The 138,253-nt window shown below is 57.5% G+C and overlaps 5 protein-coding genes and 1 non-coding gene across 15 annotated transcripts in view; 3 read left to right on the top strand and 3 right to left on the bottom strand.

The window, feature by feature from the left end:
• The window catches only part of TSPEAR (thrombospondin type laminin G domain and EAR repeats), a 60,162-nt gene extending 17,901 nt beyond the window's left edge, over positions 1-42,261 (top strand). The window contains exons 2-12 of the mRNA XM_067739651.1: positions 2,067-2,287; positions 17,516-17,754; positions 19,617-19,707; positions 20,733-20,889; positions 22,135-22,266; positions 22,936-23,162; positions 24,486-24,672; positions 25,605-25,834; positions 36,238-36,425; positions 38,821-38,922; positions 41,813-42,261. Coding sequence (XP_067595752.1) covers positions 2,067-2,287; positions 17,516-17,754; positions 19,617-19,707; positions 20,733-20,889; positions 22,135-22,266; positions 22,936-23,162; positions 24,486-24,672; positions 25,605-25,834; positions 36,238-36,425; positions 38,821-38,922; positions 41,813-41,966 — 1,928 coding nt within the window. The 3' untranslated portion in view covers positions 41,967-42,261. The remainder of the gene's footprint in view (positions 1-2,066; positions 2,288-17,515; positions 17,755-19,616; positions 19,708-20,732; positions 20,890-22,134; positions 22,267-22,935; positions 23,163-24,485; positions 24,673-25,604; positions 25,835-36,237; positions 36,426-38,820; positions 38,923-41,812) is intronic.
• On the top strand, positions 9,251-10,441 carry LOC137225526 (keratin-associated protein 10-3-like). Its single transcript, XM_067739652.1, is given in 2 exon segments — positions 9,251-9,307; positions 9,310-10,441. Coding segments are annotated over 2 exon segments (555 nt in total). The 3' UTR covers positions 9,808-10,441.
• A 10,883-nt stretch (positions 42,262-53,144) lies between the features above and the next one.
• On the bottom strand, positions 53,145-55,692 carry LRRC3 (leucine rich repeat containing 3). The gene is made up of 2 exons (XM_067739650.1): positions 55,541-55,692; positions 53,145-54,738 (listed from the first exon to the last, which is right to left on the bottom strand). Exon 2 carries the CDS (start codon positions 54,585-54,587, stop codon positions 53,814-53,816), a length of 774 nt encoding a protein of 257 aa, XP_067595751.1. The 5' UTR covers positions 54,588-54,738; positions 55,541-55,692; the 3' UTR covers positions 53,145-53,813.
• A 10,436-nt stretch (positions 55,693-66,128) lies between these two features.
• On the bottom strand, positions 66,129-116,143 carry TRPM2 (transient receptor potential cation channel subfamily M member 2). Of its 5 annotated transcripts, none has more exons than XM_067739645.1 (33): positions 115,942-116,143; positions 108,714-108,974; positions 107,854-107,942; positions 104,153-104,321; positions 102,717-102,897; positions 102,058-102,224; positions 100,340-100,520; positions 99,229-99,290; positions 97,929-98,129; positions 93,880-93,982; positions 91,430-91,551; positions 90,888-91,226; positions 88,674-88,811; positions 87,074-87,200; positions 86,740-86,885; positions 86,042-86,154; positions 85,416-85,629; positions 83,872-83,990; positions 83,142-83,274; positions 82,533-82,704; positions 78,331-78,514; positions 77,071-77,252; positions 76,704-76,836; positions 75,966-76,053; positions 74,275-74,362; positions 73,445-73,602; positions 72,766-72,842; positions 72,490-72,591; positions 71,158-71,244; positions 70,564-70,669; positions 68,940-69,041; positions 67,639-67,755; positions 66,129-66,992 (listed from the first exon to the last, which is right to left on the bottom strand). In XM_067739645.1, the coding sequence occupies exons 2-33, from the start codon at positions 108,885-108,887 to the stop codon at positions 66,867-66,869; spliced, it is 4,500 nt and encodes a 1,499-aa protein (XP_067595746.1). In that variant the 5' UTR covers positions 108,888-108,974; positions 115,942-116,143; the 3' UTR covers positions 66,129-66,866. The 5 variants fall into 5 exon arrangements, with proteins under 5 accessions (XP_067595746.1, XP_067595749.1, XP_067595745.1 ...); XM_067739648.1 differs by having other exon boundaries at positions 108,714-108,965; XM_067739644.1 differs by lacking the exon at positions 115,942-116,143 and adding an exon at positions 115,824-115,938.
• On the bottom strand, positions 68,998-69,074 carry LOC137225617 (Z6 small nucleolar RNA). The gene has a single exon (XR_010943927.1). It is a non-coding gene; the product is annotated as a Z6 small nucleolar RNA (small nucleolar RNA).
• A 5,988-nt stretch (positions 116,144-122,131) lies between the features above and the next one.
• CFAP410 (cilia and flagella associated protein 410) lies at positions 122,132-133,354 on the top strand. Of its 6 annotated transcripts, none has more exons than XM_067739639.1 (7): positions 122,132-122,316; positions 123,763-123,781; positions 125,152-125,198; positions 127,773-128,002; positions 128,972-129,140; positions 129,867-130,057; positions 132,890-133,354. In XM_067739639.1, the coding sequence occupies exons 1-7, from the start codon at positions 122,240-122,242 to the stop codon at positions 133,114-133,116; spliced, it is 960 nt and encodes a 319-aa protein (XP_067595740.1). In that variant the 5' UTR covers positions 122,132-122,239; the 3' UTR covers positions 133,117-133,354. The 6 variants fall into 6 exon arrangements, with proteins under 6 accessions (XP_067595740.1, XP_067595741.1, XP_067595739.1 ...); XM_067739640.1 differs by having other exon boundaries at positions 128,783-129,140; positions 129,964-130,057; XM_067739638.1 differs by having other exon boundaries at positions 128,783-129,140.
• Positions 133,355-138,253: the final 4,899 nt, after the last annotated feature.

Here is a 138,253-nt window from a genome sequence, read left to right as displayed (position 1 = left end):
CCACCTCACCTGCCCCCGTCTGTGACGCCCCTGCTCCCCCCGCACTCTCCCGTCTGTGACGGCCCCCGTCTGTGACGCCCCTGCTCCCCCCGCACTCTCCCCTCGGTGCCGCACTGGTCGCCCTCTGGCCGCTGTGAGTCCCTGGACGGGGGAAGGGGCAGCCCCGGCGAGGGTGGGGGCCAGGCCCGAGCGCGGGGGGAGGGCAGAGGGGGCGTCCTCTACTCTCATGGCCGCAGCCCTGCTGACTTGCTGACCGATCCCCGTGGTGCACTGACCGCTGGCTCCAGGGCCAGCACCCCTGTGTCAGGCTCAGACCCTTTAGCAGGACTGCCAGACCCCGAGGGGGACGGCTCTGGGGAACGGCTGTTTCATTCGCACGTGTCTGCCATCTGTCCCAGGCCACGGCCTGACACATGCTGGCCGAGTCTGGAAGGGTCCAAGGGGCAGCCATGGGCTCTGCTCCGAGCCAGCACTTCCCTCCACTGCGGGGCCGGGTGGGCCGTCTGGAACCCCGCCTCTAGTCACAGGTGCTCCCTGTGCTCCCCGCTCTCCTTTCCTATCATCTGGGCTCAGGTGCGTTTCCGCCTCTGGTCACAGGTGCTCCCTGCGCTGCCCGCTCTCCTTTCCTATCATCTGGGCTCAGGTGAGTTTCCGCCTCTAGTCACAGGTGCTCCCTGCACTGCCCGCTCTCCTTTCCTATCATCTGGGCTCAGGTGCGTTTCCGCCTCTGGTCACAGGTGCTCCCTGCGCTGCCCGCTCTCCTTTCCTATCATCTGGGCTCAGGTGAGTTTCCGCCTCTAGTCACAGGTGCTCCCTGCACTGCCCGCTCTCCCTTCCTATCATCTGGGCTCAGGTGCGTTTTGTTTCTGATGACCTTGAACTGCGGAGCAGGAGCCGGTCTGCTCCTCTACAACATGTGCGGAAGGCAGTGCCCAGGCCAGGGCGGCGTCCGGGTCCTGTCGGGGGCCCTGCCCTCCGACGGCACCACCGGGGCCGTGTCGCAGACGGCTCAGCCGGGGGCTCGGGGATGCCGTGCCTGCCTTGTCTCAGACCCTGGACGCTTTCCGTGCGCGAGCCTGTCTCCCAGGACCACGGGCTCCCTGGGGCCGGGTGGGGGCTTCCCTGTGCCCCAGCACACCCAGCACAGCGCCTGGTGGTTGACTTGGAAATGGCAGCAAAACCCAGGGGGCCGGGGTGGAAGGGTGGGGAGGAGGGGCCACGGCGGACCCGGGCGGGTCGTGAACCCCTGGTGCCCCCGCTTGCTCACGGGATGGACGGGCGTCGACTGAAAAAAATGCACAACCTAGAAGTTGAGAGTTATGGTTTATTCAGCGGACAAAACTGAGGACTTAACCAGGACACAGCATCTCAGGTGGCTCTGAGGGACGGCTCCGAGGTCAGGGCGGAGCCAGGGTACAGAGGAGTTTTGTAAAAAAACCAGGTAGTCAGACCATCAAAAGAATGCTGTTAATGAAAGAAAACCAGACATCTCAAGTTAAGGAATTCAGTGTGTTTCTGTGTATGGGAAGATGCAAGAGTCTGGGCTCACTGAAATCATTCCTTTTGTTTTTTGCGGTACGCGGGCCTCTCACTGTTGTGGCCCCTCCCGTTGCGGAGCACAGGCTCCAGACGCGCAGGATCAGCGGCCATGGCTCACGGGCCCAGCCGCTCCGCGGCATGTGGGATCTTCCCGGACCGGGGCACGAACCCATGTCCCCTGCATCGGCAGGCGGACTCCCAACCACGGCGCCACCAGGGAAGCCCTGAAATCATTCCTTTGATGTGCACCTCAGCTACCTGGAGCCAGCATCCCGTGTTTTCCCGTCCTGAGTCTCCTCAGGGTGCATGCCGGGGGCGGCTGTAATGTGATGGCTTGACGGCTGAAACATCCTTTGTTTTCCGATGTGTCAGGAGACATTCTCAGTCCACACGGGATAATCATGACGTCCTGCTCACAGGGCTCCTTCGAGGACCCTGCAGGACACTGAGACCAGAGCCCGGACACCCACACCTGGGCGCGCCCGTAAACGCGCTGGCATAACCCACGTGTGATTTCCTTGACACAGACCTGCGGCCCCTGGACATCCTGGCAGAGGCGGTCCCTCCTGATGGCGCTGCGGTCGGGGTCACGGTGACACAGGTCCAAGGTGCGCGAGGACTTCAGCTCTCAGCCGCTGCCCCCCACGACCTGAGCTTTCCTGCGTCAAGGATTTTCTTCAGATGCGACCTCTTCCCGGAAGAATTTTCCATCGTCGTAACCTTGAAAGTTCCCAGTCTCCCCGCTAAGGTCAGTGACACTTCCCACTCTTCCTGTAGAATGACCCCCCCCTTCCAGTACCTTTGCACGTTCTCAACGCCAGAGCGTGCGAAGGGCATGACTGATCCGGTCAAGAGGTCAAGAGTGGCCGGCCTTGATAGGTAGTGAGGTCCCCATCACTGTGAGTATGCAAGCAGAGCCTGTGTGACCATTTGTTAGGAGTCTGTACAGCAATTATAATTTTCTGGTGTGCTAAGCTGTCAAAGGCTAGGGATAAGGCTCAGAGTTTTTAGTTTGACATCCTTTAGCAGGAAATGTAAACAAAATAACAAAAACATACCCTTTTGGGGTCTGTTTACCTGTGACTTGCAGTCCCATCCTCCGCAGATCCAGCTAACATTCCCATCGTCCCCGGCTAGGGTGGAAGCGCCCCCGGAGGTTTCCCCAGGGTCCAGGACAAGGCACTTCCTGGGCGTGTGACCAATCCTTCCCATTCCGAGTCAGCATCCCCGATTCTCTCACAGCCAAGGTTCTCCCAGCTGGTTTTCTGTCGACTGTGATTCCATCCTGATACCCCCCGGGGGCTCGTCGTTCTGAACAATCTGCTGTCAAACCCACAGCTGCTGGGCTTTCAGCTGCAGCCATTGCATTTTCAGTTCTGTGATTTCCACTTTCCTCTTGTTTTTCATGTGAATTCCAGTTCTCAGGTGAAAGTCTGGCTTGTCACCTGCTTTCTTGAACAAGCCTCCAACCTGTGGGTCCCCTGGGGGGCTGGCTCGCCGTCAGCTCCATCTCTTTATTTACTGTCATGCTCAGTAACTTTCTAACAGGCTCTCTGAGATATGATTCACACGTCTGAGGTGCGCGATTCAGTGGTGTACGGTGCAGTCAGCGGCTCAGTGCAGCCCTCACCACAGCACGTTGTAACTCACGCTCATCACCTCGGAGAGAAGCCCCAAGCCCTCTGGCTCCCCCCCGACGACCCCACTCCCTACCCCCAGCACTAAGCAGCAACTCATTGACTTTCTGTATCTGCGGGTTTGCCTACTGTGGACATTTCATATAAATGGAATCATATACTGTAATATATGATCTTTGTAACTAGCTTACGTAGTACGTGTTCAGGGTTCACCCGTGATGTAGCGTGTATCAGCGCTTCGTTCCTTTTTATGGCCACGTCATGTTTTACTGTGTGTATATAGCACATTTTGATCACCCCATTCATCGTTGGTGGACATTTGGCTTGATTCTACCTTTTGGTTATTATGAATAATGCTGCTATAAACATTCATGTACCCATTTTTGTAGGGGCATGTGTTTTCATTTCTCTTGGGTATATACTTAGGAGTGGAATTGCTGAGTCTTAGGGTAACTTTATGATTAACTTTTTAGAAACTGCCAGACTGTTTCCCCAAGGTAGCTGCACCATCTGATATTCCCACCAGCACTGGATGAGGGTTGCAACTTCTCCACAGCCTCACTGACACTTGTTATTATCTGACTTCTCGATTCTAGCGACCCATGTGGGCCTGAAGCAGTATTTCATTGTGGCTTTGATTTGCATTTCCCCGATGAATAATGATGGTGTGTATTTTTTCATGTGTGTATTGGCCACTTATGTCTCTTCTTTGGAGAAATGTCTAATCAAGTCCTCTGCCTAGTTTTTAATTGGATTATTTGCCTTTTTAATTGTTGTTATGAGTTCCTTATGTATTCTAGATATAAGTGCCCTATCATATATAGGATTTTCAAATATTTTCTCCCATTATATGGGTTGTCTTTTCACTTTCTTGATGGTGTCCTTTGAAGCACAAAACTTTTTAATTTTGATGAAGTCATATTTACCTACGTTTTCTTTTCTTGCTTATACTTTTAGTGCCATATCTTAGAATCCAGTGCCAAATCTGAGGTCATAAAGATTTATCCCAAAGTTTTCTTCCAAGAGCTTTATAGAATTAGCTCTTATATTTAGGTCTTTGATCCATTAATTAGAGTGGAAGGTTAGGTTTGAGTTGAGATCTTTCTTCTTTCTTAATATAGGTACTTACAGCTATAAATTTCCCTCTAAGAAGTGCTTTAGCTGCATCCCATAAGTTTTGGTATTTTGATCTTTGTTTTCACTCATCTTAAAGTATTTTATTATTTCCTTTTTGGTTTCTTCTTTGACCCTTTGATTATTTAGGTGTGTATTGTTTAGTTTCCACATATTCATGAACGTCCCACTTTCTTCAATTATTAATTTCTAATTTCACTCCATTGTGGTCAGAAAACATACTTTGTGTTATTTCTGTCTTTTTAACTTATTGAGGTTTGTTGTCTGTCCTAGCATATGTTCTCCCCTAGAGAATGTTCCATGTGTGTTTCTGTAGAATGTATATTCTGCTGCTGTTGGGTAGGGCGTTCTACAGATGTCTGTTAGGTCTTGTTGGCTTATTGTGCTGTTCAAGTCTGATGTTTCCATTTTGATCTTCTCTCTAGTTGTTCTATACATTATTGAAATTGGTATTTTACAGTTTTCAACTAATATTGTTGAACTATTTTTCCCTTCGTTTCTGTCAGTTTTAACTTTATGTATTTTGAAGCTCTGTTATTATTTGCATGTATGTTTATAATTGTTATATATTCCTGATGGATTGACTTTTTATTATTATAAAATGCCTGTCTCTAGTTACAATTTTTGTTTAAAGTCTATTTTATCTGATATTAGTAAAATATTAATATCTCCTTGTGGTTGCTGTTTGCATGATGTATCTTTTTCTATCCTTTTACTGTCAATCTATTTCTATCTTTGAATCTAAAGTATGTCTCATGCAGAGAGCATATAGTTGAATCATGTTTGTTTATGCAGTCTAACAATCTCTGCCTTTTGATTGCGTTATTTGCTTTTATGTTATTACTGATATATCCTCATTATTCACAGATTTTGTATTTGAAAATTCACCTACTTTCTAAAATTGATTTGTAACCCCCAAATCAATACTTTTGGCACTTCCAAAGTCATTCATGGACATGCATAGAGCTGCAAAACATTTGATGTCATGGGAACAACATGCGTGTTCCAGCTGAGGATGACAAGGCAATGCTCTGCCTTCTTGCTTCAGCTCATACTGTAAACAAGTGCCCTTTTGCTGTCATTTAGAGCTACGTTCTTCACATTTTTGTGCTTTTCACTGGTGACCTTGCTGCTTGAAATGGCTCCCAAACATAGTGCTGAAGTGCTGTCTAGTGTTCCTAAGTGCAAGAAGGCTGTGATGTGCATTAGGAAGAAAATACGTGCATCAGGTAAGTGCCATTCAGGCATGAATTATGTTGCTGTTGGAAGTGAGTTCAGTGATAATGAATCAACAATAAATATTAAACATACACTGTGAAATAATACCATATCTATCTAAATCTATCTATCTCTCTATCTAACCCTGGCTAATATTTGGTATTTGACCCTGGTTTCTGACACAGATCTCCTAATCCCTTGGAATTTCCTGGGATAGGAGTTGTCTTTTATTCTAATAAGGCAACTCTTGGTGGGCTCCTGGATGGGAGAGGGTCACCAGAAAGACCAAGCCTTGATTTGTAGCTTGGTACTTTCAGCCCCATCTCCTATTCTCCAGAAAGGGGAGAGGGGCTAGAAATTGAGTTAATCAATGCCTACAAGATGAAGCCTCCATAAAAATCCCCAAAGTACAGGGCTTGGAGAACACCTGGGTTGTTGAACACGTCCACACGCCAGGAGGGTGAAACACACCAACTCCATGGAAACAGAAGCTCCTGCACTCAGAACCCTTCCAGAACTCACCCTCTGTATCTTCATGTGGCTGTTGGTCTGCATCCTTTAAAATATCCTTTGTAAAAAATCAGCAATAATAAGTAAACTGTTTTTCTGGGTTCTGCTCTAGCAACTTATTCAAGGAGTCAAGGAGTCAAGGAGTCATGGAGTCCCATGACCCAAGGAGTCATGGGAACCTCCAATCTGTAGCCAAGTCAGACAGAAGTTGTGGGTCACCCGGGTGCCTGCTACTTGTAATTGGCATCTGAAGCCGGGGGCAGTATTGTGCAACTGAAACCTAACCTGTGGGGTCTGTGTTGACTCTGGTTAGGGTCAGAACTGAACTGACTTGTAGGACACTCCTATGGTGTCAGAGAACTTGTTGGGGTGGGTGAAGACCCACACACCTGGTGTCAGAAGCTTCTTCATGAGAGTAAAGGAAAACTCACATAACACAAGGTTATGTATTGATTAGCTGATGAAAATGAGGCTAGAGGCTCACAGGAACCTAAATCTTTATTTCCCCTAGAAGCAATGGCTGAGTACTTGCTAATCCAGTGTTCACAGTGACTTTCTATAACAATAATGAGCATCAACTGTGGTCGGATTGATGTCTGCTATTTCACTTTTCCGTTTCCTATTTCTCATGTCTTTCTTGTAATTGTGTTCCTTTATTCCTTTTCTACTGCTTTCTTTTGCTTTTAGTAAATACTTTCCAATGTAGCAATATTATTTCTTTAATGATTTTTTCATCATATATTTTTAAGTTTCCCTTTGCTCTAGGGTCTATCATGTACTTATGTTAACTTATCAGAATCAACTTCCAATTTATACCAATTCAATTCCAGGTATATATAAAAACACTGCTCATTTTTATATGTAACTCTATCCCTTCCTGTCTTTTTTGTCCTTCCTGTTACAATATTTCGTCTTAAAATGTTAAAATTCCAAGAATATATTGTTATAATTATTACTTAGTATACTTTTATGATTTTTAAGAAGCTTAGAGAAGAAAGGAATGCAAAACCTTTGTTATCCTAGCCTTTTTATCATTTGTGGTTCTCTTCACTTTTTCCTGTGGATCTGAGTTCTCATCTGCTGTAATTTCCTTTGCGCAGTACAGTTTTGCTCCCATGTACCTCCTTTGTGCTGATGTTGTCAAATATATTGAATTTCTAGACTATAGGTCCCAAAATACATTGTATACATATTGTTTTATACAATATGCTTTATAATATATTGTTTTATAAATTGTGTTAAATCAAGTAAGAGAAGAAACAAGAAAAAAATATGCATTTGTATTCTTTTCTAATTACATAATTAACTTTACTGGCATCTTTTTTTTCCCTGTGGGTTGGAATTTCTGTCTGGGGTTACTTGCTTTTAGCCTAAAGAACTCCATTTAGTATGTCTAATACGATGAGTCTCCTAATATCAGATTCTCTCAGTTTTTATTTATCTGAGAATATATTTTTCCTCCATTTTGAAAAATAGCTTTTTTGCATATAGGATTCTTGATTGACAAGTTTTACTTTGAGCATTTTGAGTACATGGTCCCACTGCCTCTGGTCTCCACCGTTTCTGATGGAAAGTCAGCCGTTAATCTTACTGGGCTTCCCTTGTGAGTGACTCAGCATTTTTCTCCTGCTGCTTTTGATATTTCCTCCTTGTCTTTGACGTTTAGCATATTCAGTATGACATGCCTGTTTGTGAATCTTTTGTGTTGAAAAGATTGAAGTTCATCAAGCTTCCTGGATGTGTAGATTAGAGTTTTTCACTTTGACAGTTTTAAGCTGTTATTTCTTTGAGGTAATATCTTTCCATTGCAGTCTGACTGCCATGTGGTCCTCCAGCAGAGTTCCCAGCCCCACCCATCAGCCTCACCCTGAAGCCCACTGACCCCCAACAAGTCCCCGATGGAGCCCTGGCTACTCTTGCAGAGGCCTACAGCTGAGCACATCACCAAGGGCCCTGCCCTTGCCCCTCAGAGACCTGGGACAGTACAGTGGCTGAAGAGTGAGGACACGAGGGACCACGGCCAGAGGTCACTAGGTCCCAGGTGCAGACTGAGCACTGGGGCATGGGCTGCTACACACGGTGCAGGTGTCTGTGGACAAGGCCCCATGGACAACAAGGCTCTGCTACTGAACGTATATTATGACAGAGACTCCAGGAACTGACAACAGAGGGTCAGGTCACAGCCACCACATCCTTCTGCCTGTGAGAGGGAGTGCTTGAGGGAGGAGATCTTGTCCTAATTTGCACCCAGGGGCTGTAGGAACCCCTGATGTTGTCTGGAGCCCCTGATATTGTAGAATAGGAGGAAGGTGTGAGCATTAAGACTCTATCAGGGGAGGTTCTATAGACGTTCAAGCCGCAATGAAGCGAAAGGCATTTGCCCCCACGGTCATTCTCTTTGCGCTAGCCTGCGTCTGCATCCCTGCCCCTCTCTGTGAGCCAGTCTCTGCCCCAGGAGGACACCTGTCCTCACACCTGCCCCAGGGCTCACTCCTTGTGGACACAGGCCCCCTCACCTCCCTCCACAATCAGCAGCATCTGCTCACCAAGTGCATCCCACCCTGTGGCCAGGCCAGTGGGGCATGGCCAGACCTGTCCACACCTGAAAACACCTCCCTCGCCTCAAAGCCCAGATTCTGGGATTGTTCCTGCTTGTCCCTTCCTTTGGAGCAGGAGTTTTGTTTACAAGAACAGCCCCTGCCCCCAGTGCAGCAGAGGGCTCTCACTAACGAGAGTCACCTGACTGCTACTGTCCCTGCAAAAACATCAAAAAGATTCCTACTGTCTATCCTCTGGAGACAGACGCAGGTCCGGAGAGCCCCACCTCCACCCAGGAGCCTCACCAGCCAAAGGCATTTACAGACAGCTGCCAGCTGCCAGAACAGGGCAGGACACAGACAAGGAAGGAAAGGCATTTACAGACAGCTGCCAGAACAGGGCAGGACACAGACAAGGAAGGAAAGAACAGACAGCTGCAAAACAGAGCAGGACACTAACACAGAAGGAAAGGCATTTACAGACAGCTGCAAAACAGAGCAGGACACTAACAAGGAAGGAAAGGCTTCACCAAGTTGCTGCCATGCCAACACACAACACAGAGGACGGCTATAAAGCTGGACAGCCCTGAGCACCTCACTCACACACACACACACACACTCTCTCTCTCTCTCTCTCTCTCTCTCTCTCACCCTCCTCCAGCCACCGCCCCCACCATGGCCGTGTCCACCCTGTCCATCTGCTCCAGCGCCCTGAGCTACGGCAGCGGCTCTGCCTGCCTGGTCCCTGTGACTCCTGCACCGGCTCCTGCTGGCAGGTGGATGACTGCCCAGAGAGCTGCTGCGAGCCCCCCTGCCACGCCCCCAGCGGCTGCACCCCGGCCCCCTGCCTGAACCTCGTCTGCACCCCAGTGAGCTGCGTGTCCAGCCCCTGCTGCCAACCAGCCTGCACCGGCCCCTGCACGGCCTCGTGCTGCCGGCAGTCTAGCTGCGAGCCCCCCTGCCACACCTGCTCCCCCTGCCAGCAGGCCTGCCGTGTGCCCGTCTGCTGCAAGCCTGCGTGCTGCACACCTGTTTGCTGCAAGCCTGTCTGCTGCACACCTGTGTGCTGCAAGCCCGTGTGCTGTGAGGCCGCCCCCTGCTCAGCCCCCTCGTGCTGCCAGCCCACCCCCTACCCCTCGTCCTGCCGCAGACCCTCCTCCTCCGTGTACCTGCTCTGCCGTCCCGCGTGCTCCCGCCCTGCCTGCTGCATCCCTGCCTCAGTCTGCTGCTGACTGGGCACATTGCCAGCTACTCCTAGGGCCAACCCTGAATTCCATCTGAAATCTCTGCAGCGTTGAGCCCAGTCTGGGATCTCCTTCTGCCCCAGAACCACCCACTTCCACAGCCTGGGCTGAGTCCTCACTGCCCAGCTGGCTCCCTGGACTGGCTCCTGGCTTCCTCCAGACCCTAGGTCTCAGCAGTGTCCTCCTCTCCATCCTTGTCAGATCGTGGACTTTGTTCTGCCCTATGTGAGGGGCCGGTCCGTTAACAAATAAAGTCATTGTCAGGCCCTCTCCGAGACCGAGTGCATATCTGTGCAAACCCTAGGGAAGAGCTTTGATGTGGAGTGTGGCCTTGAGCTGCGTCCAGGGCAGTAGGACCACTGGGCAGGGCCAGACAGGCCCTCCCACACTCTGCCTGGGCGTCCTGTGCTAGCAGGTCCCCTGCAGCCTCCAGCCCAGAGATTCCTGCTCACCTGGAGACCCCTGCAGCCTCCACCAGTGAAGGACGGCAGCGGGCAGGTAACCAGGCCCTGGGTCTCACACACTGGGGACTTGGAGCTTTACTAGAGACAAGGGACACTCCGTTTAATAAAGCATCTGCCTTGAAGGCATAAAGCCCACTCCAGAAACAGCTTCAGACAGGCTGGGGCCAGCTGCTCTCCAGTGCCCTGGGCACGAGGGTGAGTGCTTCTGTCTGTGTGAAGAGGCCAGGAGGGAGAGAGCCATGTGCGGTGACGATGGAGCCTGTGTTAGTCAGGGTTCTCCAGAGAAACAACCAATGAGACGTGTGTGTACACATGCAGAGAGGTTTATTTTGAGGAGCCGTCTCACGTGATTGTGGAGACTGGCAAGTCCAGAATCTGCAGGGCGGGCTTCCCAGGGAAGAGCTGGTGTTGCAGCTCGAGTGTAGAGATGGTCTGCTGGCGGAGTCTCTTCCTCCTCTGGGGACCTCAGTCTTTTCTCAAGGCCTTCAACTGATTGGGTGAGGCCCACCCATGTTTTGGAGGGCAATCTGCTTTCCTCAGAGTCCACTGATTTCACTATTGCTCTCACCTAAGAAATAAGCTTGTCATGACATCCAGACATGTTTACCCAAACAACTGGGCACCACGACCTGGTCAAGTTGACACATGAAACTCACCATCACAGGGACCAACAGCCAAGGGGGAGGAGGGATATTTGGAAGTGGCAGGTGCTCACTGGGCGATCCCCTCAGGAATTCAAATATTAAGGCAGGTTGCCCTCTTGGGAAATACAGGGAGGAGGGAGTCACCCTGGCCCTGCAGGGACGGTGCTGGGCAGGCAATCACCTGGAGGACATGGGTGTTCCCCAGCGAGAAGGGCCTTGGCCGGGGACCTCAAATGTAACTGTTAACTATTATAATAGCTCCATTTAAAAGTGAAAAAAGAAACAGGTGAGATTAATTTAACATATTTTATTTAACCCAATATATCCAAAAAGTTACCATTTCAAAACGTGTTACTAAAAGCTGCTTTTAAAATGCTTATAGATTCACTATTTGTTCAATATTTTTCTAAAGTGATTTTTGGAAGGAAAAGAGAGGTCCAGGCATTTTGTTCAATCTTAGTTAAAATTTAAAAGCCCAGTTAATATTCCTGTTTAATGATTTAACATATTAAAAAAATAAATTTATTTATTTACTTTTGGCTGCTTTGGGTCTTCGTTGCTGCGCGCAGGCTTTCTCTAGTTGCAGCGAGCGGGGGCTACTCTTCTTTGCGGTGCACAGGCTTCTCATTGCGGTGGCTTCTCTTGTTGCGGAGCACGGGCTCTAGGCGCGTGGGCTTCAGTAGTTGTGGCTCGTGGGCTCTAGAGCGCAGGCTCAGTAGTTGTGGTGCACGGATTAGTTGATCCATGGCATGTGGGATCTCCCTGGACCAGGGCTTGAACCCGTGTCCCCTGCATTGGTAGGTGGATTCTTAACCACTGTGCCACCAGGGAAGTCCTGATTTAACAAATTTATTGAGCACCTTCTATGTACCAAGCACTGTTTCAGGCACCGGGGATAGAAGGCTGAACACAACAGGAAAAATTCTTCTCTAACGGAGTTTACATCCTAGGTGGGGGAGGTGACAATCAATAATAAATAATGCAAAAATTTTAAAAAGTTGGGAAAATGGGTAGAGATTGTTGAGGGGATCTTGCAGTGTTTTAGTATTAAATATTTAGTGTTTATCAGTGTTTTCAAAATACTTCCAGAGATTAATACCTTTATCTTTGTACCTTGTTGCTTTTAGTAAGTTAATGTAGCCATATCCTTATCGTATCAGTTATACTGAAAGAAGAGAATCAGTTGTGCATGGCCAGCAAGTTGAAGATCAAATTGAGAGTAATCCTGTCTCCGTTTGCATACAGTCATCATCTGTTGCTTCATCACTGCTGGTCCAAGTAGGAGGTGGTCCAGACTCTTGATTTTCCCATTGTTCCTTCTGTAGCTCATCCACCGGCCTTTGTAGCATATTCCAAATGATCAAGGCATTTGTATTCAGGGATTGTGACCAACTGTTCTGAAAAGTAAATTTGAAAAAAAAATGACTTAAGTGAGTTTTATTTTGATTAAACGGTAAATTTTGATTAAATGAGTTTTGCAGTAAATTTTGATTGAGTTGTGAGGGCCTTGAAGAATTGTATAGTAATTCACTCCTGCCTGTACAGAGCAAAGTGGGGATAGAAAAATAATCTACTTTGCGTTTCTTATGCGTCCACACGTCGGGTTTTCAACAAGCTTTAGATCCTTTTGTCTGTGGACATTTTTGTTTACTTCGGAATATGACTTGTGGTAAGATGCTCTGTTATTCTTTCATAAAAATGGGCCCTTCTCTGTACCAATACTAAGAATTGTTCTAGGCACCAGAGATACAACAGTGAACAAAACAATTTCTTCTCTTAAAAAAACAAACAAAAAACCCCCCAAAAGTGAACATGGGGTACTGGCCACTTTTCAAGGGCTCGGCAGCCAGGTGGCTCTCACACAGACAGAGCATCTGATATTAATAAAGTGTTAGAACCTCACCGGGGTCACTGCCTAGGAAGGATCAGACTCTGCACATACAACCCATCTCGCTGGCTATTTCGACTTGTTTCCCCTTCTTTGCACCGACACCAGCCCAGCCCCCCAGGTGCTCCTGTCTGCTTCATCACTTGGTCATTTGTCTTATTTCTTTAAGTGTTTTTTTTCAAGAGGGAAGTGTGAGTGGAGTACTTTCTAAGCTCTTGCTTATATGAAAATACACCGCTGTTCTCTTTACTTGAGAAAGATGTAATAATTTGAAAGAAGATCAAATCAGCCTTAATCCCGGATGTTCCCCCAGAAGCTCTGTGTCTTTCACTGTTTGGTGGGAGAGGGGTCCGGAGTCAGCCCTGGGGGGGTTCATTTCCAGACTACGTGCTGTTTCTTCCTGCACGGCGAAGGGGCTGCTATTAATTCTGTTCATTTAAAAACTGCCAGCACGTGTCTAGGGTGGGTGGGCTCTGAAGCCCTGAGGCTCCTGAAATTCATGGAGCCCTTCCAGTCCACACACACACACCTTCGTGCGCTCAGCTCAGAGCGCTTCACGCTCAGTTTTGTCTCTACTGTTGTATCCTAGCTGTGCCTCCTCCCTCCCTAGCAAACGGACTGTCATGTTTGGCGTCGGCGAAACACACGGTCCGTTGATTACATTTTCTCTCATCATATTTGGGGTTTTCTCTTTTATCTCTGTGATTTGGAGGATCCCCGCCTGGCCTAGAACAGGTGCTCAGACAGTGCTGTCTAACCCCACAGCTGTGGCCAGGGCCGTTGTGACCATCCCTGCTCCAGGCGTCGACCTCCTCACCAGAGTCAGCCCATGCTGACTTTCAGTTCCGGGCTCCCCAGGACCACATCTTCTTCATCCACGAGGGAAACTGACTGTTGCCTGGGCTTGACTTTGGGTGTTACCTGGGGTCCGCACGTCTCCACTGCTCGCATGCGGGGTCTCCAGGGGGAGACCCTCTCCCTGTCCCTGAGTCCTTCAGGGCATCACCTCTGAGGGAGGCAACCTCGGGTCAAGAAGGGCAATTTGCCCAGCCGAGGAGTGTGGGGCGCACAGCCTGTGCCGAAAGGCACTTGAGTTTGGGTGAAATGTTGATGAAAACGGCTCCCGATTTACCCTGCAGTCCTGCGTCCCTTTCATGGCCCCAGACTCACTCAGACACCTGTGAGCACTGCTCCTGGAGAAAGTTTCATTGCAGAGTCCACGTCCGACCGTGTCCCATTAACGCTCCTCTCGGGCACGCTAGGCTGGGCTGCGAGGGCTCTGGGCATCCCTCACCTCCTGCTGGCAGAGCCTGGGTCTCACACCAGGCCCTGCTGGAACGTGATCCTAGACCCACTCTATGGTCCAATCTTCTGAACCACTTGCATTTTATAAGATGTGCCAATGTCAGTTTACACTTAAGATTCTTCTTCTTTTTTTTTTTTTTTGGCTGCGTTGGGTCTTCATTGCTGCGTGCGGGCTTTCTCTAGTTGCGGCGAGCAGGGGCTACTCTTCGTTGCTGCACGCGGGCTTCTCACTGCGGCGGCTTCTCTTGTTGCAGAGCACGGGCTCTAGGCGCGCGGGCTCAGTAGTGGTGGGACGCAGGCTACACTTAAATTTTAAAATGCTTAAAAGTTAAACTGATATTAAAAGTACCCCAAACACAGGAGAGATGGAACAGAATGCATCAATGTAGAGAGGTGTTCACCTCTAAACCACACTCAGCATAATCTTGCCTCAATAGTTTCCATGACTTTCTGGAGCCAAACAAAGGAGCGAAGGGAAAACATCCTGCAACTCAGGATATTTACACTCACAAGTTTAACGAGGGAAAACTATTGCAGAAACTACGCCAGCACTAATGAGGGGCTCCTGCAGCCAGCTCTCAACCCCAAGGAGGAAGGGCGAGTGTGGGAGCCCCCCTGCCGCACCTGCTCCCCCTGCCAGCAGGCCTGCTGTGTGCCTGTCTGTTGCAAACCTGTCTGCTGCACACCTGTCTGCTGCAAGCCCGTCTGTTACACACCTGCGTGCTGCGAGCCCGTGTGCTGTGAGGCCGCCCCCTGCTCAGCCCCCTCGTGCTGCCAGCCCACCCCCTGCCCCTTGTCCTGCCGCAGACCCTCCTCCTCCGCAGCCCTGCTCTGCCGCCCCGCCTGCTGCGTCCCCGCCTCAGGCACGTCCTGCTGCTGACCGGGCACGTCCCCCCAGGGCCAGCCGGGCTCAGGTCCCCCCGTGACTCGGTCCTCCCAGCCTCCCTCAGTCCTGACCTGGGTTGGGCGGCTGTCCCCCACTCGGGACAGGGTCCCCTTCGTCCCCACTGTCCTGGTCTGACTGACCTCTGATCCTGCCCCGGGAACCCCGACCTTGCTGCACCTCCACCTGCCTCTGGGTCACCTGTCCCCCTCCCAGTTCCTCTGCCTGCGTCACTTGGCTTCCACTTCCATCCTGTCAGCACCTCCTCAGGCACCCGGATAAATAAACTTACTTCATCACATGACCCAATTCCTGTCTCTCACCTTCACTGGGGGGAAACACAGGGTTCTGACCAGACACTGGTCTCCTCCAGCCAGGAGTATTCCTAGAGGTGAGGGACTGAGAACCCCAAAGGTCAGTGGCCTGACCCCTCTGGGTGGGGCCCCTGCCCTCTCCAAGAAGGTCAGCGCCTGCTCAGGCTCCGGGGTCCTGGGACGTGAACATGGGGGAGTAAAGACGCCTGTCCACCCGGAGGCCCTGGCTGTGACGTCACCGTCCTTCCCAGTCACCCGCCCACGGGCCCAGCCACCACTGTGAGCATTTTGTCCTGCTGTGTCATTTCCACCCATTCCGTGCACTTCCTGAGACTTGGCTCACGGGAAGGCGCCCTTCACATGGAAGATAAGTGCAGGGGCCACACGTGTCCCCTCAGCGCCCGGAGTGGCCAGAGGCCATGTGACCCAAGCTGTGCAAATTGATTTTGCTAAATTAGGTGTTAAATTAACCATGAGGACCATGGAGTTTTTCCACTTCTTTAGTGTAACAGTTGCGTGGAATTCACTGATAGTTTTACATGGGCAAAGACTTGCTAAAAAACTATATTCTATATTTAACGTATCTGCTTAGCATTCAGGTTTAATCACTTTCATTTCTTTACGCTTTTTATTGTGTTAGGCTAGAAATGAACAGACTGTAAATTGCACTTACGTACAGTCAAGTATATATGGTCTCTCCCTGGTCCGAGCTGGGGTTGCTGGCGTTTGGAGATCGCGACAATGGCGGGTGGCGCGAGGTTCGTTAAATTGTGGTAAAATACACGTGACGTGAAATTTCCCGTTTTAACCCTTTTTAAGTATACAGCTCAGGGGCATTAAGGACAGTCACGCTGTTGTGCAGCCATCAGCACCGTCCATCTCCAGAACCTTTCCTCTTCCCCAAACTGGAACTCTACACGCATTAAATAACAGCTCCCACGACTGCCCCCAGCCCCGGCCCCACTGCCCACCTTTGGCCCCTGTGCATCCGGGTCCCCCAGGGACCTCACATCAGTGGACCGCACACTACCTGTCCTTTTGTTACTGGCTTACGTCACTGAGCATCAGGTCCTCAAGGTTCATCCACGCTGACGTCAGAACTTCCTTTTTAAGGCTGAGCAATATCCCATTGCATGAATGGACCACATCTTAGTTATCCATTTCTCCATCGATGGACACTGGCTGCCTTGACATTTTAGCTATTGAGAGCGATGCTCGCGTGAACACGGGTGTACAAGTACCTCTTCAGGAGGCTGCTGCCAGTCCTTCTGGGATATACCCAGAAGTGGAATTGCTAGGTCAGATGGTAATTCCACACTAATTTTTTGGGGAACCTCCACACTGTTTCCTATAACAGCTGCACCATTTTATTGCTGCCTTCCCCCCCAGCAGTGCACAAGGGCTCCAATTTCTCCACATCCTCAGCAACACTTGCAATTTTCTGTTTTACTGACAGTAGCTGTCCTCATGGGTGTGAGTGGTGCATTTGATTTCATCACAGACCCTGGTTACTGTCTCAGGCGCTGCGGCCCAGAGACCCGCCCTCACCTGCCCCCCTGCACCTGCCGCCCTCACCTGCCCCCCTTCACCTGCCCCCCTTCACCTGCCCCCCTTCACCTGCCGCCCTCACCTGCCCCCTCACCTGCCCCCCCTCACCTGCCCCCCCTCACCTGCCCCCCTTCACCTGCCCCTCTTCACCTGCCACCTTCACCTGCCCCCCTTCACCTGCCCCTCTTCACCTGCCACCTTCACCTGCCCCCCTTCACCTGCCCCCCTTCACCGGCCCCCTCACCTGCCCCCCTCACCTGCCACCCTTCACCTGCCCCCCTGCACCTGCCCCCTTCACCTGCCGCCCTCACCTGCCCCCCTTCACCTGCCGCCCTCACCTGCCCCCTTCACCTGCCTCTTCACCTGCCGTCCTCACCTGCCCCCATTCACCTGCCCCCCTTCACCTGCCGCCCTCACCTGCTCCCCTTCATCTGCCCCCCTCACCTGCCCCCCTCACCTGCCCCCCTTACCTGCCACCCTTCACCTGCCACCCTCACCTGCCCCCCTTCACCTGCCCCTCTTCACCTGCCACCCTCACCTGCCCCCCTCACCTGCCCCCTCACCTGCCCCCTTCACCTGCCGCCCGCCCTCACCTGCCCCCCCTCACCTGCCCCCTCCCTGCCCCGCCCCCACTGGCCCCTCTCTTGCAGAAGAACGAGTACCTGTTCACGGTGGTGGCGGAGGAGCGGGACTCGCTGCTGCTCGGCCTGCGCTACTCGCCCACCCAGCTGCACTTCCTCTTCCTCAGGGAGGACGGGGCGCGCGCCTGGCAGGTCCGTGTGTCCTTCCGCGGCCCGGCTCTGACGGACGGCCAGTGGCACACGCTGGTCTTGGCCGTGTCCGAAGGCTCCTTCTCCCTCACCAGGGACTGCGGCCTCCCCGTGGGCATGTAGGTACCGCGGCGCCGGAGGGGTGGCAGGGGCCGGGTGCTGCCAGCAGAGCTCGCACGGCGCACGCTGGCCCGCGGGGCTCCGCCGAAGGCCGCTGGGGTCAGGCTGGAGGAGGAGCGCCAGGCTCATTGGCTGGTGTACGTGGAACGGCCCCGGCCCCCAGAGAGGCGGCGATGGGCGGGAGCGCCCGGGCGGGGAGGGGCCGCAGCCTGCCCGCTGGGGCTGGGGGATGGGACTCGACCCATCTACGGGGCTGCGGAGTCGGTAGCATCGAGGCAAGGCCCAGAGGAAGGTCAGGGTGAGCTCGGGCACCAGGAGCCCAAAAGGAGCTGCCGCCCGATGAGGCCCAGGTCTTGCTTTGTGACTTTCAACCCATCACTTAACCTCTCTGACTCAGTTTCCTTTTCTGGGACGAGGGAGAAAATATTCACCAGAACACCAAATAAACGTGCGGAATCGCCTTATAGCTTTGACGCAACCCCGGGCACTCGAGAGCCCGAGCCCATCTCTTGTCCTGGCCGTGGCCTGGTCCCCATGGCCTGGCTCCCGGGTAAGCTGGGCGGGGACGGCCCCCACCGGACCTCAGCGTCCCTCCTCGCTGGCTGGGGCTCGCCACCCTTTCTTTCTTAATCACAAATGGTCCATTTACACTAGATCTATCCTTATGACAAATATTCCTTTCAAAGGTAGACTCTCACTCTGCTTTGTCATTATGAAACTTGTTGGAATAAAAGATTCTCCTTAACACGTACACACTGTTTAAACATGCCTTTATCACAACTCCGCCCCACCATGCCCCGAATACACTGGGGCCTTTATAGGGAGACGGCGGCTCAGGTGGGAGAGCCGGCGGCGGGGCAGTTCTGTGATGGGGGCCATGTGCAGGAGGACAAGGCTGGCGGTGCGGGTGCTGGAGATCATTGCGGTGCCGCGGAGGGCTCACACCTGGACCCAGGAAGCCTGGGAGCTGTGCTCGGAGCGCAGGCGTTCTGGGACCTTGCCACGGCCGGCGGCAGCCAGACGGCAGACCCTGGACGGAGCAGGTGCTTTGACTAGAGGACGTGGCATCATGGTCCGGGAGGTGCTGGACAGTGGAGAGGAAGCACACACCTGGCTCTTCCCCCAGAGGCTCCAGCCACGCAGTCCCCTCCAGGAGGTCCCACATCTTCCCCATCCCGAGTTGGGCCTCCACTTGCATCTCAAGACCCAACTCCAGCCACATCTTCCCACACATCCCGGCTCACCGAGGTGAACCCCGTCTGGCCCCGACATCATCTGTCTCACGGCCCTGGGCTCAGAGGACGGGGGCGGGCTGGGGACCCCGTGCCGGGAGGAGCCACTGGAGACGCCCGTGACATGGAGAGGGGCCACTGAACACCTCCGCAGCACACGGTTTTGTAGAAGATCCTTGTCCTGGGGCAAAGAGCTTCCCCCCAAATTCACATCCGCTAGAACCGGAGAATGGGACCTCGTTTGGAAACAGCATCTCTGCAGGCATAACCGAGCTAAGCTGAGCAGTAGGTTGGCCCTGACACAGTGACCTTACAAGGAGGCGTGGAGGAGAAGGCCACATGATTCAGCCACAATCCCGGAAACTCCAGGAGCTCCCAGCAACCGGAAGAGGCGGCAGGACCTTCCCCTGGAGTCTTCAGAGGGGGCACACCCCGATCTCAGACCTCTGGCCTCCAGCACTGCGAGAGAACACACTTCTGTGGTTTGAGGCGCCCAGCCTGTGGTTCTCGTTATGGCTGACCCCGGACACTGATACAGCCTCAGGCGGGGCTGCCCCCATCCTTTTCTACGTAAATAGGCCACGACCCTGCTCTCCCATGGCCCTAAAACCATCCTCCAATGTTTTCAGAATGGCTGATGTGCCCTTCCCGGCCACCCTATCGGTGCAAGGAGCCCGGTTCTTCGTCGGCAGCCGGAGGAGGACCAAAGGCCAGTTCACGGTAACTACGGAGGAGCTGCCTGCCTGGACCTCCCAACACCAGTGCTCCTGGGGGGCTGTCACCACTGGTCTGGCACCCCAGTTTGACACTGTTGTACGTGCAGTTGGGAATGGGGAGCATAAAGGTTCCATGGAGTCCCATGCATGCCGGGCACACTCCCACCACAGGGCCTTTGCACCTGCTGTGCCCTCCTCCTGGAACATTTGTCCCACTCCTGCCATGGCACACTCCCTGTGACTTTGGGGCCCTGCCCTGTGCCCTCATACCATGGAGGCCTTCCCTTGCACTCTGAGGAGACGACACCCACACTCAGCTCTCTCACCCCCTTCCCCAGATTGTCTTTGTAGCCCTGACCACCTTCAGACCAGCTGTGTGTTTGCTCGTTGCCTGTCTTTCCCTTAGAGTGCAGGGGAGCGGGGGGGACCTTGCTCCATGAGGGTTAGGGCTTTTGTTTCTTGCCGTGTCCCGTGTAAAGAACCACGCTCTGAATATTTACCGATGGCATGCTTGGATGGATGGGTGGATGGATGGACTAATGGACAGATAGATGAATGGTGGATGGACAGATGGATGGACAGATAGGTGGGCAGATAGATGAACAGATGTATAGATGGATGGATGAATGAATGGGTATTTGGGTGGGTGGATGGATGGATGGATGGATGGACAAAGGGATGGATGGATGGACAGAGATGGACAAATGGATGGATGGATGGATGGACAGATAGGTAGACAGAGAGACGAGTGGATGGACATACAGATGGATGAGCATTGTACCTGGTCACTGTAGGGCGTCCACAGGAAAGGTCCCTTCCGTGGTGTAATCACCTTCGAATGGTGCACAGCTCTCCACCACTGCTCCCAATGCCCCCCTTACCCAACGGGCTGACTCCTCTCTCCTGGCTTTAGAGCTTAGACCCGCACCCGCATTTCCACCCCTCCCTCGGGGGCTGGGGGGACTGAGCCCAGTGGGCGGGGCCCGCTCCAGCAGTGCAGGTCTCAGCGCGCTGTCCCTCTCTCTGCAGGGCCTGGTGAGGCAGCTGGTCCTGCTGCCCGGCTCAGACGCCACCCTGAGGCTCTGTCCCTGCAGGAATCCTGAGCTCGCCCTGCTGTCCATCCCCCCTATCCTGCGGGGACTCGCAGGGAAGCCGGAAGATAGTGAGGTGCTGAAGTACCCCTATGGTTAGTAGGCCGCAGCCACCCGCTCCCCACGCCGACGGTAGACCCTGGGAGCCTTGGCACTGCCAACCTCCCCGGGCACAAGACAGGAGGGCGCTTGGCACATGCATGAAGGGAACGCCGGGCCTGACGCAGACGGCCCCGCAGGGAAGGCAGATGGTGCCGCCAGACCCGCCTCCCTCCCAAGGGCGCCCCCCATGGCTGTTTAACCCCCGCCTGGACCGTGCCCTCGATTAACTGCTCGTCCCGCCTGGGACCTGGGGCTGAGCCTACAATCTTGCATCCCTGCTTTGCCCCCAGAGCAGCGTTGGGGCCCTTTCCCCCCTTCCTCTCCAACAGACATCAAGCGTCAGCACCCCACCCCCGCGGGGACCCCGACCTTCATGAGGTTCATTGCTGTTTTCTGGGATCCCCCAGCCTAGAGTGTCCCCAGCTTTGCCGTCTTTAGTTTGTGTTTGCACCTCCCCAGTGTAAAGTTGGTGTTGACGGTTTATTTAAGCCACATCCCCTGCCATGGAGGGTCTGAAACCCCTCCTCCCTACTAGGGAGGCGGGGAGACAGCCCGACCCTCTCGAGCCTCACGAGTCAGGGGAGCCCCCTGAGCAAGCTGGCCCTTAGGCCCAATCCTGGACCCGTGTCCCCAGATTCCCAGAGGCACACGGCCTCTGGGCTGTTTGCCGGGCCTCGGGCAGGAGTCTGGCCCCAGGCCTCTGCCGGGCAGTTCAAGAGGTCGAGGATGCGCTCAGTGCCACAGACTGGCCGCCGGGGCCACATCGCGGACGTTGCTGTAAAGGGGCCAAGTGGCACCATCGGGGTGAGGGCTGGACCTGGGATGAAGCCGTGAGCCCCGGGGTCAGGGGTCAGGGGCCTCAGAACTACGCAGAATGGAAGCTGGGTGGACGCGTACCAGCGAGTCTCAGGTGGAAGTGGAGAGCCGTGCGGCGTGATGGCCCAGGGCTCTCAGCAGAGCTGAGGCCACGGGGAGCCGTGCGGCGTGATGGCTCAGGGCTCTCAGCAGAGCTGAGGCCACGGGGAAGAGCTAGGTGGGAGGGAGGCCGTCCTGCGTGCGGACGCCCCAGGCAGGCCATGGGCTCTCGGGTCTCCCTCCCTCCCCGAGACCCTGAGCGGCTCCTGGCAGCTCAGGGGGTGGAGCTGAAGGCGAAAGCAGGGGTCACCTGACACTCCCGCCTCTGCCCTCCTCCGGGTAGCACGTGCCCACTGGACACCCATCTTCCTGCCTCCCTGCAGAAACCGACATGAAGGTGACGCTGGGATCCCGGCCGCCGTGTACCAAAGCGGAGGACGCCCAGTTCTGGTTTGACGCCGGCCGCAAGGGGCTATACCTGTGCGTGGGCAGCGAGTGGGTCTCCGTGTTAGCAGGTGAGGTGGGTGGGGCTCTGGGGACCTCGGGGTCTTCTCAGAGCCAGCGATACTTAGGGGCAGGGACGACCCCCCCACAGAGCAGTGAGCCCGCGTGCCTCACCTGGAAACGTGTGCCCCCCTGGGCCCTACGGGTAGGCTGGCCGGCTCTCAGCTCTCGAACCTCCCCGAGGGGGCCAGCCCCGCTCCAGGAGCCCCACCTGCTCTCCTACCCTCTCTGCCCACTCGGGTCAACATTGGACGCGATGGTGCCAGGAGCCCGGGAGTGGTTCTGTTGGCGGGGAGGTGAGGAGAGGTTCCGTGATGCTCCCCAAGGGGGTCCTCGGGAAACGGGAACTGGCTCCGGGGGAAAGTCCCCGAGCCGTGGCCTCTACTCTCTAGTTCCCATCAGGGCACAGCCTTTCGTGGAAGCCGCGAGCCGTGGGAAACATCTAGTAGGGACCTGACGTGTCAGTTCCACCCAACTAGTATCCCTGGGGGCTCTGCAGACCCTAAAACCTGTGCGGGGATGAGAGGCTCCTTTGCCGGGCCTCCTGGTGAGGGCGGCACGGCGCTCAAGGCCACAGTGCTCCGGGTCATGGCCCAGGTCCCTGGGGTTGCACCCCTGGACGTCCGTCCAGGCTTCTGTCCTGGGAAGCATTAACTGGGTCTCTGTGTCTCTATCACAAGCCAAAGAAAGGCTGGAGTACGTGGAGGAGCATCAGAGCCTGTTCACGAACTCGGAGACACTGGGTATCGAGGTCTTCGTCATCCCTGGGGCCGGGCTCTTCGTGGCCACTGCCAACAGGAAAACCAAGTCCACCATCTACAAATGGGCCGACGGGAAGTTCTCCTCGTACCAGGACATTCCCACGCACCAAGCGCAGTCCTGGAGACATTTCACCATTGGAAAAAAGGCAAGTCTGCATTCGGAGTCTTTCTCGATCCTTTTTCCCTTGGGAAACCCCACAGAGCCCAAAGGTTGGGGCTCCTTACGTAGATTTTATGGGGAAAGGCACTTCTACTGGTTTCGAAGCCTCGTGCAGGTTCTAAGTGCCTTTTAAAGTCAGGCGCGGCTGCGTCTCTGTGTCCAGAATGTGACTGAGAAAGTCTGTTTGGCTTCCGCAAAATAGAGATCAGCCCATGTCTGAGATGCTCCCCAGCTCCGTGCAGACCCACCACTGCCTCCTTAAACCTTGGAGGTAATCTGACCTAAACCAGTCAGCAGGGCGGACGTCACGTCAGAATGAAAATAGGCCTCCATTCCCAGCCTTCCTTTACTCACTCCATACACACTGGGGACACGTGATGTCCTAATGGAGGGACAGGTGAGGATGGTGAGCTTGGCCCGGAGGCCTTGGGTGGGAAGCCTCGTGGGCGGCCTCCCCTTCCTTCCACCAGGGCTGCGTTGAGCAGTGGCCCACGGGTCGTGGCTAAGAGGGTCATCCCCTTGTGAGAGTTTTCTCTTTACCTCCCCGAGCCCGCCCCCAAGTCACTTGCTCACTAACACGTGTGCCAGGTGCAGCCCTGCCCTCACCTGGGCAGGTATCCCCCCCAACGGGGGACAAAACTGAGTGAAACAGACAGACCTCTGTTCCCCGTCGCTGCCAGCCCTCAGGGTCCTGCGCTCCCAGCCAGCCTGGTGAAGGAGTGACTAGCCCTCTGGTTTTATGGTTGATGACATTTTAAAGGTTTATATTTTTTCATTATAAAAAACAACCTGATATCAAAGAAAAATTGGGAACTTTAGAAAACTAAGAAAAAAGTCTGCCCCGTCCCCTAAGCAGCGGCGGAGTGTACCTGGGGCTGCTTCAGCCGCCGTGAGTGTGCCCCACCCCCGGGCTTCCGGCTCCTGCCTCATCACATGACCCACCATCCGGCCTCCAGCTCACGTCACACGTGGGGCGTTGCCATGTTGTCCTCGACTGCGTGACAAACACATGCTTCCTGAGACAGCAGGGCGTTAAGAGTTTTCCTCTTCACCCGGTGCTGGAGAACATTTCCGTGCGTGAAGCTTTTCCTGGGCTTGGGAGACAGGAACGGAGCTCATGGGCTGCTACATGCGGATGCGGCTGCGGGTCTTAATGTGATGAAGATCCGGAGAGTCAGTCGTGGGCGCTTGGGCCCGCCCCAGGCCATCAGTCCCGGCTCAGCCCCTGTCCCGAGGCCGGTGTTCAGAAGCCTCGAGTGCCGGACCCCTCGCACAGATCACGAGAACGCTGTCCCGGTCCTCTCCCCAGATCTTCCTGGCTGTGGCTAATTTTGAACCGAATGAAAAGGGTCAGGAGTTCTCTGTCATTTACAAATGGAGCCAGAGAAGGCGGAGGTTCGCACCGTACCAGAGGGTCCTCACCCACGGCGCCCGGGACTGGGAGGCCTTCGAGGTGTCCGGGGAGCACTTCCTGGCCGTGGCCAACCACCGGGAAGGTAGGGGCTATGGCCTGGACTCCAGGGCCAGGGCAGGGTCGCCTGCAGGGTTCAGTGTATCTCATTAAAAATGTGTAATAACCACACGTGGCCGTGTCCTCGGGCTTGGCAATCTGACGGGGGCGTCTGAGGGAGGACGCACCTGCGCACCCCTCATCTGTCCAGGGAAGGGCGTCCCTGCCCTTCTCCATTCTGGGCACAGACTCTGTGGGATGCAGTGGGTGCAGTGGGGGACAGTCCTGGGAGGGCCTGGGAAACCTGGCTCTGGGCCAGGTGACTGCCCTGCGTGGCCACAGTGAGCCCTTCCCTGCCTTGTAGCTCTTGGGGGACAGGGCCCCGGGGGGCAGTCGGCCCTGCAGGGCACCTCTGGCCTCGGCAGGCTCTGCGGCTCAGCGATCACCTGAGTCTACACCCGCCGGGGAACTCTGGCGGCAGGCGGGGGGCCAGGGAGGAGACCCCACCACCGCTCATGGGCAGAGAGGACCCCAGGAGCCCGCCACCCAATACCCCCCATGGGAGTGAGTGTCCCGGGAGAGGCTGGCCCAGCCCTGGGGGTGGGTGAGGAGCTCCAGGGAGCACGTTCCGGGCAGGCCTGACCGGCGGCGGGGAGCGCGAAGGGGATGGTGGACAGCGTGAGGGGTGAGGCTGGGGAGGGCGGGGGTCCCGCCTCCAGCGTGCTGCAAGGCCTCGGGGGCTCTGGAGCCATCCGAAGCCGGGACCCCCGAGGGTTCTCATCGGGGCACAGAGGCAGGAAGGTCACGTGAAGGGCGTTGCCACTGCTGGGGGCCTGGGGAGGGTGCAGGAGAGCAGGGCCTGGCTGGACTGGACGGGCTGCAGGGCCTGGGGCAGGGTCCGGGCGGGCAGGGTCTTGCCAAGGCCGGCGCGAGGCCACGGCGGCCCGTCTCCCTCCCTCCATGGCGCTCGGCTTCCAGGCAGCGACCACAACATCTACAGTGTCATCTACAAGTGGAGCCCAGGGGCCCGGCTCTTCGAGGCCAACCAGACCGTCGCCACGTCGGGCGCCTGCGACTGGGAGTTCTTCACGGTGGGGCCCTACGCCTTCCTGGCCGTGGCCAACGCCTTCAATGGCACATCCACGCAGCTGCAGTCCCACCTGTACGTGCGGCTGGGCGGCAGCTTCCAGCTCTTCCAGTCCTTCCTGGTAAGGACCCTGCACTCCCCGCCGGCCCCGCACCTCTGCCTGGCACCTGGGCGACGCAGGACCCAGGCCGCACGAGCCAGGACCAGGGGCCCAGCCCGGGCCTCCGCACCCAGGCGCCTCCCCAGAATAAGGCTCAGGCCGAGCCCCTGGGACCCCGAATATAGCCTGGGAGCCCTAAATGAGGCGGGAGGCTGCCCTGGCACGGAGTTTCCGGCAGCCCGGCTGCTCAGCCGGGTCCCCTGGCCCCTGGGGGCCCTCACGGTCTGACCCACCTTTATGTGGGCGCCAGGCTCTTGCCCTGGAGCAGCAGGCAGCTGGCCTCTGACCTGGTCAGCTGTGGTGGCAGCACTGTCCACCTTCCCTGCAGACCTTGAGTGTCCCTCAGCTGGTCCCCACTGTCGTGGGCTGCCTGGAGGGACCTCTGACTGAGGCAGCGAGAAGCCTTTATTACGTGGCGTGACCCCAGATGCCCGGCTGAACCACGCATGGGCCGCTGGGCCCCGGGATAGCGGGCGGCGTTGGCATCCCCGCTTCACGCCCACCGTGGTCTAGGGTGACGATGTGGGGCCCCAACCCTCCTCCCACCTTCCCTCGCCCTCCTCCCTCCAAGCCGCCCAGCTTGTCCCTCTCAGTGTCAGACCCCAGGCCGAGCCCCCACGGATGATTCTAAAATCGAGAGCCACTGTCGGCATTTGCGTCGTCCTGGCCGCGTCCCAATGTCGTTCGCGCAGAGCCAAGGGCGCGGCTGTGATCACTCCCTTCTCAGTGGCTTCAGTGGTGGGATGACCTTCGTGCCACCCCAGGGGACAGTCTCTGAATGCGGTTCAGACTCTCCTTTCATGCCACAAGCCCACCACACGTGGCTCACTTCATACGTGGACCCCATGTGCTGCACATAATGTTTTTCAACAAGCTCCTAATTGCTTTTTCTGAAGTCCCTCCCTCCCTCTCCTTTTCTTTTTGGGGAAGAAAACCCCCGTCTCTGCACATGGTAACGTCCCCCGGCTTCTTGCTGGCCATCCCTGTCCCCGAGAGCCCCTGTGAACACCACGTCTTCAGCGCCTCCTGAGTTTCCACCCGCGTGTTGGTGCTCCCATCGCGTCTGCAAGGCCTCTGGCCGGTGTGCGCCCGTGAAGACCCCTCCCTCTTTTCCCATAACCCCCCTCCTGGGCCCTCCTGCCTGTGCTGTCCGGGCTGACTGTCTCTAGAACTGACAATGGTCCCCTTTCTGGAACTTTCCTTTACCGCCATCTTTGGCTGGAGCCACCGTGTCCAATTCTGATGTCCGGTGTTCTGGTTGACCTCAAGGACACCCCGCCTTCCAGGTGCTCCCCGACACTCCCCAGCGTCCCTGCAGCTCAGCCAGGTTATGTGACCAGGACCAGCCAATGGGTGTTGAGCAGAGTGAGGCCACGTCAATCCTGGGCTGAGGGTGAGAGCTCACCCCTCGCCCTCCACAGCCACGTGGGCCACGTGCCCCAACAGCACAGCCACAGGCTGGGGGAGCCGTGACCTCGCCGGCTTCATCCCAGTGAGGGCGACCTTCTGTGGCGGGAAGTGTGGACACTCATGGTGGCTGCATCCCTTACCCTGCCTCATGTACCGCATGCAGGATTTTAGGGGGGAAGTTTCCTTGGAAACACTGAGGGCAGCCCCTGCCTCCCCAGGTGCCTTTCCTATGAACTTCTCTGCCCTCAGTGCCCACAGGTTTCTTCGCAGTGGTTTCCTGTGCTTCCTGTCTGATTGGTCTCAGTGCCCTTTCAACCTGAAGGCGTGCATCCCCAGGCCTGGGAGATTTTCTTAGTTTTTCTTGATCGTCTCACGCTCCCCTCTCTCTAGAACGGTTAGCCAGCTTTCGGATCTCCTGGATTGAATCTACCTTTTCTTTTTCTAGAACCTAGACGCTTTCCTTACCTTTATTCTCTAATCCTGTTGATGAGCATCTTCTTGTAATGCTAGGAATCGTGTTTTTAATATCCAAGAACTCTTCCCTTTAATGGCATTCTGTATTTACTCTATAAATGCGGTATATTCTTGAATACTTCTGAAGATAATTATAATTTTATTTTTTTAAGAGTTTGTGTAATTTCTTTTCTTTTTAAGTTTATTTATTTTATTTATATTTATTTTTGGCTGCACTGGGTCTTCGTTGCTGCATGCAGGCTTTCTCTAGTTGCGGCAAGCGGGGGCTACTCTTCATTGCGGTGCACGGACTTCTTATCGTGGTGGCTTCTCTTGTTGTGGAGCACGGGCTCTAGGCACGCGGGCTTCAGTAGCTGTGGCTCACGGGCTGTAGAGCACAGGCTCAGTAGTTGTGGCTCACGGCTTAGTTGCTCCGCGGCATGTAGGATCTTCCTGGACCAGGGCTCGAACCTGTGTCCCCTGCATTGGCAGGTGGATTCTTAACCACTGCACCACCAGGGAAGTCTGATAATTATAATTTTTTAGAATTCTATTCTGTTCCTAGAACCAGCTCAGTTTCTTCCAGTATGAGTGTATGTATATGTTGTAGCCTGACTCTCACGTTCTAGGTCTTTTATAAAACATCTGGAGGACCCTTAGTTTTCTGTTTATGTTTAACGTTGAGCCTGGCAGTGGGTGGCGTTGTCACTGGCCGCTGTGCCCCGGGGAGCTGGGGACCTGGTTGAGGCCCTTGATGAAGACCTTCCTAAACTGGCCTCTTGCTCAGATGTAGGTGAGGCTGGATCACAGTGTTGGCAGCTACAGGATGATAATCTCCAAGAGGCACTCCCCAAACAGCTGCAGGAACCCTCCTCATATCACATGCTTGGTGTGACAGCCCTGCTAGGGACCTGTGTGGTTGACCAGAAGGCCGCTTGCCAGGCCTCTGTGCCAGGCTGCAGGACTGTGCTCTCTGGACACCGCAGGAGTCTGCTCCCCTGCTCCGCCGGCTTGTCTGCTAGATATTTGGAAACAGTCACCGCAGATCTCTCAGAATAGTCTTCAGTTCCTGCCGTTGTCCCCCGTGCGGTATGTTCCAAATCCCAAGGGGATTCTGGCCAGTCTCCTTGAATGCCCCCCAGTGTGCCGGCTCCAGGTACGTGAGACCCGGAAACTCTGCATTTCAGGCTGCATCTGGATCCAGCTCCAGTCTGCACCCAGCCCTGCCGTAGGCCTCAGACACAGAAGGGAGGCCGGGGCCAAGGGGCAGCGACGGCGCCAGCTGAGCCAGGGCGGGGGCCATCCGGGTTACAGGACCTAAAGGAGAACCAGCTGAGGGGTGGGACGTCAGCTGGAAGAATCACCCACAAGGGCGGGCGAGAGCAGGACCACAGTGGCTGTGAGAGAGCGTGTCTCTGGCCAGCGGGCAGAGTGACTGTGGGGGCTGTGAGGGGACACTGCTGCCACCTGAGCCCGCAAACGACTGCGGAGCCCTGCCTGAAGGCTGCCTTCTCTTATGACCCATGTTTCTTCACACTCGAGTCCTCAGAACCCACGAGGTCCCACTTTCATGTTCTGCCAGCATTTTTCATACTGTGTTTTAATCCTCTCAGGTCCTGGCGATGTCTTCATGTGTTTCCACTTGATTTGGAGCTTTGCACCATCTCTCACGGCCATGGGCTTTGAAGCAGGAGAGGCCGGTGCTTTGAAAGCATGTGTGGGTGGAGAGGTGCCCACACCGCAGGGAAACCTTTGTGGAGGGACGGCCAGGCAAGGGCGCACGCAGGTGTTTGCGAAGCTGTGCACACGGACGGTGCTGGGAGGGGCGCTGGGCGGGGTCCCAGGGCTGCGGGGTGAGTTCAGCTCACCGGGAGGGCCCGGGCCATGCCCACGCCAGGTCTGTGGCTCAGGTGTACGTGAGAGGCTGGCTGCCCACCCTGGACGAATTCCTCAGCCCCGCCCTCCAGACCTCCCCGCCTCTCCCACCAGGAATCCTGGAACCTTCCTCAGGTGGCAGAGACCACAGCTCCAACCACTTGGCCTCACCATCTTGGACCAAAGGAGGTCCGAGCGAGGTGTGTGCAGGAAGGAATGGGCTCTGGCCACAGAAATCCAGCCTCCAGCCCCTGGGGTTTCTGCTCCCTGAGCTGTCTGGCTGTGGGGCCTGTGGTCACAGTCATCACGTGTAGACCCAGAACGGAGGGGCCGGGGGAGCGGGGAGGGGAATGGTGGGCCAAGATGGCGGGCTTTATTGCCTGGGAGGCGGGGCTGATGGAGGTGCCGCTGGCAGAAAAGAGAACCGAGGGCAGTGGGAGACTGGGGGGGGGGGCGCAGCTGAGGGCTGACAGGGGCCCCAGTGGAGAGGGCCAGTGAACCCCAGGAAGCCGTGCTTCAGGGCAGGTGGAGGGGACGGGCAGAGGCGCTGCCCAGAGCTATCAGTGGGTGTCTGGGGATGAGGGTGGAGCTGTGGGCTTGTCAGAAACGTAGTCTCCACCGGGAATGTAGACGTCCAGAAACGAAGGAAAAGGAGGCACGTCTGTAAGGAGGGTGGTGTGAGAGCGCCCTCAGCAGTCAGCGCCGGGAGGGGCCGGGCTCAGGTGCTGGCAAGGGCCCTGGCGCTTCCTCCTGTGCCTCGGGTCTGCTCTGTGAGGCAGGAGCGGGCAGTGGACCAGGCGGCCTGGGGAGGAGCAAGGTTTGGAGGGGCTGCTGGGCCAGGGGAGAGCTGGGAGGGGCACCCCCTGAAGCCTCCTAGGATGGGACCCTCACCCACCTTAGCCAGCTGCCCACAGTGGGAATGGCAGCGTCCCCCCAGGGCCCTCTGGGGGGCTGCCTGCCTTCCCCAGGCAGCGCGCCCCGCCCCTCCCTCCCCAGGCACTCCCAGACCTTGGGTCTTTGCTCCATCAGAGCCGGAACCTGAGGGCCTCCTCCCCAGCAAGGGATCCGCTGGTTACCGGGAGCCCACCCACCCTCAAGGGAGGCCGTCAGGGGTTCCAGGTGCTCCCGGCTGCCAAGTCCTGGAAGCACCATCGTCCCTCGAGGTGTTCCAGAGCCTGCCAGGCCCGCAGCCAGGGGACTCCAGGGCAGAGCTCCGGGGGAATTCCGCTCAGGAGGGCGGGAAGGGCCCACCAGCCCAGCAGGTGCCTGGCCTCCTTGATCCGGCGCCAGGCAGGGTTCTTCTCTCCCTGATGAGTCCCTAATGTGCTTAGAGTCCAGGAGCGGCCTGACAGCGGGGCCTCAGGCCCGCTCATGCCCTGCCCAGGCTGGAGCAGCCCTGGGTGGGGACGGTCCCCCATTCGCTTCCGAGCGGGGGCAGCGCAGCCTCTGGCTGAGGGCGCAGGTGCTGGTTCCACCCTGCGAGGAGAGCTCATCGCTAGCCGGTGACTGTGAGCCGGGGGCCCCATGCTGGCCTGTGCCAGCCTCTGGCGGATAAAATACCGGACACCCAGTTCAATGTGAATTCCAGATAAACAACGAATCATTGTTTAGTAAAAGCGTGTCCATACACATACACTGAAGAACCATTGCTTATCTGAAATTCAAATTGAACGAGGCGCCGCGTACTTGCTGTATCTGGCGCCTGACGCAGCTGCGCGGACAGCAGAGGTAGGGTGAGAACACACCTCCCCTCCCCGCCCCGCCCGCGCTAAGCCACGCCCACCTGGATGCTCCTCCCCACCTCCCTGCCGCTGGCCACGCCCCCGTCCTTCCTCCTGGGTTCCTGGCCCTTCTCCCCGTTTCCCAGGCCCTGACAGCCCCTTCACCGACCCCCATCTGCACGCCTCTCCCCCTCCGCGCTGGGGCTCAAGGCAAGTGAGCGGAGGGTGGAGTGAGTCGGAGCTGGAAGGCAGCCCTGGCAATCTGTGGGATACCCCCTCTTCATACAAGCCCTGGCCCCTTGTCCTGTGTGGGTGTGTACACGTGCGTGCTTGCAAGCGTGTGCATGTATATACACAATGCATGTGTGTGCATCAGGTATAAGGGCATACAGGTGTATACAGGTGGGTGTGTACATAAAAGCTTGTGTGCCTGCAGGTATGTGCACATGTATACACTTGTATGCATGCAGGATTGTGTGTAAAGTCGTGTCCATGCAGGTGTGTGCACGTGTATACACAGGTGTGTGCATGCAGGTGTCTTGTGTGTCTGCACACGTGCACGTGTGTGCAGGTGTGTGTGCGGGTGTGGGCGTTTCCCACTGACGTGGTCTCATCAGCACCGGGGTGGGAGGAGCTGGCGATCTCACCCACCGGCCTCTCTGGTGGTTTCTGCGACCTGCCAGAGCTGGCGCGCGTGTCACTGCACACTCGTGCGGGTCTTTAACGTCGGTCGACTATGAAGCGGCCACACAGCAGATGAGGCTGGCGGCCCCGCGGGCCCGAGTGTCCCCACCAGCTCGGAAGTTTCCGGGTGACCCCAGGGGACATAGTGCCACCTCCGGAGCAGCGGTGAGGAGAGGACGCCAATGCACAAAGGCCTCAGCCCAGCTCCTGGCCCGGAAGCGGTTGGCAACGCCAGGTGTCCTGGCCCCTGTCCTTGTCCTCGTGTGTCACTTTTAGCTTGGGCTCCCTTGTTTCGGCTCCTCAGGACGGGCCCAGGCCTGTTTCAAGGGCAGCGGCTCTGCCCGGGATCGGGGCTCCGCGAACCGGGCGGCGACGCCCTCTGCTGGGCGTGGAGAAAACACCAAGCCGGGCGACCTGGCCGGGTACCGGACCCGCCGGGGCCAGAGGGCGCGCTGGGCGGCGCGGACCCATCTACAAGCGGGGAAGGGACCTCCGAGGAGGGGCAGTCATCAGACCCGCCCTGCCCGGTCCGGGTAAAGAAAAACGGAGCCGCTTCCCACGTGGGGTGGGGATGCGAGTGTTCCTCCAGCATCGCTGGGCGTCGGGTGACTGGCTCTGCCCCCGCCACGACCACCTGCGTCTGGGGACGCACGGTGTCCCCAGGAAGCAGCCCGGTCCCGAGCCTGTGCGCTGCGTGGCTTCCAGGCTCGGTTCCTTGTCCGTCCAACCTGAGCTGTTCCCAGCTTTTCACTGTCATGAGTAAAGCTCCTACAGGCATCTCATCAAGGCTTTCCGTGGGCAAATTGTTTTTATTTCTCTTGAGTGGAATTCTGGGCCATAAGGTAGGCGGATGTTTAACTTTGCAGACATCGCCAAGCAGTTTTCCGAGACGATTCTACCATTTCACACACTCCCCCGCACAGCATGAGCTCCAGCCGCCCGGCGCTCTTGCCAACACCGGGTTTTGTCTGTATTTGCAGTTTTACTTGTTGGGTATGAAGCGGCACCGCAGTGTGGGTTTTAAGTCGAAATCCCCTGGTGACTAGATGGCGGGTTTCCATCCACCTGCTGGCTTGCTAGAGCCCCCTTGCGAAATGCCTATTCAAGTCTTTTACCCATATTTTATTTTATTTTCTGCCTTTCATTACTGATAGGTAGGAGTTCCTTCTATATTCTGGATACAAGCCCTCTGTCACATACGTAGTCTTCCATCTATCTCCTCTGTTTCGTATTGATTCAGTGCGTTGTGTAACTGTGTGCTCCAGTAATTACGGCATACGTATCCAACTTCCTATGGTCTATTTTTTATTAACCATGAGTCCCTGTTAATATGTACAATTCAAATTAAAAATTTTTTATTTTATATCGGAGTATAGCTGATTAACAATGTTGTGTTCGTTTCAGGTGTACAATCTATTTTGAATTAATATTATACCTTACATCTAATGTAATAACCTTACAACAACATGATTTCATTTACCCCCACCCGTCTGTCCGGCATGTATAGACTCACACGTCTACTTAGGTTATAAGCTCCACAATTTATCATTTTTGCTGTCGGTTGTCTTTACACCAACAGGCTCACCATTCCCAACGCCCTCTGCATCCCTTCCACAGACACGACTCTCCCTGTGGTGTAACCACCCTTCAGCTTCACAGCTTCCTCCGGTACTTCTCGTAGAGCAGGTCTGCTGGCAACTCATTCGACCACTTTTATCTGAAAATGACTTTATTCTACCTGGAAGGATATTTTCACTGGTTGTAGAATTCTGGGTTCACGTTTTTTCTTTCGTGTACATTAAAGATGGTTTTCTGTTGATGTCAAGCTTCCACTGTTTCTGATGAGACGTCGGGTACCATTGGTACCACTGTTTCCCTATATCGAATGTGTCGTCTTCCTCTGGTGGCTTTTGCAATCTTCTCCATCTATTCTCGGATATTTAAATATGATGTGTCAAGGTGTGGGGTTTTTTTTGTCTTTATTCTGGTTGGGGTCTCCGATCTTCTTGGATCTGTGGTTTTTAATCAAATTTGGAAAAATATTAGCCATCATTTATTTAAATGTTTCTTCTGCCTCATTCTCTTTTCTTTTCCTTCTGTGACGCAATTACACGCACGTTAGACTGCATTATATTATTCCTCAGTCATAGAGCCTCTGTTCACCTTTATTATAAATGGTTTTTTTACATATTTATTTATTTATGTATGGCTGCATTGGGTCTCCGTTGCTGCACACAGGCTTTCTCTAGTTGCGGCAAGTGGGGGCTGCTCTTCTTTGTGGTGCACGGGCTTCTCGTTGTGCTGGCTTCTCATGTTGTGGCTCGCGGGCTCTAGAGCGCAGGCTCAGTGGTGTGGCACACAGGCTTAGCTGCTCTGCAGCATGTGGGATCTTTCTGAACCAGGGCTCACACCCGTGTCCCCTGCATTGGTAGGTGGTTTCTTAACCACTGCGCCACCAGGGAAATCCCTATTGTAAACGTTTTTCCCCCTTTCTGTGCTTCAATTCAGGCAATGTCTATCAGTCTCTCTTCTAGTTCACTGATTCTTTCTTCTGGATGGTCCTGATAGCTCTTGATCCCATGCAATAGATTTGTGAACACAGATATTTTCCTCTTCAGGTAGGATTTCTATTTGGCTCCTTTTAGAGTTTTCCTAGCTTTCCAAATCTCCCCATCTCATTGGTCATCACACACATATTTCCCTATAGATTCTGATCATAGCTACTGTAAAGTTTGCATCTGTTAACTCCAATATTTGCACTGTGTCCACCTATTTCTACTTGCTGTTTCTTCTCTTGATTATGGGTCACATTCGCCTGCCTGTTTCCCCAGGTGCTTAACTCTCTGGTCAGTTCCTTCAGCCTCTCAGTTGTTGTTTGTCTCTGGGTCCCTGGGATCTTGTCCCCTGTGTGTACACCTCAGGAGCTGGACAGGACTTGAAAGAAGTTACTAAGGAGACATTGGGGCTCCCCCTTCTGGGGTTCCCTCCTTCCTAGAGCTAGAGACTCTGCAAGCCCCAAACTCTCACCTTGGACTCCCATGTCCAACCAGCCTGCTGCCGCCATTCGAGTGCCGTGCCCACGCGCCCCAGGATGGGGAGTGCCCTCAGAGAAAACGTCAGATAAACGTGCATCCGGGGGTCACGTCCCCTCCACTCTCCACCTGCCTCGGCCCTTGTCCAGCGCCTTCAAACAACTGTGTGCTTTTTAGGCATCGCATCCAGAGTTCACGATTATTATCAGCAGGAGGCTCAGTCTAGTGTAAGTGTCTCCACCAGGATGAGAAGCCGGAAGCCAAGAGGCAAAACATTTAAAGCCAATTTCGTGCCAAGTGTCCCATCGGCGCTTCTGCAGCCCTCGCCAGCCCATGGGAACAGAGTCAACGCCTTTCTGCTGACGTGGGATCTCAGACCCCAGCGGCCTCCTCAGGCTGTGGTTCGGGGTCCCCAGGAGCTTTGGCTGCTGTTCCACCAGCCACAGGCCCCTCACTGCTGCGGGAGCTGCCACATCTTCCCTGCCTCCACTTAAGCCCCTGCCGCTTGCTGTCTTCAGGGGTGGTCACTCCTTTTGTTTCTGCCCCACCCTCTCTCTTCAGGGCTCAGACCAGGGCCTGGATCTGGACCCCTCTGGTCCTCCCCTTCCCCATGCACCCTCACCGCAGCACCCCCGAGATGCTGGCCGTAACTTCCTCCTGGGTCCCACCCGCAAATCAGCTCATGCAGCTCGAGGTCTGGGACCAAGGCTTGGCAGCCAGCTCTTCACGTAAAGGTCCAGCCCTGTTGCCCCACGCACACCTCACCCTCGAGGGTGATAAGTGATTTCAGAGGGACGGCACAGGAACCCAGAGATGGGGTGGTCCCTAGAGCCAAAGGAGAGCCTCAGGCTAGGGACAGCCTGTAGTGAGAAACTCCAGAGGCCCCTAGAGTTTGCTTTGGAGTTCAGAGCCTGACTGGGGGGAGCAGGGAGGGCTCCCTGGCAGAGATGTTGTAGCAGCTGGACCTCCTGGATGGGCACACTGGGGCATGGGGGAGTGGGCGGCACAGGTGGTAAGAAGCACTCTATGCAGATGGTCCCCTGACTCACGTGCAGTGAGGCTGGGAAGAGCCGTGCTGGCGGGAGGGCCCCGACCCGGCGCCTGGAGCACGCAGGGGCTGGAGCGCGTGGGTGGCCATTCCGAGGGTCTCCATTCACGCGTGCTCTTGGCCCCCTTCTCACCGTTCCAGACGTTTGGCGCTGCAGACTGGGAGGTTTTCCACATCGGGGAGAGGGTGTTTCTTGCCGTCGCGAATAGTCACCGCTACGACGTGGAAATGCAAGTGCAAAACGACTCCTACGTCATCGACTCCGTCATCTACGAGCTGAACGTCACCGCGCAGACGTTCGTCAGGTTCCAGGAGATCCGCACCTGCAGGTACCGGGGTGCGGTGGGGGGCAGGGATCCAGGGGGACCCGCTTCCCGCCCGGTAGCCCACAGACGGCAGCGCGCCTGTGCCTCCCGGAAGCCACGGGTGCCCCACCCGCTTCCTGGAGGCGTGACGTGGTCTCGCTCCCCACTCCCTGCAGACCTTTCTCCAGGGCCAGCTGAGTGATAGTGGCTCCTGTTGTAACCTGGACTCTGCTTTCAAACGATGTGGCTTGTGTGTGTGTTTTTAAACGAAATTCCCAGGTGTGTGCAACCATCACCACAGTGACTTTAGAATGTTTTCATCGCCTCAAAAAGAAACCCCGCCCTTCAGCTACTTTGCCCCGCCCCCCACCTCCCCAGCCTCCGGCACCCACCAGTCTGCTTTCCGTCCCTCTGGGTTTGCCCGTTCTGGATGCTGCCTGTGAATGGAATACATAGGTTGTGGTCTGTTGTGTGTGGCTCCTCTCACTCGGCATGTGTTCGAGGCTCACCTACGTTGCACGTCAGTGCTTCACCCCTTTTAATGACTGAGGAATGTTCCACTGTAGTTATTTACCACACTTTGTTCGTCCCTCATCGGTTGGTGGATATCTGTCCGTCTCCACCTTTTGCCCAAACGGTGTGGTTCTGAAGGATAAAGATGTGCCTCCCATTACCGTCAGTGGCTTTACTGTCCCGCTGCTCCGGAGGGAGAGCGGGAAGTCACGCCAGACGTTCGCTTCCTCCTGGATTAAAGCAACGCAGCCCCTGATGTGAGCTGTGGGGCAGACAGTGTAAGTCAGCACTTTGCTGTTGGCGTCTTTTCCACGGCCTCGGTTTTAGAACCCAGCTGCGACTGGCAGGATACTGCACGGGGACCACACGGCTGCCCTGCTGCCCGCAGCACGAGGTGCTGCCCCTCAATGAGCATGGTCACGGCCACGACTTTTTTTAATGACCGAATCGTGACTGGCCATGCCTGGAAGTGGCCTGAGACAGGCTTCCAAACAATAGAAGAAGGAAGCAGTGAGGAGCCCCAGGGCCCCCACTGGCCTCAGCCCCCCTGCATGTCCCCAGGGACCCCCATGGGCCCTCTCACATCTAGGGTCCTGTAGGAGCTCTAGGCTAGCGCCCTCAGTGCCCCACTGAGAAGGAACCCAGGGTGAGTATCGACCAAGAGAGAAGGGCCCTCTACTGCCTGAATAAGCTGTAACCCTGAGGCCACTGGAGGCAGACGCACCGGCCTGACCTTTGGCATCCAAGTGACTCCCACTTGCTGCAAGGCTGTGGCCTCAGTTTCCTTATCTGTAAAGTGGACACAGGACAGTAATGCAGTAATCAGAGTGGTGATTGGGGACCATGGCTGATGCCCAGGTTGGCCTCCTTGGATAGACAGGGCTCTGGGATGTCCTTCCTGGAAGCCCTCTGTCAGACCCCTGGGAACTGAGCCATCTCTGAGCACAGACTCACCCTTAGCAAGTTCAGGAGGCATTTGCTGAAGGCAGGATGCAGTGGTCTGTTTGCAGTAAGAACCACAGCTTGCAAATGTAGGGGAATGTCTCTGTGTCAGCAGACCCTGCTGGCACCTGAACGGCTGTCAGGGAAGGAGCGGGTGAGTGGGTGAGCTCACGGCCAGTGTCCTCAAGTTCCCGCCTCCACGGGGTGCTGCAGGCCTTCATGGAGTGACCACGAGCTTGAGACTGTTCCTCTATTTCAGCCTCTTCTAAGTGAGTGACCTTTGCACCCATGTTCATAGCATCAGCATTGACACTTGTAACCCAAGTGTCCATCGACAGAGGAATGGATAGAATGGGGTCCATTCTTACAATGGAATATTGTTCAGCCTCGAAAAGGAAGGACATTCTGACAACTGTGAAAACACGGATGAACCTTGAGGACATGATGCTCAGTGACGTAAGCCAGTCAGAAAAGGACAAATGCAGTAGAATCCACTGATATGCCCTCCCTGGATGAGCCAGATTCATAGGGACACACAGCAGGATGGCGGGGGCCGGGGGCTGGGGGAGGGGATGGGAGGCAGTGTTTCACGGGGGCGGAGTTTCAGTTTGGCAAGATGGAAAAAGTCTGGAGGTGGACGGTGGTGACGGTCGCACAACAGTATGACTGCGCTTAATGCCACTGAGCTGTGCACTTAAGAATGGGTGAAACAGACAGTTTTGTGTATTTTAGTACAATTACATTTTTTTATTTAAAAAAGTGAACAATTAATTTGTATTTCCCGGGAATAGACCAACTGGCTGTGTGACTGAGAAAATCGCTCCCCCTTCTGTGGATTTTGGAAGTGGGATCTACCGCCCTGAATTCTGAGATTAGGGGGAGAACTGGCTGAACTCCAGCCCCCCGAGTTCCATGGCAACATGTCCGAGTCCCGTGTCCTAACGTCTGCTCGTTGCTTTTGCAGTGCTCTGGACTGGGAGTTCTTCTCAGTGGGAGAAGATTATTTCCTGGTGGTTGCAAACTCCTTCGACGGAAATACCTTCTCAGTAAACAGTATTATTTACAGGTAAAGGCCGTGCCCCTCCTCACCACCTCGGTTCACGTGGCGTGTGCTTGCCTTCCCCACTGGTGACCACAGGCTCAGAGCGAGTCACAGGTTAGTGGGCTTTGTGGGTCACCTGGCACCCAGCGCACCGGAGTGCAGGCTGAGTCTGGGTGATGCCCCTGGGTTAGCCAGGTGACCACTAGTCTCGCTGAGGCTCACGACTTTGGATTTGGCCAGAGATGCGTGTGTGGATACACTAATTTGAGAGTTATTTGTATATTATCCTTTAAACGTTTCCATCCAGGCCTACGGTAGACCCCTCTGTTTTTCACGTGTCCTTCAATAAAATTTTACACTTCGTCCTAGAGGCACTGTGGTGTTCGCAATACCTTCACTTCTGGGAGTTTTCCTAGTTGTAAGCACATGTCCATTTCCATCTGCGTATCCTGACAATTAATTGTTGTGTCTGGCCATCCAGCCACGTTCTCTCTTTCAGTTCTAATGGTTTCCCGAAGAAATGTCTGTGGGAGCTCTAGAAGTATAAGAACACCTACAAATAAAAGCAACTTTGCCTCTGTATTTCCTAATGCTTTTACTGCTTATCTAGTTTTCTCAATTAGCTAGAAATTCCAGGATGATTTGGAATCGTAGGAGCAGTGGCCGCCGTTCCGTCTGGCTGATGTGATGGAAACGGTCTGGGCGTTACACAGTTTGACAGGACGTGAGCAGTCTCGCCCCGCGGGCATTCTTCAGTGCTTGGCGCGCATCTTCCCGGTCAATCTGTTGACATAATGGTTTATGAGAGGTGACCTTGCACTCTGGTCCGAGCGTCACTTAACGAGGATGTGCAATTATTTAACATGTCACTGGCTACCAATCATTATGATCGATTTCAGGTTCTTGTATCTATAATAGGAAATGAAATGGCTCTGTGATTTCTTCTGGACACTTGATGTGGAACCTAACTTAACAGGCACACCACCTACACCTGTGGGCTGGGATGGTTTGAACAGTAGGACTAATCTGTTTTCTTTACGACGTGGTTAAATTCAGTTACAAAGCCGGCGGCCTGGTTCCTTTTCCATAGTGTTTGTGGAGCAGCTCGTCCAGTCTCCCCCGTGGCTACTGGTTTAATCAGGTTCTACGTCTCTTCCTGAGACAAGTTTGCTTATCTATACTTTATTAGAAAAATCATCAATTTTCTTTAGACTTTCTAATTAATTGCTGTTTTCAACAAGACAAAGTAATTTTAAAATTTTAAGTAATTTTAAACTTTTTAAAATTTTAAGTAATTTAAAATTTTAAAAAATTTTAAGTAATTAAAAAAATATTAATTTTAAGTAATTTTTAAGTTTTAATTAATTTTTAAATTTTAAGTAATTTTAAATTTTAAGTAATTTAAAAATTTAAGTAATTTAAAAATTCATATGGAAGAAAAAATTTTCAAAGATGGCCAAGAAAATGTTGAAAAGGAGAATAGTGAAGGAGGTCCTGACAGCGTGCAAATAAAGCAGTATGATTTTTGCTAAACATAAACAAATATGTAGAAGGAGTAGAATACAGTCCAGAAAAGAGCCGATCTTTCACAATCATCTAGTGTGATAATGCTATATTTCAGCTCAGTGAGAAAAAGACGAATTAATAAAATAATTTCCTGTAATTTTCTGTCCATCTGGAAGAAAACACACCTATACCACTGCTTCATATTATACACAAAGTAAATTTTATAAGGAGAAAACACTTAAATGTTAAAAATTCAACAACAGAAATATTAGAAGAAAAGCTAAGATGACTTTGTAAAACCTCAAAGTTCTGCAGAGAAGATGTGAGACCTTCCCTAGGCTGGAAAGAGGCCGCCAGGCCGACCACCTACATTTAAACGTTTTCTATGGAAAGGGCGTCCCATTCAAAATCAAAGGACAAACTGTCCACAACACATATGGCAGAACAGGAACCCCACAAATTAATAAAAGATTTGTTTTGAATCTGGAAAAATGGGCAAAAGATATAAATAGGGTCATCAGAACTAAAAATGGACAATGTGAATAAACATGTTAGAGATTGTTGTTTCAGAGCGCGAGGATGACGCACATCTCCCATCTGTTTGGACGCTGTTTAAAGACCCGCAGTGCTGAGTGTGTGTGTGTGTGTTCGGTGGGGAGGGCTGGCCCTTCCCCACCAGGACAGGAATCACCCCAACCTTTCCAGAAAGTCATCTGGAAAAACATTTAAATTAAAACTACGACTGCTTTTGATCCAGGCGGCCCACTCTGGGGCCTCCACCCAATGGAAACAGAGCTACCTGTCGATAAAGCCCTTTTGAAGGGCAAAACCTAGAAGCCGCTGACTGGGGCGGGACGAAGGGCTAGGCACAGCATCCTCATGTGGGAGCGGGGGCCACAGGGCCGCGTGCTGGCAGTGGGGTTCCCGCCTCTAAAGATGGGTGCCAGGTGTGCGTCTGAGGGCCGTGCCTCACTGCCAACCCCAGCAGTGAGGAGGGGGCTTCAGCTCGGACCCCACTATTAACCCACCAGGAGGCCCTCCCCATCCCCCGCCCGACGGAGAAATCCGAAGGCAATCTAGGATGGGAGCAGGACCCTGGGTGGATCAGAGCAGCCGTGGGGTCTCGGACAGGGCAGGTCCCCCCTTCCGGGTCTCAGTTTCCTCTTTGCAGGCTGAGAAGGCCCCTCCTGGCCCAGCTCCCCGCGATTGTAACCTGGGGGGATTGTGAGGCTGGGATGCTGGGCCCCTCCATGCTGTGCCCGGTGGGAGAAGCAGATGAAGAAGGCCTGGCGGGGATCACGGCAGGGGGGATACAGTGGGAGCCCCAACGCCCAGGCACCTTCTCCTCTCCCTGAGGGCAGCCTGGCGCCGGCGCCCCTGGCCCGAGGCTGACAGTCTCTCCCCACAGGTGGCAGGGGTATGAAGGCTTCGTGGCCATGCACAGCCTCCCGACCTTCGGCTGCAGGGACTGGGAGACCTTCCGCACGGCTGCCGGCTCCTACCTGGTCTACTCCAGCGCCAAGGAGCCGCTGTCCCGGGTGCTGAAGCTGAGGACAGGGTGATGGGCCCAGGGACCCAGGAATGGGACCCACATGGCCGCACCCCAGAACCTCACCTGAGAAGAACCTCCGGGGACGGGGACGAGCCTGGGAGAAGCTGTGGCTTCCAGAGCCACCACCTCGCCGCCCCTGGCTCTTGTCTAGCCGAGGATGTTTTCACTTCCACCCCGGTAACCATGGTGGCCGGACTCATGTGGCTCTGTGGGTGTCCACGTGGAAGGCCAGAGCTGCCCCTGCACGTCTGGTGTCCCACAGGGATTTCGCTTTAAAGGAAAAGTTCATACGAAGTTTTACCTCAAAAACAGCGGAGCCTGGTCACCTTCCCGCGGTGCCCACCACGTGGCCAGACGCTCAGCTCTGCTCGGGGAGCCCAGACACGGGAACCGGCTGATGCTGTCTGACGTCTTCGTACCAGCTAATTATTGTGTTCTGTCTAGACTGAACTATATTTATGTGCTCTCTACAAAAAGCACTGCTGCGTCTGTGTTTCTGGCGGGGACTCGACCCTCATGGAGAGCAGTCACCGGGCCGTAGCACGCACTCTGCCACCACAGCCTGACGTGCCCTTGGGTCCCTGGTCACCAGCACGCCTCTCCTAGCAGGAGCTTTTTCCTCCAGCCTCAGTTTACCCATGAATGCGGGGGGGTAGGGTCAGGTCAGGAATCCCAAGGATGCCTGGCACGCGTCTTGTCTCCTCCCGGAGCCACACCCGTGGGAGACCCCGGGTCGACGGGACCCTGTTGCCTCTGCACCCAGGCTGGTATCCCCGGTCATCGTGGCTGGCCTTGTGGGTGTACCGGGTGGACTTGCAGTGCCAGTGCTCGCCCAGCTCCTCCCATGTCCATGCCCTGAGCCTACACCAGGCCTGGGCCTTCTGCCTCCCTGGGGCGGCTGCTAGGTGCGACGTGACACCCCCCCAGGAGCCTAGGGGAGATGCCATCACCACCGGGAAGCCTCCCCGGTGGAAGGGGACTTCTCCATGCCAGGAGCTTTGCTGGGAAGACCCTGTGGGGTGCCCATCCAGCCAGGAGACCACGGGGCAGTAGCTAAGCCAGGCCTGTTCCACTACCCAGGCCCCGCCTGCTCTAGGATGGGATATAGGAGCCAGGACCTCAGCGGCAGGAAGGCCCCATGCTTGGGCTAATGTTCTGCTCTTTCTGTCTCGAAATCCTGGCTGACGTTTGCCCAGGATCACCCAGCCAGGGGCACGGTAGCAGCTGCAACCACAGTCCTGGCTCTCCGTGTCGGCTCCACGTGAGAACTGGGGAGGCCCAACTGCCCAGGAAGGAAAGCGATGTGAGCCTGCTCCCGGGCCATCCTGACCAGGCGTGGGGTCTCGAGAACTGTGACCAGGGCCCTCTTGAATTCCCAAAGTGGAGAATTTTCTAGAGCCTCCTTCAGGCCAGTAGCTTTGCCTCCTTCAGGCAAAGAATGGGGGGTGGGGAGGGGGGCTCTGGGGCCACCAGGCCGGGGCACCCGTGTGAGAGAGGCGGCCCGGGTCTAGGACGCCCCCGGGGCAGTTCCCTGCCCTTGTATACGCTGCGTACTTTGGGGAAAGAGGAGGTGCCCCCTCCCTCCAAGTCAGGTTCTGCTGCCGCGGTCCCGCATCCCTCCTGGACCCACATATCCTTGCTGTCGTCGTCCCTAGGCCTGGCTGAGTCCCTGCCCTGGGCAGCAGGGGGCGCCAGTGGGCCTGGCCCGGAGGGTCATGGATCTGCTGGTGCAGGGAGGGTGGGCCAAGGGTGCTAGAGAAAAATGCAGGGTCCCTAGTTAAACTTGAATTACAGAGAAACAATGAATGCTTTTTAAAAAAATACATAGCCCAGTGTTGCATAGAATATATACTAAAGGAGTTCTTGGTGCTTATCTGAGGTTCAGATTCAAGCAGGCTTCCCGTTTCGACTTTGATTTGCTCAACTGCCCACCCTCCCTGAGAGGGATGTTTGGTCGCCTGGGGGCTCTGATTTTAACCGGGATTTGAGGCACGGCCTGAGCAGCCCGTGAGAGGGACAGAAGGAGGGTCACGGGCCAGGGGGCCTGCAGGGAGGCAGCCTCAGTCAGGGTTGGCTGGGGGCTGGGGTGCCACGTCACCTCGGGGCTCTTTGCACAGGTGGGCCCCCGGAAGGGCCCCCAGAAGCAAGGCACCCACACAGGAGAGGGCAGCCTTCCGGGCCAGGAACACAGCAGGGCCTCCCAGACCCCTGTCTCCACGCCTGGGATGGTTGCCTTTTGTGTGTCTGGACGAGATGAGCACTTACATCAGTGGACTCTGGGTAGAGAGATCGCCCTCTGTGATGTGTGGGACCTCGCGCAATCAGTGGGAGGGGTTCCCCAGCAGACCGCCCTGGGCCCGGCACTGTGCGTCGGCCCTCCTGGCTCTTCCCCAGGCCCACCTCCCTGCAGGTTTGGGGCTCGCAGCCTCCACAATGCCCCGAGCCAATTCTGATAATGTCTCCTCTCTACACACTGTTTTCCTGGGGAGTCCTCCAGCCCCAGCCCCCGAGGACACAGTGCTCAAACGGGCAAAGGTGCCCGGGAGTCAGGACGGCTGCGTCTAGTCCGTGGCCGAGCCTCAGTGCCCCCACGTACCCATGAAGGAGGGGTCAACTGGGCGCTGTCTGTGCTCCCCAAGCACCCATCCTACGCGGCTTCTCTCTCCCTCGGCTGACCCGGTTGTCCAGCTGGTGCCCAGGGAGGTAGAAGGCAGACGACGGACACCAGTGCCACCAGCGCAGTAGCGACAGAGGGAGCGACCGCCTCCTGTCCCTGCCCGGGGCTTCGTCCTGACCAAGTGATGCCACTGCGTCCCTGCACAGTGTCCGAGCTCTGCTCCACTGGGCGGAAACAAAAAACATAAATCAGATGTGTGTAAGTTATGAATGCAAATCAGAGGGGGAACAACGCAGAAAGCATGGCACTATCTACATCTTTCCAAGTCAGCTTTTGGGCTTCTGTCCTGTTGATACACACTCCCAAGGCGCGTGCGGCTCCCGGAAGTTTGCACGCAGTGTGACGTGACCACATTCTTGTCCCTTTGACACCCATGTCATATTTCTTCACAGCCACGTCCTGGGGATTGCTGGGCTGGTCATCCTTTGTTAATCCACAGAGATGCAACGGCCTTTTCTGTGATAAACAACACTTCAAGCACATCTTTGCACAAACTGCGTTTCTTTGCAGTTTCTTCTTCAGGGTCATGGTTTCCTGGAGAACACTCTGCGGCAGTGTTCGCGTTTCCTTACCTCCGGGGCTCCCCTCCCTGAAACCCGATCCAGGGGGAGGATGACCAGATGTGCGAATCGCACCTCTTCCACCAGCTATGCCCCCCTACTTCCCCATCTGCCAGGTGTGTCAGTGCCGTGTTGCTGGCAAAATTATCTCGTTTGTTAAAAGAAATAAACTCTAAGGAAACCATAAAAATCAGACCACAGGATGGAATTCCCTGGCGGTCCAGTGGTTAGAACTCCGTGCTTCCACTGCAGGGTGCACCGGTTCAGTCCCTGGTCAGGGAACTAAGATCCTGCAAGCCGCATGGCGTGCCCCACGCCCCCCCCAAAAAAAAATCAGACTGTGGGAGATAGATGAAGATTTGGAAATAAGATCCCGCAAGCCGCGTGGCGTGGCCCCCACCCCCCCAAAAAAAAATCAGACTGAGGGAGATAGATGAAGATTTGGACAAATCTTCAAATTGCTATCCCAACATTGTCAAAATTTCCCAAGTTCCAATGCAGTTTTTATGCGATGCCAATCAAATCCCAAAGCTGCCCTTTTTAATCAATGAAGCCCCACTGAACATCTCGAAGAACCAATTGGCAAAAACACTTTGAAAACGTGAGGGAAAGCTTGGAGTCCAGTAAGAATTACACTCAAATTAAACAATTCAACCTGGTCTTAGCATAATATGGAAAAGTTAAAGTTATGGATGTTGGAAATAGAAAGTCTGGAATAGAATTTCTTTTGCTCTTTGGAGGGAAATTTTCTAAAGGTAAAAACAATGGAAGTAAACGAAGCCAATGAAAAGGGAAGGTAGAGGTAAAGAGACACAGTTTATATCTTTGGCAAACACATAACGTTGTGTCTTTTAAAAATATAAATAAGTAGAAATGCCACCACAAACTGAGGAAACATCAGGACTGGAGCCACTCGGACGGTCGGTGCTTTGAACGTGTGAGGAGGCTTGACAAACCAGTACAAACCCGACGCCCCACACGGACAAGAGCAAACATTGCCAGCAGGACAAATCCAAACGGTGCAAAACAGGCTAAATTGGTGAGCTACGCCCACAGGTCATGGAGCGAACGCCACAGCCCCAGGTGCTCCGGGGCCGGCGCGGTGACCAGGACCTGCCCGGGTCCTTCTCTTGGGGCTGCTCTACAGTTGAAAACTGAGCAGAGCAGCTCTTCTGTTTGTAAGTTACTGGCTTGGAAAACCTCAGTCTTGGTGTCCCCATTACTGTGACGCCCAGACTGACAGGCTCTGACTCCAAGGCGACTTCTCAGCCCAGGACAAGGACGGGAGGTTGGCGTCCACGCCGCGCCCTTGATCCAGTGACCCCTGCGAGACCGCTAAGCCCAGGGGAGCCTGGAGGGGAACTAGGTCCTGCTGAACATAAGCTGGGCTATCCCCTGGCAACACCACTAACCCCAGTGATAACCACCCCCCAGAGAGACAGCAGGACCCGGTCCTTCTGGCCAAGCAAGGCCCGCCCTGGCTGCTGCCCTGCGGTGGGCACAGGGGAAATGCCAGCTGAGCCAAGACAGTGGGGTGCTGAGGGCTCTGGGGAGCAGGACGGCCCAAGGGGGCCGCTTCCAGCTCACCTGTGCGGGCGGAGGAGCCGCCCTGGTGGGGCCTGGCAGGGGCAGCCGCTCAGAGCTGTGCCGGGGCGCCTGGGTCAGGGCCCGGGTGCCCACTCTGCACACCGCCTCAGACAACAGGCCCCTCAGAGAATTCCAGCGTAGAGGTGACCCCACCCAGAGAGGCCTCCAGGCCCTCATCGCCGCCCTTCCAAAGGTCTGCGTGTGCGTGTGTGCGGCAGGGCAGGTGGAAGGGGGAGGAGGGTGCAGAGCCATGGTGAACGTTCCTGTGGGGTCCCTGCCCCGGGCTGGCTGGGCGCTGGGAGTCGGGTGCGACTTGATGAGATAAGGGACTTTGAACAGGTGACAGCTCAGTGTCCTGATTGCTCTGAGAGCCACACCTGCCACAGCTACAAATCCAGTGACTGTGGTCATATGTTTACACAAATGTGCTCTTTGGGGATTTTCTCCGTATCTTAACTGCCCTGATGTCACTGCCCGGCTGCGGAGGCTTCACGGGCCGCTGCCGGACGTCTCTCTGCCGCCCACCGCTGCCCGGCAGCCTGGTCACGCCCCAGCTGGGAGCGCGGCATCTCGCACGACCTTGGGCAAGTGCTCTCAGCACTCGGTGCCTCAGTTTCCCCGTTCATAAGTAAGGGTCAGCTGTCAACATGGGCTCTGGGGTCAGCGTCCTAGCCCGGTGGCCACTCTCCATCTACTCCCAGGCTGCTTCTGTCTCTGCTGCTTCTGTAGCCCTTCCTTCAAAGGCCCCCTCCTCCCCAAGAGCAGTTGGGCGCACAGGGAAGGTCGGCCGGTGGGCTTGTCTCTCCGTCTCGCTTTGCACAGAACTCAGGCAGGTGTGTGGCTGCTTCTGACAGCTGAGTCAACCGCGCGCCTGCCCTCTTTCTGGCCAGTGTTGTTGCCGTGGTTACAGATGCAGACCCTGGCACACATGGGTCTCAGTGAGGGCATCTCCGCTCCTGGCCGGCACAGCCGCATGCAGGGCGGGACCCGGGAGGCCGGGCTCTGCGCTGCCTCCAGCTCTGGCCATTCTTCAATCTGGGGCTAATCCCGGGACTTGCCTCTTTGTTTTGACAACACTCCAGGGCCCAGATGAGGACTTCCAGGCCTGGGTGTCAGAAGGCCCGGATTCCAGCCCCACTCTGCCCGCAACAAGCCAACTCCTGAATCCGCCATTTCTCCCCCTGGACCTCGGAATCTTGGGTTTCTTGTCTGAAAATAAAAACATTCCCGACCGAGCCAGGCCCCCGTGAGAGCCCGCTGAGGTACCCTGCCCGGCGTCACGTGCCGTCCACGTGCCCTCGTGGCCACTGCTCTTTCCCAGCAGGCAGCCTGCCCTGGGCCCACCAGGGGCCTGAGCGCTCATTTCCACGCCCGCTTCCTACAAGACCGTACAGCTTGGCCGCCGCTGAGACCGACCTCATCCCCATCAGTCGGCACGGCCTCCGTGGGGTCCCCCGTGTGCAGCCCGCCCCCCGGCCCACCCTCACCAACTCCGGGCCCGGGCACCCACCCAGAGGCCCTTCCTCCAGGCCGGGTCCAAGCTGCTGTCCCTGAAGAGCTGTCCCTCCTGACACGTGGCCTCCTCAAGATGCTGCGCCCAGCCTGGCACTCGGGGGTCCCCCAACACCTGCCCTCAGGGCCCCCGGTTAGGGATCGGCAAGGCCTCGCCTCTCACCCTAGCCTGTGGGGGGCGAGGCTGAGCGGGACCCCCAGATGTCCCCTGGGCAAAGGAGAAATGAGCGCATGTGTGCGTGTGTGTGCGTACACACTTTGTGGGCACGTCTGCTGGCAGGGGCGAGTGTCCAGTGTATGGCCCTGTGTGAGCGTGAAGGCATGCACCTGTGGGCTTGCCTGGTGGGTGTGCGTGCATGTGTGGTGAGCGTGGGTGTGTGTCTGGGTGAGCACGTGCGTACATGTGTATGAGTGTGTGGTGCACGTGTGTGCCCACTGTAGGTGAGTAGTATGCGTGTGTGTGGGGACCGTGGAAGCCGGCGGGCTCGGAGTTCCCGCCCTGCTGTGGCCCCCGCACTATGGCCCTTTGTCTGGGAGGGTAGCTCCCATCTTGCAGGGAAGGGAGTAAGGCCAACAGGTGAAGTGAGCTCCTGGGGTCACTCTTGGTCATTCAGCCAAGGCATTAAACACGTACTGACCCCAGAACTGGGACTCAGTGAGAACGAGCAGGGCAGCCGTGGAGCTCAGATGGCCACCTGCTCCTAGCACAGCAGCCGCTCTCACAGTGGGGAGACTATTAGTCCCCTGAAGCTGCTGTACCGAAGGACCACACACTTAGCGGCCTAAACAATACCAATTTATTTATTTATTTATTTTTATTTTTAATTTTTTTTGTGGTACGCGGGCCTCTCACTGCTGTGGCCTCTCCCGTTGCGGAGCACAGGCTCCGGACGCGCAGACTCAGCGGCCATGGCTCACGGGCCCAGCCGCTCCGCGGCATGTGGGATCTTCCCGGACCGGGGCACGAACCTGCGTCCCCTGCATCGGCAGGCGGACTGTCAACCACTGCGCCACCAGGGAAGCCCCCAATTTATTTTCTTAAAATGCTAGAGGTCAGGAGTCCAAAACGGGTCTCACTGGGCTAAAACCAAGGTGTGCAGGGCTGTTTCCTTCCAGAGGCTCCGAAAGAGAATCCATTCCCTGCCTCTTCCAGCTTCTAGGGGCTTCCCGCGTTCCTTCCCGCGTTCCTTCCTGCGTCCCTTCCTGCGTTCCTTCCTGCGCTCCTTCCTGCGTTCCTTCCTGCGCTCCTTCCTGCGTTCCTTCCTGCGTTCCTTGGCTGGTGGCCCATTTCCAATCTTCACAGGCTCCCGGGATTAGCACCTGGACATCCTGGGGGGCCACTGCTCTGCCCCCAGAACTGACCTGAAGGGCGAGGTGATGTGAAAGCAGAACTGGCTCACCGGGTGCCAGGCGGTGCCCCTGAGGGACCCCAGCAGCAGTGCTAACAACCTCAAAACGGCCAACAGCCTTCTCGGGGCAGGAGAGGGCGTCTCGATTGTAGCTGCTGTCAATGGCCTTGAAGTAAAGACTCTCCCATGGACAACCTCAAGCTGTCATCACGGTGTCGACTGACTCACAAAATTCCTCAAAACCTGACAATCGGCCATCACGAGCCTGTTGGAGCCACTCCAGGCAGGCCCAGCACCCCCTGCACCCCAGCCCTGGCCCGGCTCTTCTAGCTGTGGCTTTGCAGTGCTGGCGGCTCCACAACACGGCAGGGTAGGCAGCGAGGGCAGGTCCGGCCCGGGTCGGGTCGCAGAGCCACAGATAACAGAGCCCCTCCGCAGTGGACTTAAGCACAAACGTTTATTGAGGATTCGCAGTCGGTAGGTGGGGAGGACAGTAGAATGGGGTTTGGGGCCAAGCCTCCAGGAAAGGCGACTCCAGAAACCGCCCCAGGCTCCTGCCATGGGGTGGGGGGTGGGGCTGCCACGAGTCCAGAATATTCCATCTCCTCCACAGTCTGCAGTGCCTCCTCCCCAGGGAACTTAGTCCAGGACCCAAGTCTCGTGCAAACGCATCTTGGACAGCGGGCTGCAAGGGAGGCTGGGAAGCAACCGGCACAGGGCTGTCCAGCCCCCGCCTTTATCCCCGCCCCTCCGCCCCACCTCCCGCCTTTATCCCCGCCCCTCCGCCCCACCTCCTCCCTGGAGCAACTTTCCTCTAAGAAAAACACAACCAGGTTTAACGCCAGTCCCGCGTCTAATTTAAAACTGTCGTCCACCCTCCCTGCAGGGGGACTGCGGGACTGGGTCCCCGAGGTGGGGGGCAGCCCCTGGTTCCTGCACCGGGGCCCTTCCCGGAGAGGAACCATTTCAGGCATTCTCCCAGCCCCAGCCTCGAGGCCCTCCTACGGCCTTGCAGCCGACCTCGAGGAGGGGCCTGGGGTGCTTCTGGAGCAGAGCTGGGAGCCCAGCCCACCAGGGACAGCCTGTGTGTGTCAGGATGGCTCTGCTGGGGGCTCAGCAGTATGCCTGCTCATCCCCCAATGCTGGACCACCCAAGGGAGCAACTGTGGGTGTCTGGGGGCCCCAAAGTCCAAAGAGGAAGGGAGGTGGGGTGTCAGGAGGCCGTGAATGTAGGATGTCCCTTCTAGGGTCAGGATCGGGGATGGGGCTCTGGTTTCCAAGGGGACTGTCCATGGTGAGGGCAGGGACCAAGAGAGCAAGCAGTCTCACGCCGGCCCAGAGCGGCTGGGCAGGGGGACCGGGCTCCCAAGTGGCCCATGAGCCCCTCACTGTCCCTCCCCTCCCCTCTGGCCCCCATGGGAAGGATGAGAGGCCCAGCTGGGTGGCTGTCAGGACGGTCCACTCACTCCGCCCCTCTGCCCCATAAGCAGCCCCAAAGTCATCCCACCCTGACCCCCAGGCCCTGTGAAGTGCTACCTCCGCAGGCAGGAGGGGCTTTGCAGAAGCGGGGCTGTGCGCACGAAGCTCTTTGAGGCCTCTCACCTAGACTGCGATGACAGCCAGGGGCCACCCATGTCCCCCGACTGAGGCACCCCCTTTGCTGTGTCCCCACCACTGTCAACAAGGGTCCCCTCTATGGGCCCGGCTTGACCCCGGCCTCCACATAACTAGAAGACAGCAGATGCCGGTTCATGCCGGCCCATCGGTGCTGGGCAGGAGGTGGAGGGTCAGCCCGAGGGCCCACGGGTCTGGGGATGGGCGTCTGCACTCCCACAGGGCAGCAAGGAACCGGGTGGGCCCAGGCAGGGCGTTGCCTTCAGCAGTCCCTTAGGGGAAGGGAGAGGAAGACAGAGGAAAGGAGGAGGGGGAAAAGGGCAAGGGGAGGGCTGGGCTCCCAGACACCAGGGCCGGGAGCTGCCATGAGCAGGAAGGAGCTTCCGGGTCCTGCTGGGCTTGGGAGAGAGGTATGCTCTCCGGGGAGACCCCACGAGGGGCGAGGAGGCCAGAAAGGCCAGGGGACCCGGCAGCGCCCTGACTCTGGGCCCTCGGGTGTGCTCTGGGCTCCTGGGCCCACTTCCTCTTCCCAGCAGGGCAGAACAGGAGCCCGGCAGGCCCACACCAGGGGGAAGGCTGGCTGGGCGCTGGGTACCAGCAAAGGATGGGGGGAAAGAAGCCCCACTCTCTCCCCATGCGCCCCCAGAAGAGCATCTGGCTGGCATCAGGCTCTGGGCTGGTTCTGTGTAAGAGCAAATGAAGAGTTCCCTGGCAGCAAGGAAAGGGCCCCCCAAAGTGCCCAGGCTGGCTGGCACCTATGGGACACGAGCCGCAACGGCAAGACCCTGACATCTGCCCCCCCCTCCATCCAGGCCTGTCTGCTCTCTTCCCCTGACCCAGGGACTCAGGGTCACGTCCATCGGGCAAACCCGCCAGGTGACGGCTCCTTGTGCGGCTTGACCCCTCTCCCCACTGTGTGCTCCCCGGGATGCATGGGGAAGGGGGACCCCATTCACCCACAGAGCCCGTGTCCCGCTGGTCAGCCGGCGGCCACACATACCTGCTCCCGTGGTGTTTGTCCCACGAGTGGACTGGCACCCAGGCCGGCTGCTCGGCGTTTTTAGTTCCCACTGGAAGGGTGGGTGGGCCGCTGGTTTCCTGAGGACCCCGGCACCATTCGCAGCCTCATCTGAGCCCTGCCCCCCACTCCTGCACCCTGGTCTGGGCGGTGGGCAGAAAAGGGCCCACCCCACACTCAGAGCACAGAGCCCCCGGTTCACACTGCGTGCTGTGCCCCCGGTGACCGCAGGCGCGGCGCTGGGGTGTGGGAGGGCAGCGGCATCTGTTGGTTGTTTTTTAACGCGCCACAACTGAAAAATCGCGGCGCTGCGCCAACGCGCAAATGTGTCTCCCACTGCCAGTCCCGTGACACTTTCCGAGTACAAACCTCCCTCGACCTTTGCCCTTTCTAAGCACCTGTCCTTTATACCTTAGATCCATGAGCAATGTACCCCTGACTTGCTTCCCCCCAAAATATTTGAAGTAGTTTAAAATATAAACACTCATACAAAAAGACCATGAAAAATAAAACTGGAAAGACAGATCAGGGTTACACAGGTGGAGGTAAAGTCTACCCTGAACATGAATTAGGTAAGAAAACTGAGCAGTAACGTAGCACTGAGAGTCCCGTCAGCAAAGCTGAAAAGGAGACAGAGTCCCCGTCGCTGGAGGAAACGAAGCAACCTGTCCAACAGCCCTGAAACAGAGGTCGGTCCTCCCATCCACTGCAAAGGAGCTGCTTAGTGAGTAGAAAAGCAAGGCATGGAGCGACCCAAGATGACAGGCTCCCTGGGGCGGGCCACAGCCGCAGGAGCAGGAATCGGGGACCGGCCACACTTCTCAGGCTGCTAACACGGCCCCCTGAGGAGCTACTATGGACCTTCCTCAGGTTTCTCTCCATGGTTTAATTTTTTTGGTTTTGGGTTGTTATTTTTTTTTTTTCCCTTCTTACTGGACTGAAATTTTGGTACAAGTGTTACTCTTAACAAACATTCTGAGAATAAACAAAGTTGACAGAGTTGTTCAAAGGTTACATGTTCCACTTATCTCCCGAGAAAAATCCGGTCTCTACCACTTGGCTGTGGAAAGAGCCCGGTGGTTAGAGGTGTTCAGGAAATACTGGGGAAGCAAAGGCAAACCAGTTCCACGGGGCAGGACGACCTGTGCCTACAACCAACAAAATGCACCCAACCTCCTCGGGGAGCCTCACTCATGGGCACGCACCCTTTCTCCTCTGAATGCTGGGGGCTCAGAGGCGGGCACCCCGCGGGGCAGGCTCCCAGCGCGGAAGGGACGTCTCAGGATGGACGGCCCGGTTTTACATCCCAGCTGGATCACTTCCATTTCTCTGAGCCCGTGTCCCCATCTGTCATTGGGTCTGATGGCAGAACTGCCTGACCTGAAGGTGTCCTGTGGAAAGTGCTCTGTCAGAGTGAAACACTGGACAGAAGCAGCCGTGTCACCCTCCCCGGGGGAACATCGAAGGCGGGACTCAGTCACCATCTACTACAAGAGTGACGGGAGACAGGTGGGCCTCGGCCTGCTCGAGCCATCGGGCGCTAGGGCGCAGGGCTGATGGGGTCCTTGGACACAGGAGTGCTGGGCAGGGACTTCAGGTACTCCAGATGCCTCCTGGCGTCCTCCTGGTTCTGGCGCACGTAGTACACGACGTAGGTGATCACCATGGCGAACCAGCCGAACATGGTGAGCAGCATGGCCACATCGGTGGTCTTGTGGTGGACGCTGCAGAAGCTGACGCCAGAGTCGAGGGCCTGGATGAGCGGCTTCCCCACGTACTCCTCCTGCACCGCGGTGTGGCAGGCGATCTCGTCCACCGAGTCAGGGTCCAGCTTCAGCTCCCACAGGGCCTCCTGCAGGGCGCACTCGCAGTGCAGGGGGTTGTGGGACAGGCGTATCTTGGCGCTGAGCTTGCCCAGCGCGTCCTTAGGAATCCTGCGGATGTGATTGTGAGACAGGTCCAGCAGCCGCAGGCCCCCGGCCAGGCCCGAGAAGGCGGCGGGGCCGATGGTCTCGATGGCGTTCTGAGACAAGTCCAGCTCTCTCAGCTGGTTCAGGTGCTGGAAGGCTCCGTTGGGGATGCGGGCGATCTTGTTGGCATCAAGCTTCAGGAGCACAGCGTCAGTGGGGATGTCCTTGGGGATCTCCTGCAGGCCCCTCCCACTGCAATGGACGGCCACGGCCCCGGCATGGTCAGGGCACTGGCAGCTCTGCGGGCAAGAGGCGCCCAACCGCAGGCAGAAGAGAAGCAGGAGGCAAGAGCCTCCCGTGGGAACCGGCAGGGAGGACGGGCCCTGTCTGCCCATGGGGCCCATCCTGACCACCTGCGGACAGATGGCACGCTGCTCTCAGTGCTGCGGTCTACACGCTTCCCCGCTCCCCGGTACCGGTGCGGAAGGGACCATCCCACACAGACAGAAACTCTGCTTCCTCACGTGCCAGGAAGAACAGTGTTCTCTTTCGGTCCTAAAAGAGAGGAGCAGTCAGCGTCGCCGGCGGTGGCCTGGCTGGGGACCCGGGGGCACACTTTGACTTTGGGGGAGATATCACAGCCAAACGGACACACTTGACCGGGGGGGGGGTCTCTGTGACTTACTCCTGGATATTCCCACTGCCACCCAGAAGAGTAAGGCTGTGCTGACTGCTGGCTGGGGGTTGTGCCCAGCAAAGCCGACCGAGAACACTGCCACCCTGCCCTGGACACACCCACTGCACACCTTGGGGGTCAGGGGCTTGGACAGCACGGGGTGATGGGAGTCCACCCCTCCTAGCTACTCAGGGCTGGAAAGCAGGAAGACTGGGCTGCAGGGTTTTCATAAGAAACTGGAATGCAAGGGCGACCGCCGGCCACCGCTGGGAGCCCAGCCGGCACCCTCATCCCCGCGGGGCTAGGCTGCTGTCAGAAGCTCAGCGCTTTGCTAATTGTGACAATCCCTTTGACAATTATAACATTAAAGCTCTTCTCTGTCGGCCCTAATGGGAACAGCCACCCGCACCGGCATCGCGGTCGGCGCCTTTTATTTCAATTATGTTTGAAAAAGGGAAACGAGAAAAGAGAAAAGCCAAGCCCTGGGCGCGCGGCCCGCGCTGGGCGTGGAGTGGCGGGGCCGCGCGGGGCCTGGGCGGGCGGGGCTCGGGCCCCAGGGGGACCCCAGACCTCGGACCTCGGGATCCCCAGGCTCCGGACCCTAAGGACCCCCGGGACTCCCGGCTGGGGGATGGACGGGGGCGGGGGTGTCCACGCTCCGGGATGAGACGGGAGCTTTACCTGCGCGGCCGCGTCCGGAGGCTGCTGTGCATGAGGCTCTCTGCCGCTTGGAGTCCGAGCCGGCGCCACGCCTGGAGGGCGGCGGCGACCCGAAGGCCTACGCCCAAGTCCGCGGCCGCTGGGTACACACGCGGCTCGGCCTGCGCTCCCGGGGCGGGGCCTGGGCGGAGTCTGGGGCGGAGCTGTGGGGCGGGGCGGAGTCCGGAGCGGGGCGGGGCCTGAACGACAGCAGGACCTGAGAATTAGGGGCGGGGCATGGGCGGAGCTTGTGTGGCAGGACGCGGCCAGGACATCGCGGGGCCTAAAGATGGGCCGTGGGGCCAGGGCGAGGTCTGGCCGGAGTCTTGAGTGGGGCGGGGCCTGGACGATGCGGGGAGGGGGTCCTGAGGACGAAGGGTGTGGCCTTGGGCGGGGCCGTAGAGGCTACACGGGGCGGGGCCTGGGAGCCTAGCTTGTGGGAAGGCGTGAGTCGGGCCTGGGATCAGGATTTTAGACAGGAGTGTGTCTCCTGAGCTGTGGGCGGGGTCGTGGGGGGACACCCCCCCGAGCCCCGCCCCTGCCCGTGTCCAGCCCCACCCCTGGCTCTGGCTCCAGGATGTGGGAGGCGGGGGCGGGGAAGTTGGAGACCCTCGGGTCAGCGCGAAACCCCAGAGCGTCTGTCTCAGGTGTGGTGCCAGTGGCTGCCGAAGCGTTAATGGAGTTAGGTCTCCGCCCACCTGGGTCTCTTCCTGCCCACCCCCCATATCCCCACCCCCACTCCTCCACCTCGCGTCTTAGGGTCCATGCATGGGCGTCCAAGGCGCGTAGGCAATGTGGGGATTGAGCCATCCTTAGGGTTTTTATAACAGCTTTACTGTGGTGTAATTGATATACAGTAAACCACATATTCAAATTTGATACATTTTGACATTTGTATACACCCGTGAAACCATCACCACCTCAAAGTATTGATAGTAAATACCCCAGAGTTTCCCGTTTGCAATCCATCCCCTCTGATCCCCATCACCAGGCAAGCACTCATCTGCTCTATCACTAATCAGTTTGCATTTCCTGTAATTTATATAAATGGAATCGTGGGTGTGTACGTTTTGTCTAGCTTCTCTCACTCAGCATAATTCATTTTGGTTCACCAGGTGCTGATGCGTTTATCAATGGTTATTCCTTCTGGGGCTGAGTAATGAGACATTGCAGGAATGTTCCACCATTTGTATATCCACTCACCTGCTCATGGAGATTTGGGTTGTTTCCAGTTGTTGGCTATTACAAAGAGAGCTGATATGAAAATTGTGTACAATCTTTGTTTGAAATACTCATTTCTCTTAGGTAAATATCTAGGAGTGGAATGACTGGATCATACAGTAGCTTATTTTTAACTTCTAAGAAACTGCCCAAGTGACAGTACGATTTTACATTCCTGTGCTGCGTATGCTGCACATCTTCACCAGCACTTGGTATGGTCACTCTTTTTAATTTTACATATTCTAATAGGTGTGTAAGGGTATATCTCATTGTGGTTTTAATTTGTACTTCACTCATGACTTAAGTGTCTTTTCGTCTGTTTATTTGCTGTCTATCTTTAAGGAAGTGTTCTGTTCAAATCTTTTACCCACTTTTAATTGAGCTGTTTTCTTATTTTGAGTTTTGAGAATTCCTTGTGATTTGTACCAGATAAGTGATATGTATATATTTCTCAGATATGTGATATGTATATATTTTCTCTGATTCTGTGGGTTGTCTTTTCATTCTCTTTAAAGTTTTTCAAAGAGAAATTTTTAATTTTGATGAAGTCCAATTTATCAGTGTTTCTTCTGGTGTCATATGTAAGAAATCTTACATATTGCACTTATATTTTGCATTTGGGTCTATTATCCATTTTGAGTTAGTTTTGGTGTACAGTGTGAGGTACGATTCTTCCAACTTTGTTTTTCTATAAAGTTCTTCTGGTCATCCAAGATTCTTTGTATTTCCTCATGAATTTTAGAATCAGCTTGACAACTTCTACCCAAAAAGCTTAGTGGGGACTTCCCCAGCAGTCCCATGTTTAAGACTGTGCCTTCCAATGCAGGGTGTGTGGGTTCAATACCTGGTCGGGGAGCTAAGATCCCACATGCCTCGGGGTGCAGCCAAAAATTAAAAACAAAAACAAAAAAGCCTAGTGGGCTTTTGTGTGGGATTGCATTGAATCTACAGATCAGTTTAAGAGAATTAACATCTTGACAATATTGAGTATTCCAATCCATGAACATGGTATATCTTCTCATTTATTTAGAGCTTCTTTTATTTCTTTCATTTGTGTTTTGTAGTTTTTGGTTTACAGATCTCACACATCTTTTGTCAGATTTAGCTCTGATTTTTTAATGCTATTGTAAATGGTATTTTAAGTTCAATTTATCTTTGTTAAATGCTAATATATAGAAATAAAATAGATTTTTATATACTGATCTGAACTTTGCTAAACTCACTTATTAGTTCTAGTAACTTTTTAATAGAAGCCTTAGGATTTTCTACATATACAGTCACGTTATCTGCAAATAAAAAGAGTGTTACTGCTTTCTTCCAGCCTGAATGTCTTTTACTTCATTTTCATACCTAACTGTGCTGGCTAGAGCCCTAGTTCAATACCGAATAGGAGGAGTGACAGCAGATAACCTTGTTCCTCTTGACCTTAGGGGGAAACATTCAGTCTTTCACATTAAGAATAATGTTGACTGTAGGGTTTTGTAGCTGTCCTTATCAGTATAAGAAAGCATCCTTCGATTACTAGTTTGCTGAGAGTTTTTAACAGGAATGGATGTTGGATTTTGTCAAACTTTTTTTCTACATCTATGAAGAATATTTTTATTAGTCTATTAATATGACGGATTATACTGATTGACTTTCAAGTGTTAAATCAACCTTGTGTCCTTGAAATAAATCTCACTGGCTCATGATGTATTATTATTTTTACATGCTGTGGAATTATTTAATAGATACAGAGTTGCTGAGGTTATTTTTTTCTTTGACTGAATGTTATAGCTTGCATCTCTCAAGGAATTGCCCATTTCATCAAATCTGTTGAATTTATCAGCATAAAATTGCTCATCCTTTCAATATAGAGTATGAAGTGATGTCACCTCTTTCATTCCTGATGTTGGTGCTTTGTGTCTTCTCTCTTTCCTTTTACTGACCAGTCAGTATGGAAGTGTGTCAATTTTATTGATAATCTCAAAGAACCAGTTCTTAGTTTCATAGATTTCTCTATTTTTTTCCTTTTCTTTTTTCCATTGACTTCTACTCTAATCTTTTACTTACATTAATTTTCTTTTCTTTTTCTAGTATCTTAAGGAGGAAGATGAGCTCACTGATTTGAGACCTTTCTTATTCTCTAGTATAGGCATATCTTGGAGATATTGCAGGTTCAGGTCCAGACTACTGCAATAAAGTGAATATCAAGATAAAACGAGTCGCTTAAAGTTTTGGTTTCCCAGTACATATAAAACTTATGTTTACACTATACTGTAGTCTATGAAGTGTGCAATAGCATTATGTCTAAAAAAATTTATATAACTTAATTTAAAAATGTTTTATTGCTAAAAAAAACGTTAACCATCGTCTAGTAGTAGCACCAAAGATTACTGATCGCTGATCACCATAACAGATGTAATAACAATGAAAAAGTTTGAAATATCAAAAGAATTACCAAAATGTTACGGAGAGATACGAAGTGAACAAATGCTGTTGGAAAAAATGGTGCCAATAGACTTGCTCGACTCAGGGTTGCCACAAACCTTCAATTTGTAAGAGACACAATATCTGCAAAGTGCAATAAAGCAAAGCGCAGTAAGACAAGTTACGCCTGCGTAGGCGTATGAATTTCCAAGTCTTGCTCTAGCTGTGTCCCAAAAACTCTATGTTGTATTTTCACATTCATTAAGTTTGAAATATTTGCAAATACACCTTTTGATATCTTTCTGACCCATGGGTTTGGAAGGACGTTATTTCATTTCCAGATATTTGAGGATTTTGCAGAGATTATTCTGCATTTGGTTATTAATTTAGATCCACTGTTGTTGGAGAACATACACTGTATGCGTCAGATCCTTTTAAACTTATTTAGACTCATTTTAAGGACCAGAATATGGCCCATGTTAAAAATTGTTATGTGTGTACTTAAATATGTGTTCTATTGCTCAGAGGAATATTCTATAAATATTGGTGAAGTCAAGTCTGCTGACGGTATGATTACTGATTTTCCATCTACTTGCTTCTTAATTATCGACAGAGGTGTGTTGAGGTTCCTGAGATCTGTCTGTTACTCCTTGCAGTTCTATCATTTTTTGTTTCACGCATTTTGAAGGCTTATATTCAAATTAGTATGTCCTCTTGATTAATCAACCACTTTATCATTATGAAAAGAGCCTCCTTATCCCCAGATTCTTTGCCTTGAATTCTACTTTTCTGACACTAACAGCCACTCCAGCTCTCTGATGGGTTAGCGTATGGGATAAGATATGGGATAAGATATGGGATATCTTCCTCCATCCTTTTGCTTTTAACCTCCTATGTCTTTTTAAAAAATATTTTTATTGGAGTATAGTTGATTTACAATGTTGTGTTAGTTTCAGGTGTACAGCAAAGTGAATCAGTTATACATATACGTATATCAAATCTTTTCCCATATAGGGCATTACAGAGTATTGAGTAGAGTTCCCTGTGCTATAGAGCAGGTTCTTTTTTTCTTTTTTCTAATAATATTCTTTTTTCTTTCTTTTTCTTTTTTTTTTTAAACCCCACGTTTGTTTATTTATTTATTTTTGGCTGTGTTGGGTCTTCATTTCTGTGCGAGGGATTTCTCTAGTTGTGGCAAGCGGGGGCCACTCTTCATTGCGGTGCGCGGGCCTCTCACTATCTCGGCCTCTCTTGTTGCGGAGCACAGGCTCCAGACGCGCAGTCTCAGTAGTTGTGGCTTGCGGGCCTAGCTGCTCCGCGGCATGTGTGATCTTCCCAGACCAGGGCTCAAACCCGTGTCCCCTGCATTAGCAGGCAGATTCTCAACCACTGTGCCACCAGGGAAGCCCAGAGCAGGTTCTTATTAGTTACCCGTTTTATATATAGTAGTGTGTATATGTCAGTCCCAATCTCCCAATTTACCCCTCCCCCCTCCTATGTCTTTAGTTTCCTTCAGGATTTCCATGGCATCAAAGTTTCATCCTCCATATATTAACTGCAAAGGGAAAAAATAATAGCTTTACAGTGAAGAAACCCAGCAGAAACTACCTTACATATGTGACCAAGGTTAATATCATCAGTAATAATACAGACTGACATCATGTAGCCCTTGACACCACGGACTGAGAAAGACACGGCATCACTGCCATGGTATTCTTGCCCAAAACGCACAATCTCTTTCCAATCGTGGGAACACGTCAGACATACCCAAATTGAAAGGCACTTTTTACAAAGTGACTGATCAGTACGCTTCCAAAATGGAGAGATCGTAAAAGACAAGAAATGGCAACTAAACGGGATGTGGGATCCTGGAATATCCCCGGGCACAGTGGGGAAACGGGGCGCACAATAAGGCTGGTGGTGCAGGTGATGGCTTGGTAACCCACATCCACAGGGTGACGGGAACGGTGAGCTCCCGTCTGTCCTCTGTTTCTGCCCCATTTGTCCCTCTGCTCTGTTTCCTTTTCCTCTTTTCCTGCCTTCTTCCGGACTGAGTCCTTTTTGAGCCCATTTTCTCCCTCTAGTTGACTCCTAGCTGGGACTCTTCACTGCTATGCCAGTGGCCACTTTAGGGGGTGGTGTCAGCTGTCACTTCTCATCACAGACTGCGTCAGGTCACATCAGACCACCTGCCGCGTAGGGTGGGAGCCCTGGAGGGTGTGCCCGTCCCCGGCCGTGCAGTGGACATCCACGTGGGTAGGAGCCCGTCCAATCTTACCATCAACAGTCTTTTAAAGGGATATAAATAAGACGAGCCGTGCAGCTGCCGCTATGTTATTGTAGAGTAGATTGAAGGGGGAGCCCCAAATTATGGAATATTTTTAATATTTAAGTTAAACACATGAATGTGGTCACCACCCAAAAGTACAGACATTATGCAGTGGGGGGAGGGACAGACACTCGAGTTCATGCTGTGGCTTCTGTTTATGGAAAGGTCAAGATGAGGTGGTGGAGGCAGGGACGGGGAGGAGGTGCGAGGGGGCTGCTGGGGCTGCACGTTCTGCGTCTTGATCTGGGTGCTGGTCGTCAACATAAGTAAAAAACCCACCAAGCTGCTCACACTTCAGATGTGGGCGGGCGACTGAGGGCGTGTAACTCCTCAATAAAAGAAAACAATGGTGTGCTGGCCACGTGTGCGTTCCCAGGTGGTTGCGCGTGTAGGTGATGGATAGAATGATGGATGGGTCCGTTCAGGTGCAGTGTTGCCCTCCTGCACCTCACTGGTCCGTGGCCTCACTAGCTGATGACGTCGGAGTCTCCACTGAAGGTGCTGGCAGCCGGCCGGGTCCAGGCCGCAGGGCCACGCGAGAGCCTGGCTCACTGTCTACTCCAGACCACGAGCCTGCTCTCAGAAATACCAGAAACCTTCTAATGCCATCTGGCCACGTGGTCTGCCCACTGTAGCTGCCCTTACAGATGTGACTGGGCTCCGCGCTGATTGCGTCCCCCATTTATCCACCTAGAACCCAGGCCTTCTGACTCCAGGGAGAAAGCACGATGCTCCCGCTGGTTAATTGCTTCCCATCAGGCAGGCTGCTTTGCTAGCAAGGTCTGCGTGCACCTCCCTGGGGAGGGGGTGGGAGGGAGCAGAGCCTGCTGCAGCCACTATGGTGGGGATGAATAAAACATCCTGGCAAGGCCGAAACCTTGCCTGCCCACAAAGACACCTCAGAGAAGCCTGGGACCGGGCCATCCTTGCGGCGTGGCCGGCCGTCTAGCTGTGTGCTCACCGCCCTGCTCCCCCACCTGCCCGTCCACAGTCAGCAGCGTGGCCCTCAGCCGCCCTGCCTCCTGCCCTCGTGCAGCCGTGGGGACCCTCAGACAGAACCCCAGGCCGGCCAGGCTCTGCTGACTGCAGCCAGCTCGTGGGTAGGGGCTGGACCCAGAGCACCTGACAGAGCCCGCTCGCTGCCCAGCACCACAAAAGCAGGGCCTGAGCTCACCAACGAGCCTTGATGGATGGATTGCCTTGGGCAACGTTACCCGCAGCAGCTTGGGACAGACTCGGCCTCCTCCTACACTCCCTGGATCTCCCGGAATTCCTGGATCGAAAAGCCCTGACGTTGGTTCCCCTCGAGGGTTTCCCGAGCACTGGGCCTGAGCAGCTAGGGCCCAGCCCCCCGCGCCCTTCCCGAAGCCCTTCGGAACCAAAGGGCCTCACGCCTCAGTGTGGGAGCAGAGGGCGGCCCATTTCCCAGGGAAGTGGAGGCCACCTGCACCTTATCTAGTAGTTCGGGTTTTCCAGGGCAGTCTCCCTCGCCCCCCGCCCCAGCACACAGCCCCCCGCCCAGGTCTCTCACTCTTCCTCTTCTCCAAGTTTTGTCCACTTTGTTGCCCTTTTTCAAGAGCCGAGTTCTGAATATATTCACCACATGCCAGTTCTTACTTTTTCCCGCTCATTAAACGCTGACTTGGTCCCTGCCTGAGCCCCTAGGTTGATGCTGTAGCTATTTTTTGAACTTCTTGAGTCATAATCTCAGATAATTTACTTTCACTTTTTTTTGTTTTTTTGCGGTACGCGGGCCTCTCACTGCTGTGGCCTCTCCCGTTGCGGAGCACAGGCTCCGGACGCACAGGCTCAGCGGCCATGGCTCACGGGCCCAGCTGCTCCGCGGCATGTGGGATCCTCCCGGACCGGGGCACGAACCCGTGTCCCCTGCATTGGCAGGCGGACTCTCAACCACTGCGCCACCAGGGAAGCCCTACTTTCACTCTTTTCATTTTCAGATAAGTGCATTTAGGGTCCTAGCTGTTCCCTCCCGAGACTTTCAGCCCCAGCCCTGGGCTGGGACCTGGGACTCTCACTGTCTGGCTCTGGCTGCTCCCCAGGAGGGTGCAGGTCTCGGGTGGGAGGTGGACGGCGTGGAATCACATGCGGCACCCAGCCCGCAGGCCTCACTTGCCCCAAATCCCGAGCAGCAGGGGTGGCCCTGGACCTAGTGCCGACCAGAGGCTCGGGGACAGCAAGCGCTCTCCCCACAGAGACACTGCCGCTCCCCATTGGTCCTCCTGCCCTGAAACTAGAGGCTCCGGAGTGAGGACGGAAGCCCCCCACAGGGAGGGCAGAGGGTGGGGCGCCGCAGTGGCCTTGCCCGACGCCGCCTCAGCTCCCTTCCCGTGGTCAGGGGACTGGTCACTCACGTCCCGTGAAGGCACCTGGAACCACGTGGAACCACTGATGTATCTTCTGTCCTCTTCCGGGGCACAGCTGCGTTCTAACATTACGCTTCGGAAGCTGTGAGCCGAGCGTGGCCTCAGCGATGGAGCTCCCTTGGAGACTTGCCGAGATCCACACACTTGCTGGGTGTGATGCACGCCCACTTCTGTGAATGTTCCGTGTCTGAGAACCATGTGTCTCTTCCGGGCCATGTTGTTGTTGTGGTGGGTACAGAATGACACACACGCCATAGACTGTGTGTACATATATACGCGTATTACACGTCATGTACTCTGCCAATGTGCATATACATTACACATACTGTACCTAAAGAAACAGATTGCACACGACTTACACACAAACACATGTATGTGCAAGTTATGCGTAATATATAATATATGATATGTATTTATAGAGAAATACACACACGCATAGTACGTAGGTAAACATGCACACACACGCCACACAGAATGACCTCAATCCTGTTGACTGCGTTATTCAAATTCCGCCCTATTTTTCTTTTGCTCCTTGATTCCTTGATTTCTGAGAGAAAAGTCTCAAACATTACTGTGAATTTGCCCATTTCTCCATGAATTTCTATCAATTTTGGATTATATATTTAAAAAGGTATTGTTCTAGGTGGAGAGCAGTTCACAGAAGTGCTACCTTCTTCAAGGACTTATACCTTTTCCCACTCAAATATTCCCCTTTGTCCTTAAAAGGACAAACTCGAGCCTTGGGTTCTGTCCTCTGCTGGACCTGCCTCCCCAGTGTTCCTTTTGGGAGTGTTTGTTAGGATGAATCCCTTGTGCTGTCATCTAGTACATGTGTCTTTTGGGTGATAGAGAAAAACATATAGAAAAGAAGAGAAATTTTTTAATTTAGTTTTTATCCCAATATGACTCACAATTTGTGCCATAATTGCTTCCTGCCATTTTATTTTATGTGAACCATCTTCTATTGATATTTTTTCTTTCCTTGATTTGGTCGTTCCTTTTGTTTCCTCCGGTGGTTTGACATTATTCCTCTCTTTCTATCCTCTGGAGGTCACCCTGGGCCTGTGATAGATACACTTACAGGTCCCACCGCCTGCGTTTCTCTCCCAGCGCTATGCCCGGTCAGTATCTATTTCTTCCTCATGAGCAAGAGGAGACCTGCGCTGCACTTGGATTCTCTGCGTTTGTTCTCCTGCCGGCTCCCAGGGAGACCAGCTGGGGTTTCAACAAGAAGCTATCATTAAATTTTCTTTTTATATTATGCCTCAACAATGGCAGGACTTGGCCCTACATTTACTGGTTCCTTTGCTTCCACAGAGCTCAGTCTGTGCATGCGTGCATGCGTGCGTGTGTGTGTGTGTGTGTGTGTGTGTTGGACTAAATGTTTGTGTCCCTCCCAAAAATTCCTACATTGAAGCCATAATCCCCAGTGTGATCTCATTTGGAGGGAGGATCTCTAAGGAAGTAGGGTTAAATGAGGTCATAAGGGTGGGGCCCTGACTTGATAGAATTAGTGCCCCTATAAGAGAAGAACCAGAGCTCCCCACCTCTCTCCTGCACACTCCAAGGAAAGGTCACCTGAGGACAGAGTTCAAGGTGGCTGTGGCCAAGCAGGGGAGAGCCCTCACCAGGAACCACCCTGCCCACACCTTGACCCCCCACTCCCAGCCTCCAGAACTGTGAGAAAGTGAATGTTCCATCTGTGGTGCCTTGTTCTGCAGCCCAAGCTGACCAAGACAGTGTGTTTTGCTTTTCTGTAATTCATCTTTGTGAAATTCTTTCAGAAAGGGTGCGTGAGGAACACACTTTCTGGGTCCTTATGCTTCTAAAAGGTCTTTGTTTGGTGCTGCCACGTGAACACTAGTTTGGCTGGATATGAGATTCTAGATAAAAAACCAAGGCCCCCACAGTGGCTGAGGACCTGCAGGGTAGGGGGCCGGGGGGAGGCGCAAGGGGCTGAGTCCCAAGCTGGGGGCCAGAGCCGGGGTCTAGGAAATGAGGAAGAGGTAGTGTGTGTGTGTGTGTGTGTGTGTGTTGGGGGGTGTTGATTGGAGGAGAAATCATGAGTTTGGACCGGAGGGGCTGCAGGCTGTCCACAGGAGACCCCCTCAGGCCCCAGGAAGCTTGGCTGTGGGCTGGGTGAGGTCTTGGTGACCCAGACACGGGCCCTTGACCACTGCTTGTGTCTATAACTTTATTTGAGGGAATCACAGAAGAGGCGGGCGAGGCTGGTGTAGGAAAGCGGATTTAATGTGGGGTTTTCACAACATTCCACGGCTCCTGATGGCCTATGAGTCGCTGATGCTGAACTGGGTGGCCCCTCAGTCCACACCTACCGCCCGCTCCTCCCGGGCTCTCAGGGTGGGGGTTGGGGGCACCATGTGCAGGAGAGCCCCCACCCGCACGGGGCGTCTGCGTCCTCCCCGCCTGGGTCCCGGGGCAGCACACAGGCAGAGACGTGTGCATTTCGGGAGGAGGCCGGAGCTTGCCTGCACGTCCTGCGCTGCTAAGGGGCTCAGCCCTGACAGCCAAGGGAGATGGGTCCCATGGTGCCCCGCCCCAGGCCAGGCAAGGGGCTGAGTTAGGTCCCGGTGGAGGCCCTCTCGGGGGTGTGGGCCTGAGCAGGAGGCCACAGGGGAACCCCGACTCTCCAGGAGGTGCCAGGCTTGGGTGGAGATGCCTCTGATGGTGGACATGCTGCTCACAGGATGTGGCCAGGAGGGTGTCCACTGGCCGCCAGCAGGCTCGGGAGAAGCAGTGTTGGCTGGTGGAGTCCCCGTGGCCACCTCAACCCTGAGGCCCTGCCTCGTGGCCGGAGTCCACCTGCTCCCTGCTCAGCTCTCCTCCCAGGGCACCCCGAAGCCTCCCAGTTCAACAGCTGGGCAAGAGGGGCTGCTGATCCGGGCGGGCCGTGGGTGGAGCAGCTCTGCCGGCCCCTGCAGAGCTGCCCGGCTGCGTCCCCAGGTTAGTAGTAGGCCCCGAACAAGGCGGCCACCTTCTGGAGGATGGCCTTGTGGTTGGCGTACAGAGGGATGCGCTCGTCCACCACCTGCCACCGGATGGACACCCCCGCATCGCAGGAGTACAGGTGCTGCGAGGACAGGGGTAAGATCCTGACTCCCTCCTGAGCCGGCCCTGCCCCCACCCAGACACCCCGAGACTACAGACGTCAGGGGGTGACAGGGGCCCCACGGCCTGGCTCCTGGCCCTGCCACAGGCCTGGCCAATGGCCGCGTGCTTTATCCTTCTGCTGCACAGGCACGAATCAGAAAATGCCCACAAAGCCTTAAAAACCCTTGAAGGAGGAGAGAGAAGAGGTGCAGCCTTGTTCTGGGGTTTTCTGTCTGCAGACACAGCCCGGGTTTTGTTCCCTGGGACTTCCTGGTCCCAGTTCTGGATTAGGGATACGTAGGACTGATCTAAGTACTGGGGATGGCAACCCCACATAAGTGCTGGAACCAGCCTCCCCTGGGTGTGAGCCTGGAGGCCCCCAGCGTTCCTGGCCAGCCCCGACTGTGCCCCAGCCACCTTCTGCTGCCCTCTGGCCTCTCCCGGATGCCCCCTTGGTACCCTCTGGGCACAACTCTGACCCACGCAGCTCCCACTCTCTGGTCCTGGCCAGCTCTGGCCCCAGGCCCCGGAACCCCTCAGACCCCTCCCTATAGACCCCGAGGCTCTCTGGAGCACTGATCCCCCGGTCCCCCCATTCCTCAGAGCCTGAGACCCAGGCCACATACAGAGTTCAGCCTCTTCAGCTCCACGTCGCTCTGGTCTGGAAAGTGGACGCTCACGGCCACCGTCTCGATCCAGGCGTTGTCCGTGTTCCTTGGGTCATCCACGTACCCTTTGTACACCTGGGAGGCAGCACAGGTGTGAGCTGTTTCGCCTGATGGACCCCTGAGGCCCCCGGCTTTCTCCCAGAGGAAGGGGCCCCATGCTTTCTCTGCAACCGGTCCGGGTCTGGGATGCTCTGAGCACAGCTGTCCACTGCACCCAAGCCCCTCCTGGCTCTCCCCCACCCCATCCACCTGCCCCCAACACCACCTTCAGCCTGACTGACACATCGTGGGGACCCACAGCCTCACTCATCTCCCTTCTGGTCTCTGGCCTGCTACCCAGACCTGCCTCGACTGTCTTTGGGAGGATCAAAAAGGGTCAGTGGACCTCAAAACATTACGCAAAGTGAAAGAAGCCAGACACCAGAGGCTGCACGCTGTGTGATTCCCCCTATAATAACCGTCCAGAGCAGGCAAACCCGCAGAGACCGAAAGCAGCCTCGCGGGTGCCCGGGGCGCGGGAGGGAAGGGAGTGACTGCCGACGGGTATGGGCTTCCTTTTGGGGTGGTGGAATGTTCTGGAGCCAGACAGAGGTGGTGACCACGCCACGCCGTCTGTGTACTAAATACCACTGAGCCGCTCACTTCCAAGTGGCTCCTCTTCTGTTGTTTGGATTCTGCCTCGACAGACAGAGAAGTTTATTTCTACAGAGCAGAGCAAAGAGAGATGGCAGTGCTCCCCGTGGGGCTGCAGGGGCAAGCCTGTGAGCCTGCTTGGTTTGTAGGGCAAAACCGCAAACGCCAGCCACTGCCCATCGCATCCTGAGACGCCGCAGGGACAGAACCAGCAACGACTCGGATGCCCACTCGGAGGACTGTTTAAAGAAATCATGGCACAAAATATTATGTGGTCCTGAGAAAGAGCGAGGTGGATTCGGAAATGTGGACCTAAAAATACGGCCTTTGCAAATTAACTGAAAAGTGAGTTACGTCTTTGTGCCCAGCTGTGCTCAGGGCAAGAGGGAGTGTGGGCCGGACACCAGGCGTGCCCCGGCCCCAGGGCGGCAGAGGCTGTGGCCCCCCACTTGATCTCGGGAGGAGCAAACCCAGACAGAGAGAGAAGGCGAGGGGCCCAGAGCCGCGGACACGTGGGTCCCTCCAGGAGGCTCCCCAGCTCCACGCGGCCCGCCCTGCAGCTGTCACGACCCGCACCTTGGGGCCCCAGATGCACAGGTGTGAGCAGAGCAGAAAGATGACCTCACCTCCATGCCCTGCGTCAGCAGGCTCTCGAAGGAAGGCCAGAACTCTCTCCGGAGGACCTGCTTCAGCTTCCGGGGCAGCGTCTCTCCTGGTTCCCGGGAGCCCTGAGCAGAGAGGGAGGAAGGGACGGGTCAGCATGGCTGTCTGGGGACCTGCTTCCTCTGGCCACCTGCCCAGCGTGGGCAGTGGGCCAGCCCCCTGGAGCCACAGGCGGACGAGTGTCTGACAGCAGCTGCCTCGGGGCTGGAGTGACATTGCCCAGAGCCCAGAGTCCACGTCAGCCCGCGGGGCAGGAGGGTGGCCCAGCCTTGAGGCGCGCAGGGCACTGTGGGGAGGCAGCCCCCTGACCTCCACCACCCTGCGCACCAGCTGGGCTGTGTCCTGTCTGCGTGCATCCCTGTCCCCGTGTCCAGCCTCTGCTCTCGCACACCAGGCTCCCGGCCACTCCCGACACCCCAGACACGGGCCTGCACCCGCACTCCCCTCTCCATCCATCTAGGGGACTCTCTCAGTCCACATCAAGTCCATCCACGTAGGCCCTGGAGACGCCCTAGCCCCTCGCTGGGGGGGTGGGGGCTGGCTCTCGGGGACACAGGGACACAGCTCAGAAGATGCCCGTCGGCAGGAGAGACCTAAGTGCCAGAGAGGGAGGCTGAATGCTGCCAGAGAACCCGTGGGAGGAGAGGGCCGGGCCTGGGTTCAGAGCCGCGCTCCCTCAGCTCGAGGGCACAGGGGCTATGGCTGCGGGAACGAGAGCCGCCCAGGGCCCTGGAATCCTGGTTGGGGTCTGAAGACCCTCAGTGGCACCACTGCCCCCCACACACCCATTAACTTGCTGTCACAGCAGAGCAGCTGCTGGGCCACTGGGTGGGTGGTGGGGAAACCCGACGGCCTCTTGCTGAGCTGGGCGAATCACGGACTCCCGGGTACAGGCTCAGAGGAGGGGACCCCGGACAGAGCTGCACCCAGAGACCAGCCGGGGGCCTGGTGGGCGACACGGTCCTCCTGCCAGGGTCAGCCTACTCCAACCCCAGAGCAGTGACAGGGTCGTGGGGGGCAGAGGGCAGATTGACGGGTCAGAATCTGAGCGGTTGGGCCCGCTTGGATAGGACAGGCCCAGGGCCTTCCATACCCCAATTCTGTCACCACAAGGCCTCTGGGGTGCACGCCGGCCTTCAGTCCTGCAAGGAGCTGCTGCCCTTGAGCTGAGGGCCTGTGCACCCCCGTCCCCAGCCCCAGGCTCAGCTCGGGCCCCAGGGCTAGGGGCAGGTGCGCGCCTGAGACACCCACCTGGGAGCCGCGTCTGACCCCAACCCCTGAGCCCTGCAGGGAGACCCAGTCTAGCCTCCGAGGCAGCCCCAGCCCTGGGCCTGGTGCCCCCCGGGATGCAGTACATGCTCAATTAGTGCTTACACTCCGAAGAGCCCCTGAACCCATTTTCACAACCGCAAAACACGGTACTAGGAGGGAGAATTCCCTCTAAAAGGCAAGGACCGGCCTCTGTCATTCAGAACCAAGGATCGAGTCTGAGCCGTGCAGGGCAGCGACCACAGGCGGGTGGTGCTCCTTCGCTGGGTGGAACGCACAAAGGCGCGCAGGGCCCCGGGACGGCGGGCGCGGGCTCACCCCTGGCAGCACCCAGTGCTCTGAGAGGGAGCGCTTCACCACCAGCACCTCCAGCATCTTCTTTATGCCCTTCCTGCAGATGGCGCCGTCCTGGTTCCGCCTCCAGCTGCAGGAGGGACGGTCTGATGTCAGCCCCTCCCCCGCTGCGGGGGAGGCCAAGGCACCCCCCACTCCTGAGCACCTGCTCCGCTCCAGGGGCACAGAGATAGTAACCACCGCTCCCATGACTGCTGGTCTGACTAGAACGGGTAGGCCTTTTGGGAGCGTATTTTTCTATCAAAAGCCTTAACGCAGCACGCGCCCTGGACCCAGCCCTTCCACCCCGGGACTCTTTGGAAATGACGAGTAGATGGATATGGACTTTCATTTTGTCCGCGTAGCGAGCCCTGGCCCTGGCTTTGTCCCTCCCCCAAGGGGCCTCTGAGGGAGGGGGACCCACAGGGAAATGAGGGCAGCCTGGGGGCAGGAAGGGCCTGGGCTTTCCTAGGGGCATAGCCGCTCCTGCCCTGTGTTTTGGGGCGCGCCCGTGCTTATCCAGGCCACTACGGGGTAGGGCGCGTGGCGCACGCTGTGTGCTCATCCGGGGCTACTCACCGGGTGACCACGGGCTGCAGCGTGTGGTTGGGGCCAAAGCAGCTGAGGTCCCCGCGCCCGCGCAGCCCTGTGCGGCCCATGGGGTTCCTGGACGGACAGGGGTCTGCTCAGCCTGCCGCCTGCAGCTGGAGAGCCAGGCCGCGGCAGCAGGTGGGGCCTCTGACGGGGCACGTGCCGGTGCCGCCCACACCTGCCCCGGCCCAGGATGGACGGGAGCAGGGAGGAGGCCACCGTATAGAGTCCTGGAGAGGACCCCCGACACCCACGGGCCCCTTGACCGGTCTGGCTGACTCCGCATCACCCACTGGGGCTGTCCACCCCGAATCCTGTCCCTGGGGGACTCCAAGGCTTCAGGTCACCTTGGCGTGAGTTGGAAAGGAAAGGAGTCTTCTTGGGAGCAGAAGCCCAGCCCCACCGCAGACCCCCCAAGAGAGCGCCTGACCGACCATCGTGCTGCGTCCGAGGGCCTCAGCCGGCCTGTGACCTGGCACCCGACGGTTCCCCCAGCCCCGCCGTGACACTCCGTCCTGCTCTCGTCCTGAACACCACGTCCCCCTAGTCCCCTCCCCGGTCCAGGGCTGGAGACGCTCCTGGACACGTCTGTTCTCCTGCCCCACCCATCTCCCACCACCTCCTTCCACAGCCTCTGCTCCCTGTTCCAGAACCTTCCCCAGAGGCCCACCACACACCTCCTCCCCCAGGTGCCCTCAACGACCGCCTGCTCATGGAGCCCCCACGTCCTGGCCACCTGTGGTCCCTCCGCAGATGCTGACTGCCCCTCCCTCGGCCTCTGCCCTGTGGTGCTGCTTCCCTAGCAAACCCCATCAGAGGAGGCCCTCTGACCTCCAAACCCCAGGCTGGCTCACAGTAGGCGTCCACTAAGTGCTTGCTGGGCCTGACGCCATGGGTCACCTGACATCTTTATGCTGATTCTTCACCTGTACAGTGGGGCTCAGTGCCCGTCCCTACAGAGAACAGACCTGGAAACACCTCCGTCCCCTACACGTAACCCCAGGGGCCCTTTAACAGCTCCCCCGCTTCATTCTCACGATCGGTGCAGCTGGCAGCCGGGCGGTCCACGTCTTACCCCATTTCCACACCACAGGAACGGAAGCCGTAAAGGTTACATCGGGGGACGAGGGCGCAGCGCCCAGGCCAGCGGGACCAGCCCACGGCGCCCGCCTCCCCACGAAGGAAACGCCTTATGTGGGTGTTTCTTTTCTTCCGTATTTTGTTTGTTTTTATCAGAAAAGCGCCCACATTGCCGGAGAGGAAACCTGACCCCAGAAGGAAACCCCCAGAGGCCGCGGAGAAGGGCCAGGCTGCACTCACAGAGGGAGCCCATCCTGCACAGTGTAGACCCCATGGAAGCTGCGCCGGTCCAGGCATCCATCCACCGCGTTGTAGTTGATCCTGGACAGAGGCTCCAGGGCGCTGGGAGCGAGAGGAGAGGTCGCGTCCCCGACAAAGATGGTGGGATGCAGAGCGGCCGTGGTGAGCCCTCAGGGGGTCCACCACGAGGGCCCCTCCCCGGCCGCAGCCCTCCCAGCATGGCCCAGCCCCCAGGGAGGACGGGCCCCCCGTCCAGGCGGGAAGCAGGGCACTCACTCCCCCACAGGGTCCACCAGGTCCTTGTTTTTCCTGTCGGCCGTGTAGAAGGGCGGGCTGTAGATAAGGAACTCCGTCTGCACGACATGGGGGCTCCCCTCAGTCGGTCACCACCCCAGGTCAGCTGGCACCCAGGACGGCTGACCTCAGAGCCCAAGTCCCTGGGACGGCCCAAAGGGCCTGGGAGCCCGAGCTCAGCAGACCTGAGGACACACACACCCGGCCCAGCCCCCAGGATGGGGGTGAGGGGCTAGGCTGGGCTCTAGAGGGGAGAAGGGGTCCCAGTGGCAGAGACTGGGGAAGAGTAACAGCCTGGAATGTTCCAAGGAAAACTAGAGAGAAGACCGGGGGGGCACCCACATGCCTCAACCATCTCTCCCTCTCTCTCTCCACCTCCAGCCTCCCTGGCACTCAGAAACAGGGCAGGGACCGTTCACTGGGGACAGGGGGTCGGAAAAGCAGGGCAGTCGGCTGTGTGTGGGTGGAGGCCCACCAGCGTCCTGGCTCAAACCCCAGCTCCATCCCCTCTGGCCACGTGGACCGCGTGCCTCTGTTTTCTCATCTGTTGTCATGTCCCTGTGAGGCCTCAGCGGGCTCATCCCGCCCAGGGGGCTGGACTGCCTCCCCCCAGGACACCAGGCCCCTGCAGCCTGGTGGACGCGGCAGAACAGGCACTCACCTCCCAGGGCACCTTCTCGTTGGGCACTGGGAAACGCTGGACGGGGCAGTTGGGGTAGAGGAGGTGCCTGGCATCCACGTGGTAGGCGTCGCCCGGGTCCTCCACCTTCAGCTCGCCGTCCAGCTCAGGGTCCCGCCCCACCGAGGCCTTCTGGGGTGCTGGGAATGGGAACAGCCCCACGGAGCTGTGGGCAAAGCTGGGCCCGGACTTGGGTTCCAGGCGCGCAGGACGGGGCCATCCTCTATGGTCCTTTCCCCCAAACTTCTGGGCTGCCTCTACCTCCCCAAGCCTGGATTGAATGCCAGCCCCAAAGAGGGTACCCTCCCCAGGGCCCCCAGCACTGCGGCCCAGGAGGACAGAGACCTGGGGGCAGGCAACCACCACCTTGGACAGCTCCCAGCAGAGCTCTCAGTAATTAGCTGGACGCACAGGCCCTTACAGAAGCTTGGCCAGCTGAGGAGAGCACACTGCTCCTTCCGGGCCAGCAACACCCCAGGAGGGTTACTCATGCCCATTTCTTGGCCGACTGCAAATGTAGGAACAAAAACTTGCTTTCTGTCACCCAGTCGACGTGACTGGGTCTCGGGTATCTGCTGGAGCTGCCCCCACTTTGTACCTTGATGCACAGGAGGATGGGGCTGTGGGCCAGGCGACCTCTGGAAGTCCCCAGCCTGGTCAAGCAGGGGACTTGGCCACACTCTGCACATGTATCTGTGCGGTGGGCCATGCTCCCCGAGGCACTGGGCCTGCTGCATCTCCTCCCCACGGACCCCCGGACGCAAAAGAGCACAGGTGGTAGAGACCAGCAGCTGGTACAGCCATCCACTCACCCAGGGTGGGGACGCCCTCCTCCGAGCCAAAGCCGCTGTCCCTCAGGGCTTTCACGATCCAGTGCAGCGCTCTGGCCGTCTGGGCCACCTGGAAGGCACGTCCCAAACAAGATTTGGTCAACACCTGCCCCCACACGGAATGCCCAGCTCCCACCCACCCTGTTCCACTGTGTCGCAAGGCACAGGCCTGGGGCCAGAGCGCCCAGAGTGAGGAGGGGAACCCAGGGCAGGCCCACGGGGTTGGGGGGCACAGGGTCAAGGCACAGCAGGAGGGCACGGAGGGGCGGGGACCTGGCCTCTGCCTGTCCACCCCTCCTCGTCCTGGAGTCCCAAGGCCTCCCTGACCAAAGCGCCTGCATCCACCTCCTACACTGTGCCTACTGAAGTACATTGTGACAATGAACCTTTATGTCTGTGCCTCTCCCTGACTGGGAATCCTCAAGGATGAGATAATGCCTGCCACCCTGACATTCTCAAGGCCAGCTTTGGACAGGCACGGAGGAGGCACACAGGAGACGTGGGATGGATGGATGGATGGATGGATGGATGGATGGATGGATAGATGATGGATGGACACACAGATGGATAGAGGGAGGGAGGGATGGATGGATGGACAGTTAAATGGATAGATGGATGGATGAATGACTGGAAGGATGGACGGATGGATGAATGAATGGATGGATGGATGGATGAATGGATGGATGGACAGATGGATGGACAGATAAATGGATAGATGGATGAATGACTGGAAGGATGGACGGATGGATGAATGAATGGATGGATGGATGGATGGATGGATGGATGAATGGATGGATGGATAGATAGATGGATGGATGGACAGATAAATGGATAGATGGATGGATGAATGAATGGATGGATGGATAGATGGATGGATGGATGGATGGATGGGCAGATGGATCAATGGATGGTTGGGTGGATGGAGGGGCAGACGGATGGTTGGGTGGATGGATGGATGGATGGACGGATGGATGAACTAATACACATTACTGTCCCTCAGCATCACTCAGGCACCTGAGCCCAGCTGGCCTATGAGGCAATGACTCTTGGATGTGAGGCCACTCAGGGCTGCCCAGCTGATGGGGGGGCTGTCAGTGGACATTGAGGGGGGAGGGGCGGGTGGAGGCTGCTCTCCTGTTGCCCACCGGCCACCGCTCTCTCATCTGGAGCTGCTCTGAGACACCCACACGCTGCTTTCTGATGCTGCCCCTCAGTCCAGCTGTCCACACGGACATCCATACGCATCCTTGCTGGCCCCGTGGCCTCCCTCCCTCCCAGCATAGCTGGCAGCCTGAGAAAGCAGCCAAGGGCTGTTAGTAATTTCCACGGCCCCCTCCCAGGTTCCAGGTGCCCAGTCTGGAGACAGTGGCGTCTCAGAGGACAGTTCCAAGGAGGCCAGGGGAAGGTCAAGAGTTTGTTCCCTCAGACCAGCCCCTGATGTGGCCGCCACACAGTGCGGCGTGGCAGAGCTCAGGCAGAGGAGCGTTTGGTGGAATTCTCTAGAGGACGGAGAAGGTGCCCCTGCCAGTTGGGAGCAATGGCCCTGATGTCACCGCCCCCTTCTCCTGGGTGGTTTCCCAGTATGTGCACTCTCAAAGCCACCACACCACAGAGCGACCTTCCAGGTCCTTCGGAGCTGTGCCCAGAAACAGAGGTCGCAGCCCGGAACCCACCTGCTCCTCTAGAGAGGCCAGTCTCTGCTCCATGGAGCTCGACTGCTTCAGATGTGCCATTTCCAGCAGGTCCACCATGGTGTCCACCCTGCAAGAGGACACAGCTGAGCCCCGCAGGCCAGCCAGGGGCGGGATGTGAAGGAAGCCTGGCGCCTCTTTGCAGGTGGGTGACCTGTCAGATCCAGCAGCCCAGGCTCTGTTGGCCTTAATTTCACGCATCTTCCTCTTAATTTGAAAGTATTTATACCATACGTTTCCGTATAGGATGAGCACCGCCTAGTGGCCCAAGGGGAAGATCTCGCAGCCAACGGATGCCCCCGGCTCACAGGGCTGCCCCAACAGCCCCGGGCTTTGCGGGGAGCATGGCTGGGCGAGAGGCGCAGGTGTGCAGACGCGCACACGCCTGGCTCCTTGCCTCGATTTGCCACGAGTTCCACAGCCGAGTCACAATGGGGAAAGCTACCGCTGGGCACCACTGGGGACTTTGGAAGGAGGAGGACGCAGCACCGTTGTCTGGGGAATAATTGTTTGGTCTCTGTCTTCTTTTGCTACAACATAGGAATTGCACCCAAGGCGGCCTCTGTTTTTATATGAAAAATACTTCCAAACGCTCTTTTTTTTTGCGCAGGGGGATTCCTGAGCTGTCTTCCCCCCCCGCCCCCCGCCCAGTGCCGCGTGTGCTGTGTGACAAAGAGCAAACGTTTCAGGAACCCCGAGGAGACCGCCCTGGTCCCGTACTTGTCATTGATGTCCTGGATCTTCTGCTCCGGCCTCTGCTTCTGCTGGATCTGCTGGTCCTGCAGGTAGTTCTCCTTCAGGTAGATCTCCCAGGACAGGAGGGCCGCCTCCTCGTTCTTCTCTAGCTTGTTCTCTGTCGGGGGAGGGGAGCCTCTGACCCACTCGGGGCCCCGCAGGGAGGGGCCGGGACCCTGAGGGGCCGGAGGAGCCAGTCCGCACCCGCCCCCAGTGGGCAGGGTGGGAAGTCGGTGGCCTGAGTGGTCTGCACGCCCACCGAGCTTCCAGAACTCTCCAAGGAGCTGCTGCCCCCACCCCACCCGGGCTCCGCCGCAGACGCGGCTCTGGGATGAGAGAGACGGCAGCTTACTGAGCTGCTTGTGTCGCTTGGCGGGGACCTTCAGGATGACCCTCTTGATGAAGAGATGCAGGTGGTTGAGAAGGATGAAGGGGGGCGGCGCGGGGGGCCTGCCCTGGTACTCCTCGATCAGGTCGTGGCGCTGGAACTTCCAGATCTGGTCCGTGCGCTCCTGGACCTGCTGGAACGTGTAGCTGCAGGGGCAGGAAGCACTGGTTACAGGGGAGCACGGGCCACCCAAACACGGTTACGAAAACATCCGTGTCCCTGCCCGGCGTGTCTGCCGTGACGGCCCATGAAGAGCACACACATCACCCAGGGGCGCAACTCCAGATGCAGGGAAAGGCAGCTGAACGGCCAGCCCCAGAATTCTGAGCTTCCTGGGAGCCAAGGGGAGAAGGAAGAAAGAAGACCTAGAGTTTAGGTTCTACAAACCTCGTTAGAGAGTAAAACAGAGATGCATGTGTTGGGAGAGGGACAGTGTCCTGCACTGGACTCTAAGAGGGGCTCGTCCCTTGGATCTGACAAACAGAAGGGACGGTGTCTTCAACAGCCTGACACATTTATTCTCTGCAACGTGTGTGTCTTGTGGATGGACGTCAACTGACCCGAATCCTTGCCAGAGAGGCCCTCGGAGGGAGGGAGGGAGGCCAGGCAGGGCCACGATGCAGCCCCTGCCCGCCGGCCTTCTGACCTCTCTGTCTCTATCACAGCCCAGCACAGGTCAGGGTCTCTCACTGTTCAGAACACGTGGTAAATCAGAAAGTGGCGACCTCATCATGCTAGCTGATGAAAGGGAAGAGAAACGGTGCCCAAACCAGGAATTAAGGGATTTTCACCAGGGTCACCACGGGTCCCAGGGGCCCTCCTGCAGAGGCCGGGAGGGGCGCTGAGGGGCTGGCGATGCCCTGAGCCATGGAAGGCAAATACAGGTGATCCTGCCTCGTCCGATTTTCAGTACGTGTGACACGCACCTCCACATCTAGAGTCGGGCGGCCAGGTCACTGCCCCGCACCCCCTCCCTCCAGGGTGGGAGGAGCCAGACGTCCACGTGCCCCAGCCCGCAGCCTCTGGGCACTCCGAGTGGCCCGTGCACTGGTCCCGCAGCAGCAGTGCCTTGACGGACTCGGCGGTGACCAGAGAGCGTGGCCGCACACGGTCCACCTGGGCTGAGCCAGGTCCCGGGTCCTGCGCTCCACCCCGCCCGCACCCCAGGGGGATGGGGGGAGGGCAAGGGGCGTGCCCCCGGCCAGGCTGGCACAGGGCGCTTACTTGAACATGGCAATGAGGAGGTTAAGCAGCAAGATGTTGGTGAAGAGAAGATAGAGGCACAGCAGGGTGACCGTCAGCCACTCGGGGAAGGCGGGCTCCCGCTGGGTCGCGTCGATCTCGGGGCATTTGGGCTTGTAGGGGTCGGTGCCATTGGGGCTGCACTGGTCCAGGTTGAAGTTCACGCCTGTGACGGGAGTGAGGGGCCAGGTGAACCAGGAAAGCCGAGTGGAAGCACAAGGGTCCTCGGGCGATGACCCCGCAGACCTGGACACCCCCACATCTGGGTGACCTCAGCTGTCAGCTCAGGCGTGAGGGCAGCCCAAAGAGGGGCAACCATCTACACCCAGGCATCCTCGTGGGCAGGAAGTGCGGCTGCCAAGGGAAGCCCGGGAGCCAGACCTGTACTCCAGGTGGGCACGTGCCCCTGTCCAGATCCAGCCATCCCACCAGGGCACTTTCTGGGCCCCAGGCGGGGGCAGCACCAGGAGGTGCTGTGTCATCATAAGACACAGGTCCCAACCCGGGAGAGCAAATTGCGGTGGGAAAGAATTCAAAGAGGAAATGAACAACCATCAAAAAGAGAAGGGAGACACAAGAAAGGAAAAACGCTGCAGAGGCAGCATTCCTATATGTGGAACGAGCGATTACAAAACGAAATATAGCCACACAACTGCAGACAAGTAAAGGATAATATTTATCCTCTATTATAATATTTGGAATATAATATTACAAAACATAAATATATATTCTGTTTGTGCATTTAAAAATCTCTGAGAAAATATACTAAGTTAATAGTGGTTAACTCTGGGAGGTGGGATTATGAACATTCTTCTTTATACTTAACTTGAATTTAAAATTTTTTTAGCAATCAGTATGCACTGTTCTGTAATCAAATGTATTTTTGACAGTGCTACTAATTTTCTAAGATAGAAACTCATTATAATAGCTAGAAATACCTATATTTTTTTAAAAAAGAGATCAAATCAATAAAATAACCTTCCATTTTAGTAAAGTAAAGCCAGAGCAAGCAGAAGGAAGGGAATAATTAAGAGCAGAATGCAAATAAATGAAATAGAGACAAAAACAATAAAGAAAATCAACACAACCAAAATCTTTTTCTTGGAAAAGATGAACAGAATTACAACCTTTTAGCTAGACTGATGCAGAAAAAAAAAAAGACTCAAATGACTAAATCATAGCTGAAAGAGAGGACATTGCAACCAACCTTACAAAAACAGAAAAATCTATAAGGAAATACTACCAAAAAATTTATGCTAACAAATTAGATGACTTAAAAAAAATGGAAAAATTCCTAGAAAGACACAAACTACCAAAAGTGACTGAAAAAGAAGTAGAAAATATAAATAGACCTATAACAAGTAAAGATATTGAATGTGTAATTTTAAGACTTCACACAAAGAAAAGTCCAGGCCTGGATGGCTTCTCTGGTGAATTCGACCAAATATTTAAAGAATAATGAAGACCAATCCTTCATAAGCTTTTCCAAAATATAAGAGAGGAGGGACTACTTTCTAAGTGATTCTATGAGGCCAGTATTACTCTCATACCAGAACCAGACAAAAACATTACAAGAAAAGAAAACTACAGACCAACACCCTTTAAGAATATAGATGCAAAAATGCTCAGCAAAATGCTAGCAAACTGAAGGCTGCAACATTAAAAAGATTTACACACCGTGACTAAGCGAAATATATCCCAGGAATGCAAAGTCCGTTTAACATCTGAAGATCAATTAATATAAAACACCATATTAATAATATAAAGAAAATAAACCGTATGAACATTTCAATTGATGCAGGAAAAGCATCTGACAAACCGAACACCCTTCCACAATACACGCACTCAAGAAACTAGGAATAGAGGGGAACTTCGTCAACCTGATGAAGGATATCTACAAAAACCCATAGCTCACATCGCACTTAGTAGTGAAGGACTGAAAGCTTCCCCGACGATCAGGGACAGGATAAAGACATGTGTTCTTGATACGTTTCAACACTGTACCAGAGGTTCTAACCAGGATAATTAGGCAGGAAAAAGAAATAAAAGACATCCAGACTGGAAAGGAACAAGTAAAATTATCTCTATTTGCAGATGACATCATCATAGCAAATCTCCAAAAAGTGCACTTAAAAACTATTAGAACTAATAAAGAAGTTCAGCAAGGTTTCAGGATACAAGTTCAATATACAAAATATAGTGTATTTCCACACACAAGCAGTAAACAATCCAATTAATAAAACAATTCTACTTACAGCAGCATGAAAAAGAATAAAACACTTAGGAATAAATTTAACAGAAGAAGTGCAACTTACACACTGAAAAATAAAAAAATATTATGGAAAGAAATGAAAGATTTAAATAAGTGGAAGACATCACATGTTTACAGTCAAAATCCTAGATGCTCTTTTTGGAAAAATTGATAAGATGACCCAAAAGTTCATGTGGACCCAAGGACCCAGAGGCCAAGACGATCTTGAAAAAAAGAACAAAGTTGAAAGCCTCACGCTTCCTGATTTGAAAACTTACTACAAAGCTATACTAGCCAGGACTGTGGTGTTGGCACAAGGGCAGACACAGATCAACGGAATAGAACTGACAGCCTAGAGATGAACGCTTTCATTCATGGTCAGTTGATTTTTGACAAGGGTGCCCAGACAATTCAACAGGGAAAGAACGGTCTTTTCAACAAAGGGGGCTAGAACAACTGAATGCTTGCTGTAGAAGAATGACTCTCACACTGTATACAAAATCAATCTAAACAGATCAAAGGCCAAGAGTAGGCGCTAACGCTATAAAACTTTTAGAATAATACCACAGGCATAAGTCTTCCTGACCTTGGCCAGCCCAAAAGCACACATGATCAAAGAGATTGGCAAGGTGAGTTTCAACACAACTGGAAACTTTTGTGTTTCAAAGGACAACATAAAGAAAGCGAAGAGACAACCCACAGAATGGCGAATAACTTGCACATCATATATACGATAAGGGACTGGCAACCGTATGTAAGGAACTCTTACAACTCGATGAAAAGACCAATACCCACTTGAAAAATGGGCAAAGGATAGAAACAGATATTTTTCCAAAGAAGATGGCTCAGAAATCACATGAGGAGATGCTCGACATCACAGGCCGTCAGGGAAGTGCAAATCAAACCACAGTGAGAGAACTTCCCGCCCAGTAGGGTGGCTCGAATCAAAAAAGACAGATAATAACAAGTGTTGGCGAGAATGTGGAGAGATTGGAACCTCATACATTGCTGGTGCAGCTGCTGTGGGAGACAGTCTGGCAGCTTCTCAAAAAGTGAAACACAGAATTACCATGTGACCCAGCCATTCCACTCCCAGGCATACATCCAAAAGAAATGACAACGTGTCCACACAAAAATTTACAGAAAACATAGTCACATTAGTCATAAGAGCCAAAAAGTAGAAACCACTCAAATGTTCACCAACCTATGGATGGATAAACAGAACGTGGCAAATCCAACCAATGGAATATTATTTGGCAACAGAAAGGAATTAAATGCTGACACAGACCACTATACGGACGACTCTTGAAAACATTATGCTAAATAAAAGAAGCAAGACACAAAAGACTATGTATTACATGATCGACTTTATACGAAATGTCCAGAAAAGGCAAGTTCTATAGAGACAGAAAGTCGATTAGAGGTCACCTACGGTTGAGGGGAAGGGGGAAGGGGAGTGACTACTAATGGGCACTGGGTGTCTCTTTGGGGTGATGCAAATGTTCTAAAATTAGGTTCTGTAAATATACTAAAAACCACTGCAGCGAACATTTCATACCGCCGAGCCTTACGGTAATGTGAATTAAATCTCAGTGAAGCTCTTCAAGAGAACAAGCTCAGTACACAGAGCGAGTTCTCTGTGTCCAGAGAAGGAGGACTCATTTCTGACTGCAGTGGGAGGAACAGAAGGAATAGGGCAGCATTTAATGCTGGGGGGTGGGGGTCAGCTGATGCCCCAGGGCCCCACCTCCCCGAAGCTGCGAGGTACGGCTCAGGCTCCGCCAGCTGGCGCCCTCCCTGCTCAGCTGGACCCAGCGTGCACCTGTCTCTTTCGGCCACGGCCCCCGGGCCCTCCCTGCCCCACTTCTGTGAGCTTGCAGGACCCCCGCTGGGCTGGCCCCTCTTTTCCCCAGGCTGTCAGGGCCCATTGTACCGTCGATGTAGGCCGGGATCTGCCCGAAGATGGTGAGATACGAGTGGTAGACGACCCCCCGGAAGATCCACTCCGCCCGCCTCTCGTTGTGGATGAGGATGGCCTGCTTGGCCACCCCGAAGGACACGACCCACACGGCCAGCAGGAAGAGGAAAAAGAAGACATCCTTCATCTGCGGGGACAGGGAGACACCAGGCTGCAGCCCCACACCCTCACTGCCCACAGGTGGGCTCCTGTGTGCCCTGCGGCGGAGGGGGGCTCCATCGACGCCCACGGCATGGACGCCTAGAGCCAGGAGCTCCGGGGGAACAGCCCTGGGGCTGCCCCAACACCTCAAAGGTGCGCCGGGCACCCCTGAAGTGCGGGAAGGGTCCAACGTCACCATGACCCAGGAGGGGAGTGATAGGAGCTGTAACCGGGATCAGGAATGAGCTGTGGAGATCAGGCAGGGCTGCCTGGAGGAGGCAACATACAGGCAAAGACCCGAGACGGGCGTGCCCGGGGGTGGGAGCCCGAGGGGCAAGGCCGGGACTGGGGATCTCACGGGGTGTGCCGAAGCCCTGGGGCGCCTCACTTGCAACTGGCGTCAGGGGCCCCTTGTCCCCTCACCATCCGCTTCACGATGATGATCTTGGGCCCCAGCGTCTTGCTGATGGTGAAAATATGCATCAGACGCAAGCAGAACATGATGAAGTCCAGGGAGAGGACGATGCGCCCGGGGTACAGCAGCGAGGGGACGAGCCTGGCCGGGCAGAAGCAGGGCCTCAGCCGGCCGCCCCCAGGGCCTGCCCCGGTCCAGGGAGAGGACGATGCGCCCGGGGTACAGCAGCGAGGGGACGAGCCTGGCCGGGCAGAAGCAGGGGCCTCAGCCGGCCGCCCCCAGGGCCTGGCCCCGGCCTCCTGCTCACCTGCCCCAGTCCAGGGGCAACCCCGGGACCCCAAAGTACTAAAGCTGGGTGTGAGCTCAGGGGCAGCGCCTCCAGGAGGGTCTAGAAGCCCAGCCACGGGCAGAGAAGCCAGGCCGCGTGGGCGTCCCGGGAACCAGAGGCTGCGCCGGGCAGTCTCGCCTGGTGGAGAAAGCGGGTCACGGCAGGGCAGACACGCGCAGCCTTGACGGGCAGTGGAGAGGTCAGAGCCCCAGGCTGGGATGCAGGCGCACGCACGCGGCGGCCACCCGCAGTGACAGAGCCCCGAGTCTCCGCCCTGGTTCCCTCACCGGCCCCGGGCGGGGGCAGGGCACCCTCGGGACAGATGCGTCCAGAGAGGAGCTGAGCCTCGCGGGGGTCCCTGGCCTGTGGCCTCATCCAGAGCCAGCCCTGTGGGGCGGCTGACTCCTCACCGGCAAATCAGCCCCGCCATGAAGAGCAGGATAGCACAGATGTCCAGCTTGTTCCAGAAATCGCTGAAGTACAGGAGCGCCATCTTCATCAGGCCACACTCGTCCGGGTCGTAGAAGAGCTGGGGGGGGGACACAGCGGGCCCAGTGCCTTATGCCTCTCACAGCCCCAGCAACCAGCAAACCACGGCCTCCTGGGGAGGGGCCACGGGCAGGACACGTGGGCTCCCTCGCCCCAGCCTCAAGCGAAGGCGTCAGGGGCCAGCTCCTCTCCCACAGGGCGCGCTCCCCGACCCCTGCAGCGGCCCCCAGAGGAGGGAGAGACGGTGGAGCGACCGTGGCCCAGCTTGGCCTGCCCCGCGGGAGTCCCCACCCCAGACCCCAGCAGCTGGGTGCGCGGGGCAGGCGGCCCCACGGGAGCAACCGGGTCCCCTCCCTGGCACCGCTGGGCAGACTCCGGGAGAAGGGTCTGCCCTCTGTCCTGGGGCTGCCCGCGGTGAGGCTGGGGCCCAGGGACTGGGGGCTTCTGCTGCAGGAGGCCGTGCGGGACGAGGCGAGGCCCGCGGAGCCAGCGCGGCCCCAGGCCCGGCCGCCCGCCCTGCACCTCCTTCCTGGGGACCCTGACGGTGCCCTCGGGTCCCCCGCAGGCGGTGGCGTTGATGCCTGTGAGCTAAGCTGGCCTTATCTCGGGGCTCGGGGCTGCCAAGTGCAGAGAGCAGGGGCGCGTCTGAGCAGCGTCTCTCAGCGGGCCGGCCCCTCCCCACGCCAGCTGAGGCTCACGTTCACCGCTGCCTCCAGGTACTGGCAGGTGGGGACAGTGTGGGAACGGGGGGGCGGACGAGCCGTGAGGATCAGCCTTTCCCTCTGCCCCGGGCCTCCGAGGAGGCCTCTGAGCCCGGAAGGGGTCTTTCTTCACCAGGTCGTCTCACGGCGGGACTCAGGATGGGGCCTGGGCCACGCAGGGCCAGCTTGGCCTCCAGGGGGCTGGACACTGTGGTGGGCCACCCCTCAGCACCTGACTGACCCCCGGGAAACACCCTGCCCCCCGAGGGGAGGGGCAACAGGAGCTCTGTGTCTAGAATCCTTGGACGGACGCTGCCGTGCACCTCGACCCTCGGCCGATGTTAAGCTGTGGCCTCCTGTGCTGGCTCAGGGCGCTGGGGGTGCTTCTGGAGAATCACCAAACCCAAGAGCAGTCTCGGGACCCCACAGTTTGCAGTGCCCTTCACAGCGCGGCCGGGGTCTCACAGCCCCCCAAGTCCAGGAGGCCGCGTGGTGAGGGCACCCCGTTTGGGGTGATTAGGGAGGGTTTCAAGCAAAAAGCAGCGCCTGGGGAGGGGTGGCCAGGTGGAGGAGGGGCAAGGGCCGGTGTGGCTGCTGGACCGCAGGCCGCCCTTTCCAAGGGGCCCTGCCCGCTCTCAGCGGCCCCGTGAGTCTCGCCGGGGTCGGCACTGGGCCAAGGACCACCGGGAGAAAGTGCCCGAGCCCAGGGAGCTGCCCGGGGGCGGGAGGGTCAGTGGGTGGGGCTGGGGCTGGGCAGGGCCCACCTGCCGCAGCTCCTCGCACACCAGGGAGCAGAGCCAGAGGTAGATGAGGCACTCGCAGCCCGAGGGCCTGGGCTGGAAGTCCACCATGAGCACGTAGGCGAAGAGGCAGAGGAAGGCGAAGTACGACAGGATGTTCAGGTGGAAGACGACCACGGGCGCGCTGAAGAAGGCGCGGATGCGGGCCAGGCCCCCCTCGGCCTGCAGCCGCCTGTCCCTGGGGCAGACACGGGGCGGGGCGCGGCCGTGAGGCGCCTGACGGCGACACAGGCCACAGCGCAGAGAAGGGAGGCCCGGGACCCGCATGCGGCTGCTGCCCCTGCACGCGTGGCTTCAGCGGGGGCTCAGCCAGACGGCCCCACGAGGGGTCCCCAGAGGGCCCTCGGGTTCCTTTCGGGCTGTAACAAAATACTCAGGCCACGGTGGTGGTGCGGGCAGGGCGGCGCTCGGCCCCCTGCGGGTACTGGGGGACAGCAGGTCTCGGCCCGGGGGGGCCCTCCCCCAAGCGTGGTTCCCCTCCGTCCTGGATCAGTGGCAGCGGTGAGGACCCCCGAGAGAGGGTGCTTGGGATGGAAGGTCCGGACCCCCGGGCCCCCAGCCCCGGCCCCCACCCGCAGCCAGGCCGGCACCTGAAGGAGATGAGGCCCGTGTAGAGCAGCGGGAAGGCCAGCATGCACAGGGCCAGCTGCCAGAGCCCGTTGTCCACGCAGAGCTGACCCCACCACACCTTGGTCAGGAAGGCCTGCGGACGCGGGCGCCGGTGTCAGCGTGATGGGCGGCCCCCACCCCTGACCCCGTGCTCCCTGAGGCCGAGGAAGAGGCTCCCTGTGGGCAGGGCGGGGCCAGCTCTCCCAGACAGAAGGGGCGGAGAGCAGGGCTCAAGCCCAGCATTTCCGTCCCCCCGTCTCCCACCAGCTGGCGCTTCTGAGCTCTCTCCGGGGGTGGGGGTGTGGACAGGACCCCCTCCCCGCCACGTCCCTGGGATCCAGCATGGACGGCACACGACAGTGCTGTGGACGTGGTGACAGCAGGAGGCTGTGCTCCAAGGAAGCACCAGGGTTCCGAGGGACACCCACTGTGTGCCACGCACGCCACGTCACCAAGGAAACGCCAGAGCGCCCTGCACTCGGTGCTCCGGGAGGATGCCCCGCCCCCCACGTGCCCCTCGCGAGGCCCCAGGCAGAGGGGGTGGGCGTCCGAGTCCTGTCCCTGGGACCTCCTGGGGGCCTGCTGGGGGCTCCCACATAGGGCCCTCCTGTGCCGTCTGTGTGAGCGGGAGGCCGCGTCTGCCCCTGCAGCAGCGCGGCAGGTGTTTCTGGAAGGTCACCTGGATGCCCCCGTGAGACACGAACTTCATGTCCTTGGCCTCCAGGGCCAGCTGCAGGCAGGTGGTCTTGCCCCAGGCCTCCGACACGCGGACCAGCAGCTTCTGAGCTCTCTCCTCATCTTTGCGGTAGCACTCGGTGAAGACCCCTGGATGGGAGGAAGCCCGCGTCACAGCAGCCGTGTCCCCAGCAGTGACAGCCGAGGACAGTGTCGGAGCAGGGCCTCTCCAGGTGACACAGCCTGAACACGGATGGCGCTGAGACTCGGGGCGAGGACCCCAGGGGGACCCATGAGGAGCTGAGCCCAGGCCCGAGGCCGCGGCCCCAGGAACTCACCGATGGCTCTCTGCTCAAACTCGTCAGCCAGCAGCAGCATCTCCTCCAAGCTGTCCGTGTCCTCCTCCTTGGACAGCTCCTTCAGGATCTTGCTGCAGGCCAAGGCCGCAGCGATGCAGTCCTGGCTCTGGGCACCAGGGGAAGCCACCGTGAGGACCTGCATGGCCCAGCCCCGGGAGCCCCCGACACACCGCCCAGGGCGATGAGAGCAGAGGCCCCGAGACAGCACAGGCTGTGGAGCAAGTACTGTGGCTCCTTCCATATAAACCACTGGGCTCACCCACATCACAGGTAAGCCCTGCTGGTGGCCAGTTTCCTGCACGGGCCGGTAGAGTGGTCTGCTTACCAGGCAGCCCACTTGCCTCCCCAGAACGTGGACTGGACACTGGTGCTAGCACAGCCCTGCCAGTACGAGGTCCAGCTAACCTCATGCATGGAGCACCTGAGGGGGAGAGGCGGGGACCAGGCCCTCGCACGTCCCTGTCCAAAGCCGGGGTGCCCTGCCTCGGGGGCACTGCCAGTCCCAGGCACCAGAGTGGGGGCCCGGAAGATCTCATGGAGGGTCTCAAAGCTCAGCCCGGAGGCGCTGGGTCTGAGGGCAGTGCCAGCCCGGGCGAGGGGTTGGTGTCAGAGCCTGGAAACCCGGGTTTGGCTTTTCTGTCCCCTGAGCCCCAAGGGGGTCTCTCGGGGGTCCTCACTGCTGCCACTGATCCCAGGAGGACTGTGAGGCCACAGTCGGGCCCAGCTCTGTCGCCGACCCCTCCCCCAAGCACCTTGCGCGAGGGCAAACCTCCCAGAACTATGGACAAGCGGGGAGCCACCAGAGCCTTTGCTGGGACCCTGGGGGGAGCGGGCTCTCGAGAGCAGCCTGGAAATGCCAGCACCTAAAAGCGGGGCCTCTCTGAGAAAAAATGACAGAACTTTACTTTCCCGTTACGAGGAGAGTCAGCTCGAACTAAAGGAAAGCCACACAGGAAGACTTGGGCCTGCGGTGCCCTGTTTCTCAGGGAGCTCCCCGGCAAGTCCCCCGCAGCGGGTGACGAGGCCGCACACAGGCCCAGGGACTAGGACCCCGGCAGGCCAGCCAGCAGGCGTTCCCAGACGGCCTGCCAACAGCTCAGGGCAATGGCACCTGGGAAGCGCCCCTCTCAGTAACAGATTGTGTCTGAGACCCCCAACCATCAATGGAAAGAGAGGCCGCCCCTCCGGGGATGGAATTTGCCTGCAGAGCCTACAGACCGGGGGGGCAGGGTGGGGGGCCCAGCACGTGCGCTGACCACCAGAACGTGTGGGTCACAGAGGGCGGCCTGCTTGGTGTGTGTGCCAGGTGGGCCTTGGCCCAGACAGACCACAGGGGGAGACTACGTGGCACTCCTTTTTAAAAATTCTCTTCTTGCCTAGGGCCTAGGGCCAAGCTCTCTGTCCTCCAACCCTGGACACCCTGAGCTCCTTCTGCTGTTGTGGACACCCACTGCCCTCCCTGCATGGCCCTGTGCTGCGGACCAACCCCTTGCGGTTGGCTCTCTGGCCAGGAGCCCCAGCTAGAGCCCTGTCCCTGGTCCCCCCATAGCCATGCGTGCCAGGAAGCGGGTCTGGGTACCTGAGCCCAGATGATTTCTGCCAGCTCCCGGCGGTTCTGGATGATGGCCCAAATGAGCAGATCACGGACAGGGTCCACGGTGAAGGCCACGTGGCCTGAGGAACGCTTGTACAGGGACCGGAGACTCACTCCCTGCACCTGGGGAGCAGCGGACAGTCAGAGCCTCACCTAGGGCCCCACGAGCATCAGAACCCCGGGGCCTATGGAGGGTCCCGAGCTCAGCCCCACCGTCCCTGGGGGATGAGCCCTGCAAGCTGCATTTCCAGCAACACCCAAATCTTTCTCATGCACACCGGGGTTTTTAAAGCACCCCTCTGGAGACGTGAAGACACGCCCCAATAGTGCAATACCCAGTTACCTCCCACACCAATATCTGTAGACCTTTGTGGCTAGCCAGGCACCCCAACATTTCCTACTCTTATCTACTGGCATCAAAGCCTTCTTCTATGAAGTAAAATTCTAACACGGTCTGTTAATAGATTCATGCTGTGAGCTCCTCAAGGGAACCTACACCATGTCTCCTGCAGAGAAGGTCAGCAAGAAACACCAGACAGACAAAGCCATGTGTGAGTGGGAAGGCCCTGACCCCAGACACACTCAACCTACAGTGATATGAGAACCCAGGCTTCCTGGCCCATCAGTAAATAAACACATCCGCAGACAGTCTGGAAACAATTCCCAGAAGCAAACAACACACTTCCCACATCACACACAAAATTGCACTTTCCTTAAGTGATTTTAGAAATCGCCTGAAGACTCATCTTTATAAAAAAAGAAAAATTAGTTCATCTTCTTAAATTACAGACATGGGTCTGTGTAAGCTTCCACTTGAGCACATTCCAACTGGACATCTTAAACACAGTGGAATCAAGAAAAGCAGAACTGTAAATATATAAAACCAAGCCACAGCCACATCATTCTCAGGGGTCAGGAAGAGCTCACACAGGACAATGGACAGATTTGCAAACCTGAAGGAAGTGGATAATTTTCTAGCAGGAAAAAACCAAAATCAAATATGATCTTAGAACAGACAGAAAACCTAAACATCAGGACCATCAGGAAAGAAAATGAGAAAGTTATCAGTTACTACCCAAAAAGGCACCGGGCCCTGATGGACTCCTAGGGGAGTCTGCCAAGCTTGTAAGAAGCAGTGGACTCCGGCCACATAAACTGTTCCAGGGCAGAGAAAGAAGAAAGGCTTCCCAATGTTTTTACAGAGCTAACATAAAATTGATACCAGAACCTGACAAATACACCCCCCCCCCGAAATAAAACTACAATTAAAGACTTAAACATTCTGCTGCAAAACCCTGAAAATATTGGGAATCCAACACCATATTGAATACATGTTACCCCGCAGTCGAGTTGAGATTCAAAACAGGAATCAAAAAATAAGAACGACCTATAATTCACCAAATTCATAGGTCAAAGAAGAGCAGTTCAACTCCTCGAAAGGCATCTGACAAAGATCGGCACTGAGGCTTCGTTTGTAAAAACTTAATAAGTCGGAAGAAGAGGCTCCCTCACATAAATACAAACACCAGCGTCGTACTTCGTGTCGAGAGGCTGCGGGATTCCCATCAAATAAGGATGCAGACGAGAAAAGCCCCTGTCCTATTGTTGCAACACACATGCGTCTCACAGAGATACGCGTGGGACATGCTGACCTGGCTACACAGACACCGATTACACCTGTGAGCAGGGCTCGGGGTACAGGGCACAGGCGAGAGCATTCTCCCCACATAACTTTTGGTACCATTGGAGGTCTTCAGAAAGGGAGAGTTATGGACGGAACTGCGTCCCCCAAATTTCATATGTTGAAGCCCCATCCCCTAATGTGACTGTAATTTGGAGATGGGCTTTCAAGCATGTGATCAAGGTTAAATGAGGTCATGAGAGTGGGGTGCTCATCCAACAGGACCAGTGTTCCTTGGAGAAGAGGCAACGATACCAGACACACTGAGGACAGGCCGTGTGAGGACAGGGTAAGAAGATGGTTGGTCCCCTGCAGGTCAGGAGAGACCTCACCGGAAGCCCACTGCCGACACATTGACCTTGACTCCAGGCTCCAGGGCAAGGAGAAAAAGACGCCTGCTGTGTAAGCCACCCCACCTGTGTTACGGCAGCCCAAGCTGACTTTCCCAGTGAAAATAAAGCCCGTGTTTCAAAGGTCCGAGGACACAGCGGTGCGCATGGCACACGGCCAGCACTCACACTGAGCTTGATGTTGGGCACCGCGAGCAGGAGGCGCGGACGGTCGCTGGAGCGGGGCCGGGGGTACAGCGGCTGCGTGGAGTCCCCCAGGAGCTCCCGCAGCACCTGGGCCACGTGGTGCATCTGCACACGGGGCGCCGGGCGCTCGGGCTCCTCGGCCAGCGCCTTTTGCAGCTTGTAGTGGAACAGGCAGGTGGGCTCCAGGTTCTCGTACAGGTAGAGCAGCGTGTCCCACGTGACGAACTCCTTCAGCCGCACCCCGTTCTCCAGGAAGAGCTTTACGAACTCGGGCTTGTTGGCGATGAGGGCGGCCGTCATCATGGGGTACAGCTCTGAGGGCTGAGAGCGGGCCGTGGGGGGCCGTGCATGTGGTCATCGCCCCGCATAACCCTTATCTCGGTGCCCCCGAGACGGGGATGCCAGGAGACGTGCCAGCCGCCCTCACTGAGGGCAGAGCTGGGGTCTGGACGAGGCCACCTCAGGGCCTGCCCTTGTTCCGAGGCCCAGCACGCCCCTCCCCCGGGCACCCCCCACAGCCTCACCTTCCACTGACGCTCGTCCGTGAAGATCTCACTCCGGGCGATGTCCACGCGGTTCCACGCCACTGCTAACTTCAGCTGGTGGTCCCAGTTCTCGTGGCCAAAGTGGTCGTGGCTCCGAGAGGCTGCAGGTTAAAGCACATGCGTCAGGGGCTCTGATCTGGGCCTCCAAGCCACGCCCCATCTATCAAAGTCAGAGAGGGAGGGGTGTGTCACCACCCGTCTCCATCATTTTAATTGAACAGATAAGGTCACAAAATCACCGCCATCCCCCACCCTTCCCCTGCACGCACCCTTATAAAATCCCTTTTCCTTTCAGTGGTAGAATCAGAGAATCTCTGGGTTTCTGTCACCACTCCCACTCACCCCAGCCCTCCACTCTGTCCCCAGCTCCTGGTCAAGCCCCCACCCTAAGTTTAAACTAGACACGGGTCTCTGAAAGGCAGGCGTTTCAGATTCACACTCAAAAGTTGGACCACAAAGACCATCACGTTTCCTTCCCTTGCCCTGTTTGCAAAACCACCACCTCACCCAGGTTCTCAGTGCAAGTATTTTGCCCAACTAGTTTCTGCTCTTGCTGGGTTAACATTTTAAAACATGGGTTGTTATTTGGGGAAAAAGGAAAAAGAACTTGGACCCTTACCTCACACCACACAGAAAAAGTAACCTGAGGCAGAAAATAAACCTAATATAAAAGCTGTGGCTGCAGAGCTTCCACAGTGAAACAGACGAAAATGTGCAGCTGGGGGAAAGGAGAAGATTTCCTGGGATGCAAAGAACGTGAATCATAAAGAGAACAATCAGTAAACTAAAATGTGTTAAAATACAAGCCTTCTGCTCTCCAAAGACACCTCGAAGGACGTATAAAAGCAGACCACGAGGGGCTTCCCTGGTGGCGCAGTGGTTAAGAATCCGCCTGCCAATGCAGGGGACACGGGTTCGAGCCCTGGTCCGGGAAGATCCCACACGTCGCAGTGCAACTAAGCCCGTGCGCCACAACTACTGAGCCTGTGCTCTGGAGCCCGAGAGCCACAACTACCGAGGCCGCATGCCGCAAGTACTGAAGCCCACGTACCTAGAGCCCATGCTCCACCACAAGAGAAGCCACCACAATGAGAAGCCCATGCACTGCAAGAAAGAGTAGTCTCCGCTCGCAGCAACTAGAGAAAGCCCGCACGCAGCAACAAAGACCCAACGCAGCCAAAAATAATAAAATAAATAAATTTATTGGAAAAAAAAAAAGCAGGGCTTCCCTGGTGGCGCAGTGGTTGAGAATCCGCCTGCCGATGCAGAGGACACGGGTTCATGCCCCGGTCTGGGAAGATCCCACATGCCGCAGAGCGGCTGGGCCTGTGAGCCATGGCCTCTGAGCCTGTGCGTCCGGAGCCTGTGCTCCGCAACGGGAGAGGCCACAAGAGTGAGAGGCCCGCGTACCGCAAAAAAAAAAAAAAAAAAAAATCAGACGATGAACCAAGAGAAAATATACCCAACACATAGATCCGACACAGGATTTGTATGAGAATATGTCAAGAACTCATACACCTCAAAAATAAGAAGACAAATAAACACAGACACAAGATCTGACAGACATTTCCCCAAGATGAAATACAGATGGCCAGGAAGCCCAGGGAGACGCAAATCCAAACCACACCGAGATCTCCCTTCACGGCCACCAGGAGGGCTGTAGCTTCAAAGACTGACAGTACCAAGTGCTGGCAAGGGTGCAGAGGAGCCCAGCCCCGCATCCATGGCGTGTGGACGGAGGCACAGAGAAGCGAAAGCTATCCTCTGCTACGACAGCCCCTGCTCTGCCGTCAGCGCTGGCCTGGGGCTGGTGTCCCGCCAGGGTGAGGGGCTGCTCAGCGCAGAGCAAAGGCTTCTGGGCACCAGGGATGTCTCAGCCATGGCAACACCGGCGGGAAGGGCAGGGTGGCACTGGCTTCCCTCCCCCACAAGAAGTGGGAGAAGAGGGAAGAGTGAAGTGTGGGCCCGGGGAGGACGGGCTGGAGGGCAGAGGTCAGACTACGGAGCAGAAGTCGGTCGAGAGCTCTGTTGGTCCTGAGGACCCCTGTGTTTGGACTCTGCCCTGCGCTGGGGGCAGAGGCGTTAACCATGAGACAGACGGTGGGGAGACAGGAGCAGTCTTCCAAGGCTCTTTCTTTCTATGCTAGAATTTTATGAGAAACTGATGACCACTAAGTCAGCAGTGCAGGCGGCACTCAGATTTCAGGGGAGGAGGTAAGCTGAGAAAGGAGCCCGTTCCCCAACACTGGTGGTGGGCGCCCACCTGCCCAGGGGGAGCATGAGGTAGGCCTGGCGAGGTCCACCACCAGCTGCCCTCTGACCAGCGCATCTGCCCACGGGTGGCATCTCTGGCTCCTCTAGGCCAGGACTCAGGGTCCCGAACCCTCAGCCGGCTCCTCCCCCTTGTCCCCACTTTGCCTGCCCCTCACCCTTCAACAAGGCCTGCAGGATGGCCACATCCACGTCCTGCTGGCCATCCTTGCCTTCCCGGAACACGGTGAGCAGCTGCCGCCTCCGGACGATGTCTTGGATCTGCAAAAGACGGTCCCCACGTGAGGTGCCTCCCGCCTCCCCAAAGGCACCCTCAGAACCAAGGCCCTGGACACGGAGCCAGAGCCCCAGGCAGGAGTCCTAACTGCTTGTGTAGCCAGGGCCCCCTGCCCCCCGCACCCCAGACGGTGAAGATGAAAGATGCATGAGGACCAAACACACGGTGTTTGCGAGTGGCCTATGGGGTGGAAAACACAGCCCACGTGTAAAGCATCTTCACCTCACTGATCGGTCACTGATCAACACTCAGCATCACTTAACTGAAGACTTCTCCCCGGGTCCTCCTGCCTGGGGGAGGACCTACCCACCTACCTGTCCGTCCTTCCATCCATCCACTCGTCTATCCAATCATCTACCTACCTACCTAGCTATCCATCAGTCTGTGTGTGTACGCATGTATGTATGTAGGTATGTGTGTGTCTGTATCTATGTACCTACTGTTCACCCTACCCACTTGTCTACCTACTTACCTACCCTACCTACCTACCTACCCTTCTATATATCTACCTACCCACCCCATGTATCTATTTAGCTAGTCGCCCCATCTACCTATGTATCTATCTACCTACTTCTCTATACACCTAGCTAGCTACCCACCCTTCCAATCTATCTATCTATCTATCTATCTTTCTATTATGTATCTATTTTAGCTATCTACCTATCATCTATTGCCTATCACCCGTCTAGCTAGCTATCACCTATCGTATCTATCATCTCTCAGCTGCCGTGTCTGCCACCAGTAGCTGCCCTGCCTTGAACCCTTCACCCTGAGACGGGGGGGAGCCATCCACTAGCTCCCCACACCCCCACAGCTTCAGGCTCCTCCCCCAGCTCCCGGCCGCCCCACCTGCCTTCCCACCTCCTTCCGCAGCCTGGCCATGCAGCTCCCGCCTCTGTACAGACCGCTCCCACCTAGAGGGCCCCTTGCACACCCCACCTCCACCTCTAAGACCCCAACCTCCCTAACCCCTCGGGGTCCAGCTTTCATGTCAGCTCCAAAATATCCCGGTCTCTCTTCCCAACCCCAATTCCATCTTCCAGCTGAAATCGCTCCGGGATTTAACCCTTGCTTTGATTCACAGGATGAAGCAGCTACCGTCAGCGCGTATGTGCTGACAACCACTTAGCACTGTCCCAGGTGACCTTGCTCCATCCTCTGCGTTTAAGTACCAATTACCCCTATTTTGCAAATAAGAAAACGGGATTGCTGAGAGAGGGCCAGCAACTCCTCCGACCCCAGGTATGTGGTGCTGGCCGCGGGCTGGCAATGAGACCCCCATGGCGGATGTCCACACCCGCCAAGGGCCACACCCAAGTACCTGCCACGGGGCAGACCAGCCCTGAGGTTTGTGGAGTGAATCAGCGATCACGGCTCTGGGGGTCCTCTCCCCACTGAACGAGAACAACCACTGAGGGCAAGCCCCTGGCTTGAGACTGGTGTGTATGAAACACCACTTTAAGGCCTCTACTTGGCAAGGGATTGAAAACACAGGCCCCTTTAAACCTAGGCAGGTTAGATCCGCTTCTGAGAACTGCCTGAATAATTTACAGACTAACTGAGGAAAGGCCACAGAGCCGGCCAGCCAATCCCCACCATGTCCATTGGCAGCCGAGCTGACGCCAACAGCGAAAACAATCTCACAGAACATTGGCTTCTAAGGAGGTCCTCTGAGGCCACAATAAGACAGACAAGAGCAGGGTCACTGTGCCGCCCACAAAAACCGCCTGGCTCCCCTCGGAGCAGGCCCGCTGCCCTCCCCCTCCCCAGCCCCCATCCGGGGTCCCAGCCCTCCCCGTGGTCTTTGGCTGCTGGGCACAGACCGTCCACATGGCCTGAAATGGGACGCAGTGGGGGCTAAGCTGCTCCACAGACGTGCCCTGAAAGGCACGTGTCAGGCACTTAAAACTGAATTTCCATGAGTTTTTACACCCTGGCTTTAGCATCCAGGGAGCTGGATGAAAGTCACAGACCCTGACTGCTTTGTCAGCCCCAACTTGTTGGGGAAACCGAGGGTCAGAGAGGCACTGACTGCCCCCATCCCACAAAGGATCCTGCCAGGAAACAGAGGTCAGGTGACCTCGGGGCGGGTGAGCCCCTGCCCCCGGGGCCCAGAGTGCGGCCGAACAGCAGGACCACAGGGGCCACAGGTGCGGCGGTTCTCCACCGGCCAAGGGCTTCGTGGGTGATCAGGGCTCAGCCAGCGCTCTCCTTCACACCTACCCCCCTTGGAGGCTGGGGGCCATGGGTTAGTGTCCCTCTGCAGAGCTCACCAGGGCCCCTGAAATCTGGACTGGGGAGATGGCCAATTCTGAGGTCCATTCCAAGTGCCCCAGATCACCCAACTGAGCCAAACAGCCTCGGAGGATGTGAGAGAGAAATTCCTTCTTTTCAGGACCTGGAGAGACTTCCGTAGGCACATTCCTGCGCTATTTCTCCCCCCGGTCCACCGAGGACCCCGTCTATAAGGGATGCTAGCAAAGTCTACACCCATCTGTAACCAGTGTTATCTCCCACTGTAGCTATGAAAGAGCAAATACCAATGCACTTTAAAGCAGAAATACTGAAATGCAGGGCAATTATGGTCCTGGGCCGTAACAGCCATGGTCTCCCTGGGTCAGGAGAAAGGACCAAACCAGAGCTCTTGGGGGTGGTAGCACCCACGAAGCTCACGGCTCAGGAGCTGAGGGGATGGGCAGAAAGCGAGGCCCCAGAGCCCCCAGCCCAGCCCACAACCAGAGCAGCCCACTTTTATCCAGTTCATATGATGATGTTCCAGAAAACCTTTGGAATCCGGTGGGCTAGTTAGAAAATGCCACACTTAAAAAAAACCAAAGAAAGAAAGAAAGAAAAAAGACAATGAAGAGACCAAGCTAATGGTTCAGACTCCGGCACAGCAAAAGGCCACTAGTAGATGAACATGACATCCGAACTGCCTGAGTTTGGTCAACAGGGATGAACCAGAGTTCACTTCTAGGTTCTGATAAACGCACCGGGCTTATGTCGGATGTTGACAGCAGTAGAGTTGGGTGAAGGGCGGACAGAAACCCTCCACTACCTGTGCTGCTTTTCCACAAATCTAAAATTATTACAAAACAAAGACAGAGAGAGGACAGGCCGGCACGTGACGTAAAGCTGAGGCCGCCCTTCCGACGGTCTCTCTCTGCACTTGTCACCGCAGGGTCATGTCCCCAACTCCCTGTGCTTCCACTCAGTACCTCCTGCCCACAGGGCAGAAAGGATGCCCGTTTTGGGCGTAACTAGCTCCCTCCCAGGTCTCAAGTCTCCAAACCCCCTGGAGATGGGGGGGGGTCCCCCAGAACACTGGTCCCAGGATGGGCCCAGCCTCCGATGCCTCTATCTAAGGGTGCACGTGAAGCAGCCCCCAGATCACCACATGGTTCCCGGAACCACGCATGGGCCCCCATCTGGCACGTCTGCCCGCCTTGCCGACCCCAGAAGGTCTCCATTAATCTCCCCAGTGGCGTTGAGGTCACCAGGCCTGGAGGCTGGGCCGGACCCTGCCACCCACTGCTGTCCCTGGCAGCGCCCCTCTACCGGAATCTGGGCTCCCCACCCCTCTGCCTCCCCCGGGGCCTCAGCGCCAGCCTCCTGCCCTCCCAGGGCAGCAGGGTCCTCATGCCCTGCGGTACCGGCCCAGGCCCGGAGTTCTGCAGGCTAGAGGCTGAGCACGTCCTCCCTTGAGGACAGCCTGCTGCCTCAGCTGAGGGCTTCCCACCTGCCCTGGGCCCACTGCCTTCCCGGCTCACAGCCCCCCACCTTCTGCAGATCACTCCCGTGCCCGCCCCAGGCCCGCTGGGGTCTCCGTGTCTGGTTTTGGCGTGCCCTGGTCCCGCTTACCAGGCTGACAGCGTCTAACCTACCGGCTGCAGGTCCACGCCTGGTGACTGATGCGCCCGTGTGCCTCACCTTTTTGGTCCACTCCACAATCCTGCTTTCGGTGAAGGTCTCGAACATCTCCTGGAAGAACAGGCCCAGCTTCTGCTGAATCAGGGAGATGGTGATCTCGGAGATGGGCAGGCTGGCCACCTGGGCAATGACGTCAGCCACTCGTCCCGAACCCTCCACGATCACGCATGGGGTGCCGTTGGTGATGGCATTGTAGATGGTCTGCAACAACAGGGGCTGACCGTGAGCCCGGGACCTGACTCCACACCCGCACGGACACCTTCTAATACAGAGATGCTCAAACAGAGTTGATGTCTGGCTACTGCAAGTTTACAGAAGGCATTTGCTTGGTAGCATCCCACTGCTGGGAGGGGAAAGTGGCTAATCCTGATGTACGTGGGATACACACCCGATACGCCACCTCCTTCAGGCCTGTCACTCAACACCACTGTCACGAAAGGTTTGTATATTTCCACCCTTTGATGTGTGGACGGAAGCACCATCTCCAGAAGGAGGGGGCACTGCCAGAGTTCCGCCCCCTCGTTAACCAGGACATCGAGGGAGACCCCCGGAGACCCAGGGTGAGCAACCTGAGGAAGGGGTTCTACCCCAGCAGGAAGGACGCCCTGTCTGGGTGATGCTGCAGGAGAGCCACGGTGGGAGTGGGGACCAGACGCATCCCGTCCTCCCAGGGACCCCAGGATCCTGCGCTGACCTCCTGCGGTTACTAAACATAAACAGACACTTTCGATGATCCCATAAACAGAACGTCACGCTCTTGCCCCAAATCTGCAGGCTGTAATGTCGTGTGTTACTACAGCAGAGGTCAAGTTGGCCCGCGTTCCACAAGGGAGGCCCATTCCACGCCAGAGAGTGGGTTCTGAACAAAGGTCCACGGCAGCATGTCACAGCCACTGAGGATCCTGCTTGACATCTAGCTGCTGGTCCCACGGGGCTGAGGGGCAGCCGAGGGCTGTACTTTGAGAGCCCCGCCCGGGAGTCTGGGTGCAGAGCTGCAGAAACCCCCCATGGGCTGCCCGGGGGTCCTGGGAGGGGGGCATGGGCTCCACCCTTGCCCGAGGCCCCTCTGGAGCCCCTCTTTCTTCTGTGCAGGTCATGCCCCAGGGCCAAAGCCAGAGCACCCGTCCTGCGGCAGGGCCACTCAAAGGGCTCCGATCCCCCCACCCAGTGGACAGAATCCCTGTCCCCTCTTGCTGATGACCCCCCCTGCGGGGCTGGTGACAGCACTTGGGGCAGTCGTCCCACCTGCAGCAGGACTTGACCCCCAAAAGCACACCCCGCCCCCCCAGCCAGGACTCACGTGCAGTGTGCCGGGTCCCCCCTCCAGCACCACGCAGACGATGGGGATTTTGATGGCCACACCTAGGACGAAGCACAGAGCCCAGTTTAGGATCGTGGGCGCCCACCCCTGCCCGCTGCAGCCCCTTTCTGGGGTGGAGGGAAGGCACCCAAGGCTCCCCTAGCTGGTCCGCTCTGCCCGGCTGGCCACCGCAACCAGCCTGCTTTCTGGGGTGGAGGGACGGCGAGGGCTGTAGACCATCCTCAGCTGGTCCGCTCTGCCCGGCTGGCCACCGCAACCAGCCTGCTTTTCCCTGCAGCCCTTCCGTGGCGCCTCGAATCTGGGCAGGGCTGGGGACATGTCAAGCCAGCGGGCACCAGGCATGGCGCGGGAGCACGGCGTCACAACTCCGTCCTCTGGTTAGCCAGCCCCACCCTCAGCCTTTCATCCAGCCTGGCAACCAGGAGGGCTTATGACGATTCTAGAAACTTCTTTCCCTGGGAAGCAAACATTCTTTCCAAGAGCCCACATGGTCTCGCCGTCCCCACACACTCACACACCCCCAACACTCCCCACCCAGCTTCTCTTGGTCAAAACAAGTTCTCCAGGTGTGGTCCCAAGGCCAGCAGCATCCGTGTCCCCTGGGGGCTGGGAGATGCAAGTCCTCACTACCCGGACCTGTGAATCAGAGACCCTGGGGGTGAACCCATACCCTGGGGACCCCTGATGTGCAAAGAAGCTTGAAAACCTCGGCTCAAAGGTGTCCAACCAACCTGCAAATCCTATGTATTTGACCTCCCAACACCCCAGAATCCATCCCATCCCACCCACAAGGGAAGAGATGTCAAGGTCCAAGCTTTGACGACCGCACGCTCTGATTTCTGAACTGAGACGTGTTTGTGATGTAAAGTGACCGTAGGATGCTATGACCTCAATGCCTGCCCGAACTTTCCTTCTGCTGGTTAAAAGGGACGCAAGAAGATGAACCCCTGAACGAGTGTGTGTTCTGACCACGCCCCCCCCAGCACCCCACCTGCCGAATGTCCTGGTCACGGCCAGCGGAGCCCCAGACGCCTGGACCAGCCTGCTCCCCTCTCCCCCCCGAGCACCCTGGAAAGCGTGCCTCGCTCACCTCCCCTTTCCTTGGTCTGCTCCGATATGAACTTCTCTAGCTTCGTCCTCAGGGGAATCTCGACGCCGTAGCGGCCGTGGGTCCCGTCGTCCACAAGGATGAAGTGGGAATGGTTGCTGTCCAGACAGGTCAAGTGCCCTTGGCCGTCCTCATCCATGATGTACTCAGCTGGGAAGCCGCCCTGGGGGTGGAGAGGTGGGCACGGACAGACGGAAAGCTCTACATCTTTCCCACCAAGAACAGGAGCTCCATCAGGCTGGATAAGTGACCCCCCCCAAGATGTCAGGCTCTAATGCCTGGAACCTGTGAACGTTCCCTCATTTGGAGAAAGGGTCTTTGCGGATGTGATGAGGCTAAGGGTCTGAGCCTGGGAAGATTAACCTGGATCATCCAGGTGGGTCCTGAATGCCATGACAGGTGTCCTCAGAAGAGGGTGCAGAGGAGAAGGAGGGGGCCATGTGACCAAGAGGCAGAGACTGGAGTGATGCGGCCACAAACCAGCAGCTGGAAGAGGCAGGGAATAGCTCCTCCCCCACCGTCTCTGGGGGAGCCTGGCCCTGCCGACATCCCGATTTTGGCCGGGTGGTACTGGTCTTGGAGTTCTGGTGTCCAGAAATGTCAGAGAGTACATTTCTGTTGCTTTAAGCCACCAGCTCTGTGGTCCTTTGTCCCAGCAGCCCCAGGACCCAGATCCAGGAGGGGTGGCTGCCGGACCCGCGCACACGGCCCCTGGCGTCCACAGAGGATGGCAGGTGGTATCGCAGGAAGTCTTCTGAACTCGAAATGGGGAGACAAGTGCAGAGTGATCTTGGAAGTCAGCCAGTCTCCCGTGGCCTCAGATTTCCACTCCGTATGACAAGCTTTCAAGACAGAACCGGTCCCGTCCACTAAGCACATCTCTGACGCTGACACAAAAGGACAAGGGCCGAGGGGCAGACTGGCCCGATGACAAGCGTCTGTGACGGACACAAGGAATCACCTGCCAGAGGACGCCCTCCCCAGGAAGTGAAGGCATGCCGCCGCCGGCCGGGAAGGGCAAGGGCTCATTCATAAACCACCCCTCACGGGGCTGCTATAATCACGTCTCCTCAGCAAGTCAAGGAGACTTGTCTTTGGGGCCAGTGTTTCCCCCAAACTTTCCTGACTCCATGAAGGAGGTGGACATGTGCTCATTATGTCACGTCTGCTGCCCTCCAAAATCTCACTGAATGAATCGGATGATCTCTTCCACTCACGGCCCCACATTTAAGCGATCACTTCTCAGGGCTGCACCCAGGCGAACGGACGCAGGAAGGCTCTGTCCTCAGTGGGGGAGCCAGAGTGTTGTCGATTCTGGGGCTAGAAGGCCAGGCCCTGGGATGCTCACTGGCTGCGTGCTCCCGGCCAAGCTTCCGCCTTCTGCAAAGTCCATGTCTCATCAGGGAGGCGTCAGGAGGAGCCCCTGACCAGTGGCGGCTCCAGAGACTCTTGTGTGGACCCATCCCGTGATCTCAAGGGAGGATACCAGAATCCAACCAAGGTAGCTACTCGCCTGGGGTCACCAGGCTCCATGGCGTGGGGGCTTGAGCCTGGGCCTCCTGTGTCCCTGTCCAGCCACTCCCCTCCACACTGCGTTCACCCTGCTGCCCAGGTGGTGGCCTGTCCGCAGAGCACCCGCTAGGGTCCTACACGCTGCTGCGCCCCGCCCCCGCCCGCCCCGGGAGCAGCCCCCAGCTCACCGCGGGGTGGATAAGGCTCTCCCGCTTGTGCAAGGTGCCCCATGTGGCGATCCCGATGGTGACCACCTCCCCTTCGCTGTAGCTGCTGCTCAGGCTGAAGACGCGCACCGCCTCTCCCACCTGCTTCATGACGCCCGTGTGGGACCCCCCGGTGATGATCCAGGCCCCTGGGAAGGAGCAGAGGGCCCTGCCACGCACACGTCCGACGCCTACGCCCTGGGCGTCTCCGGTGCTCACTGCCCCACATCTGCAGACCCTCTACCCCAACCAGGGCCTCAGGGAAGCCCCGCCACGATCACGTCCTCCTGCGGCAGCTGGGAGCCGCGGTTCCCCGCGTTGCTCAGGCGGGGGCGGGGACAGGACAGGACCCCCGTCGCTGACTGCAGGCCTTGCCCTCTCTCCCCACCTCCCTGCTGCATCCCTCTGTCCTGCTCTCGGGAGCACGGCATCTCAGAAGTGTCTCTGAATGTGTCTACTTCAAAGCATCACTAGTGGAGAGCTGCGTCGGCCGCCACGCGCAAGCCAAGCACAGCGGCGGACGGGGGGGGGGGGGGTGAGTCTGACCGGACACCCCCCCCCGGCCCGGGCCTGGCCTCCCAGGGACGCTCCCTCCCGCCCATCACTCCCAGGCCTGAGCCCCTCCTGTGGTCTGGTGCTACCTGTGGTCTGGGCCACCTTGACCAGGCCTCTTCGGAAGACGCTCTTCAGCCTGGGCTTCATGTTGAAGTCCTTGGCCCCGCCCGTCACGGAGATGAGAAGGTTGGGGACGTCCAGGCCCCAGTGCTGGGTCATGAGGTGGTAGATCAGGCTGGAGGGCGTGTCCTGGGACAGGCGGACGTACTGCGGGGAGGTCAGAAGACCCCAGAGGGTCAGGGAGCGGCCACCCCGCCCCGGAGCCCAGCCGTCCTGCACCAGCAGTGTCTGGAGCCCCAGCTGGGCGGGTGGACGCTCACACCCGGGTCCAGACCCCGCGAGTAAAAGTGGCCACACCCGAGCGGACACTGATTGAGGGAAGGGGGAGGCTGCCCAGAGGAGACCAGCCCCTGGCCCCTGTTTTGGGAGCACTCCCGGCCTGAGCCCCATGCCCGAGTCCAGTCTCCCTGGAAGGCCACGCCCGCCATCACCTCCACAGGGTCTGACCGGCTGCTGCCCACCTGCCCCGCCCCCATGCTGCAGAAGACCACCTCCCCCCTCCCCGCTCCCACCAGTGCTCCACAGAGGACGCCCCTCTCAGATTAAGCCAGCTGCGCCTGGGGGGGCCTGGCATTGCCCCGACACTGGCTCACGAGGGGCAGGGCTTGGGGCCAGTGCCCACCCCAGCCCGACCCTCCTTTTTCAGCCTCTTGGGCCAAGTGGGCAGCGTCCGCGACTCAGAGTCGTCGAGGGAAAAGGTCACACCCGGCTAACAAGAAGCTCAAGGTCCCAGAACCCCAGCACAGAAATAAGTGGCCACACCAGACCCTCCAGGACAGTGCGGCCCAAGAGCTGCCACGGAATACTCCGGAAGGCTGCTTGAGACCAGGGTGGCCGGGCCTCCGATTCAGCAGGTCTGGGGGGGGTCCAAGACTCTGCTTGGAGGTACTGCTGGTCCAGCGATCCCTCTGAGTCTGCAGCAGCTGGGAGCTCAGCGGGGCCTGGGCCTCCGGCTGCTGCCGCCCTCCCTGCCCTCGTGCTCCCGGGCAGGCCTGGGACCCCGCCCCCCACTGGCAGGACTCTCGCCTCTGCTCCTGGGTCTCACCCCATCCTCGAGGTCCTCCCCACTGCCCTCCCTCCCCCCCCCCACTCCCTCCTGGCAGTGACAAAAGCCATTCGGGCCACCCTGCCCACACCCTGCAGAGCACCAGCAGTGGCCCTGCCTGCTCCCTGAGGGCACCGCGTGTCTCCCATTCGCCATGCGAGCCCCACCCACTCCGCCCTCAGTGCTGGGCAGGTGATGGCGAACCCCACCCACTCCGCCCTCAGTGCTGGGCAGGTGGGCTCCGCCCCAGGTTTCCGCCAGCCTCCCACTCCTACCCCAGGGAGTCCCAGCCACCTCGGTCACCCACAGTGGGCTCTGGTCCACAGTAAGAGCAACGGAGTCACCATGGAAACCAACCTTTCCCACCTTCTGGCCCAAGCCCGTGAAGACGATGTCACCAAAGGCGTCTGTTGGCATCTCCTGGACGTGCTTTTTCGGGTCCCACTCCTTGCCCTGGAAGGCGTGGGGCCTGGTGGCCTCCTCCAAGTGCTGTTCACGCATGTAGCCGCACTCACACACCACCTTCCTGCAAAGCCACTCGGTCACCAGGGGTGACCAGCGCCTGCCCCCGCCCCACTGCGAGCGTCAGAGGAGGCCCAGAGGGGTCAGGACTGGCGGCCCAGCAGGGCGAACGAGGCACCCCAGCCGAGAGCCGGTGGAGACACACAATCGTCAAACTTCTAAAAACTAAAGACAAAAATCTTGAAAGTCGGAAATGACACCTTACCTATTAGGGGAAAATAATTCCAACAACCGACTTTGAATCAGAGCCAGAAACAAGTGCCAGAAAGAAGTGACACGACATTTTTCAAAAGACAAAAACTACCAATCCAGAATTCTACACCCAGCACAACTATCCTTCACCTACGAAAGGGGCGTCAGGACATTCTCAGATGAGAGGAAACCAGGGAACTACCCCAAAAAGGCTGGCCAGAGAAGGGTCTCTAAACAGAAACAAAACGTTATAAGAAGGAATTTTGGAATATTAAAAAGGAAGAAAGAGCAATGGAAAGAATAAAAGTATGGGTGAATATAGCACATTTTCCTCCTCTTGAATTTTCTGAAGTATGTGTGATTGTTGAAGAAAAATTGCGCCATGATCGAACATAATTCTCAGTGCATGCGGACGAAATTTTGTAAATAATTATATTATAAACAGGGAAGGGCAAAGTGTTGTAAAAGGTGGGACTGTTTCTACACTTGATTCAACGTGGTAAATGTCAACACCAGGAGACTCTGATGAGTTTTGGATACGTCAGTAGGTAAGTAGATGTCAGTAACACGCGATGAGTTGTGGATACATAACGTAATACCTGGAACAACCACTAAAAAAAAAAACAGCTACGCAAAGAGATACGGTCAAAAACAGCATAGATAAATCAAAATGGAACTCTAAGAATGATCCAAGTAACTCACAGCAAGGCAGGAAAAGAAAAACAGAGAGAAATGTAAACAAGAAAATACAGTGGCAGACTTAAGTCCTAATATATCAACAGTCACATTAAATGTAACATTCTAAATACACTGATCAAAAAAAAACAGAGACTGGCAGAGCAGGTAAAAAAAATAATAAGACCCAACATTTGCCGTCCACAAAAACCTCACTATAAATATTGTGATGGCGGCCACTTTGCTCCTCAGCAGCAGACAGGAGGCAACTATCAACACACACCACCCGAATGGATGTCAAAGGCACCCTGCTGAGTGAAAAAAGCCAATCTCAACAGATCACACTGTGCATGGCTCCATTTATATGACATTCTGGAAAGGAAGCAGTTATAGGGATGAGAGCAGATGAGTGGTTGCCAGGGGTTACAGATGGTGGGGAAGAGGAGGTGACCGTGTAACCACTGGTGGAACCATGGGATCTACCTGTAGTATCTTTGCAACTTCCTATAAATATATAGTTATTTCAAAATAAAAAGGTTTAAAAAGCACACAGTGCAGGCTCCAAGCAGAAACTTCTGGACACAGGGCTAGCACGATACACGTGGTTCCCCCAAAGAGAACGCCCGGCTACCCCTTTTCAACTGTCACCTCCTCTCTTGCCTTGTCTTCGTGGGTTGAAATCGTCTTATTCCTTTACGGCTATTCTTTGGGGTTGCAGGAGGGAGAGAAGACAGCAACCGTGTTCTTTACAGCTTGTTTAATCGGAAATCTACACGTTTCTTTTAGAGTCCTGCTATTGCTAGTAACAAGTGACCTGGAAGACTAGATATAGATGAGACCAAACCAAAGAAGTCCCAAAGCAGGTGAAACCTGAGCCGATGACGTGGGGGAAACACAACTGGACTCAGAGAGAGAAAACAAGTTTCCCTGCTGCTTCCGGAGTGCTTGTCCGTAGGGGCTTCTGACTCTCAACTTCTCAATCGTTAAATGGGGAAAATAATACACTGTCTGACCTCGAGCTTGCAAAACTTGTGAGGGCCAAATGAGGTCCTAGATGGGAAATAATTTATAAAATTCGTGTAGGTTAACTAACCGTGCAGAGAACCAAGGACGGGTTAAGACGGCCATGGCCCACCCTGTACCTCAGTCTCCTGGGCTCACTTGGGTGCCCTTTCTCCACCCACAAGGCACGTCCCTGGCTACCCTTGGTCCCACTGCTTAGGCCGGGGCCCCCAGGGCTGGGAGCACAGGGCCAGCCATAAGGAACTCCCAGCACGCCCCGTACACCTTCCTCTACGACCCCTAGGGACTCAAGTCACTCGCAGACTCACCGGGCTCTCTCTGAGCACCTCGTGTCAGCTCCTCCATTTACGGAGGAGAGAGCTGGGTCCGAGGCGGGAAGGAGGGTCAGGACGAGGACCACTTTTATGATGATTTATGACCGACGGTGACGCTGTTCCTGGGGTCCTGGGATGTGCCCAGGGTGTGATCACAAAAAGTGCCCCATGTGGGAGTTCACGCTCCAGCTTGGCCCAAGGCTACCCAAAACTTTCTCATAGGTTCTAACAGTTAGCCTAGAACAGACCCTTTCCCTCCTCTCTCTCTCTCTTTTTTTTTTTTTTTTTTTTTGCGGTACGCGGGCCTACTCACTGCTGTGGCCTCTCCCGTTGCGGAGCACAGGCTCTGGACGCGCAGGCTCAGCGGCCATGGCTCACGGGCCCAGCCGCTCCGCGGCATGTGGTATCTTCCTGGACCGGGGCACGAACCCGTGTCCCCTGCATCGGCAGGCAGACTCTCAACCACTGCGCCACCAGGGAAGCCCGAAACCTATTTTTAAAAACTAAAACTGGAGACCTCAGTGCAAAGCGCTCTCTGCATACTGTCGGGATATCGGTGTGAACTTGAACTCTGATTACCACCGAGTACTTTAGAGGTTGCCAGCCTTGAGGCCGTCATCTGGAGCACGGTGGCCACTTCCTCTGACGCAAGGGTCCTCCCCTACCACCCCCCGGGGAAAAAGGAGGGCTCTCGTCTGAAACGGAGCCAAGCTGGAGCGTGAACTCCCAAACGGGGCACTTTTTGTGATCACACCCTGGGCACGTCCCAGGACCCCAGGAACAGCATCACCGTCGGTGATCATGCGCGTCTGGTTCCAGATCATCGTCCTCTTCTATCATCCCCGCAGAGGACACCCTTCCTCCCTGTACTGTTCACAGTCTGAGCTGGATGCTGGCCATCTGTCCAGCAGGGAAGTAATACAGTAACTCAGACACGGTCAGAGCTCAGAGAGGACCACAAAGCCACACGATTGCAGTGCCGTCGGCAACTGGCATAAAAGGGAAACACGGAGTGTAGTGGGGGAGAGAGGTTACATCCCAGGGTGTGATCAGGGAGGGCTCCGTGGCAGAGGCAGCGCCACCAGGTGACAAAGGAGTGGAAGTAAGAAAGAGCGAGGCCCATTTGTGGCACAGCGCAGACGAGGGTGTGTCCGGAGGGGAAATGCAAACACGAATCAACCCTGTTTGTGGGGTTGGAAACACTCCGAGCATCCCAGGCCGGTACAGACACAGGGACTGTCCCCCACTGAGGCCCCTCGGTCGGCTCTGCTCTGCTCAGCCATTCCACGTGGCAACAGGGAAGGGGCCGTAAACACAGAACAAGCCACTCACCCAGCATCGGACAGTCTGGAGCTTTCCACAAAGTACACGCATTCTTTCTTCTTGATGTTCTCAGGAATCCATGAACTCAGGTTTCCTTGCTGAGGGTAAAAAGGGCACTTTGAGATCCTGAGACAGTCAAATCAACACTCTTCCAAAGACCCCATCCCACACCTCACTCAGACCCGCCTGTGCGCCCTGGCACACTTCAGGGGTCTTTCTGCAGAGATGGGAGACCGAGTTCTCCCCATCACCTGCTGGAGGCCCTCAGGCGCAGATCGGGGAGGGAAGAGTGAGCCTGAGGAATCGCTTCCTCCTGGGCCCCAGGGAATGTCCACAGCCCTTTACAGTTTATAGGTCAATGTTGCCTATAAACTGGGAAGCACTGTGCTTCCAGGTTGGGACCTTCCTCAGGAACAGCGTGATGTGGTGCAAAGGCGGCCAATGAGTGTCAGGATACCTGCCTACGTGTCGTGGGACTGCGGGCTGAGACGTGAGACACCCTCCTCCCACCCGACCAGGGGCTGTGACATTCAAGTGTCTCCAACACAGGCCTGCCGGGGCTTTCCGTGAAGCCAGCCCGGGACCTTCCCTGTTGGGAGAGGACATGCAGTCACTGCACAGTGATGTGGGTGGAGGGCTTTCTGTGAGGGCGGCCCGGGACCCTAGTGCCTACCCAGCACTTTCCCATGCAGACCAAGGACAGGAACAGTCCCCGGGCACAGACCCAGCCACCCAGCGCTCTCTCCAAGTCCGCTCCGCTAAAGGGCCTTTCTGGGCTGGAGCCCCCAGCTCAGCCAGGTCTCTGCCCTCCCTGGGTGTTCACTGTACCCCACCAGGGCCCTGGCAGACCCGGTGACCCCCAGACCTACCTTTTCACAGTTGCCGAAGGGGTACTGCGACCTCCTGCTCCTGCAGAGACTGCTGCTGCTTTGCCGGAGGTTGGGGACCATGCCCAGGTCAGCCACCCTCCTGGGCTGCACCCCGAAGCCGTCCTCCTGCCTGGAGCCGGCTCCATCTCGACGCCTCAGCATGGCCGGCTCCATCCCGACAGCCCCACCTTGGCTCCGCAGAGCAGGCTCTGTCCTGCTCCCTCAGAATGGGCTCTTCTCTAGCCTGCAAGGCTGAGGGGCCTGGAGGTGAGGTAGGAGGTAGAGGGGACCCAGGCTGAGCAGGTGAAGCTTATCAGTCCGAGCCATTAGACATTTCAAGGAAAACTTAACAGCAGAAGCAGAGGGGAGCTAAGCGCTGATGCAGTAAAAAGATAAGACGACCATGGTTTTCGTTCTTGAGATCAAGGAGACCTCCCCAACTGCACATGCACAGAAAAGTTCCTCAGGGGTCAGAAAGGGAGAGGGCATTAGCCCCTAATATGTCCTGTCAACCTCCCAGAGACCCTCGCACCGGAAGCCATCTTGGCTAGAAGATGCGCGCGCACACAGGGAAGGGCCCCGAGTCAGACCAGATATGGGAACAAAGCAAGATGATTGGCCAGAGGAAAACAAAGACCTAGAAAACAGCCCCCATATAAGTGATCTAAGCCACCCCATTGCACGTGACTCTCCGAGCCCAGCCGTGTGTCTATCTGCAGGTATTCTGTTCTTCATGAACTCTTTCCTTGCCTCACTGCTTTCTGTCTGCTGATTCCTTTCTTTAAAGCAGACAGGAACCAGGGTGCTGACACTAGCCACTAGTCCCTGGTGGTCTGGCAGTTAGGATTCGGCACACTCACCACCTTGGCCCAGGTTCAATTCCCAGTCAAGGAACTGAGATCCCACTTCAAGCTGCCACACCCCACGGCCACCCGAGGTCAGAAGTGGCCCGTGGGGGCTGCTGCAGTGGATCGGGGGAAACGAGTCAGATGTGTCCTCATGCAGGGCCCCATCTGCTCGCCGGTCTGTACGTTTTCCCGGCTGCCCAAGCTCTAGCCCCATTGGGCCCTGGGCAGGCTGGAGGCACATGTGCATCCCTGGGGCCCAGCCCCCCACTCATAACCTCAGGTCACTGGGAAGGGCCAGAGGAAGAGCGCCATCCCCCCGCCACCACTCCTTGTGTGCCCGGTGGTGCCCAGGGGCCCCCAGAGCCGGGGGGAAACCCCCCAGTCATCACACGTGGTGCTCACGCTGGGGTCCCATCCTCCTGCTTCCAGACATGGGTCACTTTTTTTTTTTTGACTGTGCAAGGTCTTCGTTGTGGCTCTCTGGCTCGTTAGTTTCAGCAGGCATGTGGGCTCTAGTTCCCTGACCAGGGATCGAACCTGGGTCCCCTGCATTGGGAGTGCAGAGTCTTAACCACTGCACCACCAGGGAAGTCCCAGGATCCACTTCTTTTGTTTTCCAAAAAGGAAAAAAGCCCCCACTGCCCACAGAGCTGGTTTCAGGGAGGGGCACGGCTCTGCACTCCATCACACAGGTCCTCCAAATAGAACAGATCTCATTTCCTCAAACCCTTTGCTCCAGCTCTGACCTGGTCTCCATCACTGAGACCTCCGTAAGCAGCCCGACCATTTTCCTCAGTTTACAAACAGGAAAAGCAAATGTGTGTGAACCCCACAGGTCTTCCCTGGAGCCATGATGCCCATGATGATATCCCATCATGTCACCCCCTATCACCCCAGGGTGTCATCCAGGGAGGCACCCCCCACCCAGCTGCTCCAAGGGTGTGAACGGGGGCCATCTGGGGCAGAGAGCAGGTCACAAGGTCTCCCTCCGTCTCCTGCCCTGAAGCCCTTTCTGGCCATATCACCTTCCCCCACACATCACGGTCACTGATGGACAGGCCTTTCTCTGCCCATTGTTGGGGTCCAGTGTAGGTGGCCCCAAATATGCCTCAAAGGTATATTGATTATTTTGAATTCGAGTTTCTGAAGAAACGACCAATGCAAGAGAGACACTCTGACCCTCCTTTCTGTCTCCCTGAGGGCAGGAAATAAGTCTCTCATGTGAAAGGTGCACCCCTGCACCTGGAGGTCGAAGGACACCCTTATCATCAAAGATGGGGAATTCGGGGCCGAGAAGACTGTATAAACCAATCTCATGACTTCTCTCATTGACTAACGCCCAAACTCTGCTCAGATCCTTCACTTGTTGGGCACCCAAAACCTGAGTTTCTTTGTCCTGTCAATTCTTTACACATTTATACTAAAAAGTATAAAAGCTGCCTGCTTTGGCCACTTCTTAGGTGCCGTTTCTCTGAATTAAAATTAGTTTCTTTCTCTCCTGCTAATCTGTCTTGTGCAAATTTTACTGTTAGTCCAGCCACAAGAACCCTAGAGGGGCAGCGGAGGCAGTTTCCCCTCCCTAACACCCTTCGTCCAGCAACAGCATGCGGTCCCTGTGCCCTGGGGAGGGGCGGGGATTTGCAGGGAGTGAGGCACCCATCCAGCCTTCATCTGGCCCACCCTCTTCGGGGCCGCTCAGCTCAACACTGGGCACTTGGGGTTCAGCCACCCAGTCCCTGGTGCGCAGGGCTCAGGCCACCCTCACCTCTGCAGTCTCATTCCCTCCTCCGGGCGGCTCCCGTCCCCCTTGCTCCTGGGCCAGGGTCACTCCCAGAGGCGCCCACACCTTCTCAGAAGAAGGAGTCAAACCCTCACATGAAAGCACCGGGATAACACAGAACGTTGGTACCAGGAGTAGGGGCTGCTGGTACAAACACCTGCAAATGGAAAAGCAGCTCTGGAACTGAGCCATGCGCAGAACGGAAGAGTTCGGAGGGGCGCCAGGAAAAGCCTCCACCGCTGACAAGTCTGGGGAGGGCAGCTCAGAGGAGAGCAGAGCTGGAGAGAGGGCCTCAGCCTCCTTAGAGAAGCCTGAGTGCTCGCGAGCAGGCGCTGGTAGAAAGGTGGTTGGTAAAGGCCATTCTGACAAGGTCTCAGACGGAAACGAGGACCATGTTATTGGAAACTGGAGGAGGGGGATCGTGTTATAAAGAGGCAAAGAGCTTGGCCGAACTGCTTCTCTCCTGGTGTTTTGTGGAAGACAGAACTCGTAAGTAATGAAACTGAGAATCTGGCTGAGGAAGCATTGAGGCAAAGTGTTGAAAGTACAGCTAAGGCTTCTCTCTTTTTTTTTTTTTTTTTGCGGTACGCGGGCCTCTCACTGCCGTGGCCTCTCCCGTTGTGGAGCCCAGGCTCCGGACGCGCAGGCTCAGCGGCCATGGCTCACGGGCCCAGCCGCTCCGCGGCACGTGGGATCTTCCCGGACCGGGTCACCAACCCGCGTCCCCTGCGTCGGCAGGCGGACTCCCAACCACTGCGACCCAGGGAAGCCCTAAGGCTTCTCTTGAATGCTTATAGCAAATTGTGAGGCGAGAGAAATGACCTAAAGATGGACTTCTAATCAAAAAGGATTCGGAGTTCAGAGAGTTGGGAGATTCTCAGCCTACAGACAAGGAAAGGAATGAGAAAGCTTGTCCAGGAAGGAAGATGGAGGGTGTGGCCCGGTCTCTAAGGATGTAGGTGGCCTGTTTGTCTTCCTCCAGCTGGGGAGACTGGTCGCCATCTCATCAGAAGCCGGGACCCACGTCCACGACAATGGAGGATTGACCCCAAGGCATTTTGGAGCTCACGGGGCTGCCCTCCCAGCACAGGCCCAGAGTGGGAGGGCGTGAGGGGCAGAATGACCTCAAAGGGGGGCCCAGCTGCCCTGCACCCCTCCCGTCCTGGACTCCTCAGCAGGAGTGTGGCCCCGGCCAGTCTGCTGTGGCAGCGCCTGCAAGATGCTGTCTCTGCCGATGGGAAGCGTGCACAGCCCTGGGGGCCCAGGGTTGGCGCGGCTACCTGCCCCCGGATTTGAAGGATGGAGGTGCCCAGAGCCCAAGGCACGCGCCCCGGCAGAGGGCTGCCTCGAGGGCAGTGTGTGGGGCAGGGCAGCCCCAGACCGGTGGAGCCCCCGGCCAGTGATTCCGGGCCAGGAGCGTGCACAGCGGACGGTGCCCAGCACAGCAGAGGGGCAGGACCACCCCCCAGTGGGCCTCAAGGCTTTGGACCTGCTCAGGACTTGCCACCCTGCCTTGTTTTTCAACCTCTCCCTTTGGGAACGGGAACGTCCTCCCTACGCCTGCGCGTCCCCTGTGTCCTGGGGGCACACAGCTTGCTGCAGGCAGGCAGGACCCTACGGCGTCTTCCGGGGCAGGCCCTTTCCCCACATCCTCTGCTGTACATCTCCTGCATTGTTTCACAACTGTGAAGCCACCCGGCCCCTCCCCCACCAAGGGGAAGACGCTAACTACTTGATGACTGTGAGCATGCAGCCCCCAGACCTACTGGAGCCTGAGCATTGATCATGTGAGCCCCTGTGACCCCGCCCATTACCTTACCAGCAGCCAATCAGAGAGCTGTGCACGAGCTGATCACAGACCCTGTGACTCCCCCCCATCACTTGGCCTTTAACAATGCTTTGCTGAAGGCCATTGGGGAGTTTGGGGTTTGGGGAGGCACAAGCCACCCATCTCCTTGCTCAGCCCTGCAATAAACCTTTCTCTGCTCCAGACTCTGACGTTTCGGTTTGTTTTGGCCTCACTGTGCGTCCGTCGGGCACACGAACTTGCACTGGGTAACACTGTCTGGTTTCCCAGGTTCACAGCCAGCGAGGACTCTGCCTCGGGATGAATCTACCTCGAGTCCCCCCACACCTGACTTAGGTAGTATTTAGAGGAGACTTTGGACTCAGACTTTGGAGTGGACGCCGGAATGAGTTAAGATTTGGGGGCTGTTGGGATGCAGTGAATGTATTTTGCATGTGGGAAGGACATGAATTTTGGGGGTCAGAATGCTATGGTCTGACTGTGTTCCCCTAAAATTCCTGCGTTGAAACCGGCCCCCGAAATGCGATGGCATTTGGAGATGGGGCATCTGAGTGGTAGTTAGGTCAGGAGGGTGGAGCCCTCGTGGATGGGATCAGGGTACTTATAAAAGAAACCCCCAAGATCTCCCTGCAACCCAAAGGGGGCCCTCACCAACCCTGCGGGCACCTTGATCTTGCACTTCCAGCCTGCAGAGCTGTGAGGAATAAATGCCGCCGAACGTGGAATTTTGTTATAGTGGCCTGGATGGACTGAGACACGGCAGTCAGCAGTGCTGGCTCTGCAGCCCCTCCAGGGCTTCCTGGCACAGCACTCATGGCGGAGGGGGCCTTATACCTGTGTGGCCCTTACAGGGCCATCTGCAGTCCTATATGGCAGCTCACCTGGCCTCACAACCAGCTTCTCAGGGAAGCAGATGAGCAGGAAATGTTCCAGGTGACCAAAGAGGAGAACGAGGCTCTGAAAAGCGTACAGCCGGGCCGCTAGTCTGTAAGGGGACCTGGACTAAAGGCGGCTCCCGCCCCCGCTCCAAGGCTCGGTCCTGGACTAGAGGCGGCTCCCGCCCCCCCCCCCCCCCAAGGCTCGGTCCTGGACTAGAGGCGGCTCCCGCCCCCCTCCAAGGCTCGGTCCTGGACTAGAGGCGGCTCCCGCCCCCCTCCAAGGCTCGGTCCTGGACTAGAGGCGGCTCCCGCCCCCCTCCAAGGCTCGGTCCTGGACTAGAGGCGGCTCCCGCCCCCCTCCAAGGCTCGGTCCTGGACTAGAGGCGGCTCCCGCCCCCCTCCAAGGCTCGGTCCTGGACTAGAGGCGGCTCCCCCCCCCCCCCCCCCCAAGGCTCGGTCCTGTACAGGACAAGGAGCTAAAGGATGAGCCGTAAAGGACTTGGTCTTAGGAAACTCAAGTGCGTGTGCTCAGATGACAGCTGCCCATCTCAGCTCACCCGCAGGGGCTTGTGTGGATTTTCTCCAACCCCAGCTGCCAACAGGCCCCTGGGAAACGTGTCAAACGCCACTCCTCCCACCCACCACCCCATCAGACTTCACGGGACAGAGCCGGCCGTGTGTAACCATCCCCGTGCCCAGCTGCAGGGGGGATGCTGGCCTGACCCTCTCCTCCCTCCTCCCCCTGTCCCTCCCCCCAACCCAGCCCCGCCATGCCCAGCTTCCCGTCCACCAGCCTAGGCCCTGGGAGAGTCCGGAAACCCAGGGCTGACAGTGACCTTACAGAGCCCCCCGTCCAACCTTCTCTGGGGTTCTTCTCCCCAGAATCTTATCATCAGTTGCTTTCTTCACATATCACCTAAAAGCAAATCTGGCCACCCTGTGTTATAGCTAAAATTCTTCATAAGCAATTAGCACAGGCGTGTTGAGAAAACGCTAAAAGTAAATGACTTCCAAGAAGAGAGAGAGAGTATCTGACTGCATGGGCCTGAATATACGGCCACACAGCACGCACACCGCAAACATCACTTAGCACAGGACACTGACAAGAAGGTGAAGCTGTTACCGTGGAGGGGACTGAGGGGGTGAATGTCCCACCCAAGACCGCGGGTCCAGACCACGGGGACCGAGACAGGGCTCCTGCTGGCACTCCACCCTCCCCAGCCCGGAAGACTCACCAGGAAACAGAACCGCAAGCGGGCCTGGGCACACTGGCTGCGGCCCTATGTGCACCCCCCTCTGCACTTCTCTAAACCCTGCAGCTGCTCCCAGCGGCTCGGCTCCAGCATCCTTTGAAATGCTGGCTGTGAAAGCACTTTCCAGGCTATAAATGGCCACACGCGGGGTGAGGGGCAAAGGAAGTACCAGCCGCAGAACTGGGCCGGGAGGTCTCGGGCGGGGGCGGGGGGCGCGGGTGTCGGAGCAAGAGCCTGAGATGGCCAAGTCCCTGTTCTCCCCCCGGACAGACCGCGCCCAGCCCTGTCGCAGCGCCTGCGTCCCGCGCCGCAGCCCAGCGGACGCCCGCACCCGCGCTGCCTGGGTCCCTGCCTCCGTCCCCACACGCCCGCCGCAGCCCCGCACCAGCTCCCCAGCCCGGGCCCGCGCCCAGCCCTCTGCGCCCCGGCTCACTCAGACCCCAGAGCCTGCAGTCGTCCCCGAACCCCAGCCGCGCCCCAGCTCCCGCCGCCGCGCCTGCACCCAGGCGGGTGCCTGGGTCCCCGCACCCCGCGGCGCACGCACCCCAGCCTGTGCTCCGCTTGTGCCGGCCCGAACGGCGCCCCTGGACCCCTGCGCATCCTCCCCGCGACCGGCGCCTTCGCCGCACCCCGGTGTCCTCCACCCCGGCCGGCGCGCCTACCTGCTCGGGGAGGCCCGCGCCCCCGCGTCACTCGCGCGCCGCTGCGCAGGACTGCAGCCCTGGCCCCGCGGGGCCCCCGCAGCGCGCTCTGCGTCACGGCTCCGGAGAGCGCAGCCCGCCCCGTCCCGCGCCCGAGGCCAGAGCCGAAGAGGAGAGAAGAGCCGCAGGAGCGGGGTCTCCCAGACGCCCGAGCTGGGAGGTCAGCCTCCCCAGACCCCCTCCCGAGAGGCTGGCGGCACGTGTAAACCCGGAGGCAGCGATTCTGGCCAAGTCCAAAGAGCACTGGGAGGCGGGGCGCGCAGGGCTGGGTGGGGATTGTGTCAGCCAGAGCTGGAGACCCAGGGGGCCCCGGCACCGCACCGGGTGAGCCACTTCCCCTGCCGGCCTATCCCTGCCGTCACCTGTCTTCCTGGGGGCCCCAAAGCCAGGAGACCGTTCCCGGGAAGGCAGGAACCGAGGGAGCCGGAAAGATGCAACCGCACAGTATCCACCCTGCCACGTGCTGGCCCCTGGGCCCTCAGGTGCCTGATTTCCACCCTGGCTGCCCTGCCCCGCTCAGTCCTCCTGGCTGGAGGGCAGAGGGGACTGGATTCTGAAAGACTGATCCCAACTTTCCCTAAAGGTCCAAACTCCCCGGCCACAAGTCTCTTAGCCAACAGAGGCCCTCTGCCCTCTCCCTCCCAGCTGCCACCCCACAAGGCCCCACGGCCACTCCCGGGCCCTTGCTCAGGGTCCAGGGAAGTGAACAGGGTCCTGTGCCTCTCTGATCCCAGGGCCCAGGGTCTGCCTGCTGACCCTCATTTCCTCCCCTGGGCGTGCTGACCTAGTGTGCAGACTCCTGCCCGGAGCACCCTCCTCTGGAAGGCCCTTCACCCCCACCCGCCCCTGCCTCTCCACAAAGCAGCCAGCCGGCAGTGCCACGGGTCCACCAGCCAAAGGCTGGCCCCTGTCTCACTCTCCGGTCATCAGGAGGTTCCTAAGCAGCTTGGGGAACGTGTCGGAACCCAGCAGAGCCCCTTGTACGGCACTTGATCGTTTTTTCCAGACACTTTAAAGGCAGCTGGAGCCACTCCTCCAAGGTGGTTGGCACCACGGAGTTAAAGAACAGCAACAGTGGGTGTTACCCGACGGCTCTGGCCTGCAGGACTGCACGCTACAGGGGGCACAGCCTTCCAGACATCACTGCTGCATCCTCAGAGCCCGCAAGTAGCAAGCGCTCAGTGAGTGGCCGCCACGGGACGTATTCTGCTACGAGGACGGCCACAACCCCGGACAGGCATCTCAGACCCTAGTTAACAGGCAAAGGAAGAGGAGACCCACCCGCGTCTGCAGCTGCTCGTCAGCAGCTGTGCCCATACTCTCACCCAGGGCTCCTCCCTTGATGCCCTCTGGCCCAAGAGCCATCATGACTAAAAGCACACTGAGGGGAAGTTAATATTTCATGAGACAGAAGTAACTGCAGGATCATCCGATGGACAGGTGCAGACGGGCTGGCTCTCGTTTCCAGGTACCCCAGGGCCTCTGTGGGAACATTGCTTAAGGTGAAGTATCTCATGAATCAGGCTTCTGACGAAGCGTATGTGCCCACATCGTTCCCTGTGGGGCTCTTTCCCTCCTAGAGACCAGCATGTCTCACCACATGTTTCACACTGCTGCAAGAGCAATTATGAAATGTCGTTTCCATAAAAATAAGAAGCAGGAACCGCAAAGTGCAAGAGCAGCAAATACTGATCTTGACCGAGGGTTGTTTCCAGTTCAGATAAAGGAAACGCGGCGCAGAAGACTTTGTTACCGCGCGGACGTCATGCCCGAGATATAAAGCCCCCTGGTCTGGCAGCGAGAGAAAAACCACAATCACTGAAAAGATAGTGATCTAAGCGATTAGCGTGGCGAGCCCTGCTCGTGAATAATACACAGGAGCAAAGAGAGGCCAGGCTGCAGGCTCCTTGGAGAAGAGCAGAGGAAGGAGGGGAGGGGCTGGGGGCTGGGAGCCAACACGGCCAGAGCCTAGGGCAGCTGCCGCAGACTTTTTCCGTTCGGGGCCGGGTGGTTAATGGTTCAGGTTTTGCAGGCGATGGTCTCGGTTGGAACTACTCAACTCTGCCCTCGCAGCGAGAGAGCAGCCGATGGCAAAACATAAGCGGATGGGTCTGGCCGTGTGCCAATAAAACTTTATTTACAAGAACAGGCACTGGCTGGATCTGGCCTGTTGGCTGGGGGGTGCTGACCCTCGTCTAGAGAGCGGACCAAGAGGAGTGGGCTTCATGCTGGGGGACAACCTCCATCACTTCATGTCTGAGGTCAAAGGATGAACTGCATTCCAGAAACGTCTAATCCAAAGGGACTGCCCATGGAAGTAAGTGGGCATGGTGGTGCTGCCCAGGAGGGTAGAGACCGTGGACACCCTCGTGGCTGTGTGCCCGCCCAGAAAGCTCTACCAGGTGGCCCATTCATTCTGCAGCGACAAGGATGAGAACGGAGACGGAAATGCCCCGGACGGTCAGGACACAGAATAAAATGAATAAACACAGGCCTCACTTCTCTTCCACAAGTCCATTCTGTGGTCTGCAGCCGAGTCTGTCCGTCCGGACCGCTCTCTGCAGCGGCCGGCATCACCGTCGGTGGATGAGGGCAGAGAGGCTTGATCGCTCGGCCGGTCCCCCCACCCCCCAGCTCCCGTCCGCTTGCCAAGCGCCACGCTAAGCTCCCACGTCCGTTGGCAGTCCTCAAACCCAGTGTGGAAGGAAACCTTCTCACCCCCAGTGGGTGGGGAGGGAGCGGTGACTCGGGGACCTGCCAGAGCTGGCATCCGAAGGCCCCTGCAGACCCTGCATGCACGTTGGTCAGCCAGCCTCACCGTGGGCAGACGCTGTCTAGGGGCTGGGGCTCTGGGGCAAAGAGGAGCCCAGACCCGCAGTCCAGGGGAAGAATGACATAAACCACCCCAGGGCGTGGAAAACATTGAGAGTTCAGCGCGGCAGGAGCTGGAGGTCACAGGGTCAGTGTCAGGCAAGCTGGGACGCCTTTCTCAGCAGGGTGCATTGAGGAAGTGATCCACTTTCTAAGGAAGTGTGATGGATCGAACCAGAACAATCCGATGAAAGCCATTTGGACCCAGGGAAGAGTAGGTGCAAAGGCCCCGAGGTGAACTTAAGGCGTGTGTCTGGGGACCACCAGGAAGGCCATAGTGGCCGTGGAGTGCGCAGGGGGGTGGGGCACGAGATGAGGGGAGGGGCCAGGCGCCAGATCACGCAGGGTTTTCGTGCCCCTGATGTGGGTCCCCTGATCTGGCGAGATGTTGTGGGACCCCGTGCTGGTGGATCAAACCACAGCGAGCCTTCAGACCACGGTGCTTTCTGCCTGAGGCCCCGCGGGTGGGAAAGCCGAGGCCAGCCCCAGAACGTGTCCATCCTGCCCGAGTGCGTCACCGTCCCGTCTCTCCGAGGGATGGTACCGTGTGTGGCCTCCGTCTGGGCCACCATGGCCTTGCCCCGTCTGACTCACCAGCCAGCACCGGGCTGGCTGAGGACAGAGGCTGATGGCCATCATCTGGCCGAGGCATTGCCCTCTCTGGCCGTCCAGCGCCTCGTCCGTGGGCGGTGCCCGGTGGCCTCACTGCTGGGTATGAGGATCTCTGCACCGCGGCCCACCGCCAGTGTCTCCGCCAGACCTCCCGGTCCACGATTCTCCCGTCTCTCTCCTTTCAGTCCCACCACCACCCAGAGGGTCAGGCCATTCCTGCCCACCTGTGAGTCCACGCGTGACCCAAAGTCAGTGCCCTTCCCACCCCAGAGTGGAGGAACAGGCGCTCCACGTGGTGGGCCTGCACTCCCGGGACCTCGTGCTCACCTACAGGTCTCGCTGCTCACCTACAGGTCTCGCTGCTAAGGCTGCACGGCCGGTTCCTTGGGTTGTTCCTACAGCTGGTAACCGCGAGACGTGAGGGATGTTGCCCCTGGACCAGGATGAGGCTTGCTCACTGTGGCTGGAAAAGCAGTGGATCCAGAGCTCCCTGACCCCTCCTGGCGCCTGCCGCATGGACCCACAGCGTGGGCAGTGAGCAACCACTGAGCCCCTCACGTCGCTCCCGTGGAGCTCGGGTCGGGTCGCTGACGCAAACGTGCCAGCGCCACGAGGAATAAACCGTCCTTTGTCTCCGACTCAGGAGCCGCCGTCTCCTGCCGGCACCCGCGAAGGAGTAACAGGCTGACTTACCAGCCTGCAAGTGGGATCAAACCAAAGCCCAGGCTGACACCCTGCTCGAAACTCTGCCTGTTGCGGGCATCAGCCTTCACCAGTCTTTCAGGGCCACCCGAGGGTGACATCCTGCAGCTCCCTGCAGTTTCCAGCCCCACACTGAGCCGGCCATCCCTCACCAGCTGATCAGAGGAGCCCCTGTGGGGCCACAGGCACTGGGACAACGGTGGAGGTCGCCTGGGGGTCTGGGCCACCTGTGCTCCAGCTAGCTGTGCCCTCGGCCCCACGCCCCTCGCACCCGGTTCCACTCACTCAAGATTGTTTCTGGGCCCATCCACCATACGGTAGGACCCAGGCATGGATGAGGGGGCTCAGGGCAAGAACTGACTGGTAGACCCCTCACAACACGGTGTGTCCCAGCAAAATACAGCACACAGGATGAAATACAGAAAACGCAGCAGCTGTTAAACTACGGTGGAGATGCTTTTCTTTTTTTAGAATTCTCTGTATTGCCTTTACAATAAAAATGGTGGGCTTGGATGGGATGGGAGATCCTATAGCAAAATTCCACTCCCCCCACTGAATTGCAACCCCTGGTCCTGCCAGGGGTCCCTCGTACATGCAGGTCCTTCACCACTCTCCAGGGCCCTGGGCTTCGGATGTGGCTGTGACACCCTGGGAAAGCAACCTCTGACCCCTGTGAAAGAAAAAATCATTCTGACACTTGTTAAAAGAGTAAGGAAGACTTTATTCAAGAATACTGCAATTAGAGGAGAGAGATTGTGCTCAACTCCAAGTTCAACAAGGAAAAGGGGGATTTACAGCCAAGGAGCGGTGAGGGGCCAGTGGATGGAAAGTTACTAAGAGACTTCAAGGGCAGGGGATCTTGCAAACTACAGGCCAAGAAGATTAGCTACCACTTGTGAGGGAGGGATGAGGCGCTTAATCAGATAATGAGGGCGATCAGAGATCAAGGGTGGGGGTCACCTAGCAGGATCTTTGCTGAGATTGGGCTGGGCAGGCCAAAGACTGGACCAGGGCCTAATGGGAAAGAGGTCCCAGAGGAGGCTGAGCTTGGTCTTGTCAATTCTAACGGGTCTGAGATCCCCGGTACCTGTCTTGATGTACTTTGCAGCCCAAGTAACCTTTGATTTCTAAAATGTGTAAGTACTGGCGAGGTCTCTGTTAGGGCTGGCCCGTACCTTTGGCACCTGCCGCCTTTCCTTAAATGCTGAGAGGGAGAGGATCAACGCAGCCCTGGGACTGTCCTGGAGTTCTCCTCTCAACAGTTTAAATCTTTCTAATTCAGGGCAGTTACGAGACCATCACTTCTAATGCACGGGACTCGGGGCGGGGACTGGGGCCCGGGGTTGGGGTTCTGGGCGGGGGCTATGGCCAGGGGCTGTGGCCAGGGGATGGGGTTCGGGATTTGGGACTCGGGGCGGGGACTGGGGCCCGGGATTGGGGTTCGGGGCGGGGGCGGGGGCTGTGGCCAGGGGATGGGGTTCGGGATTTGGGACTCGGGGCGGGGACTGGGGCCCGGGATTGGGGTTCGGGGCGGGGGCGGGGGCTGTGGCCAGGGGATGGGGTTCGGGATTTGGGACTCGGGGCGGGGACTGGGGCCCGGGGTTGGTGTCCATGGTTCGGGGATCGGGGAGGGGGCTGGGGGCCGGGGGTTGGGATTCGGGACCCGACCGGCGTCCCGCGTCTGGCCGCAGTCTCCAACCTTGTCGCCTCAGAATCGCGCCAGAGTCGCGCCAGAATCGCGTCAGAGCCGGGGTGGGGTGGGGTGGGGGTGGGGGTAGAGGTTCCCCGCACAATGCGCATGCGCAGAACCGGGCGCGCGGCGCCAGGGGCAGAGCGGAGCCGGCGAGGCGGAGCCAATGTGCGGCGGAACCAATGCGCGGAGCAGAGGCCCTGGCGGCCCCACTGCGCTCGCGCCGGCCCGCCCCCTCGCTGCCGGCCAATGGGCTCTCAGCATCCGCCCCTGACAACGCGGGCCCCGCCCCTTGGAGAAGCCCCGCGGCCTGGCGGACGGCCTCAGTGGTAGCTGGCGGTTTGAGAGCGGGGCCGGGTTGAGGCCTTCGGGCTGCCCGCCGTCATGAAGCTGACGCGGAAGATGGTCCTGTCCCGGGCCAAGGCCTCGGAGCTGCACAGCGTGCGGAAGCTCAACTGCTGGTGAGGCCCAGAGGCCGGAGGCCGTCCCCGCGTGTCCTGCCCGCTGCCCGGCACCCCCTTCCCGGGACCCCCTCCCTGGGACAGGGCTGGGAAGAGCCGTCTAGGAATGGAGACCCCTGCCCAGCACCTCGGCCCTGGAGCGGGGACCCCAGCCCGCCCCCTCTGCTCTGGGGCGGGACCGAGAAGGGCCTGTGGAGGATGCAGAGGGGTTCAGGATGGAGGGGGGGCACCTCTGGCCTCACCTTCCTGGCCCCTGTCCAGGCTGGTGTGCCCGGTCCCAGGGGCTCACAGCCTCTGGGAGGTGATGCCATAAGCTCAGGGGGCCTTTGGGGAAAGGTCGTTTCAGAATTTTCACTCCTGAGCAGTGGTATTTCACACACAGCTCCAAAGCAGCCCTCCTTGCTGGAAACGGTTGGAATTACCTTGAAGACTGTTCTTGGACTTCTAGGTAGTTTTAGTGGGCAGACGTTTCCCGCTGTGGACAGGTCTCATTTCTGACATTGCCAGCAGTCCCTGGGAGCCAGGCCTGCTGATAAGGTGGGAGATCAAGGTGATTGACACCCTTGCTTGGGGAACGAAAGGAAACTGAGACTCTAAAGTGCTGCTTCAGTAAACATTTTTGTAATTGAGCTCCGGGGGGGTACGGAGAGGGGTTGTCCCCAGGGGACTTACTGTCCGGGAGGTGACAGGAAGAGATACAGGTGCAGGCTCAAAGGCAGGGCGGCCAGGCCTAGCTGAGCCGAGGAAGGACCAGAAGTACTTCTGAAACTCCGGAAAGGTCCGCACGCATTCACAGGGGGTTCAGAGCACGGCTCCACGCGCCCTGTACACTGGACAGTTCAGGTGGCGCTCAGCCAGAAGTAGAGCGTCCTCCCACTGGTGTCGGGCAGACTGGCTGCAGTGAGCTCTGCCTGTTCATTAAAAGCCTTTCTCTTTGCGCTGCACATCTGGTATTTTGGCCACGGCATCCCTGTCATTGTTTTCAATAATACGTGCCTTTGTTCTGCATGGGGCGGTCATTCTTCCCCTAAGCAGGGAGGCACAACAGCCCTATTCCAGGCTTTCTGAAGTGTGTTTCATAAGTCTCATGTTTAGCCTTTGAACTTGGCCCTTACAAAGACTCCCTTGTTTATGCACATTAGTGAGGGAATTACCCCTCAGTGCAGCAGCCTTGAGAATGAGTACCTCTTGGTGTCCTTCAAATGGGGCAACTCTGCCGTGCCTTAGTCTGCGAAGGAGCCCGCCAGTATCAAATAGTTTTGTCCAAAATCAACCAGGAAATGATTTTTGGCATGTTTGTCAGTTATCTGGGAGAGATTTCTTTTACTTTATCGTTAAAATCACAGACTCTTGAAATCTGTAGACGTTTGTCATTAATTTTCGTTTTTAATGTTTTAAATTCAACTTTAACAAAATAAAGGTGCGTATGTCTTTTTCTCTCCCCAGGGGCAGCCGCCTCACTGATGTAAGTATCATGCTGATCGTCTCCAGACAATTCCTGGTCCCCAGGAGGCTGGTTAAATTGACAGACGGCTCCCATTCGGTCCAGGCGACCGACCAGTACTTTGTTCCTTGAGGAGTTCTTGTAAGGCAGAACCACTCATGAAAAAACAGTTCTACAGGACCCAAGTGTACTGTGGTGTTCCTGCACCCATTCTCCTGCAGGTGAAAGGCAGGCCTCACGGAGGAGCGGGCAGGTCCAGGACACAGACCTGCTCCCACCTGGGGAAGAGCCCCAGGGGCTTGGGTGGTTGGCTTGAGGGAGCAGTGCACTCAGCCGGAGGTTCCTCGTATAGGTTCCTGGACTTCACGTCCCCGAGGAGCCCCTTCACTTCAGCTCCTCCCCTTGGTCAGATCCAGCTTCACCCCGACTCCCATGGCAGGAAGAGATGGGGCCTGGGTGGGGGCAGAGCACGGAGCTGGGCCGCTGGGCTGAGCTGTATGTCCATGAATAGATTTCTGCCCCCGCCCGCCCGTTTCTGGGATGAATGTCTCCAGCTCGCACAGAGTGTGGGTGCTAGTCAGCGGGTTCTTACTGACTTCCGTTTTGTACCTTGAACTGTACCTTTTCTGAGAAACAAAGTTGGAGATGCTGTCAGGGCTGCCCAGAAGAGCCAGTTCCGCCTCATTCTGCGGCCGAAGTGCTGCCTATTCAGCAGCAAAAACAAACGAAGCCAAACACCACTGTCACAGAGAACAGATCCACCGCAGATGTGAAGCATTCTGACGGGACTGTGCGCTTGTTGACGGAGGGACCCCGTCTGGCCCGTGCGTGGGGTCTGGCAGGCACACAGATATTTGCAGCTTCACCGTTCATCAGCCTCACGGGTCAGGGGCCCTGCGTGGTCCATCCTGAGCCCCGCTGCTCTCTTCCACTCACTCAGTGTTAAGATGGTCTGAGATCCAGTTTCAAGCCTGTCTCCCTATCGGCACAGCTCTGTTGGCCAGAAGCGGCTTCTGTCCTTTCCCTGGATGTCAGGGGCAGCAAGAAGAAAGGTCCTCTGTCCATTCAGCTCCCCTTACTGGTGTCCTTTGAGGGCATCTAAAATTAGGAATGCTCCGTCTCGACGACTGGCAGCATTTGGTAGTAAAGATGCTGTTTAAAGTCGTGGAGAGGGTGCCCGTTTCTCCATCAGGTAGAGGGGACGTCTGGGCTGCAGAGGGGAGCGGGATGCAGAGCCCTGCGTGTTCCTGGGGCGAGGGAGGCTCCTCCGCTTAGGCCCTTGGCGTGGGGTGGACTGCAGCTCCAACTTGGTTCTCTTGGCTGCTGGAGAAGGGTGACGCCACAGGGCCAGTGCAGCGACTTTTGCAAAATCACATTCTTTTCCTTCCTAGATCTCCATATGCCGGGAAATGCCCAGCCTGGAAGTGATCACCCTCAGGTAGTAAATGCCGGCCCGCCCCACTCTTAAGTCACCGGGGCTGGAAGAGGAGGAGAATGTTCAGATCCCTCCTGCAGGCCCTTAGATAACCTGAAAATTCCCAACCAAGGTGTGGGAGGGCCGCTGCTGCAGGCCAGGCCTAGGCAGCACGAGGCCCTGGCTGCTCTGCAGCTTCGCCCCCCTTCCTGGAGGGCACCGGGCCTCCCCCTGAGCTCGCCCTGCCCATCCGGGGGTCAGTGGGTGCCGCCCTCCTAGTGGTGAGCAGCTGCCCCAGGGTGACCACGTCTGCCCCAGCGCGCCAGCCTCTCCTGCCCTCCTGGTTCCATCACTGCCTGGAGCTCTGCCAGCTTCCCTGCATCACACGATCTGTCCTTGGTAATAGCTGACCTTTTCCAGAATCATTAGCGGTTTAACAAAGGAAACCTTGAAAGAACCAAATACTGTCCTTGGGGCTTCAGGCACCTGGGGAGTTTGCAGGGTCAGGCGGAGGAAGGAACGCCCTCCAGCCCTGAGCTCTGTCCTGTCTGCTCTGGGCCCGGGAGGGAGCTGACCCTGCCAGATGCCGGGGTGGGTGCTTTCTGCAGGTCCCCACACCTAAAACCTCAGGGAGATTTAAGCCCTGTAAGGAAGGCAGACTCCCTGTTTGGCAGCTCAGAGGTCGCAGGACTTGCCCTGCATGTGGGGTCGTAGGCCCTCGGTCCCGTGCAGATCCCGTCACTTACCTTCCTCGTCACACAGCTGGCCATCCTGTTTGTCCCTCCCTAGCCCTCTGCTCGGCCTCCTTTGCACCTTCCGAGGTCACCTGGTGGGTGCCGTGCCGCCCACCTTGTGCTCACGCACCCCCAGTCCCGACCCGACAGGCTCAGGCCGGCACCTTCCTGCGGGATGAAGGAATGAATGAAGGAGTGGGCCCAGGACCGGTCTCCCGCCCGGGGCCCAGCTCGGGCCTGTGTGCCTTGGCTTCCCTGGCTGCAAGGCCCGTGGGACGGGGGTGAAGGCAGCAGCGGCCCCGGGATGGGGTGGGGTGGAGGCAGGAGGAGCACGTGCAGTGGGGCACGTGGGGCGCCAGCCGTCCACTGTCACTCGCCTGGTACGATTATCAGTGGAGCTGGGATTTGAGCCCATGCCCCAGAAGGCCCTACCTGACAAACAAGTGTTTGCTTTCATTACCCAAAAGTAGCAGGAGACTTGCAGCGGGCTGCGGACTTAACCTCGTCGCTGCCGAGCGCGGTCTGAGGAATCTGGGGCAAGTTGCCGGGCCTCCCTCGTCGTGCAGCAGGGGTTCTCACCGCCGCGGCCGGGGGAGGACAGTGCCCAGGGCTGTCGCCGGGCTGTCTGGCCGCTTGAGCTGGCGGGACCCCCGCCGTGTGGGGGCTGCTGCTTGGATGCGGGTCGGCCGCCCTGTGAGATGAGTGCGTCTGGCTTTGGTCTCGGTGCCCACGGGCAGGAAGGCTTAGTCCATTCTGGCTGCTCTAGTGGGATTTTACAGACATTGATTCCTCGCAGCTCTGAGGCCACAAGCCTGAGGTCAGGGTCTAGTGAGGGGCTGCCTCTGGGCTCACACCTGGCAGAAGGGCGGAGAGCTCTGTGGGGTCCCTTTTATAAGGGCACTGACCCCACTCACGGGGGCCCCACCTCCTAACACCACTGCACTGGGGGTCAGGATCCCAGCATCTGAATCTGGGGGACACGTTCGGTCTGTAGCAGCGGCAGCCTTGGTGGGTGAGGAGGGGCTCCAGGCCGCTGCAGGTTGAAGTTCTCGCTTCACCCCGTGGCCTGCGCAGCTTCCCTGATGTGAGGATTCCAAAGCCTGGGTTTGCTCGTGGTGAGACGGCGTCAGCCTCATCCCGGCTGCCGGGCGAGGTGGTGCCGAGCACACCAGCAACCACGTTGACAAGTGAGCGTCGGGTGGGGCAGCAGCGGCCCTAAGGCAGGAGTTGGGACAGCCTGCCCGGCACAAATGCGGCGTCCAGCACAGGGTGGTCTAGACCGGTCTGGCACGTCGGGCAGGGTCCCCTGCGGCCTGGGGCTCAGGGCGTGAGGTTGCCGGCTGCCCCCCTCGGGCTCAGCCGGCTGGTCCGACTGGGTGTGCAGGGAGTGATCCCGTCCCGTCAGCTCAAGCCTGTAGGTCTCTGCCGGGCGCCTGGCTGCTGTCCTGTCTCTGGGTCACTCATCATTTAAACCCGTGGCTGTTTCTTTGGTGAACCTGGGTTTGGAAGTTCAGTGCTCGGTTCTCGGTCACATGGGTTTTCCTGGCCACTGCCAGCTCTGGGCTTGGTGTGTCCTGGGGAGGCCGCAGTCTCCTGTCCTGTAAGGGGGCTGAGACCTCCTACCCCCAAGGTTGACTCCTCGCGGCCTCAACAGAGCCGGGGCTGCCGCTCCCACCTTCAGCTGGAGGAGCTTCCCCCGCCCCCAGGGCTTTCTCCTGGGCCCGAGCCCTCCCTTGCACTTGACTGGCCACAGCCGGGTCTGACCTACTTCTAAGGCGAGGGCAGGTGGGCACTGGACCAGCAGTGCTCTCGTCTCCGTGGGGCGGGGGTGCCCCGGCGGGCACTGACGGCCGTCTCCCTGCAGCGTCAACAGCATCTCCACCCTGGAGCCCGTGAGCCGCTGCCGGCAGCTGAGCGAGCTCTACCTGCGCAAGAACTGCATCTCCAGCCTGGCGGAGCTCTTCTACCTGAAGGGCCTCCCGTGCCTGCGTGTGCTGTGGCTGGCGGAGAACCCCTGCTGCGGCGCCTGCCCTCACCTCTACCGCATGACCGTCCTGCGCAACCTGCCTCACCTGCAGAAGCTGGACAACCAGGGTAGGTGCCCGCGGGCCGGGTCGCACGCGGGCAGGCTCCACCCCTCCCCTCTCGCAGGTGCCGGGGAGGCCGGCCTCCTCGGGGTGCCCCAGGTTGTGCCGTCTGCCGCCCGGTGCGGCCCCTCGCGGAGTGCAGGAGCTCAGCTGAACCCGCACCGTTGTTTCTCGGTCCCGCCGTCGAAGCGCTGAGCTGCTGCTTCTCCTTTTTATGCTGCTAAGTACCCTCTGCTCCAAATGCTCACCCGCCTGCCCCGGGAGCGCGTGACGGTCTGGGTGGCCGGGCAGCGTCACTGCTGGTCGACAGGGTCCCAAGGTGGTGATGCCAGCAGGTGAGGGTGCTCCATCGGTCCTTGACCCCTCCCACCCCGGGTTGCCCTGCTGTTGGAGGGGTGGGGTGGGGGTTTGGGGGGCGCCTTCCTGCCGTTTCAACCCGCATCTCCTCCATCACGCACGAGGCGACGTGTGTGGGCCTTTCCTGCTCCTGCCTCTGGGGTTCCAGCTCGTGTCCAGGGCCAGGCCTTTTTCCTGTGAATGCCCTGGCGTTCTCTGTGCTGGTTCCTGACCCTTATGTGCACGATTATTTTCTCCTAGATGAATGACTTTAATATAAATAAGCTTCAGATAAACTGTCATGTGTGAGTGAAATAGAAGAAATATAGTGTGGTCTATTCCTTTTAAAAACCTGTCTTAGTTTAGGGTTTTTTATGAGTATCTATCTGCTTTTGGCAAATGCTGAAATTCAGATTCACAAGCAGTCATTGGCCATGTGTCGTTTCTCCAGCACCTCCAGGGTGGGATGCAATGGTGGGGGGCCCAGCCCTGCTCCCGGGTGCTGGCCGTCGGGGTGGACAGTCAGCCGCCTCATCCCCGAAGCAGGCCGTGCTGAGCGCCGAGGGGACGGCGGGGCCACGGCTCGCGGGGCTCGCTTGCGGTGAGGCCACTGATGCTTTCGCCCCCTCCCCCTCCCAAGCTGTGACGGAGGAGGAGGTGTCCCGAGCGCTGGTGGAGGGAGAGGAGGTCACGGCCCCCAGCAGACAGCACTCAGGGAATGGCCCGCCCGAGCTGTCCTACACCCTGAGCGCCGAGGACACCGCCGCCGAGATGCCACGGGACCCGCTGAGCCTCGGCGAGGAGAGCAGGTGTGGCCCGCGGGCCTGCCTGGTCCTCCCGCGCGCGGCTGCGCCTCTGGGGCTGGATGGGGTTGCGGGTGTTTGTTTCTGGGCTGGCTCTCAGGGGCCCCCAGCCTGGGGTCAGCCACGTGGCCAGGAGAAGGCCCAGGGCAGGGAGCTCGTGCGAGTGTGGGACCAGCCCTCCGCAGGGAGTGGTGGACTCAGGGCGGTGGGCTGGTGGGCGTGCAGGGCCCCCTGGGCAGGAGGGAAGCCTCGTGGCCATGGCCGTGGCCGGCCGAGCCTCTGTGTGGCCTCAGGAGCCCAGGGGACGGCGGGGCGTGTGGGCTGAGGGAGGGCCCTCCCTCCCTGACCCACAGGGCACCTCAAATTGAATGATTGTCACAGACGTTTGTGGGCAGAAACTGGACTTGGGGAACGTGGTGGAGACCACTGTTCACAGCGGGGCCCAGGCCGGGCGTCTGCTTACAGATGCGGCCCACGCGCCTTGCTGTCCCGCGGCGGGAGGGGGAGGGCATGTGGCCGGGGCTCGTGCAGCATTTGTGCTAGTGCCCCACCCCCGGCCCCGGGGGGAGCGCCAGGAGCAGGGAGGTGACCCCAGGGGTCAGAGAAGTAGAGCTGCCCCGGCCCCCCCGTCCACTGCTCCTGTCCCCCCAGAAGCGGAGTCCTGCAGTGGGGCTTTCCCTGCGGACGGGGTGGGGTCCACTTTTAGGAGCCTCTTCCTCGCTGTTCCCCGAGGCGCCGGACCCACAGATGTTGTGTGAACAGTGCGGGCGGGGCTCCGCGCCCCTCGGGCCTCACGCCCCGCTGTCCTCCCCCCGCCCGCCCCCGCCAGCGGCACCCAGGGGCAGCTCGGCCTGAAGCGCCTTTCCCGGGACCCGTTTCCTTCCTTCTCGCAGAAGGCGACCACAAGCAGTCGCAAGAACAGGGTGAGTGTGACGGAGGCTGCTCTGGCCGGAAGAGGCCCCGGAATGTGGAGATTGGGGGCTGGGGGGCGGGGGGCAGGGGCTGGAGACACCACAGGGACGCGCGAAGCCAGGCCCTAGAGGGCGGGAAGCTGACCATCCGGGTCCAGTGTCTGTGTCTCCATCTAAGCTGGTTGGGCGGGGCAGACGGAGGAGGGGGCGCCTGAGTGCGCAGCGGGGGGGCCCCCCGCGCCTCGGGCTGTGCCGAGTGTGGTCTGGGGGCGGGAAGGTTGCTGCCTGGGGAGAGGCCTCGCGCCTGCGGTTAGAAGCAGGGCCCCTCCTGGCCAGGGCGGCGGCGGTGTCCCTGTGCAGTGACCAGGCGGCGGGCCCCACGGCCCCACGGGCACCCCTGTAAGTGCAGTGACCAGGCGGCAGGCCCCACGGCCCCACGGGCACCCCTGTAAGTGCAGTGACCAGGCAGCGGGCCCCACGGGCACCCCTGTAAGTGCAGTGACCAGGCGGCGGGCCCCACGGCCCCACGGGCACCCCTGTAAGTGCAGTGACCAGGTGGCGGGCCCCACGGCCCCACGGGCACCCCTGTAAGTGCAGTGACCAGGCGGCAGCCCCCACGGCCCCACAGGCACCCCTGTAAGTGCAGTGACCAGGCGGCGGGCCCCACGGCCCCACAGGCACCCCTGTAAGTGCAGTGACCAGGCGGCGGGCCCCACAGGCACCCCTGTAAGTGCAGTGACCAGGCGGCAGCCCCACGGCCCCACAGGCACCCCTGTAAGTGCAGTGACCAGGCGGCGGGCCCCACGGCCCCACAGGCACCCCTGTAAGTGCAGTGACCAGGTGGCGGGCCCCACGGCCCCACAGGCACCCCTGTAAGTGCAGTGACCAGGCGGCAGCCCCATGGCCCCACAGGCACCCCTGTAAGTGCAGTGACCAGGCGGCAGGCCCCACAGGCACCCCTGTAAGTGCAGTGACCAGGCGGCGGGCCCCGCGGCCCCACAGGCACCCCTGTAAGTGCAGTGACCAGGCGGCAGGCCCCACAGGCACCCCTGTAAGTGCAGTGACCAGGCGGCAGCCCCACGGCCCCACAGGCATCCCTGTAAGTGCAGTGACCAGGCGGCGGGCCCCACGGCCCCACAGGCACCCCTGATGGACCACGGCTTGTTGGCTGAGCGATAAGTAGGCCGTGTGGGCAGCTGAGTGACATCAGCGAGGACCCGGGTCCCTCCAAGTCCTCTTGTGTCACTCTGGCCTGTGCTTGGGCTCGTCCCGCGCTCACAGGGATGTCCTGCTCCAGGCTCGCGACCGGCAGAAGGGTGGGGCCGTTTCTTGCCGTGTGTCCTCTCACCAGTGCAGCATCTTCCCCACGTGCCCCCTGCCCCCCAGCAGGCTCGCTGTCGGTTCCCTGAGCCGGTCGTTGGCAGGGGAATGGGTCACCAGTGAGCTCAGCCCAGAGGGGACCTCGCCACCGGCTTACGTGGGAAGGGGAGCTGTCTGAACCAGGGTCTGTGGGGAGGCCCGTGACCCCCCAGCACCTGCTCCAGCCCCTGGCTCGGCCTGACCAGAGCTGTCAGGCACTGTGACCTCCCTGTGGCATCGTGAAGAGGGGCACCACAGTCCGAGCGGGGCTGCCCGAAGCCACGGGCTGGGCCTCTCTCATTCATGCGGTGGCCACTTGAAATGCATGCAGAGCTCACAGGAGGTACAGAAGTGGGTGGACTGAGGCCCCGCCCTTGGAAGTACCAGCCCCCAGGGCTGTGGACAGATGTGGCCGCAGGCTGAAGGCCGACCTAGGCAGCAGTCGCCCCCGCCCTGCCCCACCCCGGCAGGTCACTGTCCCCTCGTGGCAACACTCTCCTCAGTGAGGTGGCCGTGTGGGGCAGCTCAGGGTCCCTGCACACACTTCCCACGTGTTTTGGGAGGAGCCCGAGGCATGTACCGTCCCCAGTGGCAGGTCTGCCCAGCAGGTGGGCTAAGGCCTGAAGCTCCCCGCACCCTCACTCCCACTCCAGGGCCTCTGCGGCGCAGAGTGGACCAGAGATTGAAGACACTGGTTCAGCTCCGCGCCTGCCCTAAATGCAAACGAAAGACCATCAAACCTGCTCAAACAGGACACCTGCTCTGAAAGCAGAGAAGAGAAGGGGCCTGGCTCTGCCACCGAGGGTCCCGGCCAGGCTGGGTGTCCCTGTGGGCATGAAGCCCCCCACAAGCCTCTGAGTGCAAGGTGCCGGTGGCCAGGAAGACCTGGGGACACGGGGGAGGGCTGGTGAGATTTGAGGGCAGCAGGAGTCTTGGGGCGTTGCAGAGCCAGGGATCGGCACCCCAGGCGTGAGCCCCTGAGCCACGTCCTCACGTGTCCACATGGGCCACACGCTCTGGCTTGCAGCTGTGCCTCAGCTCATCCCACAAGACGGATCGGCTCAAGTAGCCGCCTGTGCAAAATCCTTCCAGAATTTTCCTAGTAGAAATGGCAATGTTGCCCTGCTCAAATGCAGATGGAAACCAGGTGTAGCCATGTGGACGCGGGTGCATCACACACTAAGCACGTGTGCATTTGAGCGCGTGTTGCCGAGAGCCTGCGGCAGGCCTCTGCTCCATTGCCGCCCGGCCTCTCTGGGCCTCAGGGCTGTGAACAGGAGGTAGGTCAGTTTGTAGGAAGTCCCCGCCGGCGGTGAGTGCCACACCCGTGCCACGACTGTGGCTTCCGTCTGCCGGAGTCTCCACCTGTTGCCTGCAGGGCCGCCCTCCTGCAGGCCATGCTCCCGCGATGTGCGCATGTGTCGCGGTGTGGGCGGCCCAGCCTCGCAGGCGTAACGCTCACCCAGTGACTCTCTGTGCCCCCAGAACAACGTCCTGACCGCCGTCCTCCTGCTGCTGCGGGAACTAGACAGCGAGGGGCTGGAGGCCGTCCACCAGCGCGTGGTCAGCCGGCTCCAGGCCCTGCAGAAGCAGGAGCTGCAGGAGGCCATGGAGTGACTGTCAGCGGGGACCCCGAGCTGAAGTCCGGCGTCTTCCCGAACACCTGGGAGGGTGGGGGTCACAGCTGCGGCCTCTGCTTGACCCCAGGCTGAGCCTCGGCGCACAGGGCTGCGTCCTTAGGAAGCCTCGCCCACCCAGGAAAGCCGAGCTTGCGCTGTGGATGGGCACCCAGGGCAGGAGGGGCTGGCTGGGCAGACCTGCCCCTGTGCCCTCTGCTGTGAGGGGCCGTAGCCAGATGCCCTCCTGTATGGCAGGGCCACCTCGACTTGCCTCTTCCTGAAGGTGGGCTTTGCAGCCGTCCTCCCTAATAAATATTTTTCCAAAGTCTGACCTGGAAGCAGATGTTTCCTGAATGACAGGCACGGCCTTGACATTCTTGTTAAAGGTAAGGGCAGTCGCTCGCGCATGTTTTCTCAGCCAGTTGTCTGACGCTGTCATGGGATGGATTTCTGTTGACCATAGAAGACTTCCAGAACGGTGGCAACCTTAGGGGTGGGCTGCCTGCCGCCTCCAGGGACGTTTTGTCTGCAGGGCACTGTGTCCCTTCTTGAGAGCCCCGCACAACACACAGGGTCTGTGCTGCCCGAGTGAGAAGACCTGGACAACAGGCCTGCCGCTTCTGTCCAGGGACCTGAAGCAGCCGCGTGGGAACGGACAGCCTTCTGGGAACAGCGTCTTATGTTCTCTTCCTTTGGGAAGAGTTGCAGGCCTTGCTGCGGTGACCAGGATGCGGGCGGTGACTCCACAGCCCTGGGGTCCTTCCTGGTGCCCCCAGTGCAAGGGGAGGAGCGTGCTCTCCGAGCTGTTAGGGGAGGTCCCTTCTTGCTGGGCTTGAAATGACAGGGACTGGTGTCCTGTTGGGACAGGAACGTCCACGTCCCTGTGGGAGCCGAGGGTGTGTCAGGTTGCATGAGCGCCGCACAGACCCAAGGGGGACTGACCACAGCGTGTGCGAGACACCAGCCCGAAAGACCACCGGCTCCGGGAAGGTGAAGCCGCACTCGTGGTGCAGCCGTCTCACACTGGCCTCATGGGGGGGCCGCGGGGAAGGCGGTGGTTCACCTTGGGGCCCCCCTGTACTTCTCAGGGCAGGGGGTGAGGTCTGGCCGCGGGAAGCGAGGACTCGCCACGCGGAGCCGTCTAGGACAGGTGGCCGTGGCCTGCGCATGTGCCTTCTCTCGTGTTACGGGACGCTGGATGTCTTCAATAAAGCCCCGTCCTGGTTAGAACAAGCTGTGTGTGCTCATGTTGCATTAACACCCTCCCTCTCCTCACCCGCGAGGCACGGCTCACACCCACTTCCCCTGCCCCACGATCTGGTTCGCCTAAGTCAGGGACCCTCGACTCAGACCCCGGTCAGGGTGAGCTGCCCGCCTCAGCCCCTTGACTCTTCAGCTCCCCCCGCATCCCACCTTCGCCACCCCCTAGTCAGAGCCTCCTGTCAGCTCACCGGCTCCCACTCCCGGCCACCTGCTTCCTCGGTGCCCGTCTGAAGCCCTCGATCTGGACCGAGGACGAAGCGCGTCCACCCCTGGCCTGGATCCCAGGCCGCCGGTCTTTCTGGGCACGTCATAGTCCCAGCTCTGAACTTTGCCCCAGGTAACCCTGAAGGTGGGGTTTCGGAGCAAAGCAGGTGCTGGCATTACGGCCTGTGTGTTTGTCCTGTTGGCCCCCGTTTAAGGAGGAAAGGGCTGAGACCCAAGAGGACACATCGCTCGTCTGAAACGCTGGTCAGTGCAGCCAGAGGTGGGCCAGACGCACTGTGTGCTCCCCACGGAGCTGCTGCCCAGGAACGAGGGCGGTCACTCTGCATCTCGGACCCCACCACTGGGTCACCTGCGCCAGCAGCCCCTGTGCTGCACACAGCGTCCAACACTCGTGGCAGGACAGGCCGAGATCTGGGTCCTGACCTGACGTGGGGCGCTGGGCCAGGCTGCAGCGCAGCCAGAGCCTCCCACGTGGAGGCGACACCCCGTCTCCCGGCCGCTGGGTGGGTGGGGACCCCGAGCACGCCCCCGTTTGCTGAGCTGCAGACCCTCCTCCCTCAGCCTGCTCCCCCGACCCCGCAGTGGGTCAGGAGGTGAGCCCCGAGTTCTGGGGAGGACACAGTGGGGGCGCCCTCTGATCGTGCTGACTGGGGGCAAGTTTCAGGAGGAGCGGGAGTGGAGAGGAGCCTTGCAGGGGCCGCTTACCCGCCCTGTCCTTGAGCCCAGGGCTGCCCTGTTTGCAGGAGGACACTGGGGCTTCCCTCTGTTGGTCATGTCCTCCGGGAAGCGTTCGTGGGGCCTCTGGGATGCTCACGGGGCCCCCGTCAAACCAGTTGGGAAATTAGACAAGAAACAAGGGGTCCTGGCTGCCAGCATCCCCTGAGGACAGTGGTTCTCCAGGGCGCTGTGAATGGACACGGGCTCCGTTGTCTTCCCGGGGAGCCTGTGGTCCTGAGACGCCCCGCCAGGGTGTGGGAGCACCTGGGGACGCCGAGCGGGATGCCACCGTGGCGAGCATCGGATCTTCTCGGGCCGAGGAAGAGCGGTGGCCCGGCTAGGAGTGGATGCGAACGGTGGCCAGGCTGAGTGAGGCCAGCAGCGCCGCCAGTACGAGCTGTGCCTGCCCTGCGCTCCTGCGGCCGCTCAGCCAGCCAGGACGGCGTGGGCACGCAGGAGCCCGAGCTTGGTCTGTGTCCTGCTGTCGCCGACCTGAGTGTCTTCATCCCTGTTCAACACGGGGCCTCGTCCCTGGGAAGTCGGCGTCTTTCTCCTCTTGCAGGGCTGTCACTTTTTGCTATTTCTACGTAAAGGGCACAGCTGCCCGTCACAGCCTCACATGAGGGAGGGGGGTGGCCACAGCTCGTCTGAGGGGCCTGACACGTGCCCTGCCCCCTCTGCAGGGACTGGTGGGCAGGGCAGGGCTGGAAGAGACAAACCTATGAACCTTAGCCAGGCCAGGGGTGTAGCACCTGCGTAAACCCTTCCTCAGGATGACGACAAGTAGGCAAGCCAGTGCGGTGTCACTGTACCGTCCCCACGTGCCCAATGGGCGGGACTGCTGACAGGTGAGCACCTCACCAGGTGAGCACTCTGACAGGTGAGCAGCCCTGACAGGTGAGCGGCCCGACTCAACCATCAGACTGAGACAAACACACTGCATGTTGCCTTGATGTCCCCTGGCCGGACTGTCCAGGGTCTGGGACAGTGTCCGAGGGCCTCCCCCACCCCCCTGCATTTAGGCCCTCAGGGGAGGCCCCTCCCACAGTCCTGTCGTGAGTGCACCTGCGCAGGAGCCTCTGGGGTGGTCTTCGATACTCTCCAGCACCTGCCGAGCCCTGCCACCGGCAGAATTACGGAGCAGGGCTCTAGCTGAACCTGCTGCACAAGCGTCTACTTTGGTGGACGCTCTCAAAGTTCCATCACCTCCGCAAGGCTGACTCGTGGGCTGTGTTCCCCGGAAAGCTCGCAGGAATTGCAGTGTTTGCCAGGGCCTAAAATTATAGTCTCCGCCTAGCGAGACAGAATGCAAGAACGCTGAGACAGAAAAACGATGCGTTTGTGGTCACCTGCGTCCCAGAGGCTGCCTGGCATCCTCCCCGGTGGGCACCAGGCTCAGGGAGGGGGCCATGGCCTCGGGGGAGCTGCCCTCCAGGACCGTCCTGGGCCTTGGGGGTGCTGCTAGGGTTGAGAGGGGCTCAGGGTTCAAGCCCTCCCCAGCCTGCTCAGTCGGGTGGCCCTAGACCAGTGGGGCTGAGGGGGGGTTGCAGGAATCATGGGGATCCGGCTGCTTCCCAAGGCAGGGGGGTCATCACCCCTGCTCTCCAGACCACACCCCAGTGCGCAGCAGACCCCACCCGGCCCCTCCCAGAGCCCTGTCCTGGTCTCAGGGAGCTCGAGAGTGATGCCCGGTCCCTGGCTCACCCCGTTCCTGGGCCTGCAGCACCTTCCTTCCCCAGCCATGTCCCCTGAAACGCGCCCTTGGCCTCACACCCCACCCCCATCCCGTTCTGAGAAACTGTTGCACACATGCTTTCCTGCAGTTGAGGCCCAGTCTTGTTGTCTGTGGCGGGAGGCAGGATTCTGAGGTGGCCCCAGGTCCCAGCCCCCTGGCGTGTACACCCTACCAGATCCTCACCCCCAAATGGGGGGCCAGTCGTGAACGTGATGGATATATGGCCAAGGTGCAGGGGCTGCACAGCTGCAGTTAAGGCCCCTAATCAGGTGACTCTGAGTTAACAGAAGGCAGTGTCCTGGTGGGCCTGCCCTAATCCGGTGACCTCGGCGCCCCACCTCACCCCGCTCCAGGCATCCCCGGATCAGGGATAAGGAGGCCATGGGCCTTCCCTCCCTGAGCTCAGAGACTAGGGGCAGCGGACACCCTCCTGCTGCCACTGGGATTCTACCAACAGGCAGCTCAGAAGGGCCGAGGTCCAGCTGAGACCAAACCCGGCCGAACGGGGAGCCCCCTCTTGCTTGGGGAGCCCAGGCGCTGGCTGAGAAGAGGAAGGGGGGCGACAGGGAGGGAGAAGCAGGGCAGGGACTGGGCCCGGACACCTTGGCCCTTCTGCAGCTGCCGCAGCCTCTGCCTGGGCCTCCCAGCTGCTGGACAGGCGGCCGGTGGCGCCGCAGACGTCCTTCCAGCCTGGCAGGCAGCCTCCTGTGTGCCCCGCGTGGGACGCCCTGGGGAGGGCTGAGTGCCCGGAAGGCAGGCGGCAGCCCTGGAGGGCGCGTCGGAGGCCAGCACGGGGCCAGGTCCTTCACGGCTGCTGAGGCATCCGCAAACAATGCACATTTCAGCCAAACCAACCCGGAAACCCTGGAAAAGTAGCCTTCCAGCGCTCCTCCCGCCTTCCCCAGGCTGGGCATTGGGCACCCTGGGAGGGCCTGGCCCCAGCACCACACGGCTCAAGCGGAGCCAGGCGAGGGCGAGGCTGGCACTGGGCAGTGCCTGGGTCAGCGTGGCATCCTGGCTGGGGCTGGCGTGTGGTGAGGACAGAGGGGACACGGCTGCCACCAGCCAGGGTCACCCCCAAGGGAGACGCCACCCCTGAGCTCCAGCCTCCCGCTCGTGTATAGGCGCATATGCACACGTACATGTAGGCACATAGGTGTGCACGTGCACACACACACACACAGGCACGCTCACATATGCACACACGCACACATGCACACTCAGGTTTCTGGGCCCTGGAAACTTGCCCCTGGTCTTTTGAGACAGAGGCTCAGACCGCTAGGGGACTGT

Source organism: Pseudorca crassidens, chromosome 5, assembly GCF_039906515.1.
Source record: "Pseudorca crassidens isolate mPseCra1 chromosome 5, mPseCra1.hap1, whole genome shotgun sequence".
Lineage (NCBI taxonomy): Eukaryota > Metazoa > Chordata > Mammalia > Artiodactyla > Delphinidae > Pseudorca > Pseudorca crassidens.
Note: the sequence above shows the minus strand (reverse complement) of the source record. Positions and strands in the feature narration are given on the sequence as shown.

What these genes read in the sequence shown, in the direction of transcription:
- TRPM2 (XM_067739645.1), bottom strand. Translation starts at nt 108,887, where the DNA reads ATGGAGCCGGCCATGCTGAGGCGTCGAGATGGAGCCGGCTCCAGGCAG. An exon ending in TGGGCCAGAAGGTGGGAAAG is followed by an intron (nt 102,898 to 104,152) that starts GTTGGTTTCCAT and finishes ACCTCCCCGCAG; the next exon opens with TACGTCCGCCTGTCCCAGGA. An exon ending in ATCCAGGACATCAATGACAA is followed by an intron (nt 76,054 to 76,703) that starts GTACGGGACCAG and finishes GTCCTCTTGCAG; the next exon opens with GGTGGACACCATGGTGGACC.
- CFAP410 (XM_067739638.1), top strand. Translation starts at nt 122,240, where the DNA reads ATGAAGCTGACGCGGAAGATGGTCCTGTCCCGGGCCAAGGCCTCGGAG. An exon ending in AGCCTCGGCGAGGAGAGCAG is followed by an intron (nt 129,141 to 129,866) that starts GTGTGGCCCGCG and finishes CTGTTCCCCGAG; the next exon opens with GCGCCGGACCCACAGATGTT. An exon ending in CAAGCAGTCGCAAGAACAGG is followed by an intron (nt 130,058 to 132,889) that starts GTGAGTGTGACG and finishes CTGTGCCCCCAG; the next exon opens with AACAACGTCCTGACCGCCGT.
- LRRC3 (XM_067739650.1), bottom strand. Translation starts at nt 54,587, where the DNA reads ATGGGCCCCATGGGCAGACAGGGCCCGTCCTCCCTGCCGGTTCCCACG.